General features: G+C 37.0%; 1 protein-coding gene and 1 long non-coding RNA gene across 3 annotated transcripts; one reads left to right on the top strand and one right to left on the bottom strand.

The window, feature by feature from the left end:
• Positions 1-16,595: 16,595 nt before the first annotated feature.
• On the bottom strand, positions 16,596-44,136 carry LOC113076347 (uncharacterized). 2 transcript variants are annotated; one of them, XR_003281163.1, is made up of 3 exons: positions 43,247-44,136; positions 35,670-35,785; positions 16,596-19,983 (listed from the first exon to the last, which is right to left on the bottom strand). It is a non-coding gene; the product is annotated as an uncharacterized LOC113076347 (long non-coding RNA). The 2 variants fall into 2 exon arrangements; XR_003281164.1 differs by having other exon boundaries at positions 35,670-35,782.
• A 252-nt stretch (positions 44,137-44,388) lies between these two features.
• LOC113076315 (ephrin-B1-like) lies at positions 44,389-76,854 on the top strand. The gene is made up of 5 exons (XM_026248955.1): positions 44,389-44,684; positions 58,563-58,840; positions 70,823-70,915; positions 71,286-71,441; positions 73,041-76,854. Exons 1-5 carry the CDS (start codon positions 44,566-44,568, stop codon positions 73,424-73,426), a joined length of 1,032 nt encoding a protein of 343 aa, XP_026104740.1. The 5' UTR covers positions 44,389-44,565; the 3' UTR covers positions 73,427-76,854.
• Positions 76,855-132,978: the final 56,124 nt, after the last annotated feature.

The following is a 132,978-nucleotide window of genomic DNA, read 5'->3' as shown; positions in this document are numbered from 1 at the left end:
AATAAAAACAACTACAGCACTTTCCAAAACACCTGTGTTTAAAGTGGTTATTGACTGCTCCATTCAAAAAGAAACTGTATTTGTGAACTAAATTTGGAGCTCTTAAGTTAACTTAATGATTTTTTTTTCATATTATGTAAAATATGAAAAATGGATTCAAATAAACCAGGGAAAAGGTCTCTCCCAAAGTTCTTTACCTATTATTTTTATTTCAGTAATTTTCTATCATAATTTACCGTAGAGGATTGAGATAGATAGATAGATAGATAGATAGACAGATAGATAGATAGATAGGCATGAATACTGACATATAAGACAAGACTCTTCTTTTCACACTAGATGGCGCTATAAACCCAATTAAACTGCAGTGCGAAACTTGGCAGCAGTAGCTGAGAAAACAATGTGAACTGAGGTGCTCTGTTGAGTGTTGAGAGGAGAGGGTGGGATTTATCATCTGGACTTTTGATATTGTGCTATAATAAGCCTTGAGGGACTAGGTGTGCTTCCGGGCCGAGCTCCTTCCAGATCTTTCGCTGGTTTTAAATAAACTCTAGAGCATTTGCAAGCCCTGCAGGGCTTATAAAAGGGTTAGTATTGTACTCAAACAGCACGAGTTTTGAGAGCTTTTGTAAGAAAGAGACGACTGGGGCTCCTCTTACGACTTATTCAGAAATCAGTGTTTATGTTTGAGGTCATGTTAGTTAGTAACAGATGCTAAATTCTAGACTTTATTCAGAGTGAAATACAGAACACTTAATTACAGGGAGAATCTGCATGGATCAACTTTTTATAGTAATTTTAGATCACATGTTTTATTGCTGTGGCTCTCAAAATGCGTCTGTTCCGAAGACAAGCAAGTACAAGACTTTTTTCTGCACATCTATACAATAGTATGCAACTATGATGCCCTTCTTCTTCAGTGTGGTTCAGTCGGCTGAATTTTAAGCTGAACTTTGTTCAAGCATGTTTGTAATGGTACATCAAGACTCAACAGTGAAATGCTGCTTCCTTGTAAATGTCACAATCAAGCCCACATGGGATCTGGTTGCACTGAATTCCATTGAAATCTGCTGAACCTTCTGTGGAATTAAGTGTGCCCATATTTCATGTGGGTCTGTTCATAATTGTGTGATTTTAAAATTCAGTACACATCTTTCTGATGATCCGTATTATATACAGACAGGCAGATAAGCCCACACAACAGTGAACTGAGATCAGATGAGATGTTGATTTGGTAGGTCTTTATTTATTTATTTTTTAATTAAATTCTGCATTAATTGGTCATAAAATGCCATCTGAGTCTAGATAATTATAGAGAAGTATAGAGAAACTTGATGTAAATATGTCAAGCTAACAAAAAAAAAAAAACAATCATAATATTTGTATGCATATTCTGCATATTTGAACTCTTTACAACAGTGACTGCATAACTTTGAAATTCATCTTTTCACACTGAGGACAACTGATAACATCTATTGCTATTATACAACTATTGCAGGATGATAATGTGTCATTTGTTCTTATGTAAATATCATATATATATATATATATATATATATATATATATATATATATATATATATATATATATATATATATATATATATATATATATGGATGGATGGATGGATGGATGGATGGATAGATAGATAGATGGATAGATGGATAGATGGATAGATAGATGGATGGATAGACAGACAGACAGACAGATAGATAGATAGATAGATAGATAGATAGATAGATAGATAGATAGATAGATAGATAGATAAGTACAATTTACTCTGATGATCCTGTGAAAAAGTTTGGCTCTTAAACCCGTTTCAATGGGTTCACATAAGTTTTCTGAACACTGTATCTTTTCATCTGTTTCTCTCTCTCTCTCTTCATATGCATACTCTTTAGTTTTGTGCTGTGCTGTTGAGACGACTGAGAGAACTGTTGTATGTTCATTTTGTGAATGAATTACCCGACCCTTCCGCAGCTTTATCCAACATGGGGTCACAGTTGAGAGGGCATGAGTCAAACTTCAAAGATGAGCTAAAGATCAAATGAAATGCACACCAACTAAGAACACACATGCTGGCATTTACTTACAAATGGATGTAGAAACACTTATTTTCACATGATCACATACACAGTCTTAGGAGATGAGAGAGAGTTCTGCTGAACCAATCACAAATGAAAAATACCCTGATTTTGGAGGAGGATCTTAAGTGGTTTTACACTGCTGTTGAGCCTTTGATTAGGGGTTGAAGTGTGTATAAGTGCCTTCCTCATCCACATTACTGAGTTTCTCATCATGATCCTTGACATCTGACCTCTGACAGATAAAGGTCAAGTTGGGAATGTGCTGAGGTTTTCTGAGAACACCACTTATCAAAAAGACAGCTCAATCTGATTTTATGAGTGTCATTCTTAGAAAGTGAAAGTATACAGTGAATAAAGCAGTGAAATTGATCCTGTAAGTGGTGCATTATCCATGTAGGTTTGTGCATTAAAGAGAGTTGTTGCAAGACTGCAGTTTGTCAGAGTGACAGAAGAGGGCAGCAGAATCTGCATTACATAACCTCTCTGTGCAACGGTGTGTGTGTGTGCGCGTAATGAAATGTGCTGATTTATTTTGTGCTTCGGAATTCTCAGAAATACAACCCACTGCTTCATAAGGAGCAATAGAAACCACAAATCTGCACCAAAAAACACACATAAGTCAAAGCCCTTCAGTTAAACAGTTTCTTATAACAGTATTCGGGTTCCCTTCACTCAGAATTTATCTCAGTATGCTCTGTTAACAGTTAGCTACAGCACACAGAGGAACTACTTTTTAAAATGCATTCTATTTTACTGTTTCAATTTCTCATATTAAAAGGACATTTGTAGATGTGTCATGACTTTTTTGGCCTTACTCTTTTTTCTTGTAATCTTTAATAATTTTCTCTTCAGATTTAACCTTGTACAGACAGAGATCAATTTGTTTGTCTCCTTGTTAAACAATATTAGTTAAACTGCAGTGATGTTTATCTTTGGATAAAACATCTGCTTGAGTATCTATTGTTAAACTTGATGTCTGAATTAGAAATGGCTTTCTTGATGTCAGAGCTGCTCATATTTTCAGCATACTGTGTGGTCTGTTTCCGGTCATGACAATTTAAATACCTGTACCTGTAATTCAAGAAACTGTATGAGTCTGGGGATTGGGGGTCATTGGAATGGGGTCATATAATAAGTTTAAATCATTATTTTGTTAAAAAAAAATTCTAAAAGAAATGTATACTTTTCTTTGTAATACTACAATAAGGTTTAATTTGTTAGTACATTAATATGAATTAACAATGAACATGAAATTGGTATTTATTAATCTTAGCTAATGTTAATCTTAACATTTACCCATACATTTTTTGAGATCAAAAGTAAACATAAGATACACTTTTAGAAATAAAGGTGCTTCACGAAGCCATAGAGGAACCTTTTGTCTAAATGGTTCCATAAAGAGCCTTTAGCATCTGAAAAACCCTTCTGTTTCACAAAAGGTTATTTGTGACGAAAGAAGGTTCTTCAGATTATAAAGGAATGGTAAGAAAGAAATGGTTCTTTAAAGGACCTTTGACTGAACGGTTATTTGTGGAAACAAAAATGTTTTTTCTGTTGCTGTCAAGAACCTTTTGAAGCACCTTTATTTTTAAGAGTGTAATGCAATTAACATGAACATGATCACTTTTATTAACATGATGTATGCTGTAATTACATATTGTTCATTGTTAGTTCATGTTAACAAATGGGACCTCATTGTAAAGTGTTACCCATTTATTCAGCAAGGATGCATTAAACTGTTCAAAAATGACAATAAAGGCATTTATAATGTTGCAAAAGATTTATATTTCAAACAAGTGCCATTATTTCCATAAGTCAAAAATGCATCAGGGTTTACACAAAAACATTAGGCAGCAAAACTGATAATAGGAAATGTCTGAGCAGCAAATCAGCATATTAGAATGATTTCTGAAGGATCACGGTGACTGGTGTAATGATGCTGATAATTCAGCTTTGCCATCACAGGAATAAAATTTGACAAATTGCTAAATATATTAAAAAAGAAAACAGGTCTTTAAAAAAGGTATTTGGCTGTATCTGAGTGGCCAATATGTTTTATTAATAAAAAAACGTATCCATCTACTGCCATAAATGTTATCCATAAAGATAATTGGACAAGTTTTTGGGGCAGACCTGACCTGTTGAAAAAAGAGATGATCTTAGTCCCTCCTGGGGTGGTGCCGCTCTTCTGTTTAGAAATATGACACATAGTCTTAGAGTTTGCACTTGACTAACTTGGGCCCAGGTCAGAAAGCAGACATACTGGCTAAACCGAGCTGCCTCACGTCGCAGAAATCAGTTAATTCTCAGCACATAGAGACCCTTTCACCTAGATATCACACTATAGAGACTGTCTATTCCCTGAACTAGAAAATACAAAAACCTTCCAAACCAATTTAAGAGTAACAATTGAATTGATGTTAAACAAATAAAAAACAGATGTAATACAGATAAACAAATGATAAAGCTTGGCTTGCTGAATATCAGGTCCCTTTTAATGAAAGCACTTTTTGTAAATGATATGATTACTGAACATAAACAAGATGTGCTCTGTTTGACAGTAACCTGGCTAAAACCAGATGATTACATTATTTTAAAAGAGTCTACCCCCCAAGATTACTATTATAAATATGAGCCATGTCCAAAAAGTAAAGGGTGAGGTGTTGCTTCAATTTATAACAATATTTTCAGTACTTCTCAGAGAGTGGGCTTCAAGTAACTCATCTGAAGTAATGGCGGTTCATATAACATTATCCAGAGAAACAAGTGTTAATGATAAATCTCCTGTGATGTTTATACTGGCTACTGTATACAGGCCACCAGGGCACACCTGAAGCTTGCTTGGAGCATGATACAAATAATGGTTCTATGGACCCACTAAAAGTTTAGCCGCTTGCTATGTAGCCTGTTGCATTACAGTACATGAAAGTTAATTTACCACATACACAGAGAAAGGAGGAATGTCTGATAGGATGATGACAAATAATTTGCAGATCCTGAGCACCTGACCGTTATTCTCAAAAGTGAAAGTGAAAGTAAAATGAACACTGAACTGGGATGTGGTGGATTGCGGGAGAGAGGGTGGGGGAAGGAATCATAATGTCAGCTTAACATTGTGATGTCTGTCAGCCATCTGCGATGGATGATGGCATCGTCTTTCGGCCCAACCCTACACTAGGTTAAATAACATCACATGGAGTTGATGTTGATGGTGCTGAAATTATGCAGCCTAGTGATGATATATCATATAATTTTCTAGTCTTGAGCAAACTTTATATAGCTAATACTGTAAATTGTACTCCTTGTTACAATTATGGTAGGACCATCACTTCTACCACAAAAGATTGTTTTGTAAGTAATCTTCCTGATTTATCTAAATTCCTCAGCATATCCAATACCTCAGAGAGCAGCCCAGAAAATGGAGTGCAACTGAAGAAAAACAAAACTAGAGGTATTTCGTATTGCTTGGTGGGAAAGTACCCTATCCTACAAAAAAGCATTACAAATTCTAAATCTGATTACTTTTTGTCTCTTTTAGAAGAAAACAAACATAAACCCAGATACTTCTTCAATACAGTGGCTAATTAACGAATATTGCACTATAGATCCCCTGAGGAAAAATTCCACTCATTCTCCACTATAGGAAAGGAAGAATTCTATAAACTTGTTAAATCATCTAAACAAACAACATATAGCCTATGCTAGATCTTATTCCATCTAAGCTCCTTAAAGAGGTGCTTCCAAAAGTCATAAATCCTTTTTTGTCTATTATTAATTCATCATTGCCACTAGAAAATGTCTCCAAAACCTTGAAATTGGCTGTTAATAAGCCTCTCATTGAAAAACTTAACCCCAAATAACTAATTAATTACAGACCGATCTTCAATCTCCCTTTTCTGTCCAAGATACTAGGAAAGGTAGTATCCTCACAATTATATTCCTTCTTAGAGAAAAATTTTATCTGTGAGGATTTCCAGTCATCTTATCGTGGTTGTATCTCTCAATAAGTGCTACTGGATCTTAGTGCTGCGTTCAACACTATAGACCACAATATTCTTTTGAATAGACTAGAAAATGTTGTTGGCATTAGTGGAAGTGTATTGGCATGGTTCAAATTGTACTTATCTTGAAGAGGTATCATATCGATCACAAGTGCAGTATGGAGTACCTCAAGGATCAGTTCTAGGGCCGTTACTTATCATGCTTTACATGTTACCCTTGGGAAATATCATCAGGAAACACAATGTTAGCTTTCACTCTTATGCTCTATATTTCTTTGTGGCCCGGTGAAACATACCAATTTGAAAAACTACCAGAATGCATAGTATATATAAAAAATTGGATGACAAGTAATTTCTTACTGCTAAATTCAGAAAAATAGAGGTGTTAATTATCAGACCTATACCACTGCATGTAATAACCTAGAACACTGTCTAACACTTGATGGCTGCTCTGTCAGTTCTTCGTAATCAGTTAAGAACCAAGGTGTACTATTTGATAGCACTCTTTCCCTTGAAAGCCATGTTTCTAGCATTTGTAAATCTGCATTTTTCCATCTCAAAAAATATATCTAAATTATGACCTATGTTCTCAATGTCAAATGCAGAAAGTTTAATTCATGCGTTCATGACCTCAAGGTTAGATTATTCTAATTCTTTATTGGGTGGTTGTTCTGCATGCTTAATAAACAAACTCCAGCTAGCCCTAAAATACAGCAGCTAGAGTTCTTACTAGAACCGGAAGTATGACCATATTAGCCCGGTTCTGTCGACACTGCTCTGGCTCCGTACCAAACATTGTACAGATTTTAAAATCTTGCCTATTATAAAGCCCTGAATGGCTTAGCACCTCAGTATTTGAACAAGCTCTTGTTACATTGTAGTCCTGCACGTCCACTGTGTTCTCCAAACTCTAGCAATTTGCTAATACCTAGAATATCAAAATCAACTGTGAGCAGCAGATCCTTTGAGCGCCTAAACCTACCTAACATTGTTTGGGAGGCAGACACACTCTTGCAGTTTAAATCTAGACTAAAAACCCGTCCAACACTAACACATTTCTAATATTCAAATTTGTTAATGGATTTTTAGGCTGCATTGATTAGGACAACCGGGAACACTTCCCATAACACCCAATGTACTTGGCACTTTTTTATAAGAATGTCATCTACGCTATTAGTATTATTGTTTCTTTTTTATTCTGAGGTCACAGTAGCCACCAGATCCGGTGTATCCAGATCAGATGGTCACTGCAGCCCGGATGGTGGATCAGCACCTCTACAGCCCTGAAAGACAGTGGAGATCAGGACAAGTAGATAACCCCCAGAGACAGATCCCCATTGAAGACCTTGTATCCTAGATGGCCACCTGGACAAAGACCACAGGAACCAGTTGAGTACTCTGCACAATGTGACATTGCTGCAGCCTGGAGTTGAACTGCTGTTTAGTCTGGCCAGACTGAGCCTGGTTTCTCCCAAGGTTTTTTCTCCATTCTATCAATGATGGAGTTCTGCTTACTTGCTGCTGTTGCCTCTGGCTTGCTTAGTTGGGGACACTACATTTACAGCGATATATCGTCAACTATATTCCACAGATACTATTTAAACTAAACTGAGCTGGATGATGACATCACTGAATTCAATGATGATTTGCCTTTAACTGAAAATTTAGTGTCTACTATTGTCATTTTGCATTAATGACACGCTATTTTTCCTATTTAATGCTGTAAAGTTGCTTTGACACAATCTGTATTGTTAAAAGCGCTATATAAATAAAGGTGAATTGACTTGACAAGTAAGCAGGGCCAGTAGAAACTCCTGATGTCCAAGCCATGAGACCCAACACTGTGTTTCACAGATGGAGTTGAGTGATGGACTGTCACAGTTTTTCCCCAAACTCTCTCAGTACCAGCCATATCCATTTCATTAGTCTTTTAGTTTTGAATTGGCCATAAACCTTAGATGCACTAAAAAGTGTTCCTAGGTCTGACGTGTGTCAGTATAGTGTAGTACCATTGTTTGTCTAGAAAAATAATTTCAAAATGTGCAAACTCGCACAAACAGAAGCGACACCTGCTATTATTAAGTCAGACCCCAGACCGCAACATGTTGTATGTGTGCGTGTATTTGAATGAATGAATGACAATAGTGTGTGCGCTTTTCTTGAGGACCACTGTTCTGACCTGAAGTTTGTAGGGCCAGTATCCGCTCAGCTATATAAACACTTACTCACAACTATATTACAGCCTGTGTGTATGAGCGTGTATCTGAATGTGTGGTCCATTGCCCCATACACCTTCCCCAATGACAGAAAAATTGTCCTCTTTGCCAAGTTACATTAGTGTCAGTGCAAAGAGGAGTTGAGGTAAAGCATGTGTAATCACAGATTCATTGTGAGTGTTTGTGTGTGTAGGTGTGTGATGGAGAAAGATGACAAAACTTTACACAAGACAAGCATCAGGAAAATTACCACCACATCATGCCTCTCAATATACAAGGAGGACTGTAATATCTGGAGAAATCTGTTAATTCCCATTCATCTCAATAGCAGTTGCTGGCTGCCACAGGACTCCATCGAAGTAAGCAATTGGCAAGTTGCCATCATTATTTTTAGGTCAATCACATGAGCTGTAAATGCCATTTGACTAACCATTATTGAGTTGATTGGATGATGGCACCACAAGAGAGAGCACCGTCCAAAAACTAGTGAGTATCCCAAACTCTGAAAGACAGTAGATTCCATACTTTTAGTATATATATATACTCACCAAGGCTGCATTTATTTAATAAAAACTACAAATTCAAAACAGTACTGTAAAATATGTGTATCTATCATGACACATCTGCAATTTATATGTTTGCCTTTAAAGGATGCCTTTACTCCCAGCAAAAAGTAGTTGCAGCATCTAGCAGCACAGGCTAACTGCTTATGCTAACTAACCATCTCTTTTCTTTGTGATCCTAAGAAATAAATACACTGTCTATCATCTATCACACACACAAACACACAATCTTAGACAAAGGCAAGTGGTGTATTTAGACTGGGTGAACAGCAAGATGTGCTCATGTGAAAAAGTGCCATTCAATGACACTTTCAATGAACTTTGTGTGTGTTTTATTTTGAACTGGATGGTGCTCGAATTTACACTTGGCAATGCAATGACACCATGTGTCTGATTTTATTGCATCTTACTAAGTCCTGAACAGTCACATATATCACAGATCTGGCAATTTTCACAAGATGATAGAAGCAGAGTTAGAGAGCTGCGCTGGCTGTGTAAATTACTTTTTTAGCACAAACTACAGAAAAATACACGGCACAGACATGACTTATTTTCATTAATGTTTCTTGGGGTTGTTGCAGAAACAAATGCAACATTTTCATGAAATACCATGAAAAAAATGTGGTGTGAATAAATGGGTGTGTGTATGTGTTATTCTAGAGACGCGACGCAGAGCGTTGTCTCAGAACATACACTACGCTGTATCCTTGACCACGTGTCTTTTCCTTTGACCCCGATGCATGTGCTGATGGATTCATCGTAAGCGGTTGCCTTCCTGCTAAGAAAACTTTTAACACCTTATATTTGTACAGATGTAGGCATGCAATGCTCATTCTCACACACAGCAATCATCTTACTATTCGTCTTCTGTAGTTGTGCCTTGGCTGTCACAGCACAGAGATGTACGTTACCCTAGATACCTAAATCAACCACTGCTAAATATTTAAGATATTTAATACTGAATCATGATTTGGACAGCACCCAGATTTAAGCTCTGCTTTACATATCCAAAAGCGATCAAGTGTGTGTGTTGTTTCGATGGGAAATCAGGCTGTTTTTGTAATCTGGGGTTGCAGTTCTGACCATATTCTTTCGCAACAACTCATGAGACTGGAGAGAAAAATAAAAAGAGAAAAGTGGGAGTATAAAAAGACATTGTTATGTGAAACATGTTGATAAAAGACCCACAACAGTGGTTTGTGCAAGAGTGTATGAGTATGTCTGTATCACCACTGTCTGCTCCCCAGAAATTTTCTGAAAGGATCAGCCTCTACACTGTGAAATCTGAGGAACTTCAAATCCCATGGTGCCCCACTGAAATAACAAAGAAGAGATGATGATGAACTGGTCCAACATAGAAAATAACTCCTACAGATGAAGGTATTAGAAAGAAAAAAAAAAGAAAAAAAAAAAGCAATCCTCAAATAGAAAAATGTTTAATGTAGTTTTTTTTTGTAGTAACATATTGGTTTATATAACTGGTTTCATGAAAAAGAAATTCACAAATATTATTAGAATTGTAATATTTATATTTGAATAAGTACTTTATTTTGAAATATCAAAAACATTAACGCCACAATAAACCAGAAGTAGCAACAGATATTTTCTTCTGTATCGTAACATATATCAGAGTAAAAAAGAAAAAAATTTTCATTTCCAACTTTACAGGCTATGTAAAATAAACACACTGTAATATAAATAGACTTAACTTGAAGTTTAAGCTCAGGAAATCTCTCTGTCCATTTCTCTTTCTGTTTCACTCTTTTCAGTCTTCTCTGTCTGACACGCATTCCTTTGCGTGTCTCAGTCTCTCTCTCTCTCTTTCTGTCTGCCTCACTCGGCCCTTCTGTGAATGAATGTGTGAGACAGAGTCCCTTTTTGTGTTTCTTGCTTTGTCTGTCTTGCTTTGTTAAACTTCTCTTTTTCTCTCACATTCACACACACATAGAGCGAAGAATCTGCAGCTCCAGTTGACCCGCAGAAAAGTCAAAGACAGAATTAGAGGAGACTTCAGGAATCAGCCGCTTACTTGGGATGCACAAACGCCCCCCCCCCCCCCCCCCCCCCGTTCTGGGCAAAACATCCAATTTATTCATCAAAGTATTTAGGCTGCCGTTGCCGCTGATGGCTGTGACAAGTCGAGAGAGGAAGATGACAGTGTTGTGCTTCGACTTCAACAGTGAAGGCTGAGGTTTCATGGCTGGAATAACACAGTCAGGCCCGCAGCAGATCTCTAATAACAGCAACGCAAGCGAGCGGCGTGATGTGATGTGACTAAACCAGGCTGCTCAGAGCAATGGTGTCACATCATGACTACATAAAGAAAATACATTACATAAAAAAGCTCTCTGACCTGTTAATTGGGCTGTAAAAAGCTCCAGAATGAACTTGTTTAAACATCTAAATGATACAGTGCAAAGCAACTGCAGTGATTGATGGATTATACTTTCATATTCATTATATTTCCACACATTTTTAAGTTGTTGACACATGCAGAGGGTGTTTTCTTACTAAATCGCCACAGAACATAACCCATACTTATAGAAAGCAAATTCAGATTAAAAGCAAACTCGCACTCCCTCTTTCTCAAAGCCGGCGGTGTGTATTTGCGGTCCAGGACAAACAATGATCTTAATCCTCGGATGGTTTTAGGCATGTTTATAGAAGTGAACTGCAGTGGTCTCTCTGCGGTTTTGCGAAATGAAGCCTCTCCCTGCACAGGCGAATGCCTTCTGCCGTGAAATCTCTTCTGTTAATCAACCACAGACAACAAGAGAGGAGGCTGCAAATAATAGTGCACGCTGAGCACTGCAAAAACAAACATCCTGTCTGTGGAGGATGGACATTCCTCTGTCCCTCATATATTCCTATTTCTCTTCATCTCGTCACTATTTATTTGTTCTGAGACAGTAGAAGTGATACCGGTTCATCTCTTGTTCTCAGCATGAGCAGATTCAGCCCTTACTGTGCCATTAAAGGTTCAGTCTGTAATGTAGCATTAGAGGGTGGAGCATTAACACCCCTACTGACATAAAAGAGCCCTCTTTTTCTTGCTTAACTGTTTATTTTGCATAACAAAACATATTAGGAAAGGGGGAAGCTCTGCCCTGGGCCTCCATACTGGGTTTTAGTAATGCAGCCTGCTTTGAGGAATTGTAGTATTTGATTAAACACTAAAGGTGACTTCATTAATGTTAAAACCAATGTAGTCTTGTTTTGAAAGTAGTGTTCCTGTTTGCAGAAATCATGTAATCAGAATAGTTTCACGTAAATGCCTGATCCCCTGGATATTATTAGTATTCATATGTGACATTTACACATACAAACTTACAATACTGACATATTAACAGCATCTCAAACATAGAAGTATTCATGTACGTGCAGATTTATACGTAAATCATTTTTGAGCCCAAAACTCTAACCACTATATAAATGTAGTTTATTTAGCAGATGCGTGTGGAGTGACAATGATTTTAGTTACAATACTATTATATAGATATATTATTTTCAGGTCCCCAATGTTTCAATGAATTCAGCATTTGAGAATGAGTGTGATTATACATAAGGAGTTTATTATGCATTTTTTTCTCATGATGAGCTATCATTTGGTTTCTGACTTGGAATGTAACGCACAAGTAAATGGATTGCATTCATGGTCATTTTATGGCGTGTTTGTCATTTTTATAGCCACAGCTGTCTCATAGAAAACAAAATGATTATTCAGTGATGATTAAATCATGACAGGATTTCCATTCTTCATTTTAATGTTTAGGCTTGTGTACAGGGATAAACCCCTTTTTAAATGAGTTGAATATGGCACCAGAAATGACGCAAAGCAGAATGAAACTGTTAAACTGTTATGTCAAATTAGGTAAATGGGTTACATATACAGTATATTATAGTCATTGATTAAAAACTATGAAAACAAGCTATTCATTCAGTTAATTAAATATTCTCTGAACCTAAAAGCATTGTTCATACATTTTAGATGCTGACAATATGTTAATAATGTACACTACTCTTCAAAAGTTTGCAGTCAGTAAATTTCTTTAAAGGAATGAATACTTTTATTCAGTAACTTATTTCTAATTTAAATAAATGCTGTTCTTTTAAACTTCAAAGAATCCTAAAAAAAGTTAACATGGTTTCCAAAAAAATTTTTTTTTATATATATATATATTTTAATGTTTATATATATATATATATATATATATATATATATATATATATATATATATATATATTAATGTTTACAACATTAATATTAAGAAATGTTACTTGAGCACAAAATCAGTATTTCAGAATGATTTCTGAAGGATCATGTGACTCTGAAGACTGGAGTAATGGCTGTTGAAAATTCAGCTTTGTCATCACAAAAATAAATTACATTTTAAAATATATTAAACAGTTAATATAGTTAATATAGAAAACAGTTATTTTAAATTGGAACAATGTTTCACAGCATTACTGGTTGTACTGTATTTTTGATCAAATACTGTAAATGCAGCTTCGTAAAGCAAAAGAGACTTTTGTTCAAATAAGTTAAGTATTTTACCAATCCCACATTTTTTAATACGTGTAGTGTATGTTTCAGTGTGCATGTAAACTTGAAAAAAGGTTTCAACAGGAGTAGGTATTCTAATAGACTAGCATGAAATATCTTGGATTAATCCAGTGCTAATGCAATGGCCAAACATTTCAGCAGAGAGCACAGCAGACATGAAGCCAGAGACCGCAGCCAACAGGGCTGGGAGCCAAAGTGAGGCCAGGCCGAGCCCTGTTACAAACCCACACTCAAAGAGCTGGGTTACAATTCCCTGCACTGTCAAGTCCCTGTTGGACGGGGAAAAAGAGTCTCAGTGACAGTGAGACAGCAGCACATGTACGCAAATGAGAAATATCATTTAATTTCCAAAGCCAACAGTCATCAAGTTCTTGTAAAAGGTGAAGACCTTTTTGCATGTCTTTTCACTGAGTGTTCGCTTGACTGTAAAATTATTTGAAATAAATAGAAAGCAATCCTTTTTTGTGGTTATTTAGATTCACACAAACAAAATGTTTTTCTCTCCCACTTGAGCGAAGCTCCAGCTAAAGAGACAGGAGAAGGGTGTGTGAGTCTTTTCCGGAAGTGGTTTGCCACTGGGTTGTGTCTATGATTCCAACCCCAAGGAACAATCAGCGGGAACTTTTACACAGACACAGGAAATGAAGGGGTCAGGCGACACACACACACACACACACACACGCACACAACATGTCATGCTGTATTGCATGCAGCTGTTTGTAATTCACACTCTTGGATAAATAAAAAGGTTGGTTTTGGGATGTTTGGGAAATCTAAATGAGCAGCTGTATCCTCTCAATATGAACAGAGGAATAATGGTGCACACACACACACACAAACACACACACACACACACATGCTTTCTGGGTAATGAATATAAGAGACATGGAGAATGAAAATGTGTATGTTGCTCCTTTGATGAAAGAACTGAGAAAAACCACCAGATGAAGGAAATGTCCAGCAATGTGTTTTCTTTCTAAATGATCTATTTTATCCCAGCTTTCTTAATGAAGGTCTGAAATATGATTTCATCAGCCACGAAAAAGAGAGAGCATTTAGAAATGAGTGCAATATGTGTGCGTGTGTGTATTTGTGCGAGTGTGTGGTTATATGAGATGTTCGGCATGCACGCTGCTCTTGTCTCAGAGCCACTTAGCTCTGAAAATGGAGAAGAAAATCTATCCGGCACTTTCTTCTCCTGCAACCCTGAAATCAGTCTTTTGTGCAATGAGATATTTGCATATATTTGCTAGGTTACCTTCACTAAACAAGTCATAGAAAAACACGGGATACTGATCATGCAAATGCTGGAAGTGTCGACATAAAACACATATCATGTTGATATACTACATGCAAACAGACATTTGGTCACACACTCTAATTCTGGGGTTTCAGAGAGACTGAAAGGCAACAACAGAGTGGTCAGTAGGGTTGGGTTCAGTTTTTGTAATCAGATTGTTGTCATTTCTAAATAAAATTATCAATGTAACACATGCCACATTTTGTAAAACACTATAGCCATAACAATGTTTACAGTTTTCAGATATGGAATACTCAGTATTGAAGTCAACATGTAACCGTAATTACAACTTAATTTCACACAGCAATGTGATGTACACTACCGTTTAAAAGTTTGAGGTCAGTCATTTTTTTCTATAATGCTCACAAAGGCTGCATTTTTTTAAAGGGGCCATATGATGCGATTAATTTTTTACAAGCTCTTGGTGCATAAAAAAGATCTGCAAAGTTGCAAAGACTAAAGTCTCAAATCTAAAGAGATATTCTTTATAAAATTAAGACTTGTCCACACCCCCCAAAAAACCTTGTTTATACACGCCTCTACATATCTATGTCACTGTGTGAAGATTTGCATAACACCCCCAAATGTTCACGCAAAGACAGAAGGCGTACATTTTATTCTCGCTGTTGCCGCCGCCAATTTGTGGAGACGCTGTGTGTTTCGTTTTGAAAGAGAAACTACTTTGTTTGGCCTTCCAAAAGAGTAAGATATCCACTTTGTCATGCCTGGAGCTGATCCGTGCTGTCGCTGAGGAAATACATCAACTTCGAGCTGTGGATAGCTGGATCGGCTTTCACCATGAACGAGGGTGTGTGATTTTATGGAGGACTGTGTCCTGAACCTGTAGACTACTCTATAATGGGTCCGTGCTCAAAGGCTATTTCCAACTTTGTTAAGGACAGTCTGGTGCTTCAGATTTACAGCCTGTAAGTACATGTTTTATATTTAAAGAATTTGCCAATGATGATTCAAATGTGAGTTCTGAGCAGTGTAGAGTAGTGTTTGTTTGTCATTTCTCCGATCACAAATCCAGACATGGTTTTATGTCTATACAGCGCGATACACAACGCAACACGTAAAAAGACAGTGTAAGTCATTATAATCAGCAATTATGTACACACTGGATGCAACAAATGCTTCATTTGTAATGTGTTTTATTAGTTTTGTCTGGTCTTGTAACATTTCCGTCACATGCTTGAGGTATTCAGCCAATCACAACTCACTGGATAGCGGATAGCTGCCCAATCAGCGTACACCTTGCTTTCCAGAACAATGAGCTTTGTAAAAATTTATACGTTTCAGAAAGGCGGGCATAGAGGAGAAACAATAATGTACATTATGTGGAAAAGAATGTGTTTTTTTTAACCTTAAACTGCATAAAAACAATGCATTACATCAAATACACAACATAATGTTCTTTTTAGCATGTCATATGACCCCTAAATATAGTAAAACAGTAATATTGTGTAATAATATAATAATTTAAAAGATTTATTTTCTCTTTTAATATATTTTAAAATGTTTTTTTTTTCAGTAATGGCTATTACTCCAGTCTTCAGTGTCACATGATCAAATCATTCTAATGAACTAACTTTAAATACAAAAATCTTTTGTATCATCATAAATGTCTTTACCGACACTTTTAATTTAAATCTTGCTGACCCCAAATTTTTGAATGGAGGTGTATTTCTAAGTAAAACATGAAATATTCAGTGAGGAAAAAAAGGAAGAAAGAGACTTTACTGACATACTGTGATGTAACTACACCTGTGAGTATGCAGTTGATTATTATTTTAGTTAATTATTTAGCTTTTATATACTTTAGTTTTAATAACCACAGTTAAGAAACACACACACACACACACACACACACACACTCCTGCACAGCTAACATAAAACAAGACATTCCTAAACATTCCTAAAGCCTACGACACTGGGGCTCCATTTCATTTACAAAGAATCCCTTCAGAACTTTTAAAGGCCACAAAAGCAAGAGGAAACAGTTTAATGTTCACAAAACGTACAGTACTTTTTCTCAGTGTGACTGTGCTCTCATACTAACACACAAAACAGTCTAAAAATGAATCAAACAAAGGACCACCTTTTAAAACAGAGTCAAAAGTGCTTTGCTGTTGCCTTCTAGACACTGGCATTTCATCAGTATCACTGTCCTTAAAGACCATATGGCCTGTGGGATGTCTTCTCCCACACACACAGGTCAGATTATTCAACCATGAGTGCTCAATGAATACTAAAACAATTATTCATTTTTGTATTTTATAGTCCATTATTTCAGTTTATTTTTTACTTCAATTATATTAAAGGTTTTCATTTGCACTGAATGAATTATATTAATTTCATTCTGTAATGTAAATATTAAATCCATGTAGTATCTTAAGCTTTTATATAGTATGTGTGTTGACATTAATTTAAACTAAATATTTCATAAGACACACCTATCTATTTACAGGCACACCAAATAGTCAAATGAAACTCATATTGTTGTAGAATAGAATATTACAGCTGCCTCTCCATTACCTCATTAGTCTTATCAGTGCCTTATCACTCATCTAAGTGCAAAGATTGCAGCAGACATGTGACAGATGACGTTTAGTAGTTTAGGCAAAGCACTGGAAGGAGTGTGCTTCTACTGAGTGTGCAACAACCAAAAAACCTGAGCATTTCTTCAGCTTTTTATATGGTCTTTAAGACTCTAGTGTGTATGTGTTTTTTGAAAAAGTTGAAAAAACGTCTCAACCTGAAACTTCAATAGTAAATGTATTTTTGAGTTATTAAATGGCCTCTCTCAGATCCCAAAGAAAAAAGGGTTAGGAGTTTCACAGAAACAATGAAAAGTTTTGTGTTACTTTATACCTCCTAATAACTTTCATAGTCTTTCTAGCTGCCTAATATAATCACATCTACTGAAATGAAAAGGGATCATGGAGAGTGAATTAGATGTTATCAATGATCAAATTCATTTAGGCATATATTGTACTAAAATCTCTCTTCAGCCACGAGGACCTTGAATTATGTATATATAAATATGTTTTTAAAATAAACAGCAGAGGAACTTGAACTGCATGAGAATTTAATCAGTGTGCCAACACCAGTCGTATTTCAGACAGAAAAACATGTCTGTTTTTTCACTAAATATAATCTAATTTGATTAAAAACGGATTTTGATTCCAGATGTGTGTTACACTTCACATGCCACAGCGTCCTATTAGGTCATTTGGAAGTTTTCTTAGTAGTTAGTGTCAAATGAATTAGCCTGTCTCATGATATCTGGCTTTGAACTGTAGTGTTTGGAGAGTTGCCCTCATGATGTGTATGAAATATACAGAGCATACAGACTATTAATATAGAGAATGGATAAATCTAAATATGTGAACTCTATACAACTTTTTTTCAATAAAAAACAAACAAAACAAATAACTTCAAAGTTGCAAGATGGAGAACTCTTTGAATTTATCATTAGTATTTATAATTTGTGATGTATTAAAAACCCTTGAGGGTTGCACTTTATTTTACAGTACGTGTACACTCTCAAAAAGGATGTGTTAATTAATAACACATTTTTTGTGTTATGGCTATTTTAACACATTTTGTGTCATTTTAAGTTGATCATGTGTAAAAAGAAAAGGATAGTAAGAGAGAGAAACAACACAGTGTGTCCAACACAATATGTGTTAACTATCATCCAATCACATTGCTGCAACATCACTCCCGCCTCAAGAAGCAAGTTCGCGCCTCTTTTTCCATCGATGGACGACTTGGATGCACACGTCAGGTATTTCGGTTTATTTTTTATTAGAAACCGCAAATATAAGTTGTCAAATGTATTTTATTGTTGTTTTTTAGACGGGCAAATGTGCATTTAGTTAGCGACCTCTACTGTGTGCGGGTATTTTCCGTTTGCCCCGAGAGCCAGTGTTGAACAAGGCAGCAACCGCGTCTGATAGTTAACGTTAGTGCTTCACAAATTAGTTTTAATTCTCCTCACGCACTTTGTTAAGTTTGTCCCTCACTCTCTGGAGGGAACTCGTTTTTAACGAGTATTGTTTTTCTTTGATTTGTTGCAAATGGCTTGATGTCTGATAAAACGCTGCAGCTCGTTAACAGGTTTGACAAAGTGGTAACGTTAACCATTGCTATCTGTCGCCTCTCTTTCATTAAACAACAGAATTTATTAATGTGTAGTTAAATGCCCTTAAATAATAATATGATTTATCAAGGTAACGGTTAAAAAGTTGATTGACTTCGACATTCGAGTACGTTATGTAACGTCTTCATTTCAAAAAGGATGTGTTCATTTGACTATTTTAACACAGTTTGTCATTTCGTGTAAGTAATTGACAAATTGTGTAATGATAACACATTGGTGTGTAGAAAATTAGCAGAAATAACACCTTGTTGAGTTAAAAGTAACACAAAATGTGTTGTCCTCAACACAGGTCGTGTTGTTTTCAACATCATTTTAAGAGAAGCGCAGATCCCTGGGCCGGGGTGCTCAGGGTCTCACGCTCCCCCGGGATTATCACTTCTCTTAAATATAAAATAAAAATCGAGAGTGCATTGTAATTTGAGACAAACAGATTCGGAATCGCGTACTAGCACACTACTTTTAATATATATATGTATATATATTTTTTCCATATACCAATATATGGCAGAAATAGTTAAAGTTCAGGGAGACTCTTCATTGAAAATGTACAACAGGTTTTCGGCGATCAAAAGGTTGCTTTAGTTTCATCTAATGTACTTATAGTGAACTTACAGTGTATTTATCTAAGAAAGTTCTGGTAATACAAGGTAACTACATGGGGTAGGCTTAGGTTTAGGGGTAGGTTCAGGGTTAGTACCTAGTTATTAAATAATTATTGTAATTACTATAATAAGTACATAGTATGTACATGAGAAACAGGACTGTAAAATAAAGTGCTACCCCCTTGAGTGTGACATCAGTCTGACTACCAGCTGTGCCCAGTGGCTCATCACTGATGTCTGATGGGATATACAGCCGCTGGACTGCTACTGAACCTGTGCTTTTATTTACAGACATTTTACGCCTTTTTTATATCTTTAATGGACAGAACAGGAGACGACAAGAAAGTAGAAAGAAAAGAATGGAGGAAATGGGATCAGGAAATGACACAGGCCAGACGCAGACTTGTGTCCCCAATGAATGACACGTGCCACGTGCCATCGTTTGCTACCACTGCATCTAGGCTCTGAATCTGAACAGAACCTGTGGAAAAATGTAAATGGAAAAATATGACATTACAGGTTGGAAAAAAATAACACACAAAACCCTCAAACTTTCCCAGAAAGTGCTGCTATGCAAAGGTTGGAGATCACTGATTTATCCCAGGCGTTGGATAAATCAAGTTGTTTATCCTAGTTTACTAGTAGGGCCTTTTACTTTTATGAGACATTTATTCCACTGCCGGCATTCAGATGTTTATTTATTTGTATATCAGACATAAAACTCTGTAATCAGCCCAAATCAAATGGATAACAGCTCACAGAAGCTGAGCAAGGCAAGTCTGTACATGTGCGTGTGTGTTTATATTTAGCGTTTGTATTCATGTCTTTTTATATATGCGTGAGGTTAGTTAATCAGTAACGCTTCATACGCAGATAAGCTTTCACCCTCGGGATCCTAATCTAAGTCTGCACCTTTCACACAAGGAACAGTTACACTCTTTCTATCTCTCAACATCTCCGCAATCACATCTGCCATCCCGCTGTGTTATTTAAGTCTTTACATTACGTCAGAGATTCGAAAGCGTAGAGAACGTCCAACTTAAACAACACAGAGCCAGACAGATGTGTGTGAGCCACAGAACTTGCGGTATTTACTGTTTTTGTACATAATGAGCTTGTCCGAAAGCAAATGTTACTGCCTACGCGAAAAAGATCATTGCATTTTGAAAACATGATTAAAGACGAGAAGAATTTGGCAGCAAAAATTGTCTTTTTATCTCTCTCTCCTTCCCTTTCTATATCCATCTCTCTAATGTTAAGTTATAAATCTAAGCCCATTTGTTCTGATAACCCTTCTAAATAAATTGAACAGCAAAGATTACATTACATTACACTACACAGATTAAGCACACACATGCTGTTGGTTATGTGGCATATCTTTATACACTGATAAAGCTGATATCAAGTAATCGCCGGACTTTGAGAGTGTATGTGTTGTTAGTAGAATGTAATTGTGTTAATTCCCAATGATACGGCAGACAATTTTATTTTTTTCACTGCATGTCGCTAGTCTCTGTACTGTGAAGTCGTATGTGGGAGTTTCAAGTGCTCTTACTCTAATGTTATTGGAAGACTGGATGTCTGAACATTTAAGAAAATACAATCACAGATTATATATATTGCTGAAAATACTGAGATATCTATAAGATATTTTCTAGATATATTCTAATCTGACGAGGAATTCGTTTTCTTGCCCCTAAAAAAAAACACTTTGCTTTTGTAAAGTGTTGTTATATAAACTATACAAATGCTAAAGCAGTAAATCATTAACCAGATGAAGAACAACATAAGTACTGTAAAAAAAATGTCATTCCAATTTGACAAAAAAGCAAATGCTCATTACATCATATAATCAAAAATAAATATCATTGTACAAATCTCAAAAAGCTGACCGTTTCCTATCGGCACATCATTTTATATGATATAGATAAGTGAAATCCAGAAATGATGTTTCCTGTCTTGCCTTCACTCTAACATCTCAGGCCCACTGACACAGTCTTCAATCCTAGTTGACACTCCTGCAAAGTGCTCTACATTTACATAAAGTTAAACAATTCCATATTTTCTCAAGTGGCTGGGAATGCCTGTGGTCACAGAAGTCATCAGCTTACCAAAGAAAAAGAATGGGATCATGTTGCTTTGTCGCTGCATGCCACAGGCGGCGTGCATCAGGTTTAAAGATAGAGTTGCATTTGCATGTGTTTATTAAAAATGAAATCTACAGTAACTAAGAACTTTATTTAAAAAATGTCCCCCAGATAAAAACACATAGGCCTAAAAAAATGCTTTATGCAGAGAAAGCAAAAAAGTACAAATAAAAGAATGAAAAAAGATCAAATGATACAGAGATAACACAAATTAAATAAAAATGGCATAAACTAATCATTTCAGAAATAAGTAAATAAATAAAAACAAGCAAATAAATAAATAAATAAATGATAAAAACAATAATACATCAATGAATAATTTATTATGAATAAAAAGAAATCAGAGAAGAAAGAAAGAAAGAAACGTGTGTATCTGCATTAGATCAAATGCAGAATAATGAAATGCTTCCCAAACTGATCTACTGAAGATAGATTCTTCAAAGTTCTGCTCTTCTCTCTCTCTCCTCCAGAACAAATGGAATACTGCAGACGGTTTATCATTCCAGTGATGAAAGCTAACCTAAACTCACACAATGACCCCAGACCGACGAGGTGTATATCACTCTGTTTCTCTTCCCCTCTGAAGAGGAGAGTAATGCTGCATGCTTTTGGGTCTCCTCCTCGCTGATATCACTCGCCCAACCCCATCATCACCCCTAAACACTCACCGCCAGGTTGTTCTCTCATCTCCTGCCAGCTTTTTGTAATAATCCTGTTATTCAAATTTTCTGGACGAGAGTCTGTGTGTGTTCAGTTATGTGCATGTGTGGCTTTGCAACATTAAATGAAATCTCCAGAGGAACACGACGGAGATAAGATCATCACAGATTCAGGAGAGGAACTTTTAGTTCGTTATTAAATACAAAATATATAAATCATAAGATGAATGTGACACCTCTTTGATGGACTATAATGTCTTGTGTCACACACAGATAAATAAAGAGATGACAAAGCACCTCTTCTAAATGACAGCTGAAATTGGGCTTGAAAGCTGAACTGGTGCAGGAAATGAGAAACAAACTGTCTCTATTCATTGTGGGGGCTATGAAATACTGTCCCATTACAGCGTCTCTGTCTATAGTACACAGGCTCTAATCACTGTCACTCCCTCCTCAACGTCTTAATAAACTGGAGACAGGCTGAGAGAGAGGGTCTGCTGGGATTTATCTGAATTTGAAACCTCTCATAAAATATGAAACATCAGCGCTCACAGCTCCCCCTGAAAAACAGGACCCGGCAACTACAAGAGCTTAAGAAACAAATAGAAGACGAGAACATTGATAACACAAGGAAAGAAAAGGCAGAATGCTTCTCAAAGAGCATGCTGGGAGCTCTCAGTGGGGGGGTGGGACTAGAGGAGGGGTGGGGGGATGGGCTTGTTTAATTGATGGATGCTTTGTCAGGAGCTATGTGCATGATAATGAAGTCGGTTTTCACAGACCATGTCATGTTGAGGCCTTTATTAAAAAGGATATTTACAGAAAAGTTGGAAAATGATTCCTGATTTTCATTATTACTAGAAATAACTGCAAATTCCACACACTCTAATTAGCAAACATCTCTCTAGCATATTTTATCCTGCACCAAATGATCACTGTTGTTACATGTATAAGAAGTAACTGGTGTTGGCTTGACTATTTGAATGAGGTCTTTTAATGAGGTAGCAGGCATTCAGTGTTTGTGTGTGTGTGTGTTTCAGCATTTTTGCTAGGAGGTCTAGAAGCTGCTTATTTTGGCTTCTTTTAGTGAGGCCAATCGCTTATTTTAGGCTTGTTTTGTCAGACTAGGTCACTAGCTTTTTCTAGCGAGATCTGGTAACATTGTTCATGGGATACAAAAGGAGCTAATTTTTTATTATTTTGTTTTGTGTGAGATGACATTTTAAAAATAGTCATTACTACCCATTTAAAACAATAACACTATATGAACAAAGAATGAAATAATCATAAACCATTTTAATTGCATATGAATTTTGTTTTCTTGAATCTTTTATTATATATAATTTTTTACTATACTGTTCAGAGGTTTGGGTAAGTTTTTATATATACTTTTATTTAGGGCTGGGTAAATTAACACGTTATTATTAATATTAATTTATTAACGCCTACCATTATTTTATCATGCGTTTTATTATTTTGAAAGTTGCTCACTGGCTCTGAATACACAGGACGGGATGCTCCTGATCAAATTATTTAGGCTAGGCATCGGCATTCACAAACAACTGTTATTTTTTTAAAGAATGCAACAAGCTCGTAATCATGATTTTATAAGTTGGAAATACAAACTTTTCAACTTTTTTTTTTTTTTCATGAAATATTCATGCAATCATGCAGCACGTATCAGAAGATCTGCCCTCCGGTGTGGTTAGCGTTCACACTGATCTAAATATAACTGAACCGCACTCTGGCCCACCTCTTCCAACCGAGTCAGGGACTGCTAAACGGAACGATCACACTAGTCAAACTAATCAGGCTTTGGGTGTCAAACGCGCTCTGGTCTCTAATGTTATGATCGAGGCTCTGGACTCTGAGCATGATTTGTTTTTCTATAACAAATATATTTTCTATAAAAACTTGAATGTCCTTGCAGTGACAAATGACTTGCTTTATATTTAATTTAATTACAATTATGTTATAAGTTGAGATTTAGGCTACAATAAATATTTTAACTGCTACTATGTAAAAGGAACACTGCTGTAAAAAGCACCTTATTTGCAAACCAAATTTTATTACACTTTTGTTTATATAGCAGTAGGCCTACTTTTACATTTAAAAAAGTGCACAACAAAGCGATTAACTGCAATTAATTGCAGACAATAATACGATTTATCACGATTAAAAATTGTAAACGTTGCCCAGCACTATTTTAATTATTATTTTTTGAGCAATAAAATCAGCATATTAAAATGATCTCTGAAGGATCACATGACACACTGAATACTGGAGTAATTGCTGCTGAAAATGTAGCTTTGCCATTAAAGGAATAAATTACATTTCACCATATATTAGAATAAAAATGCATTATTTTTTGTGCATTTTTATTTATAATTATAATAATGTTTCACATTATTGTTTAAAAGTATTTTGGATCAAATAAACTTAGCACTGTAAGCATTAGAGACTTCCTACTCTACTGACCATTTTACTTTTGAAATGGTTTGTGTGTATAATTTTTATTATTATTATTATTATTATTATTATTATTATTATTATTATTTCAGCGGTCTCATAGTTGTGCTATCATTCCCACCGCAACAGACATTTTCTAACTGATAAAGTGACAAAAATAAATTTGTCACAGGGCCAAAATACCCATAGTTGAAGAAACACCCATTTATGAGAAAAAGATCAAAACACCATTATCTAAACACCAGATAATGTGGAGTTGATGCTGGAGTGGTGTTTCACCTAAGAAATAAACCATTTGTTTCCATACTAAAATGCTTCAGCTCAATTCTGATTTACTTGCTTGCCATTTTTATAATACCAACAGTCTTAAATCAGTTCAGAAAGAGTGACAGTGGCAAGGATAAACTCCCAGAGAGCAGGGAAGAAACAAAGCCTCAAATAGTCATTGTTTATGGTCACCTGTCAGAATGCCCCCTTGTCCAAAGTGCCCATGTGCATGCCAGTATCTGTGTGGGAACACGGGGCTAGAAGAAGGTTAGAAGTGTTCAAACTCATGTTTCACTTTGTGTGTAATCTTGTGTGTGAGTAACGGCTGCATATTTATAAAGCTGTGCTGATTTAGTGTGCTGAGAATGTGTACATGTGTGCATGTATGTATGATTTAGTAGTCAGGTCATGGACAGGTGAGACCCTACTCTTGAGTAAGACGAGCCAGACAGGTGCAGTTTGTATAGAGCTGTTCTCTTTGACACAGCAGGGTGTGTGTGTGTGTAACACAGAGGAATGTGTTTTGATAAAGATAGCTGTAAACAGAGAAAACCTGTCACTTGCCTATCTACACACACATGCACATCTGGAATGTTTGCAGTTAACCATGTCAATTACATTACAAGGCAAACTAAAATTACACGTTCAGCTTAGATATATTTTCAGAAGCTTGACATTAACGTAATTACTCCCACATCTCTTGCAACACACGCAGTACATCCAATTGCCCTGCTGGGAGCGATAGATGGATTGAAGTTACGGGATAATTTTGAGGTTCGTCACGTTGCAGCTGTGAGATGACCTTGGTATGTTTTTTCAATGTGCATTTGTGTTCTGATTTTAAATCAGTTTATAATGACATAATGGAGGTCAGACGTTTCCACTGAACAGCCAAGTGACAACAGCCATGCCAGAATCTGCTGCACTCAATTAGCAGTAAACACTTAAGAGTGAGCAAGATTAAAGCGCATTGTGTGAGATTTAGACTTTAGACTACTGTAACTCTACTCAAACTCATCTACGCTCATCCACACACACTCACTCACACCTGAACAAACACACACAAGTATCTATCTGCACCTGCAAAATCCTTTTTTCAGGCATGTTAACCTTTTCCCCGACCTTTAAGGCTAAATTTGGATGTCTGGACATTGTCCTTCCTCTACAAGACTTTAATAACAGAATGGCCTAATGGCTCTTATAAACACATACTCAACTACACACACACACACACACACACGTTTGTTTTTGTGAAAAGTGGGGACATCCCATAGGCGTAATGGTTTTTATACTGTACAAACTGTATATTCTATGGCCCTTCACCAACCCTACACCTAACCCTAACCCTCACAGGAAACTTTGTGCATTTTTACTTTCTCAAAAAAAAAAAAAAAAAAAAAAAAAAAAACTAATTCTGTATGATTTATAAGCGTTATGAAAAAATGGGGACATGGGTTATGTCCTCATTAATCACCCTCTCCTTGTAATACCTGTGTCATACCCATGTCATTATACAGAGTTGTGTCTTGATATGTCACAAAAACAAGAGCAGACACACACACACACACACACACACACACAAAATAAGGCAGGACACAGATCTCAGGATGTTTTATTTTTCTCTGGTTTGGCTGCTTGACATTAGCTACACTGCACTTTTGTGTCTGCATGTTGGGCAGATGATATGTCCATTTTCACAAAAACACTTATTTAACCTCACGGTTCCCACGGTCATGGACAACTTGTGATTTCAAGACCCGGAAAAGTAAAACTAAATAGTTCAAGTCATACTCAGCTCATTGTTCTAGTTATACTCAATAAATCAGCAACAGATTTTTTTCTTATGCATATCCTGACATGCAACCCTTTAATTTTCATCAGATCTGCATTTATAAAAAAAAAAAACAGTAAAAACATAAATGTTAAATTTTAAAACATTTTAAAACATAGCTTATTTTTGTGATGGTAAAACTGAATTTTCCGCACCCAGCAGTTTTCAGGGTCAGATAATGAATACTGTTGTTGAAAACAGTGGTACATTTTCAGGATTTCTAGAGCATTAAACAGCATTAATTAGGTTTTTTTGGTGACAAAGTACAAAAATATATAAAAGTATTCATTCATTTAAAACATCTCACTGACTCCAAACGTTTGATATACACATACACACATACATTCACTGTAAAAAATTTCTGTAAATTTACAGCATATTAACAGCGTAAATATACAGTACTGAACTGTTTTCTAAAATTACGGTGTCTTACCGTAAATGCACACGTGATCGGTGGGAGAGGGGGAACCAAAGGCTAGCTGACGCATGGAGGAGCATGGTTTCAGTCAAAGTTTTATGGATTTCATCTCAAGTTGAGGCTCATTTACAGGTAAGCAGATCAAAGTCTGAATACATTTTTATCTTAAACTGCAGCGTTTTTTTTTTTAATGTGGGCACAATATTTGAATTTACCTTTGACAAATCTTGCCAAGACGGTGAACTAGCATGTATGCAATTTTTACAAATTTCTCCTGAAAGTTAAGTGTGTATGAGTGTGTTTGTGAAGGATTTGCATCGGTTTTTTTTTTTCCTGGTGTAAAATCCTGTAAATGTTAAACTTGTAAATAGTTAAATATAAAATACTTGCGTTCGCTGATTATTTAATTGGATATGAATTGAACATATTTGGCAACTTTAGAAGATGAGCACGTGATCGGTGGGGGAGGGGAGCGGAGCAACGGTTAGCGTCTGATACCAGAGAAAAGTCTCTGTGAATAAAACGGATATTATCTCAAATATAATCTCGATTACAGATTGCAGATAACGAGGATATGAAGTAAGTGTGTTTTCCTGATTTTCTGAAACACTTATTTGCACAATTATATTTACATTTTGCATTGGCGCCAACCCAGTGTAGTTTAAAATGGAGGATTTGTTTTATTTGCATTAATGTTGCTAAGTTAGGTGCGTATAAAGTTGGTAACTTATATATTATCCTTATATATTGGGAAATCGAAAATAGGCCTGTAAACTTAATTTTACTTAGGAAGCATAAACTCATCGCCTTTTGCATGAGCACTTGACTGGATAGATGGAAAGAAAGAGTAGCGTTAACGTTATGGTGAGAAACGTTTGTTTTTTTCGGAGTGACACATTAGTCTTTCAATATAAGTCGTATCTAAAACTAGTTAGAGTGTAATCTAAATATATTAGAACTTATTATTAATAAAGTGGGCTTTGTATGTGAGCACATTTTAATTTTAATTTTGCACTGGATTTATTGGCACAAATCTCTATATCACAGAGGAAACGTTACTTCATTCACTTACATTTTAACTTGTTCCTCAGCCTCAAATACAGTTTTGTGTGTGTGAGAGAGAGAGTGTGTGAGAGAGAGAGAGAGTGTGTGTGTGAGAGAGAGAGTGAGTGAGTGAGTGAGTGTGTGTGTGTGTGTGTGTGAGAGAGAGAGAGTTAGAGAAAGAGGAAGAGGAGAGAGCAGTAGACAGAATATTTTTAAGTGTTTTTAATGAAAAGTTGGAGGATGTCCCAGGATGAGAACAAAGATATGGTACACCTGCTTGTCAAGATTCTAACGTTAATGTCCCACTTCCAGGAACATGAAGATGGACTGGTTTCACATGCAGATGTAAGTATTTAATTTTCTTCTTTCCACTTCACCACATTATATTATGTAATATTATTATTTGTGTATTGTGTGTTCTCTACAGGTTGCAGCATCTGCATCTGAGGTTGAGAAGACACTCAATCTACCTGCCAATCCTCATCTGATTTTGCTGGGTTAGTGTGTCATTGCACATGATGAAGAAGAAACATTTACTGATGGCTGAGATCTAAAATTGTTAACATTGCTGTTGTGCACAATTGTTAAAATTGCTTCTTTTTTTTCTTTTTTTTTTGTGAGTGTCCAGTCAACATTTTTGACTGCAGTTGCAAGTGTTTGCTGTGCACTACATCTTCAACCTGCAGTATCAAGAGGCGGCTTGTTGCACGTTAGAGTTTTTTCAAAGGTAAGTGTTTTCCTTTTTGCGTATGTTTTAATCACTCTCTTAGAATCTGTGGTAACACTTTATAATAAGTATACAGTAGTAAAGTAATAAATTATTTGCAAACTAGTTACCTCAACCTTTCTCCTGTGTTCTACTTGTGTTCTTCCATTTCAGTTTTTTCAGTTCATCATCTGAAACACTGTCAAATGTGGTTTTATTCGCATGCCAGACACGGAGAAAATAGGAGAAAGGCATGTAGATCCACATTAAATCCAAACGAGTCAGAATATATATATAGATCGTTTGCAAATGATTTATAAGTGCTTTATTACTTTATACTTATTATAAAGTTTTACAAAATTAATCTAAATTCTAAACCAAATTAATTAATCAGAATTTTGAAAAAGGGTTATTATACACTTCGGTAATGTGTAATGCAACTTTCCTTAGATGATTCTATGGAATAAACCCAGAAAGAGGCTCAAAGACCTGCCGAGGCAAGGTAGTCTCCAAGAAGACGGGGAAGGTGGTGAATAAGAAGTCCACTACAGTCAATCCAAAGGTTGCCACTCTACAAAAAAATCGAATGGACTTCAAATGGGACTTCATCTAGGCAAGTGAAGTTACACATACATTTTCATTAAATACAGTTCTTAATACAACTGATTTCACAGTTTACACACACAGAATATTTCTCACATTTAAACTTGTTTAACAAAAAAAAAAAAATCAACATCTAAAAGTAGTTAGTTGAAAAAGACTGGTGTGACTCATTTTGGTTACTAACGTTGCGTCCCTGTAGTTTGCATTACATAAAATAAAATAATTTACAGCAAAGAAACGGTTTTATAAATAAAATCCACAAACCTATATTTGACCCAAAAAAAAGTCGTCAGTGGCACTGAGAACTACCCTGAAGAGGATACAGTCCGCACTCATTACAACCCCTATGTTGTTGCGACTGTTCTGTCCCAGGTTACACAAAAACTATTCAAACACACAAAAAAAATTTGAGGTTGAAATAATATAATGATTTTATTAAAACCATGAATTTTTTTTTTTTTTTTTTTTTTTTTGAGTACATGCACACTATTAATCAGTTAAGTTGGTCCACTAATGTTGCTCAAAGTCTGCTTAATATTTAACTTAACACTCATGAAGAAATTAAGTAAATATGTTTTATGATTTTTTTTGTTTTGTTTTAACTTCTTCAAATTACATCTTAATGGTTAAAATATATTTTAGAAATACGTTTTATTCTCAAATTCCATTTTTATTCCTGTTACAATTAAAACATGGAATAACAATTGTGTAATTATTCCTTAAACATCATTTTTAATGATTATTTTTATTTTTATTACTATAATTCTTATTTGTATTATTATATTACTTTGAAAATGACATATTCTACTGTACAAAAGTGATATATTTCCGTCACAATCACATCACATTAGACCGAACCTTTATTTTGAAGGATTGATGTGAAGACACTTGATTTTTTTTTTTTTTTGTGTATGTGGGATAGAGCTGCAACTATTGATTATCTTTTCTGTAAACTAATGTGACGTGTGGGTGGAGCTAAAGAATCACTAGCGCCAGTAGGCTTTTGCATTGAGAGCGTTTGGAAGTTGTGACATTAGCGTGAGGAAAAAAAAACATCATCCAAAACAAACCATGGTTAACAGTCAGATTCAGCCGTTTATTTATGATCCAGAATCAGATCCTGAGGCTGAAACTGAACGAGAGCAGCAGCAGCAACGACTCGCTCCGAGCGGGGCTCGAACCCGGGTCTCGGCATGGGAGGCGGACGCACTAACAAGGAGGCAGAGATATTTGAAGCAGTTTTACTCACCGCCTGTGGTTCCAACACACGATCGTGACCCTTTTTCGTTGGGACTGCATTATCCTTAAGAAATAAACGATACGCAAATCCGTCGTCAAACTGGGCCTTGTTTGTAAAACAAGCATCTTCGAAATGCAGGGAACAAACAAAAACACTTGCACAACTCCGTTGATGCTCTGTAAAAATAAACTCCATCCACTGGTCCCTTAATGCTGTTTTTTTTTTGGTAATCTGTGCAGGGTTGTCTTGCCCTGGCAACCAAAAAGACACTTCTTTTGTGACATTTTGCGACGCTCTCGCTCTGATCAGGGAATGTCTGTGCTCCGCCTCGCTATACGTGAGCACGCGCTCTTCCGGCAGAAGTGCCCTTAGGACCCATATAAGGAAATTCTGCTCCATCTAACGTCACACAGAGCCATACTCGAAAAAAACTTTCCGAAACTTGTGACAAACCGGAAGTACGTACAAACGTTCAAACGTACAACTTAATTTTTGAAACTTTGTCGATGTTTAGCATGGGAATCCAACTCTTTAACAGTGTAAAAAAACTTCAGTATGCATGAAATAGCATTTCAACCCCCCCCCCCCTTTAATCTAGTGTTCCCTTTTTTGATTAGCTAATTAATCCTTTGGATAACTTTACAAAAATTATAAGTACAACTTCTAACATAATATTGCAACTTTTATTAATTAATACACTAATCCACATCGCGATTTCAGTTAGTGTACAACACTATTTTATTGTATTCATCACAAATGTGACAAATTCTGTGACAATCCACATTATTTGCCTAATTCCGTTTTCATGATTTGATTCCGTGATTGCCTCCATGTTTTTCACATCGTGGAAATCGTAGGGTCCTAAGTTTCTGAAATGTTTTATATTATTATGCAGTATACATGTTTTTTGTTACGTTCTATTAAAATTCTGCTGATGTTATTTTAACTTAAAAAGGATTTTTCTCAATTTTTATGTTTCAGACTACACCCCTCCCTGGCTACACTTGCATCAGAGTTGGTGACAGTTTTATGCTTCTGAAACGTTCTTGGACTGTTCTACAAATCCTTGCCAGGTTTTGACTTATTACACCAAAATAAGATTCTTGTTCAGAAGTTGTTTGCCATTTCTTAAAGGCTGTTTTTAGGGGAACGTACACTCCAAGCCCATGCCCATGCATTGTTATACTCATAGCACAAAGCTAGACCTAAAATGGCTGCTTGTTTTGTGTTTTATATGGTCAACTTAAATTTGTTTAAATATGTCCACAGACTTCTGCAGGGTTCATTTTGCACATTGTCTGTTTTGTAAATTGGTTAATTTTCTTCTCTCTTCATCTCATCTTTCTCTAACACATACAAAGACTGACTCTTCCATTTTGATTGCTTATTTTTTTGGAGAAAGCATTTGAATTATTGGTTGGGCACTTAAATAAATAGTGTTCTATAAGAAATACCCCCTTGGTCTTCTCTTTTCTGTCTATTTGCTGCCACTTTTTAGTATAAATGAAATGCCAGTTTGTGAATTTGTTAAAATACAGATATTTTTAATAAAGTTAATGATTGGCAAAATTACCAGTTCTACGGTTTAGAAAAAAAAAAACTAGAATACAGTAATGATCCTGAAAAATTACGGTACACCGCTGGAAACCTTGCTGCCAGTATATTACTGTTAATTTACAAAAAAAGCTGTAATTCAGAAAACTGTAAAATAACGGTACACAGCTGGAAACCCTGCTGCCAGTATATTACCGTTAATTTACAGAAAAGCTGTAATTCTGGAAACTGTAAAATAACGGTACACAGCTGGAAACCCTGCTGCCAGTATATTACCGTTAATTTACAAAAAAGCCGTAATTCAGAAAACGGTAATAAAACTGTAAAATTACGGTACACTGCTGGAAACCCTGCTGCCAGTATACTACCGTTAATTTACAGGACAATTTTTTACAGTGTTCACTTATACACACACACAAACACACACACTAAACTGATGAGATTGTTTTTCAGCAACCCACATCCCACCACTACTTTGATGACTACAAGGAAAGAAAAAAAAACACAGCTGTTTTCTCAAATATGACAACACAACAATGCAAGCACAGTTATTATCTATCACTGTCAGGCACACACAGATGGAGTGAAGTTTGATGAAGTCATCACTCAGACACTTAGATAGTTGACCAGTTAATTCAGGATTAGCATTCAAATGTCAGTCAGCGTAATGAGAGAAACAGATTAGCACTGCGACATCATTAGGTTTACTAACTCCATTCACTTCACTTTCTCTTTCTCTCACACAAGCACACCAGTGTAGAAGAGCCAGGCAGAGGTTGAATGCCAATTCACACTATTCTACTCTATTCTACTTCACACTAAAGGCACATTCTTCAGTGAGAAAGTTTAGAGAAAAGTTCATAGTTTTAGTAAGTAGCAAAACCAAACTCACCATCACAAACTCCATGTAACCTAACTGCTTGTGTTTACATGTCTGTGTTAGCATGTAGCTAATTTCATTACTTTAAAATGCATTATTTCTTAACTTTTAGGTTGTTTAATACATTTTAGGTTCATGTTGGCTTTGATTCCCAGCATGTTTTCTGAACAGTAAGAAAAAAAAAGAGAAAAAAAAACAAGATTAGCCATAACTGATTTACGATGTTCTAATCCTAATCTTGTCTACCATATAGAATGGCATGCAAATTGTTCATCAGTGAGAGTCCGATTTACCATATCCACATCTCAGCCTTGTGAGTAACTAAAACCTACTAACTAAAGCTTCTAAGCAGGCCAAAAACAAAGCCTTTACTATGAGTTACTGTCCACATCAGTAATACAGCTGTCCAGACAGAGACAGAACGAGAGAGGGCTGGTGATTAATTCAACTCTAGTTGTCGTAGTGGGGCTCAGTGAGATACCACAGGTCACGACTCACGAGTGGGTCCATATCATCATACCCTCTCACTCCCTTTTCTCGGGTGTCCTCCTCCTATTTCAGTGATCCACCTTTCTACATCCACCCTCCCTCTCTCTGTCCTTGGTGAGTGCTGAGGCATGACACTGTGTGTTTGACCCCAACAGAAGTATTTTCTAAGTATAATAATTCAAACTTCAGTCTATCCTCCCACATGCACCACCCAACATTAATTACTCTGATTTAATAATTACATTACAAAGTCAAAGAGTAAAAGCTTGCATTAAAAGAAGGAGGTGAATGAACCTCAGCTGGTCTAGTTTTAACAAGACAGCTGACCGTTGTACATTACAAACATAAGTCTACATTAACCATTAACCATGAGTATGACTAAATTAACTATTAACTGTACATTACAAACTTCACTGACTCTACAATAAATGATCAACTACAACACTGCAGACATCCACAATATTACAGGTACATCTCAGATAGATCTTCACTATACTGTTTAAATGTTCGGAAACAGTAAGATTTCTTTTTTTTTAAAATAAATTTGGCTAAAACTTTTATTCAGAAAGGATGCATTAAAATAATCCCAAGTGATCGTAAAGACACTTACAAAAGATTTCTATTTTAAATGTTAAAAAGTATGACCGTATCCACGTTTTTTCATATATATAACCATTTCCAGATTTTACGTGAACATTTACAACGATAAGCACTGTTTTTATACCAGCATTATTCAATAGTGTTGTTTTTACTGTATTACTGACTAAATAAATGCAACCTTTGGAGAGCACAAGATACTTGAAAACAAGAAAAAAAATCTTATGACCCCAAACTTTTAAAAAGTACTGTATATGTAACTCTATAGAACTGAAATACATCTGTGCAACAAATATTGAATTAAATCCTAAACTTGAGATAATTAATCCACTATAATAAATCCCTCTTAAAGAAATCTGGCTCCCATAATGGCTCCTTCACAGGAAGGAACCCAGTCAGATTGCTGCTTTCCTTTAACTTTCCGCTAGCATTGATTGGATGGATATAAATACCCATATGTCCTTAGAATCGCCCTTTGCAGGTCAACCACACCATCCAACATATCTTAAGTAGGATGATGAAAGCTATAATGCCAAAAAAACTGACAACAAATCATTTGATGACATCTATGAGAAATGACATTTTCATATTGTCTCTTTACTAACTGCCATCACTTAAAAGGAGATTGTTAACATCCGTAGTTGCCTGAAGCCGTCTGTTAACCTCTCCCAGCAGTCGCTGGGCACTTTCTTTAAAGAATAACACAACTTCAAAGTGACTTTTGCTCTAAATATGTTTACATGACATTCATATGTAATAGTTTTTAATCTGTGTTATCTTAAACTGTAAACTAAATTGAAAAAAATAAAATCTTCATTTTGCCAGTCTAGCAAGTGGAAAATGTATGGGTTCTCAGATTAAAACTGAACTTACAATTGAACTTAACAATGAACTTAAAATTACAAATAGAAGTGAATTTATGAATCATTTCATCAGACGCCCATGGATGAGGTAATGATGAATTCAAAACAAAACGATAGAAATCCATCCATGGTCCTTTGACAAGAAAGCATTTGTCAAGCAAATGTGCATTTTAACATAGACCTAAAAAACTAGATACACAGGTAAAGGAAAAAAAGAGACTTTAAAAAAGAATGAGAGAGAGAAGTGCAATTTTGTGTGTGGGATGGGCAGTAGTAAATAATGTCTGACCGGGCAGACAGCAGCCGATAAAGTGCCTTTATCTGGACAGAGGAATTCTTGTGTTTAAACACACTATAACACACACTATACATGTTCCCACAATGTCACACACACTCCTACCTGTCACTCAGAATGATTGATGTGTACTCCGGCACTCCCAGGCCTTTGATAGGGGAGGGAAGAGGCGGGGCAGTGGGAGGGGGGCCAGCTCAATCGGTGACATCTGTCCCCTGCTTCTGAGGAACAAGAGAAAAACACACATGCACAGTCTGAAACTGACACATTCTGTCTCTATTTTCTTCCTAAAAACGGTTGTTTAAAGAGTAGCTTGTGTTAAAAATGTGTAAATGTGGCTTGGGAGCTTCTTTACTGGGTACACAGACATCTCACTGGCAAAATTACATAGACAAAGGAGTTCACTTTGAAAAGGCAAAATACTTTTTTCACCCTTACACCCCCCCCCCCCCCCAAAAAAAAAAACATACGTTCTCACACACACACACGCACCTAAATCCACAGCTGAGGAGCTGTTCAGCTCCATTTGCTTACACACAGTGCCACTTAGACACGCTTTACTGCACCCACTAATGAACACATACAGGCTCACACACACACACACACACACACACTGAACAGAGTGGGGTTAATGAACGATAGGGTCCTTTGCTTGCTTGGCACCTTTAAGCTTGTGAACATAATTGGCTTGTATTGTATTTCAGTCTCGTTAGAACCGAAATCTCAGACACGATATGATTTTAGCGCACTCACAAAATTCGGAGCAGGTTCTTGGAAGTTGTGTTCCAAATTTTATTTCATGCAATTCTCAGACACGGCTTGTGTGTGTGTGTGTGTCCACATCTATGCAGTCAGAGAGTCTAGACATTTCTAAATAAGGTATAAAGTATTTCTGTGCTTTTCAGAATGTTTAAACTCTCAATATTATTACAGACATTAGAAAACACGGTTTTGCAGAAAAGGAGAAGCGGGGCTTATTTTTAACCTCTAATCTTTCGGTAAGCGGTGGAGTTTCAAAAACACGACTGTGTGTGCAAATGTTGAGTGAGTGATGTTAGTCCATTCTTATGGATATGGGAGTTTTGTTCACTGTCATCTTATATCGTTATGTGCAGTGCACACACACAAAAAACCATTTGAGGAGTTCAAGGCTGGTATGGTGGGGTCAGAAATGAATGACAGGTGCTAAAGAAACAGGACAGTCGTTAGAGCTCAAGTTACAGAAGACACACATGCTCATTTGTACAGACATGCACTCAAAATCATACACTCATTAAAACGCACACGTGCACACCAAAAGATATTATTTTACACACGCTGTGAAATCGTCTCTAGTGTGAAACCATTGTGTAGCAGACACATAATACATCACAGTTATCTGTAATGTGAAAAGAGAGGGTGATGTAATTCGCAAGGCTCCCCTCAAAACAGCCGTTCGCAATCCCATCAGATTCTTTCATGATAATGTCTTATCTATCACAGACTATAGCTGCAGGCAACACCACAGAAACAGAACAGAGAGAGAAAAGAAGAGACACTTTTGACTGGTATCTCTGACCGGACATCTCGGCGCGAACGTATTGGGATGTAAACATCCAGATACACTCACACACACAGTTACAGCATAATTACATCAGAGCTGATGTGTGACCATCTTTAAAACTGGGACAAAATGACACACACTGGATATTCCTACTTTTTTCCCCTTACTAGCTAGAGATACAAGAAGCTAGAGAGCGAAAGAGAGAGAGGGAGACAGACAGAGAAATATATTCAATAACAAAGGAATGCTGGGTAATTGTGTGTTGAGAGCGGTGTTCTGCTTTCTGTCCTCTGTGTGTGCATTCATTTGTTTATTCATGAACAGTGCAGTCAGTCTGCTGTGGTTTGAGCTATAAAACTAATAGATTTATAATGATCAGTGAAGAGCATTTCATCATGCACTCTCATTAAGCATGAAACACGTTCATCTATCTTATTCTTGTATTTCTCTAGATAGAAAAGTAGATATATGTGGAAATAGCTTAAGTAAACAATGAAACACACATACATTCAGTAAACCAACAGAATGAAAATTAATACCCTGTCTGTTTCTCAATATACACTGTATTCTTGATTGATGACATTGTAAAAATCCATTTAAAACAATGTTTATGTCAGTATTGTACTGTATTGTATCGAGTTCTTACATTATATCTGAGTCTGAAAATGATAAAACTTTTTAGCATAATGACCGCTAGTACAGTCTTGATTTTTAGTTTTCATTTTCAGTTTAAATGTGACCCTGGACCTCAAAACCAGTCTTAAGTTGCTTGGATATAAAAAAAATCGTGTGGGTCAAAATGATCCATTTTTCTTTTATGCCAAAAATCATTAGGATATTAAGTAAAGGTCATGTTCCAAGAAGATGGAACCTACCATAAATAAACTCATTTTTTGATTAGTAATATGCATTGCTGAGCACTTCATTTGGACAACTTTAAAGGAGATTTTCCTCAGTATTTAGATTTTTTTTGCACCCTCAGATTCCTCAGTTGATGTATAAGTCGGAGGAACTGACCCTTATGACTGATTTTGTGGTCCAGGGTCACAGATTTACACTGTAAATGTAAATGCACATATAAAATAACAATGGGGGTTGTGCGCAACAAAAGTTTGTAATCTGTAGAACAGGTTGTGTTTCTTCGTGCTCAGGTCTTTTGTATGTGCTTTGTTAAATATAGAGCCACCTTTTAAAGAGATACCAAAGATGATCATAACCGATGTCTGTCATAATTGCAGATTGATATCTACATTTTTCCTTATTTTTTCTTCTCACTTACATTCAAATATAAGTGAATGAGATCTATTTCCAGGTTTGGTTAGGTAACATTTGACATATAACCCATTATAGTATTTATTTCATTTAGCACGCTGCAATTTAGTCAAGTCCTAGACTTTTTTTTTACTGTATAATTTTTAATTTTACCATATTAAATTGCCACTGTTCTCAGACTGAAACTATAATATTATTGTTAATGTAATTCAATCAGATTCAATCCCTTGACCTTTCTCTTATTAATATTATGATAATTATTTTTCTCTGTGTAAATATTTTAATAGCGTAAATATAATCTAAAACATTCCCTTATATGCCAAAACCTGATCTTGCATGATTTCTTTGCCAGTAGTATTTAAAAAGAAACCACAAATAAAGCTTATTATTTTAAAACTGAGGACAGAGTGACTGGAAGGTCAGCGTTTAGCTATAGCCATGACACAATGCAACAAATATCTCCCTTCTGAGATATAAAACAACTACCCAGCCAACTCTGTGTCTGAACCCAATGCAGATCAGTGGTTAAGAGGAACCTGCACACTGAGGTTAAAGGTTACTGATCGGTAATTGATTGGGATCCTGTCATCTTTAAATGGAGTATGTAAGTGCAGTGTGGAGTCCATTAGAAATACATTATTTAAGAGTCCGGAAAGATGATCAAACCTGAGACACAGATACTCGTACAATGACATGAAATCAATATTGGATCCATTTGCCGAACATAATGGGTTTCTTAAACAATCATTAAAAGCACTTAACATGACTTTAGTACTTGATACATGCGAGCACATGCATGCACACAGATGCACGCACACATTTTTCTTGTTCTCCAACCTGTTGTATAAGAACAAAGGTAGTAATGTGTGTGTGTGAGCACCACTGTCAGAGTGGAAATGAAGATCCGTCACAGTCGCCACCACAATTTCACGCCAAGTTTACCGGTTCAGACACGCACGCACACACTTATTCAAGCATAGTGGCACACAGAAGTTTTCTGAGCCCATTGCTCACCGTGACAACCAGATCATCTGCCTATGGATGTGTTCCCAGATACACATACTCATACAGGACTGGCACACTGCATATGGGTCCATGCACGCATGTAGGTGTCTATTTTTGCCTGTATACAATTGCTGCTTGAACAGGCTATGTGCATGTGTAGGTGTGTGTCAGTTTTTGGTCCAAGCAAATGTTTTTGTTGTAATACTGTGATCTCATTGTGCTGAGCTGGGCCTGTTGGGGGCTTTCTGGGTGGGGCAGTGTTGGATTGTCATTCATGATTTCCTACTGACTGAGTGATGAAGAGAGAGAGAATAAGAGAGAGAAGTGTGTGTGTGCTGGGGCAGGGGGGAGGGTGTGTGTGTGAAATTGGTCTATTATATGCTTGAATATTCTATCAACACCCTCCTGAGTTCCTCCATTACAGTCATTCCACCTCCTTGTCACACACACACACACACACACACACACGTTCTTCAGTGAAACTATTCCAAAACATTGTTCAGTTAATATACTGTATTTTTGGACCAAAACGAAATCCAACATTACACAATGTAAGGCATTCGCCCACACATACGAGCACAAACATCTGCACCTTTAAGCACATACAGACTTTAATACTCAACGAGTCAATGTTGTGTTCGTTATCTGGCTCGGCCCGGTGTTCATCTTCAGTTCTCTCTTCACAGCAGTTCAGTCAGTGTACTGTTTGAGTACATGAATTACTCTGGGATATTGGTTTATTCTGACTCTGAGGGAGTGTTAGCCACATTAAAAAAGTTAACAGCTTAAGTCATTTGTGGATTAATGCATTTTGGAGACGCGAACCGTTTAAAACAATTCAGTTCGATTTGGTGAACTGGTTCAAAAAGATCCGGTTACATTGAATGATTCGTTTGCGAACCAGATATCACAAACTGCTTTGTTTTGAACTCTCTCACAACAGACACGGAAGAGAAGACAATGCTGAATAAAGTCATAGTTTTTGCTATTTTTGGACCAAGATGTATTTTTCGATGCTTCAAAAAATTCTAACTGACCCTCTGATGTCACATGGACTACTTTGATGATGTTTTCTTAACTTTCTGGACATGGAAAGTATACCGTACACACAGCTTCAATGGAGGGACTGAGAGCTCTCAGACTAAATCTAAAATATCTTAAACTGTGTTCCGAAGATGAACGGAGGTCTTACAGGTTTGGAACGACATGAGGGTGAGTTATTAATGACATAATTCTGCTATTTGGGTGAACTAACCCTTTAAGCAGTAATGATGTCAATTAGAAATAGGTGCAAATAAGAAGGAAATGGAAGAGTTCATTAGGGCAGAGTCACGTTAAGTCACCATCATCACCCAGTCAACTTTATCTGAGATTTGGGCTGCCTGGCAACGAATGCTCAGACATTAACACTCAAGCATGTGTCATGTTGGGTGACTAAATAATGTATAACATTAAATTGTTAGAGTTAGAGGCTAAGTATAAAAAAGTGCTTTTTTTTTCAATTAATTTCAATGGGTGCACAGCATATTTGAAGCACTGTAAACTCTAGTGTGAAGGTGAATGTCTCACCGATGCTTATCAGAGAGTGCTCTGTGTTTCTCTCACACATGCGATAGCGAGAGAGTCATACTCTTACATACTATGTGGAATTTACACGCTATATGTAAAAATATTCTCTGTTGTATTTTTTTCTGTCAAAATAACATATAGTTCATTTGGAATTATTTATATAATTTGGTATTATTTAAGAACAAGCAGAAGCCACTGCTGGTTCATATGGTAGTTGGCGGAACTAATATGCAAACGCCAATCACATTGGCTTGCATTCACCTCTTACCTTAGCTTGTTACGATTCCAGAAAAATCAGTTTGAGTGAAGGTAGACAATGTGATTAATATTAATTAAACCCAATCAATTCTTAGGACATTTTATATTATTATTAGTAGTAGAATTAATACGAGTATTTTTTATCTTAACAATATTATTTATTTTTATTTTTTGAACAAAACCATTCAATGACCAGCAATGTCTTAAGCATCACCACCGGGCCGAAATTCTGTGAAAATGACAATAATGCATTCATACATTGTCATTAATAGTCTGGCGTGTAAACTAAAAAAATATTAGTCATAGGCAATTAATTTGCCAATGTGTGTGTCACAATATTCAGTATTTCTATTTCAAATAAATAGTGTTCTTTTGAACTTTCATTGATCTCGAAAGAAATGTGACATGGCTTCCATGAAAAATACTAGCATATAATAATAAGAAATGTATCTGAGCACAAATTAGCATATTAAAAAAATTATAAAAAGGATGATATGACACTGAAGACTGGATTAATGATTGCTGAAAATTCAGCTTTGACATCACAAGAATAAATTAAATTTGAAAATCTATTAAAATAGAAAAGTTATTTAAATTGTAAAAATACCTCATAATACTATGGGTACTACTGTATTTATGCACAATAAAAATTACATTTAAAAAGGTCAATCATAAGCATAAAAATTTTTATTTCAAAATATTATAAAATCTTATCGACCCAAACGTCTGATTTTTTTTTTTATATGTACATGCATGCTTTTTTATCCACTTTTTAAGCAAAGTTCAAAGTACGTATAGAGTATGTGTGGGTTTGTGTGTCCATGTGTACTTTTGGTTTATTAGTAACTGTGTGTAGACCGCAGTGTGGACGTATAAGTGAATAACTGCTGACAAATGTACTCCAGTAATTTCTTCTTGGGTGGGTGTGTGTGGTTTTGCTCTCTCTGAGCTTGTTGCAACAAATATTTTCAGTTTAGGCTCGAGGTACTAAACATCCGATCATCTCAGATACAGAAAGAGCAGACTAAAGAAAAGAGGAAAAAGAAGGCGTATGTCTGGCTGAGAGGTCTTACACTCAGGCTAAGGTGAGTGGGCTATATTTAGCTCTGAGCACTAGGGAAATAAGAAAAGGTCAGATATTTGGACTTATGCAAAAGGACATGTGAACATTACACACAAAGCTGCAGAAAAATCACACAGAAAACACCAAAACGGGCCTCTGCTTACTAAAAGTCGTCTATCTTAAAACACAAACTGCTCTTTCTGCCATAGCTGATGACATTCAGACTTAAACAGATCACATGACTGCATATATATCATTTCTAAATGTGTGGCTGGCCTTTCAGACCTGATCTAAATGTGGGTAATGAATAAACTGATATTTCACACACACAAGAGCTCAAAGAGTAAAAGCTACAACACACTCATGTTATCTAAACACACGCTGGAGGACTTGCCCTTCTCAAGACATATGGCCCTCTGAAGAACCACACACACACACACACACACACACACACACACACACAGATTGGTTGTAGATTGACAAGATACCATATGTCACTCAGAATCACATCTTACTCAGGGAGGAAGATGTACAAATAAGTCACTGACCTTACAGTCAGATTTGAACACAGACAACTGAAATTATTAAGATTTAAACTAGGTCAATTTTGATTCACGTCATATTTTAATGTCACTGTTTGTTCTACAGTATATTGAATATTATATTAGGCTAATGATGTACTAAAACAACAACAAATAAAGCTAGCCTAAATAACCACAAAAACTATAATTTATGGTTTGAAATGTATATATATATATATATATATATATATATATTTACAGCCGATAGGGAGCGGTGTTGTCTACTGAAAGGATTAGCGTTATCTTTGTTTGACCATCAAATATCATTAGTGTCACTCTCTTGGATGTCTTTGGGATAATGATCCTAAATCTGTTATTGAACGCTTTTACGGTGAAGACCCGTGTTTTCAGCTGTAAGCCGTGATGCGTTGTGAATATAAAACAGACTTACGTATTCAAATGACTCCTGAAAATGACTCCAGAAAATTACAAGCTAACCGAGAGGGGAAACAAAAATACAACCTAAGGGATAAACGTACGGAGTAGCCATAGTAACAAGCAGTCCGCTCAGTTACACGCTGTCTAGGGGAAAAACTAACTTGCGGCATAACTTAGTCTGTAAACAACTTAAAGATAGTTAGTATCTTAAACCCCTCTGAACGTCTTAACTTCAACAAGAGAGTCAAGACTCACTATAGGTTTTTGTAAATGCATTAGTCTCCCAGCTGAACTTCTCTGAAACTCGTTGTACAGAGAGGGACACCATGTTGCGACTTCGCCCTAAACGTGCGCTTTGATTGGTCCGTTTCGGAATAGGGCGGGATTTAGCAGCTCGGTGGGAGTGGAGGTGATGGATCGCGAGTCACTGCGCTGTGAACGGTGTGCGGGACTGACTGCGGACGCACCGGTTCCACGGCTGAGCGCTGAACAACTCCGAACAAGATCCAAGGCTAAACAAGACGCGTCATTAATCGCAGAGGAAGCGACAAACTGCTGGAGTTTCCCCATCGGTTTATACCCTCGAGACGAAACTGTGCACCTTTCGGCACGCGAGCCAGGAGCGGACAGTAGCTGCTATCCCGTTTACCAGCGTGTGCTAAAACGACAGATCATACAATGTGAGAAGCAGACAAACTCGGGAGATTACTTTTCGTGGTTCTTTTTGCAGGAAAATCCTAATGGAACTGGACAGACATTTTTGGCAGTCCTGTGACTGACAGTTAAGCTTTGTTCCAGGACACTTTGAACATGGATATAGGTCGATAAATCTCGGACAAAACTGTTGCATATTTAAAGCGCATCTCTATGATTTGGGATAAAAAGCGAAAGGAGTCTATTTTAAATCAGACACATGATAGGACCGGATTTGTGCACCAACCTGAACCCCAACACGGGATCGATGGTCCTTATACCTGTGTGCGTGTCACTTACCTCCTATCTGGCGTGATTTGACCTTTTGTAAGGCTACTAGCTCAATTAATAGATGAGTACAATAAAACAGTCACGCGCTACCGTTTGCCTAAGTGAAAGGTAGCATCGATTTCTGTAACAGAGAAACGTTGGAGGAGAAGCCTCCTGTGCAACGTTGTGCGACACCTTTTTTTCCTCCAAGGCAACACTAGAAACATTGGATTTGGAAGTTGAGCCATGGAGCCCCTCCGCCTGGACGCATAACTGAGTCTGTTGCATGTGCTTCGGTAACCTGGAGTACAGTCGATCGATAGGATCTTATCTTCTGGCTGGCTTGTGTCTCTCCGAGAAGCGTGGAAGATGGCTGGAAGTGACTGTTCGTGGAAATATTACCTCTGGATTCTGACAGTCATGTGCAGATACACGTTACCCGCAGCCAAATCACTGGACTCTGTCGTGTGGAATTCACAAAATCCCAAGTAAGTGCACGAGAGCGTTTAATAAAATCCCCTAGAAAGAGCGTGACGTGTTCCTACAGTCTCATATTAATAGTTTGACTTATAATCTCTTTATGAAATAGACATACAGTTTGAGCAGTTCGGTTTGAAAATATCCGCTACTCGTATCTCGACTCGTTCTCCGTCATGATGACATGAAGCTCTCGTTGAGCTCGAGGCTGAAGTGACCGTGCAAGCGCGCGCGCTCTCGGGGATCTAACGCACAGCTGTCATAACGTTACTCCACCGCCGCTTCTCATCAACTCAAAACCCCTTGTTGAGCGGGGATTCGGGAACTCTACTGCTAGTACAACTTCGTTAAATGTTTATGGGAAATATCGTAATTTTTAAGAATCTCTTGGCTGCTGCGCATTCGGCTTCATAAATCTGACGTGTGGCCTTGACGCGGCCCTAATTTCTCCGTAACATACTTAAAAAATTGGATGTTTTTAGCACGAAGCTCACTCTGTCTCTCGGCTTGTCCAGCTTTTCTTGTTTTCCCTTGAGAGGCGATCTGACTCTCCGCCACCGGCCTGCGGGATCCCGTCGGCCCGGTGGCTCTTTGCGAATGGCATATTGATCAAATCAGAGTTATGTCGAGAGAGCTAATAGGTTATTAAGCAGTTTTTTCCTAGAAGCTCATAAAATCTCCCTGATTGCTGCTCATAAAACGTTCAAGGGAGAGTCCAGCATGTTTACTTGACCTGAATAATGGCTCGAGACGCCACTGAAGCTCGACTCAACATAGACTACTAAAGAAAGCTTATTGTTTAAGTCTGCATTCGTAAAAGAAGTCATGATTTACTTTTTCTTTTTAACTCAATGTATATCGTAACCAAAAGTGGATTTTATATTGTTTTGTTAGTTGACTAACATAATGATTTGTTATTTTGAATTTAGTTTGGAGCATTTATTTGTCTCTCAAAACATAATGAGCTTCCTATCAGCTTTTTTTGGGGTTTGGGATGGGGTGGTCATATAGACAGCATTTTGGGCATCATAAGCTCATCTTGGTTTGCAGCTCAAAGGGTTTTGAGACTCAGTCGCTGAGTTATGACCGTACACATGGGAGACAGAAATAGTGCACATGTTTTTTATCTTTGGGAGAATATTTTAATTGAGGAGTCTCTTGGTTGGCCTCATAAAAGATGAGCAATATGGCCTTGTAAAATAACTTGAAAACTTTAGCATGTGAGAACCCAAGGGGCGAAGCGAAAACATAAATTGTGCTTTTAAAACTAAAACCGCACTGTAAATTACAAATGAACATACGTTTACTATTTATTTTTCATTTTTTCATTTTTATTGTTTGCATGCATAAACTGAGTAAGGAACGAAAGAAGGGGAAAATAAAATAGCTGTCTAGAAATTGTGTAACACTAGATAACAACTTTAATATAGTTAAACATTATTACATTATAGAATGCTTAACTGATATTTAGTTAATATACACTCAGAAAGTTAAACCAATTATACTGATATCTTTTTAAGCACTGTACTAAGTTTTAATGGACTTTTTTTTAAAGTTATTTAACTTATTAAAGTTTTACTAAAATGTATTTAATGCAGCCCATTTAAATAAATATATTTCCCATTTATTTATAACTTGCAACTTAATGCTTTTATGCATGTTGAAAAATAACCAATTTTCTTACATACAAAGCACTTGGGCCTCAAGATTAAAAATATGTAAAATTCATGTTTGGAGTTTATTATTATTATTATTATTATTATTTTAATAATAGGCCTATACATTTGTAATTGTATGTAGGAGTTAAACCCGTTGGAGAGATCTTAAAAACCTTCTGGTCCTGCGAGAAGATTTCAGATCAGTCGCTGGAGCCCCTCTGTGTGTGGATTGTTTTACTCATTCAAACAGCTTTGAGCTCCACAGCACAGCAGATGCTCAAACGGGCCTGCTCTGTTTCACCACAGTTGCTGCATGTTGTTTTATGTACTAAATGTTTATTTACTCACAGACTTTGTGTGTGTGTGTGTATGCACCTGTGCACGAGCATGTGTGTGTTGCTCGGTCAAAGGTTCAGAGACCCTCACTAAAGATTGAGAGGAAGAGAATTTGAAACAGCGCATGAAGTCAAGTGAAATAATATCAGAATCGTTTGTTAGTGAACGTTTTTGAATGAAACGAGAAGCACGTCCGCATATTTCAGTCTCAGTAAAACAGAGCAGTTAACTCGATGTACTCAGATGAATTGGTAGTTGATCGCAAATATAATCCTAAGCACTCTCATAAAGACATATGGGCCTCGGGCAAACATACTCTTTGCGCTCTATCCCTGCAAACGGACATATGGGAGCATCCACCACCCTTAAGTCCAAGTCACACTTTAAACCTCTTACCAGTGAGGCCATCGTACACACACACACACACACACACACACGGCTCTCTTACCCATAATAATGTGCCATTTGTGTTTTAGGTCAGACTTCTCTCAGACTGAATGCAAAATATAATTGAAGGAGTGTAAAATTAGAAAAACTCCGGCTGCGTTCTCCACCCCTCAGCAGTCTGATATTTATATCAGCAAAACGCTAAATTGACTGAATGCCGAAGCTACCCCTGCGTTTTCTCTTGAAGAAACATTTGGTGGAACAAGAGCTTCAATGATTTATTCTGTTGACACAATTATGTAAATTTAATTACTTCTAGACACAACTACACATACACGCTCACGCACAGACTTACCGCTGGTTTCAGATGTATAATTCTGTTCCTCTCTGCATAGTTCACAGCTATAATTTGGACTGAGAAAATGTAAAAAGCGACACCCCTCCCCTCCCTTCGTCTGCCTTGAGGGAAGAAAAGAGAAGTGGGATCTGCTGGGAATAGAGAGAGAGAGCGACAGACAGAGAGAATAAAGTAGCTAATCATTGGGACAATTATCACATTGAGGCAAGAGATTTCAGGTTATATCTTATTCCCTTAATGTGTTACATACTATACAGCTAATCAAACACACACAAACAACAAAATGAGGACTCGCTTTACTTCCCAGCGTACGTCATTAAATTCTTCTAGTTACAAATTAATATAATTTTACTACATTCAAATTCTTGGCAGCCACTCTTATCAAGAAAACACTCTAGCTGTTAAGAAACAATTTTCTGATAAACGACTGCAAATGAACAACATTTCTTTTGGCTTTTTGGATTATTTAAGAACAAAGTAAGAGGGAGTCCATGATATATGTATGAATGTGCCCGTGTGTTTTGGCCATTATCCAGTGCTAAGGGAGGAGATGAGGAGCTAATTGGAAATCTGTCTCTCATTAGCTCAAAAATGCTACTGAAGTGTTTTACGTATGTGTGTGTGTGTGTGAGTGTGTATTTAAGCCTACACGTTTGTTCATTTACCCAACACTTTCTGGTGCACAATTAGTCTTGTTCAGCAACTTCTATGTGCAGACATAGCCGTCTAAAAAAAGCAGTAAAATATCCTGTTCAGCTCATGAACACTTTTTTCCAAAAATGTAAAATGTAAAAATTAAAATCCAACACAAATTGTCGGAAAATTTTATTTCATTTCTGTTGAGGATATTCCATAAAAAAGTGTTGTTTTGAATCCCATTGACAAAACTCCACAAAATATGGTTAATGTTCCACAGATGAAAGAAATTTATATAGTTTGAGAATTTATTTGAGTTTTAGTAAAAAGGACAGAATTTTCAAGCAGTTGGCATTGGATTATTAAAATAATAAAGGAGTAAAACAGAATTACAGGAAAGTGTAAAATAGACCTATTTATGGAGGCCAGACTTAAACCTGCATCCCTCTGAGAGGCTCCAACCTGTTGCAAAAACATGCTCTGATTTGCTGCGTCTCACGAATGTAGTAATTTCCAAAAGCTGTTTTTTGGGACTGAAGAATCTTATTATGATGAAATGAAAAGATATTAACGGCCTTTGGCCTGCACAGGGATCATGTCGGTCTCAACTGCGATCAAAGTTACGGATTTTCACATATGCCTGTGTAACTGTTCGGCAGCATTTAGGACATGTTTAGGCATATATTCAGTCATCCACAGCAGTGTCACTTTCGGTCATGTGTCCGTGTGCATTTACGAGTGTGTCTGCGTGTTTTGTGTATGCATGAGTAAGTGTGTGTGTATGTCATGTTCAGTGGTGTTATAATAGGAGTTGACAGTGAGGAGATTAACTCTGTCAGAGTTTCAATATGTTGAACAGCAAGAGCGGACTCATGCAGACTCACACACAAACACACTTCCCTCTGTCTCAGCCAGGCATTTCCACAACAGACCTGTTCCTCTCTGAAGTTTGTGTGATGTGGCTTTTGTTCCAATGTTGATAGCATTTCACGGTGTTGTGGATGTTTGTCAGCGTGTGTGTGTGTGTGAGTTGTGATCTATAAATGTTATATCCTGAGCCTAACTATGTGATGTCCATAAAGTATGTACATTTTAATGGGGATTCAGTTTGCAACTTAAAACCGTTAAAGTCGTTATATAACACAGAGAGAGAAAGTGAGAGGAGTTGGCATGGAACCAAATTTTTATTGTACATCCATGTGTGTGTGCGTGCACGCATGGGGAGGGCTTCATTAACAACAGTGCTTAAGTAACAAACGCACATTGTCTGTCCCTGACCAAGCATGACCGCTGGGCTCTCACAGCCTCCTCCAACGGCTCTCACACGCACAGACGCGCTCCGAGCCCAGCGCCCGTGTTGTTTTAAGGACGGTAATGTTTGTAGTTGGAGGCTCTGTTGGAGCACACGACGGAAGAGGAACAGTGGCAGCTGCTGGGGGGGGGGGGGGTTGTTTTCTTAGTTGTTCTTTGGGGACAAAATTGTCCCCAGAAGTTAGCTAAATTTTGACAAAGCCTCCTTTGGGGTAGGCCCAGTTAATCCTCAGAGGTCAAAATCATTCATAACTAAGTAATTACTTATGTGACTGTAATGTATGTTATGTAACAACATTTTTGTAACTGTAAAAAGGCTAACATGTCTCTGTTAGGGGTTTGGGTTATGGTTAGACTTCTGTAATTATAATTGGCTTTATTTATAAATAGTAGAAGTCTGTGCCGCCATGCACATGTTTAGATAACTAGGTAGACATGTAAACACAGGCTTTTTGGGGGATCTCAGTAACGTCTGCTAATTCCTTAAATGGACAGTTGATGCCAAAATAAAAAAATTTTGTCATCATTTCTCACCCTCATGTCATTCCAAGGTTGAATGACATTCTTTCTTCTGCGAAACGTAAAATATATTTAAGATTTTTTTTCTTTTTTTTTTCTAGAGTCTGGAAGTCAGTAATTGAACAGTAACCAAACTCTAATAACACGAGGTTGAGTAAATGATGACAGAATTTTTAGTTTTGGTTGAATCTCTTTAAGGTGGCTTCCATGGCTAAACATTCAGTGCGCTGATATAAATCAGAGTTTCAAAGTAATGCCATCTGATAACATTGTTATATCATGATAGCACCGCAGTGTTTTTTTTTTTTGTAAACAGCCAAAAAGTTTTGTAAACAGTCCCACCCCAAAAAGCACACGTACATCTGCAAGGTGTCTGTTAAAGATCGCTTCATCTGGAAAGTATCTGTTGTGTACAAACATCTGATAGACATCTTTTAGACGTCAGTTTTACATACATACTAAATCATAAACACCTTAAAGACACCTAATAAACGATAGGAAGCACCCTCTGCTAATATTGCAGATGAAAATACAGATGTACAGATGTAAATGTCAAATAGACGTCTCCGGGATGTACGTGTGCTATCAGGGACTATACTTTCTTCTTTGTCCTGTATTTATCTTGTACCACAAAATGACACTATTGCATCTTTTCAACTCATTTTGAGAGGATTTGATTACTTTACCCAAGGCCTTAACTTCTAGAGTTACGGTGAAAATTCAGACATCATTTACTCACCTCCATGTCATTCCAAACTTATAAGATTTTAAGTCTTCTGTTGAACACATTATGTTTTTGTATCCTAGAATGTCCAAACTGCAAACTTCTTATTGATTTTTTTTACAGATTCTTACTGTCTGGCTCCAGTAGGGGCAAAAGAACAATTCAAGGAAAGTAGTTCTTTTTACTCATGTGTTCTGAAGCAATATGATAGCATTGTTTGAGGAAACTTAAGTCCGTTTTCCTTGAAAAATCTCCCCTCCACCAAAGCACTTAAATATCTTTCACACAGTTAACCATTCAAAATGTCCTGCCTGAAGACACACCAAGTTTTTTGAAGGTATCTTTTCGAATGAGATTTGAGAACCAATAATTTGTCTTTTTCCCTTTGTCCCTGCCATGAAGCCGTTGTGTGAAATATAGTGCACGAATCACATGCACTTTCATGATGATTATGGGGGGATCAAATTATTGCAGCTGCACATTTATTTTTCCTGACTATTTGAAGTAGTATTTTATTTTAGCCTACCTTATACAAATACATAATAATACATTAAGTTTGCTTAGAATGTGACAAGAGTCAGATAGGATAGAGTCAGCTGCAGGATAGAAGTCACTAGAGCTGTGGTTCAGGGTGGATGCTTGTATGTATCATTACAGTTGGGCTGGATTCCTGGCTCACAGCAGTTTCCCCTATCCTTCTTATGATCAGCCATTATGCAAATATCTAGACTCAAAAACGTCCAAAAACAAACCCGAGATGTTAAACATCAGTTTCTCTGTCCTTTTTAAAGAGGGGATAGAGCACTGTATCATCACGATTAAGATCTGACCCTAATGTGTCTCTCCGTAACGACACACATACACTCTTCCCTTTGTAAAACAGCTGCAACCTTCCCTGCAAAGTGACTTGAGTATGTCACACACACAACAAACACAAGGGTGTGAGGTGGGAAATGATTAGCGTTCTGTAAGGAGAAGTTTGCGATCTGTTGGTTCCTTCACTTCTCTGTGTGTACATTCACACTCTCATGTTTGCTTTACCTTTTGACTTTGTGAGACAGTACACACTAGCATATTATGGATATATATATATATATATATATATATATATATACAAACAAATGAAAACAAAGAGTCACTGCAAGTTTAGCAGCCTGTTTAATTCTGTTATATACTCATACACACACATAGAGCGGGCCATTAGTCACACCCTTTTAGAGTTCAAAGCTCCTCCGTCCTTTTTATCCACTTTCCAGTCGACAGCTCAGACCATCATGCTCACTAAACCCATCATTCCTTGCCTGCGTGTGTGTATGTGTGTGTGTGTGTGTGTCCGGAGAAATGGTCACGCTTTCAGTCAGCTAAATGCTGCTGTAAAGCATCAGAGAAGCTGAAGTCTCCAGCCTGCTTTCATCTCCAGCTGATCTGAGCTCAGTGCTCTCTGCATGCAGTTTCTAATCACAATAACCTTTATTAGCTCCGGCTGACCTGAGAGCAGATCTCTCACGCAACGGGTTTAAGTTGCTTAGGGTTACCTGCCATTCGAAAACGTACTCCTGAACGCACACCGGGAGATCACTGATCTTAGGTTTGGTTGAAAACTCACAAATATCAGGCTCAGGACGCAGACAGATAGATCAGGCTGAAAGCTGTTTACTGGTCTTGGAGCTGTGGAAAGCTGCTTTTGGGGAAACGTCTGAATCAGCCATTTTAAAGGCTCATTATTATTTAAAATGGAGGGGAGAAGGAGTTTAGAGCCATTATTGGTGAGACAGGGATCTCTGCCTGCAGCTGGACAGAACAAATGGAAAATCGAATTATAAAACAATGCTGAAAACACACTCGATGCACACACATACACACGGCAAATTCATAAAACATAAGCAAACAAGAGAGTTTGTTCATCTGTGTGTGTTAACAGGTTTAGCTGTGCTTGTGAGGCCTATATTTTGAAAATGCAGTGAAACCTGTTGAAAAGTGGACTCAGAAATCATGTTTTCCTTTAAATCTGCTGACATCGACAGTAAATTGAGTTTGGCAAATATCACCACAAAGTATTATAATTCTGTCTGATACTTCTAAATGAATAATGTATTTTTATATTATGACCAATGCAATAACGGATAAAAGGACAATATTGATTGACAATATTGGGGGCAAATATTACATTTAACAGTGCTAATAAATGATTTTATTCTTAAAGATTTGAACTTTGTGGACCTTAAAAAAACTCCATATAAAAATAGAGGAAATTAGCTTTCACAATTAAACATACAGTGTTGACTGATACAGCAAAATACAGCTAAATAAGTTTGAAAAGTCCTCACTAATATAGTGAAACCGACATGTAAGGTGTTAAGTTTCTGTGTAAAATTAGGCAAGAAGAAGGTGCATACACTTATTCTAGTCCACATTACCATGACAGACATGCTGAAACACACACACACACACACACACACACACACACACACTTAGTGTGATGATGGAGTTGTTTAGTGTCTAATGACAACTTGTCATTCTTCTCTTATAGGTTTTGGTTCCCAAGAGTCTCTCTATCACTCCTATTACATTTCTCATAGGTATAAATATCAATCAAGTCACAGATAACTTCATATGTGTTGACATTGCTATTAGAAAAATGACAATTTCTTCCCTGTGTGTGTGTGTGTGTGTGTTTGATTTCTTCTGCTGTTTCCTCCCAGGCAATTCAGAGTGAGCTGTCAGCCAAGTATAACCTGTTTGTGTGTGTGTGTGTGTGTGTGTGTGTGTGTTTGCATTTGCTTTAATTGCTCTGTAATGTGAGATTCGGTGAGAAAGAAACACACACAGACACTGAAACTGTTTCTGCATCACTGTGACCTGTGACTCGCACACACACACACGCATACACACATTAAGAGCTTGGATATTATACTCAGTGTGTGTGTGTATGTTTAACGGTGTTATCCTGGAGGAGCTCTGGAAGAATTCATATCTTTCATCTCACACTCAGACAAACACAATGTGTGTGTGAGTATGTGTGTGTGTGTGTGTGTGAAAGAGAGAGACAGACTTTGACAGAGAGAGAAGAGACAGAGTAAATATGAGCATTTCTGGCTGCGGTTTCCCCCCTTTACACCCTAAATGTATATACTGTCTACCATAGCAACTGTTACCAGTGTGCCATTGCATTAGGAGCTCAGGTGAAGACTCTTAAAGTTGGTTATGAGTACTGTTATTAATTAAATCAGTACTCTTTTGCTGTTATATTCGTGTTATTAGTATTCAGTTGTTATTTTTTGAAACCTGGTTGTTGCCATCCACACAATAATTTTATTTAACACATATATAATTAATTAAAATGCTCTTGTAAAATGTGTAGTGTTCTGGCTTGTAGTTATTTACCCATTGAGTAATACAGTATAGCACAGCAATACTTGTTTTTCATAATATTTAACAGCTACATATTATTATTATTCGGTATGTAGCAAATTGAACAGTTTCTGTAAAGTTGGTATAATTGTACAATGAATTGTATTTTCTCTCATGTGAATTTGGAGGAAAGAAAACTCTACAGTGGCTCAAGTTGTTTCAGAGCTGAACAGATCTAAGAGATCTTCTGGCACTACAGGAAGACCTGTCCTGTCATACAGATGTCCTCCTGTAAGCCTGATGGGAAACTATCAGATGTCACAAGAAACTCGTATAGTCACAATATTTCAAGTGTATCATCATCAAAACTAAATGAATGCAGAATACACTACATTGCAAACTAAAAATAGTTTTGTTATTCTTTTGCGGGCTCCCCGGTGATTTCCACCCATAACATCAAGGCAATGGGCGAATGGAAATGTTATGACACCCATAAACAGTGAAGTGGAAGAGTTCTTGTGAATTCTGTCTGTTCACATGATGTATCTGCAGATCTTCACAGTTCAGTAGGGAAGTTTAGCTTGACCTCTAACCTCTAGGCTCTTTGAACTGGTGAAAGTAATATGAGCGGAAAACAGCAGTTAAAGACATTGAAGAGGAGAGCAGGAAACAAATCCAGTGAAAGAATGTACTTTTGACTGATTGTGTGATGGAGTGTTAGCATATTCCTCCAAGGCAGACTCTGATAAAAACCTGGTGCATGATTGCCTGTTGACTAAAATCCCAGAAATCCCCTTTGCTATCATTGTGTTTCTATCAGATTAGGATATAAAAGGATTCACATATGTATTTAGATTAGGATTTCTTGCAAGAAATTAACTTTCAGTTGAACTTTTAGCTGTGTTAAATTAAGTAAAGACTTTCTAAAAAACAAATCAGTAAAAGTCAAATTTATCTTTTTTTCTTTTTTGGTGGTAGGTTTTGGTTTAGCTATATTTTAGGACTAATTTGTCCCCAAAAGTGAGCTAAATCTGACATAACTTCAAATTGTAAAAAAAAAAAGAACACATGTATTTTCTCAATCTAAAAATCCAATAAGTTTATCCAGAGTGTGTGTGTGTGTGTGTGTGTATGTGTGTGTGTATGAGAGAATTAATGAGGATTGGGGGGGGGGGGCTCTCTTAGACTCCATTCACTCATTTCTCTCATTCTCAACAAGATGCCCAAGGCTCTGTGTTTTTTGAGTGTGTGAGTTTGTGTGCAGTTGTTATTGTGAGTGGGATATGTGTAAGCTGTCGCGCGCTCTATCTCTCTTTCTCTCTCTCTCGCAGACAAAGAGCCACTTGTAGGAGCTCTGCCTTGAGAGTGGACAATCACATGACCACCACACTCTATACATACACCCGGCATCTCCACGCTGAGTGTGTGTTTGCGTCTCTATAATGAGAGATAGGTGACTACATTTTACACTCGGATATGTTAATACACCAAAAATAAAACATAACTTTCCAGACTTTAAACTTTAAATATAAGGTATGTGTATTGTGTATATGAGCCGCCGTTGTTGATCCATTGTGGAGGTCAGATTGCCAAGATGTGATTACAGCCCCTTCTCAGAATGTAGTCGCTTGTGTGTTAAGAGGTGTCTGTGTCTATGTCCCTCTCTCTCTCTCTCTCTCTCTCTCTCTCTCTCTCTCCCCCTCTTGAATGAGGCTGATTTGCATGGCTGCTGTATTCAGTATTTAATTGGTGCCATTCAGTCCTGGTCTAATCCCGTGTTCACTTGTTTAAAAAGCGAGGAGGCCTCTTATTGAGTGTGTGTGTGTGTGTGTGCATGCAAGCATGTGGGTCTAACTCTGTTTCACACAGTGCACCGAATCTGAAGTGTGTGTGTGTATGTCTGTGTGTCTGTGTGTAGATAATTACATTTACAATTTGAATTAAGACATCTCCCCCACTCTCTAATGTGCTGCTGATTTAATTCACTTTTTAGCAGGAAATGGTGTTTGTTTATTATCTTTGTCGCTCTAGAATTTTGTTATTCTTCTGACTATGTTCCTTGAATATTTAGTTTTAATATATTTATTTTTAATATTTACATTAATTAATCACACAGAGTAAAACACTTAAGAGTACATTTCCTCAATAATAATAATAACTCCTTTACTACAGGAATTGGTTGACTAAATGTTTCCTAATTTGCTGGTGAGATCTTCTCAGAATCAGCCCTGTGTGTTTTAGGGAGTGCACTGCCTGTTATTGAACCTCTTTGAGCTTCCAACACACACACACATTCGTAAACAATCCCTCTCAGGTCCTGCTTCTGAAATTCTCTGTCTGCAGCAGCTGCTGATTTGACAGGAAGTGATGAAGTCTTTTCTTCAGAGTTGAGGAGGTCAGATTCTTCCTCCTCCTCGCTCGCTTTATCTTTCGGTTTCTGATTTGTTCAGTCATAGCCGGCCGTCAGAGGAAGGGCACGAGTTTGACATCTTCATTGATGGGGAAAAAAAAGAGAGGGATAAAAAGAGATCTAGAAACAGAAGTATAAAAGAAAGGAATGGAAAAGAACAGAGAAGAGGCCGCAGACAGAGGAGGCAAATGTCATACAAAGAGTTTAACCCTGCAAAAACTCCTTAAGTCATGCAAATCTCTTATTCTCTAACGCACACACACACAGATTCTCTAGTTCTGCACATCAATGCCTCAGATATCTGCTTTTATGAAGTGCTACAACATTAAAATCGTTCATCTCTGAGCTGGGTATCACCTGATACCTCACAATATGATAAACATTCGTATCTGTGTCATGATTTAATATGTCACTCAGTCCAGATGATCATTATTGTGTCTTGTTAAACTCAGTTTGGTGTCAAGTTCAGTCTTTCTGGCATGGTTCACTACATCTATAATAAAAGAAAGAATATAAAAAGAAAATCTTTTTTCATGGGTTGTTATTTTTTTTATTTTCAATTTACCTGACAGAAAATAAAAATTCCCCCCAAATTTTTCGTATATTTGACAGAAATACAGTAAAAAGAGTAATAATGTAATTTAAAATGTAAAAGTAACATTCTTTGATAAATATACATTTTAAAAAGCATTTATTTGAAACTGAAATCTTTTGTAACATTGTATATGTCTGTCACTGTTGATCAACTTAATGCACCCTTGTTGAATGGAAATATTAATTTCTTTTAGTAAATTACTAAATTGTTTAGTACTTTCTTTTTTTCTGTAAAAAATAAAAATAAAAACGCTGACCTAAAACATTTGCAATTGTGTGTGCAATATAAACTTTACCTATAAATTAAAATATCTCTAGTGTTGGTCGATAACTGATGTGGTACAGATACATTGTGCATCTCCACTGACATGTTAATCGCTTTTCTGAAATTCCTGAATTTACATACCACTTAGTGTTTGCTTTGGTTTGTACTTAATTGACGTTTTTTTTTTTAGTTGTTGATGCATTTCCTTTCTTCTATTTTCAATGAGAGAACTGTAAGCTATCATAACTGCAGTGTGTGTGTGTCCTTGTTTATATGAGTCTATCTGTTCTCATTGTTTCCCTTCTTCTCATTGAGAACATAATTAGATTTCACAATCCTGTACACGCCCCAGACACAGACATATCCCCGTGAACGCACTTACAGCATGTTTTGTAAAATAGACAAAAGTATGTGCCCCAGTAAAAGCTTTTTGTTGTTAATCCATCTGTGAAGATGTTTTATAAGCTCTTATGTGTGTTAAACCAGCGAACAGCCTGCAGCGAGGAGCGTGTGCATGAGAGCAGAAATAACCAGCAGAATTACATTATACAAGAGACAATATTTGAGTTTGATCAGGACCATATATCAGGGAAATGCAAGTTCTCCTGCACTCCACTGATGTGTTTTTTATTTAAAGGCTTTGTATATTTACTTGGCATTATTTAGTATGTGTTCATGTCTTTTTGATTAACGGGTGTGTGTGTCTTTTTGTCTGTTTATATGTTGTTTGTAGATCTAGGGGATTTTCGTGTATGTGTTTATGTCTATGTAGTTTTAGGGCATGTCTGTGTCTGCATGTTTGTATTTGTTCCTTTGAGTGCGGTTAGCAGTAAAATGTGTAAAGGACTGTGTTGCAATCATCTCTCCTTACAGACACATATTGATGTGTGCGCGCAAACTTTCTAAAGTCTGAGAATGAATCATATACTCCCTGACTGTGTGAGGAGTGTGGATCAACACATGAACAATAAATTATAAAACTCCAATAAATTAAACGAGATGCTTCGAATTCCCTGTCCAATAAATCATAGTGAGCAGATACAGCTCCATCTCCGTCCAGCTCATTTCTGACTCTGCTCTTCTGTTGCTCTCTTTCTTTAATATTTGGAAATTGATTCATATTTTGAAATGTGTTATTAAAAGAAAAAAGGAACGGCGATAGTCCCTCTGGAGCATTTTGTGGAGGATCTTGGCAGTCTGGAGGGCTATTTGAACCCTATGTTTTTCCTCTCATGATCGCGGGGTCCACAGAGATGCAGATTCTACCAAGAATCAGCATCAGAGAGGATTGTATAAATGTGTTTGTGATTTATTGTAACTTTGTGTGCTTTGTATTGCAGGTTTGTGTCTGGGAAGGGCTTGGTGATCTACCCGGAAATCGGTGACAAACTGGACATTATCTGCCCCAAAGGGGATATGGGAAGACCGTATGAGTTTTATAAACTCTACCTGGTGAAGAAAGAGCAGGCAGAATCCTGCAGCACCATACTGGACCCCAATGTGCTGGTGAACTGCAACAAACCAGAGAAAGACATCAAATTCACCATCAAGTTCCAGGAGTTCAGTCCAAACTACATGGGACTTGAATTCAAACGCATGGCAAACTATTACATCACCTGTAAGTAACTCCAGCTTTTCTTGTATCTGTCTAACAACTTCTTTTGGGAACACATTTTTCACTATTATAACATATTTGGAAAAATTTCAGTACTTTGAATTGTAAGATTGCAGTATCTACCATAAAGGCCTTTGCACACTGAGCACGATGCGAAAAAGCAAGGCGAATCGCAGACGAACGTTGCTTTCACATCTAATGCGAAACGATTGTTCGCCTTCTGTTCACCTTGTTTTTTCTCCTTGCTGCGAGCTTGGTGGCACGAACAACAATGCAGTTTTCCTTAGATATGTATCTTGATGATTTAACATCATCCGACACGTAAGTAACAGCATTAAATTAAGATACAAGTTTCTACACCAGAAACAATTTAAAATATAAACAATTTATAATTTTTTTTTAATATATAATTAGAAGTACATTTAGCATCAAGTTAGACTTAAAAATGTATGCCATTATTTATATATTTGCTTACCCACTTTAAACTTTATTGGACGGCCCGTGTTTTTGCTTTGCGAAACTGAAAAGCTTCGTCAGACTGATTCGGGAAAATACATTTGTATTTTCAGTGTGCGAATGCTCGAGGTCTATGTGGAAGCATCCATAGAAATCTATTGTCTTATTCCTGTGCGACATTGTATCCGATATTCGTTTTGCTTTTTCGCTCAGTGTGGAAAGGCCTTAAAGCAGTATATAACCTTAAGGTTTTAGGGTTAAATAAATTAAATAAGTTACAAAGAGATCCTGTTGAGGGTACCGCCCCAGTGACAACCTGTTGTACTCCTGAACATACAATTTAACATATTTGATTTACTACTAAATATCCTTAAAGATTTACTATACAAATTAGCGTTAAACTAGTATAGTCAGAAAAAGTTTATTTTTTAAGACAATAGAAGTTCATGAGAAGTTCCATTTAGATAGCTTGCTAAATGTGTGTTTGGGTTAGGTTTTGCCTGTATTATGTGGTCCAAATGTCCCGAAAGAAATTGTAAAACCAGAAATGACTTTAAGGGGAACAGCCAAAGTTCCTCATTGTTTTTTAATTTAAACCACACACTATGTGATGATTTGGGGTATGGTTAAGGAATATAAAACATCATTATCAATAGAAAGTTTGTGTGTGGGTGTGTGTGTGTGTGTGTGAGAGAGAGAGAGAGAGAGAGAGAGAGAGAGAGATGGAAGCCAGTTTTTGCCTTTGAGTAAAAGATTTACCAGGTAATAGGAATAATGCTTAAAATGAGAGATAATGTTTAAAATAATAAAGTCACACTGTAACACAAAGTTGCAATTTGTGGGAAAAGAAGTCGCATTTACGAGAAATAAAGCCACAGTTAAGACAAATAAAGTCAGAAAGGCAGGAAGAGGCTTCCATAGTGATGGTAATATGTTTGTGTAGATCTGTAAATGGCACAGTCAAGCTTTTGTGAAAGAGGTTTTCAGTGAGGGATGATTTTCCAGCCACAAACAGCATGCAACAGTTGTACTGAAGCTCTGATTAATCATTCTTTCAGAATTAAAGATTTCTAACACGTTCAGCATAAATGCATGCTATCGAGACAAAAACAACAGGGGACAGCATGGCTAATAAAAAACACACTCTTATCTGTCTCCTTTTCTCTACGGCTCAGTGTATCCCCTTTACCCCGTTCTCTTTCCCCAAGGATGGTGGGTGGGAGGGAGGGAGGGAGAGACACTTTCAGTCAGGCATGTCTCATTGGTTGTCGTGCCTCACTGAGTTTTTGGTCTCTTGGCCATGATGCCCAGACATGTCCCATAATCCACTTCACCTCTACTGACCCATCACCACAACCACCCCCAGCAAGCAGCAGGGCAGCTATTAGATCCAGTAAAACACTCTCTCACACACACACACACACACACACACACACACACACACACACACATGCACACAGACTCCCTAGCAACCAGTCCCTTTATCTTGCTCTGGTAAACAGGATGAGTCTGGTTAAAATAATTTAGCTGAAATGTGTTTGTGTTCTGGGTTCAGTGGTTTTTGCTGTCTGGTCATCTTGAGTTAATAACACAGCGAGAGACTTTAGAGCCTGACAGTTTCACACACATCCGTTCGCTCCTCAGAAAAGCCTCTTGAGTAGCGTTTCGACAGTGTGCGCTATTGGTATGTCACATTTACATTGGTTACATACAGCGAGTCCCTGGACTGATTGTAGTCTGGCATCAGTACAGATGTGTTTTAATAGAAAACTCCCCTTGTGTGTGTTAAATGTAAGCAAGATGTTTTAACCCAATTCGTCTGTCTCGTCATTACTTGTGGTTAATGTTTATGGCGTGTTTTAATTATTACATTTTTGATATCTTTGTTAGCGCTCTATGCTAATGAAATGTTGTGTGGTTTGATAATGAATAGCTATCATTTCGCTTGTCCTGACTGTGGCTGAGCAGATAACACAGACCCTCTGCCCACCCGCCTTGAGCATGTCTGTCAGGCTTTTTCAGTTGCTACAGTGTCTCTCCAGGTGCTTTTTATCCATCCCCAAGAATCTGCTGTTTCTCCTGTCAATATATTTGCCTCGTTCGGCTTGGTGTTGAGTTTCTTTCTGTCAACCTCTGTGCCTTTCCTGTATCCTCAGTATGTTGATTTCTGTGATGCTGACTGTTTCCTGTTCCTGCTGAGCTCAACACTCACCATGTCGTCGTGCCACCCATGTCGGACCCTAAAATGGCCCCTTAAATCCATTTTTTTTTTTTTGGACAAGCCCTTTATTTCTGTTTTCAGTACCCTCCATTTAATCGCTAATTTCAGTTTACATAATATTAATTCACACTATTTTTCAGGACATGTTGTAGTTCATCTAGAAGGCTGCACACGTCCCAGGATACTCAAGTAGTCCCTACAGAGGTTCAGCACACTGGCTCCAGAGGCCAATCCAGTGACTCAAATCTCCTCGCTCTATTCCTTTATCCGTGTAACTATTTGTCGATTGGTCTCCAGTCTGTCTGCAGAGGTTCTTTGAACCAGGCCGGGTCTGCTCTCCGTCTCTCTGTCTCTGCCTCCCAGACATACTGTACATGTTAACTTCTCCCGTCGAGCTGTGCTGCAACAGTTAGCTCAAGTGCTCCAGACATTATGTGCTGTTCACTGAAAGAATTAATATTAATCAGCATTCTTGATTTGTTTTCCTGTAATTTTTTTTTTACATCTTTTAGACAAAAAATTAATTTATGTGTAGTTATAATGCTTGTTTTCAGAGGATATGTCTTGCATTGATTTTATTTCCCTGGCATTTTTTCAAAATAAATCTAACACGGGTATAAATCTAACCAAATTAGTTTAAACGTAAACCTAAAAAAAAAAAAATCCCTTAACATTTTACAGAAATGCTTCTCAAATATCTAGTATTCTCAAAAATGAAAATGAAATGACTGAAATGTCTGTTACACTAATGTTAATGTATTTTTTGCATTGTAAAAATGGTTTATTAGCATTGTTCTTTGCTGTTTTTTTTTTTTAAATAGTATTTTAGGATTCTTAGACTTGATGTGAAAAAAATTTGATTCACAATTTCCTTTTTGCAACAAGCCAAACCAGTTTTACATATTTTTGTTTCCAGGATGTTTGTATTTCTTTTGGAAAACATCCAAAAGATTTAAAAATATAAAGTTATTATTTTATAGGTTCTTTTTGTAATCAAATTCATTTAGACATAAATACAAAAATATACATGCAGTCCTTTTGACATGTCTGTCATTCATTCGTTAAGTGTGTGTGTTTTTACTGTTTGGGTATTTTTCTATGTCTGGACTGGGGTCAGTTAGTCTGTGCTTGGTCAGATTCTGTGTCTGTTTCTAATTGTGAAGAGAGATTCTGAGAATCCACTGTCTTTTATGACCTGACTTAATTCCAGTATGTGTTCCAGAAAGACATTGGGCTGATCATGTCACTCTTGCGTGCAGTCATGAAGCAGTAGAGGTTTGAAAAGGATCCTGGTTATTGTTTGAGTGCAGGTTTAATTCTGAAACTGTTGGATGAGAGTGATGTGAGCTCTTTTGATTCAGTCACCAGCTTCAGAAGCATTTCTAGAGGATTTCGACATTTTCGCAACTTAGTTGTGTCGGGAAATTTAATTTGACAGTAATCAGCTCTAACCATTGCCTTTTTTTTTTTTTATTGATTTAGAAATCAATCCACCAGCCATTTAATTCATTCATCAAAATGTAAGCCCCGTAAACGCATCTTGCTGAAAGATATCAAATTGTCAAAAAAGATGTGTCTGTGTGTGTATGTGTGTTTGAGAAGTTGATTTGAAAAGCATGACAATGGAAACAGTACCGTCATACAGTCAAGGGAGCGCTAAAAATGATGGAAAGAGAAAAAAGGGAGGAATGGAAAGGGGAAAAAAATAGGGAGCAGTCACAAGATTTTGTGATTATCACTGCATGAAATGCAAGTAATGACCAAATGAGGAGGAGTGTGTGGCTGCTAGAAAGGCTCTAATGGTTTATGCAATGTTTTCAGGATTAAGGGAGTTAAAAAGGGCTAAATTAAGGGTTGTTTAGGGTCAGTTTGTCTTCTGTCGAGTGTGTGTGTGTGTGTGTGTGTGAGCAAGTATGTGTTCGGTTTTATGTGTATTTTTGTGTTAAGGCTGTGTCAGCAACATATGATTCTGATTTCAGACAGTCCAGCTTTAAAGTAATTCAGACCAAACCGCTGCACTAGAATGATGAGTGTGTGTGTGTGTGTGTGTGTGTGTGTGTGTGTGTGTGTGTGGGTCTTTGTGTAACCTCTCACCATAACTGTCTCTCAGGCCACAGCTGAAGTATGAAAATGAGTGGCTTCATTTCACTGTGGTCGCTCTGGGGTGAGAGAGGTCAAATATCACATCGAGATGTGTGTGTATGTGCGTGTTAGACGCCTGATTTAAACTACCACAAAAACTAAGAGCAAAGGGTTGGTTTAAGCCACTTTGTAATGTGAGGAGAATTCAGCTCCAATTGCAAATAGCTATTGAATAGCAATCCAATATTCATTCAGCCTGATATATCTTCAGCTCTCTGAAAGGTTTAACCCACTATTACAAGCAAAAGTATTAAGTATATTTTAAATATAACCTTTTGTAAATATAATTTTATATGGGTCAACTAATGTTTATCACAGTTAAATTGTTTAATTGTATTGTTTTATTTTATGTGTTTTTAGTTATTTTAGTATTTTTGGACTGGCATGAACAAATTTGATAGTGACTAAATTTTTATATGAACAAATATCAAACAGTATGAACAGATAGCATTTAATGATTATAATCTTTAAAATAATCTTTGATTAATTTCTTTCCATTGTTGCAGTGTTGCTTTAAAGCAACAAGGCAAGGCAACTTTATTTATATAAAGTAGCACATTTGTACACAATGGTAATTCAAAGTGCTTTACATAAAAGAAAGTAAAAATCATGAAGAAGAATAATAAACAAGCAATTTAAATACTTTGAAAAATATTTTTTTAAATACTTATTTAAAATGAATTTAAAACATTTAGAAATATAAAATGATTTGACATAAAATACAGTGAATATGGAAAAAACAGTGCAATCAGTTTGGACATCGCACAGTGCTCAATCAGAGCAAACAAGCAAAATGAAAAGTTCTTCAAGTTCTTCCATTTTCTTTTCTTGAGATTCACTTTAAATATATTTTTTAATGCTTTTTTCATTTAATTAAATTACCTTCTTTTTTATTTGTTCCATTTTTTATTATTTATTTATTTATATTTTGCTGAAGACTCCTTTGTAAGCTGCTGGGATGCTTTTAGTCCAATATAGTGGGTTTTTTTTTGTTTTACTTACAATTTTTACAGAACTTCAGGTGCTCGTTTCTAACACTGGGACCTTCTGAAGGATATGCAGAGTGGTGGGTGTTACACGCAGCCAGGAATAGCACAAGGTTTGGCAGACTTTCCATCATTTTACTCTTATCATTAGTTATTCTTGTGTTTGGAATAATAATATCTATCCTGCTTCCTGTGTGAAGAATGCCTTCTCTGAATAGGCATTGCTGACGTGCAACTGTGAGGTCAACTGAATAATGAAATTATGGTGAGCACTTATTGTAAACACTGTTTCTGAATACTTCATACACAAGACTGAGACACACACAGACACACACTGCGAACCTGTTGTGCATTGCAGGCAAACATTGGCTGATTTTTCTGTGTTTGTGGTATATCTGACCTCTTTGGCAAGTACTAGTACAAAAAGACATAGTCAGCTAAACGACTTTTTCTCCCCTTTGAGGCACAAGCGAATAAGAGAGAGAAGGAAATAGACAGAGATAGAATGCATTATAGGACAGGGAGTTCATCTTTCTTTGTCTTATGGGACGTTGAGCACCAGGTGCACCACACCGAGCAAGATTCCTGCTGTGTGTGTGTGTGTGTGTGTGTGTGTGTGTGTGTGTGTGTGTGTGTGTCATTCTGTCTGGCGATCACCGTGTATGGAGGTGGTTGCTGTAGTAATGGTCACTGTTGCTGTAGTGATGCCCATGTGGATGTCCCAGTAGGCAGTGAAGGTCAGTGATGCATGATGGGTCACACTACCCATGGAACTAATGCACATAATGAGTGTTTGTCTTGTGTGTGTGCTAGAGAGACATCAGAACAGAGACTAATTGACGTTTAATCACATTCCCATTGTGCACCGTGTCTGTTTTCTCCCTAACATGCGCAGGTTAAAGTATGGCAAGGGCAAGCAGGTCTGAACGAAACGTGCTCCTGTACATGTTGAATTCTGGGAGATCTGGATCACTGCCGTTGAGAACACACACATACTCTGCTTTGCCCTCGGCTTCATTAATCCCAAAACACTTTATCTAGAAATGCTTTTAATATGGTCTGAATATAATAGGCATAACGGTCTGTGCTGTTGTTTTGAAATGGCCTAATTTGCGAGAACACAGAAAGTTATCTAGGATCAGTAACAGAATGTGCTGGTCATTTTCTTCACTTAAAGGTAATTTGAGAGAATGGGTGGTAGTGTTTACTAAAGAAGGACCACAATTAAGGAGTGAAGAAATAAAGAAAGAAAAAAAGGATGGAAAGAACCTCGAGGAAAAAAAAGGAAGAAAACGAAGAGGAAAGAAACGGGAGAAAGAAAAAGAAAGAAGGGCAAGAAATAACAAAGAAGCAAGAAGGAAGAAAACCAAGAAATACAAAGAAAGAATCAATGGAAGGGGAAAAAAAGAAATAAATAAACGGAAAGGAATAATGAAACAAACAGGAAGAATGGGGAAAAAGAAAACTGAAAGGAGTGAGTGGTTACATGATAGAAGTGTTGAATTCCATCAGTCCAGTGATCCATGTAGAGAGAGAGAGAGAGAGAGAGAGAGAGGAACAGCAGGCTGAGCCTCCTCTTGTTTCATTCCTCCCTTCATCAAACCTCATGAGTTTGTTGTTCATTTTAAAGGATTTCTAATGGAAAAATATAAGCTTTGTTGAAGTAGAACAAACAATCACCCCTAAAACACACGCGGCACCATTATGACAAACACACTCGCTCTGAACCTTGCTGGCAGTGAAGACAAATCTACTTTTTTGGTATTTACATTGAGTTCTGTCTGTCTGTACGTGGATGAAGAATTACAGGGAAGTGGGTATGGCTGGATGATAATTGCATTTTAATTTTCTTTCACAACACACACTCACACATAAACACACACACACACACACACACTCACTTCCATTGAGCTGCTCATCCTGCAGATTTAAAGGTCGCCCTTTATGCGACTGCTGGACCAGTGCAGCGATCTGATTGGATGAGCTTCTGGAAGCAAAAGATCTAATCTAGCTGTGCCTGATCTGATGAGTTGTGTGTGTGTGTGTGTGTGCTGGAGTGACCTGCCACTGGCACTCTGTGTTTTGTCGAATGCATTAGAATAAACACTGACCCAAATCTCACAGACAAACACACATGCTCAAACACAGAATGCAGCTCCATTATACCTCGTTTGTCTGTCTGCCGAAAAGCTGTTTTTGTGATCTTTCTACGACTACAGTGGTCTTTCCCCTGGAGGCTCAGACCGGAGCTGTTGGCTGTTGTGGGGAACTCACTCAGCGAAGCGTCTATTCCTTCTGCTCTTTGTGTCAGTTACTCCTCAGTCAGAGACTCTGCCGACTGAAACGAAAAATGTTGCCGTTGTCAAAAATAGTTGTTTCGAAAGCCTGACTCAGCTGTGGTTGTGAACATTTGAAGTGTGTTCGCTGAGCTTTGGATTTTCTCTTTCTGTGAGTCGTGATGGGACAGCTTCAGCTCAATCAGGACCTGTCATGTTGATTTAACAGCTGCATAATCATATTCGAAAATAAAACCTGAGCCATTCAGCTGAATATTCAACGCTTGCTTTGAAACTGAACTGTTCTTCAGTCCTTGATGTTAGAATCTTTAATATTTGGGGGAAAGGGAATGTTCATAGTATGACTATATTTTCCAAGTCTCTTAAGCTACTGTATTCAATTATTATTACTATTATTATTGTTATTATTATTAATAATATAAATACAATTTCATACAGTGACTTAAGAGACTAGAATAAGGAATTTTCATAGTTGTTTCATAGTAAATTTATTTTTATTTTTATTAGCAACAGTTACAATTCCATACAATGACAAGAGAATAGAAGAAATGGTCATCATTTATTTTAGCACATTCAATTTCTTTAAATTTTTGCTTGTTACTGGTCTTATTTCGCATTATATTATTATTTTAACTTTTAATGTTTAATTAATATGTATTTATATGTGCATTTTTTATTTGTATGTAATTCCTTTGAATAACTTTGAGTTGCTTTTTAATTAAACAGTGTTTAGTATTAAGCAAATATTATTATTTATTATTAAAATAATGAATATTTGTTACTAGTTGTCAGTATCTACAGAACAGGGCAACTGACAGCCATTACATATTTTACCATTTTATACATTATTTACACTAAATTTAATTTCTTACACGTAAATGTACTCAAAATGCCCATTTAATGAGACTATATATTGATATTTTACTGTTGATTTGCATATCACCATTTGTAACATCTTATTGCAAAGCTGTAAGCTGAAAATACTGCCCCCAAAATACTGTAATAATACTGTGTTTTGGTTGTGTTTTTTTATTACAGGGATTGTGTGTGTGTGTTGTGTACAAGTCTAGATGTTTGTGTGTGTTCGTTTGATAAAATATGAGACAGGCATGAGATGGCTCCATGACGGCAAAAGAATGAGTGTACAGCTTCGAACAAACGCTGATACACACACTCCAAAAAAGCACACCCACACTAAATGTCAGTCAATAAAAGATGCTAACTGGGGCAACACTATATTTATTGTGACAAGACTGAATATTTCATTCTTTGTCTCTCTCTCTCTCTCTCTCACACACACACACACACACACACACACACACACACACACACACACACAAATATAGAGGCAGATGGTAAATCCCCAGCCCCTTCACATTTTTCTAATGTGTGTTTACACCTTGTTTTAATTCTAAATCATGTTAATCTCTCAGTGTGGCTATTGGGGATTTGTGTGTTCATGGTATATTCTTTTAGAAATACCTGCTTTGTTCTCTGTAATGATTTTGCTCTTCTTGGAATTCAGTTCAACATGAGTCTGACTAGAAATGAAGAGTCTAATTCCATCCATAAAGCTAATTTCCTCTTTTTTCCCCCTTCTGCACATGGGCAGGAAACTATTAAGACCCAAATGTTCTGACCAGTTAAAATCCAGCAGTGATGTAGTGACAACAGAATGTGGCCGCAAAAATGCTTCATAGCAAATCCAACCTCTTGCTAACAGTACACAGGGTGGGATTACCCTGCCTGTCTGGAATGTGAGTTGTGTTTTAGCCTGGAGTGAGTGTGTGCTGGACTCAGGATGGGGTGTGTGTGTGTGTGTGTGTGTGTGTGTCTGTCTGTAGAGGAGCACCGTGTGATGCTATTCCACGGTTGGCTCGGTGACAGGTTGGCATGGCGCTACCGTAAGGAGACTGGCACTCTGCCTACTGCCATACATCTCAATCTGCATGACATCATAGCAGCTCCTAGCAACCACACACATCACCCCTCCCCCATACACGCCCACAAAGGGCCATTCACAAGTGCAGTGCCCTGCCTTTCTCCATCACTGGAGTCTCTCCTGCGACTCTTTCTGAGCACAGATCCATACCGCCGCTCTAAAGTTTTATAAAGCCAGTACTGCTCAAATCAGTGATAGCTTGAAGAAAGAAAAGACTTTCTTCTTAAAGTGATGGTGATGTTAAAATGGAAAGGAAAACCAGCATTGTGTTTTTGCTGGGCTCCAGAAAAAAAAATAATAATAAAGGTAGCCAAATATTTTTATATATATATATTTAAAAGCCAAATGATCTGTTTGACTGCCAAATTGCTGAATCTGTCATCTTGATGTTGTCATTGAAGTGATCTTTATTGATATAAATGCCAGACTGTTAGTATTAAGAATAGCTGTGTCTATTTGAAAAAAATAATATTGTCAAATATTGTGTTGATAATGGTTCCAATATCTTTAAAACTCTGTTATGAAAAATATTGAATGAATGGTTAATGGTTCATTAAAATCACACTGAACTGGAAACTGATAAACAGTTTAGTGTGGGAGTCAGCTGCAATATCTGTAATGGCTCCGAACGATTCACTGAGAACAAGTGATTCAGATTCAGTCTGCTTACAAGCAAGTTTAAGATCTGTTAGCACTTCGTCATTAAAACCAAACCAGTTTATTAGTCATTCGTTGGCAAAACCAATATCAAAGCTCGCTCAGATGTATGTTTTTGTATGTTTTGACTGACACAAAATGGAATTTCTGACTGATACAAACTATATTTATTTGTCAGAATTTTTTAATTTTTGCATTTTTGACATAGTGCTATGCCTCATGCTTGTATGAAAATGCATTAGTGTACGAAATGGGAACGACCTTTTGTAATTGATTAACAAGACAACAGGAAAAACCCAAATCTTGTGTTTGACATTTCTAGAGAAAATGTCAAATTAAAATGTCAAATCTAGTAGGGACTCATCGTGTGATGGCCAGGAACGCGTGTGTTTTTGTGAATAAGTATATTTTCTCATCTTACCTGTTCTATAGTTCCTCATTAGTGCTTACACATACACACATGCACTGTCAGCACTTCTCACTCACACCTCTTAATGAGCACGAACTAATGGAAACTAATTATGTGTATGTGTGTGTGTGTGTGTGTGTGTGTGTGTGAACTTGTGTGAGTGTAATTGGGGGTTAAATTGAATGAAGGTGGATCACCCGCTGTGACAATATTGGTTTATTTAACTACATAATGGGAGTGTGTGTTTGTGTGTTTTTTTTATATGTATACTAATATGTGTGTGCATCTCCTTTTCAGAGCAAACTCATTTCTCACACTTATGTCCTAGCAGAAATGCAACATGGCCCTTAGTATATTGTGGCATATTTTTAGGTCTGTCTGTGTCTCTGATCACTCAAACTCAAACAGGGATTGTTCTGCAGGAAACATTAAGGCTCCCGGGCCTACTCAGGAAAACATACGCATGGCTTTTCTAATAACATGGTGGTGTGTGTGTGTGTGTGTGTGTATTCCCATGGGATCAGATTCTTATCTTAGGGACTAGTAACAGGAGAATACACTGGAGCTTTTTTTCATCTTGTCCATATTCTGAGACACACACAAACGTTAGTTTGTTTTTGGATGTTTCTAAGGTAATATTAGGTTGCAATTTCTCATTTAAGAGCATTTCCTTAGCCAAAGGCTGTGTGTATACGTGTGTTTGAATGTGCTTGTGTTTTGCGTGTGTGATTTATAGAGGTAAATTAGGGTTTCCTTTTCCTGCTTTGGTTTACAGCAAGAATTCCAATTAAAAGTCCTATAAATCTAAACCTAATTCGCCATGACAATCACAAAATCCCTCTCTTCTCTCTCTCTCTCTCTTTCTCTCTCTCTAGCAACTTCTAATGGAACACAGGAAGGGTTGGAAAACAGAGAAGGTGGGGTTTGTAGCACGAGATCCATGAAGATCATCATGAAAGTGGGCCAAGGTGAGTTAAACACACACACACACACACACACACACACTCCTTCTTTATCTTCAGCATGTCCAAAGGTAAAGTCATTTAAGCCCAATTTGGTGGATGATTAAGTCATCTGACTCATTAACTGCCACTTAGATTGCAGTTAAACATTATCCAAGTTGGCATTACTTCATATAGTTCACACAATTCATTTACATTTACACAGAATGCACATTGATTTAGTACTCTGACTCATAAGCAGAGACAGGAAGTTAGACATAAAAGGATGCTGACACCAAAATCTAAACTAATACGTTCAAACATATGCTGAACCGAAATTCATTTCCTTGAATGTTTTTTGTTCCTAATTTGTTATGCATGTGATTGTATGTTTCAGATCCAAATGCACCAGATCCAGATTTAACGGACCTCCCAGACCGGGACCGGGACAATGAGATCAAGGACCCCACAACCAGCCCTTCCCGCGAGATTGACCGAGACCGAGACCGAAACAGAGACACAGATGGGAATGGATCCATAATGCCTGGCAAAGGTGAAAACACAAATCATCTGTTTAAACCAGCTTGTTTGGGATGATGATAGCGTTTTCCTGTAAATGACATTGCATATTTACAGGACAAACTGATCTCAATTCAGCAGCGAGGATCTACTACAGTAAATTTTACTAAGAAAGCCAGCATATGAAATGCAGCAATGCAGAGCTACTGCCTCCCTCAGGCAGCTGTGTGTGTTCAAGAGAGAGACAGGAGTTAATGTAGCATGTCTTTATCACGTCCTAGCAGCCATTAACCTACGGGAGGTCTAAACTTCATTAGGAGAGAAACAGAGAGACAGAATCATTAAGAAAGAACAGAGCGACTCGTGCTGCATCTCCGCAGATTCTTCTGCTCGGAGAGGAGACATTAGACTCGGAAATAAGTGCTATCACATCTTCTCAAAACCGGCTAGTCAGTGGGTTATATGAGCGACTAGTCAACTAATTGGTATAATTAATCTAGGTTCGGCATCACCTGATTCCATTTGGACATTCTTCAAATATTTTGTCTACTTAAACCCTGCCACTTTCTTACAATCGACCTCAAGCTGATGTTCAGATCTGCCTCCATTCAATCAATAATTGGTGGATAAAACCAATCCCCCTCCAATATTTTTATTTTTTTATTTTTACTTGGATGTAAACCACAATATGGAAGAGTATTTGTTGCAATTTGTTGAAATATATGTATCAAAAGTAAAATTTTGAAATTTGAACTACACTACCGTTCCAGAGTTTGGGGTCACCAAGATCTCTTTAAAAAAAAAAAATGTTTTCACAACTGTTTTCAACATGGATGATTGCAAGAAATGTTTCTTGGGAACCAAATTAGTATATTAGCATGATTTCTGAGGGATCATATGACACTAAAGACTGGATAAATGTCTGCTGAAAATTCAGTTTTGCCATCACAGGAATTAATTACATTTTTTTTATAGGTTTTGATGAGAATAAGTAATTGATGAGCATAAGAAACTTCTTTCAAAACCATTAAAAAACTAATCTTGCCGACCCCTAAACTTTTGAATGGTAGTGAAAATAGTCAACCTCAATTATAATCAACTATTGGATGACTAGTTGACCATCATGACCCAGCCCTACTATTAAACGACAAATGCTGCTTTATTTTAGTGTGTACCATTGAAATACACAACAACAACTTTGCATTGCTTACACTGCTGGAAGTATTGTTCATTGCTGGACTACTGTTTGAAAGGGTAATTCCAATCTGGGTGTACGTTGTTTAGCTTCCTACTGCCGTTAAATTTACTTGACAACATGGATTTTATTGTCAAGCAAAAATGTGTATTCATAATGCCTATTTAGCTGCAGGAGTCATTGGTAGTTAGTTATTTCAGCTGGCAGTGCAACAATAAATACAGCAGATGTTTTATTTACTTAAAAAGTAGCTCAGTGCCAACGCTAACAAACTCAGAGGCTTGTTTCTACAGCCATTGTCAGTTATCTTTGCCTCAGACAACAGCGAGTGACTCTAAACACTGATAATGAGAGCATGTGTTGCTAACCTCATTCTTACTGATAGAAAAGAAAAACGAGTGTGCGTCGCTCTTAATGTTGTCCTTTTTTTCTTTTCAGACACAATAAACCAAAATAACAGTCCCGGTTCGGTGGAAGGTATTTTCGGCTCTAAACCGGCTCTCTTTGCTGCCATCGGAGCCGGCTGTGTCATCTTCCTTCTCATCATCATCATCCTCATCGTCTTGCTCCTCAAGCTTCGCAAGAGAACCCGCAAACACTCGCAGCCCAGGGGCGGAACCGGCCTGTCACTCAGCACTCTGGCCACACCCAAAGGAGCCGCCCAGGCCGGCTCGGAACCGAGTGACATCATCATCCCCCTGCGGACATCAGACAATAACTACTGTCCACACTATGAAAAAGTGAGTGGAGACTATGGGCACCCGGTCTACATAGTGCAGGAAATGCCGCAACAGAGCCCCGCCAATATCTACTACAAAGTCTGAGAGAACAAGAGCGAGGCAACCGCAATAAGAACTCATTTTTGTAAGGTATCCTGAATCGTTTTTTTCATTACCTAACCCCGTCTGCGAGAGGATGGAGAGGGAGAAGTGGAAAAGAGGAATGAAAAAGACTATGTGGATGATATTCCTCTCAGATTTCCTTCCCTCCGTCCCTTTTCCGAACACTACACTGTGTGTATGTGTGTATGCCTGTCGCTCTTGATGTGTGTGAAACGGCAGAAAACTTCTCCAATCTGCGTGGCACTCAGGCACGGACTTCACTGCTGAAGAACAGCCGACAACCAATCACAGAGGGACGCTAGAGTGACATCACAAAGCAGGAAGCTCTCATTAGTGTTTTTTTTGTACCATTACGACTCTTCGCTTAGTTTTTTTCTCTGTTTTTCATCCATCACAGTGTTTCGTTTTTATCAGCATCAACTTGATTCTTGCAGCTTTCGCAGTGTCTCGCTCAAAGAAAATGTCTTAAACACTGTTACGAACGCCGCTCTCTTCCTCACACACTCAATATGTCTTCTCATTTCCTTGCGTCTCTCAAGACACTCATTCATTTTACATGCTATAGAGGCAATAGAACAAAAACACACACACACACACACACGCATACACACACACTGTGCTGTTGACAGGTCAGTAACAGACAGCTTCTCGTTGGAAAAGCCAGTGAGTGTAATAGGGAATTTAATATGTAAACACCAGTGTCAGACCTTCCAGAAATCCCAGTCGGCTTTTCGTTCCTTTGAGAATTATTTCAGTTGAAATTCTCTCTCCTCTCAGCAGAGCACACATAGTTATTTGTTATCTGTTGTCAGTGATGTGGGAAGTGCTGATTGTATCTTGTCATTTTTTTTTTTTTCTTATTCTATCTCCCAAAGGTTTGTAGGTCAAAAACATCTTTAGGGATCTGCCTCTACACCATGAGCCTATGACCTCTTTTCAGTCACAAACATGCTAACATGTATCTTTGCATAATTTTGTCCACTAACATTTTTTTTTTTTTTTTTTTTTTTCTGTTTGGATGTAGACATGGACTCTAACAGTATGACCTTTTGTGTATGTGTCCCACGCAGAAGCCAAAAATCCATCAACATACAGAACACATGAAGTTATGCCTTCACCTCTCCCTCCTCTCAGATATGCACATCAATTATCCCTGTTTCCAAACAAACACGAGCAAAAAAAAGAAAAAAAACCTCCATGAATCAAGAGAATCAAAACAAGCTCACCATATCATCCTGGAAAATCTAGTGCTAGATCTATTTTTATATGGCCTGCACAGAAAATGATAAACAGCAAACAGTGGCAGCAGGTGTGTTTACGCCTATGCTAATTTAAAATTAGCAGCATTGCATCTGGCCTCCAGCGCAGCCAATCAGAGGAAGCCCAATATTTCTCTGTAGATTTCTCATAAAATAGATTTTTAAATAATATTTCGATTAGGGTTTACTGCTGTTTTTTTTTTTTTTTTGTTTGTTGTTGTTGTTTCTTCTTAATTTAGTTTCTAAGGCCCGAGATTATGTAAATAATGTATGTTGGAAAAAAATGTTGAATATAAAAGTTCCATTTTATGAGAGACCCTGCTAATGAAAATATAATTAGGATTTTTGAAAATGCAAGAGCTTTTGTAAATACAATTTTTTTTTTTTTTTGGAAAAAGACATTTTGTAAGAGAACCTTTCTCATGGTTCTCTCTTTTTAGTTGGCTTTTGATTAAGGAGACTTAGAGGTCCCTGTACAACGGGTTTTAAAAGGTCAGCCTGAAGCAGCAAAAAGACTTACAAGTCCCTTCACATACACACACACACACACTGATACACACACTGTCCTCCCTATTTCACAAGGGGATGGTGGTATTTTTGTCTTGTTTTATTTATTTTTTTGTGTAGTTTTTTTCTTTCATTTTTACAAATGCTGTGATGGAACCAGGTCAGATATTCCATGCCATGGTTCATGGAGGAGGAAAAGAGGAGAGAGAGAATTATTACTCAAGAAATGCCTAAACACACACACACAATTACTAACTGACCCACCAGTCATTCTTATAGCACACAATATACATGCATATATATATATAAACACCATAAGATACAGGGCAAGCACCAGCAAACTACTTCACCAAAACTAAACCAGCAACAGCCTGTGTAACTAAACTGAATATTTATGTACGTTTGATTGAGCTGTTCATGGCAGTTCAGTTCTTTAGGATTGACATTAGAAGAGCACTTTTTGAAATTCATGGATTTGTTTTTACCCATAGAAAGGCACATAGGTGCACCAGTCAGCTTATTATTAAAGTGGATCAGTCGCGGTATCACACTGCAAAGAAATCATTGTAAGAACAGTCATTTTGTCTTGTTTTCCAGTACAGATATCCTGACAAAAACAAAGTTTATTTTAAAAGCTACATTGTTTTATATAGTCTTTGTTTCAGATACATCCAACGGATTTTGGTGAGCTTTATGCTTACCGAAACAACTGAATTCAGTCCTAAATATTTTGATATTTTACTGGAAAAGCATCGTTTAATGTATGAGTGCTGCTGTAGTGGGATCTTAGTCTTTTGCTGCAGGCTTTTTGCAGCTTAGCTTACACATTTGGTTCACTGTACTCTTAACAGCTGTAAGGCATACCCTCCTTTTGACGTTTGTCTGTACCCTAACAATAAGGTGAAAAAAAAACTCAGAAAAAAAAAAACCAGTCAGCCGTCTTGTTTATCAGATTGGGCTTGAGGCTTTGATTCCTCTCTAATGCTGCGGTCAGACACCTGTGATGTTGTGTGGATCTCACTGACATCTGTTAATAACATTTCTCCCAGTGAGGTTGACTTATTTAATGAGAACTTACTTAAACCTAGCATTCATGTGAACACACACACATACACACACTCCCCCTCAGGCAAAGAGACAGATTGGTGGTGACTTTTGACCCTGTAAGGATTATCACAATATTATGAAAGAGACAAATCTAATGAGAAAACCTTCTCCATGGCCTAGATCCATCCCATCACACAAACTTCATCCACTCTTTCACAAAATGTACTTGTTCATAGAGCGGGTCAGTGCAGTGCTGAGGCCTTGGGCCAACCGCGACTCCCACAAAAAAAGCTTGTGCTGAACAACGTTTCCTCCTGCTGTTGCTGATTTTTTTTAAAAAATATTACTATTATTCAGTGAACTACATTATTATTGCTATAATTTTCTTTTACTACGATTTTGTTGCAGATTTCAGTATTATTGATTTAAGTCTTGATGTATGTGTTGGCAGCGCTGATGCCCCTGTGGCGACAGCGGTTCTTTGTTTTGGTAGAATTCACACAGTGTCCTCAGAGTTCCCCGATATATGACACTAAAGCCAAGTCTCAGCCCTCAGAAAGCATTTTAAAAGGATAAATAAAGTTTTTTCCTATGGAAGCTGCTCGTCTCGTGTTTTTGACTGCTCGTCTGTTTGAAAGTCACAATGAGAGAATGAATGTGTGTGTTTGCAGCAGTCGCTTTCTGTCCAATGTACTCATGTTATATGTCAGCTGTGCTGCTGTTTCAAACACAACAAGATGTCTCAGCGAGTGACGCTCTCTGTGTCACAAATATTTCATAATGTCTCTGGGTATCTGTCCCCGGCCACTCAAGACTCGCACACAAACAGTCTTGTTTGACTCTAGTGCATTAAAGTTTCAGTGGTCAGAAAGCATTCTGTCTCATATTTATCGGCATTTGTGGAAAATGTCTGTCTTCTCTGGTCTGTTAGTTTGATCTAGATTAGCATAATGCTATATATATATATATATATATATATAAAAAAACATTTGAACCATGCAATTTTATATTTGTTAGATTTGTTGGTAACTAATAGTCTTAACAAAAGCAAAACTACATTTTCTGAATCAACGTGACAGTTAACCTTGCTTCTACAAGTCCTTAAACTCTCTTAATGTTCCTCGTGCAATGCTGTATCAGGTGAGCTACAGATTAAGTTCACTACTTCAGAAAAGACTGTATATATAAAAAAAAAATTATAGACAAACTTGGAACCATCCGCATAAAATAAATCTTTATAAATCAATAATCTACCCTGAAATAATCATTTGTGTGAAAGGGAATTACAGTTTATTATTATTATTATTATTATTATTATTGCCCTTTAAGCATTAATGGCAGCTGGAAAAGGCAGTGTAATATGTATAAATAAGTTTTGAAAAAATGTAGGTAGAGACATATTTCCAATGAGCCTTTTGAACTACAATTGCAGGCTCACCATACAGTTATTCTGACTATAAGGGTGGGGTCAAGTAATTCTTACAGATGTAATGAAACTAGTTCATTAACAGAAATATAATTGTATTTAGGAATTACATATAATTTACTTTATTAATATATATGAAATTAAAGTTTTGATTGTGCGAGATAGCAAAACAATGAGACTTGGAGAGTATTAGACAAGTCATGTGACAGGTGATCAATCTGCACAAGAGTGAAATTAGATTTACTGCCCACTCATCCCTAGTGCATTCTGGGTTAATGCGGTGGGCCCTGCAAGCTTCTATCTGCTACTATTACAGCCCCCAGACAGAGGGAGAGAGAGATTCAACAGAGGCGGGAGTTCAGTGGGTGAAGTTAGACATCAGTGCAAAGACTTGAGACCATATACATAATTCTGTGAAAGATTGATTTAATTTGATCATCTGTTTGATGATGCAGCACTAAATGGAAGAGAGCAATCAAGCCTGAGATCTCTCATCTGGTCAGTAATGCAATCAGACGTGAACACTGAACTGCTCCCTGCAGCTGCCATCAGATCACACATGATTATTATCCTCCTGTTTCCAGACACGCAAACGTCCTGTATCCTCATCATTTCATGTATCAAAATGCTCAACAGCTTTCTAAGAAAAAGGTTACTTCAGTTGATTGGACATTTGAAATGTTTCAAATGTTAATAAACAGTCTTCATTATCACAGATTCATTATATATTTATCAAATAATAGATATTTTATTTAATAGATACTATATAGATTCTCTATACAGCTATATAAAATGGTTACAATAACATTGACTGTTCAAAAGATTGGGATCAGTATTTATTTAATAGTATTTTTCAAAGATTGGGATCAGTATTTTATCTAACCTAACGTCTCAGGGCAATTTTGTCCCCAATCTACAGCTTAAACCCTCATAGGTAAACACACACAGAGTTGTGTTTTATCTCTCTGGGTGTATTTGTGCACACTCGTGTGAACGCTTCATCTGTGGCGCTGTAAGAGTCGAGATTGCTGCAGACAGGGAGTAACATGAATATTGAACAATTATGTCTGCTACATTGCAAAGCAGAGAAGGAGAGACTGATGCCTGGAGAGTGAAAGACAGACAGAGATGGAGGTCGAGGGATTATGCAGCTATTTCATTCTCTTCCTCTATTTTACTTGGTTTAATTGTTAATTATTTTTTAACGAGCTCTGGAGAAACAAGTCTTTCCTCCTCTAAATCACTGTTTCCCCACTCCACTCTCTCCTCTCTCCCTTCTTTGCGCAGGACACTTTTACAGGGCTAGCAGCAGGAGAACTCTCTTTCTCTCTTGTCTCTCTGCTCTTTCTGCCCCCTAACTCACTCTAATTCCCAGTGATCTGTAGGGGGGAAGTTGCAGGGTGGTTTCATTCATGTCCTCTCATTTGTCTATGTCAGTAGAGTAGCTGCTCTCTCTCTTTATTTCTCTCTTTTTTTGTACCTGAATGCCTGAAAACTTTGGAGTACAGCTGTAATTTTTGTGAACTACACTTGAAACACACCCACACACACACACACACACATACACACACATGTAATGTGATGCATTAACTAGCATTAGCTGCTTTATAGCATAAAAACCCCCTTATAGCATAAAAACACACACACAAAAATATGTTTCTCATTCTTAAATCCAAGTTCATGAACACGTCTCTCTCAAGTGTTACTGGTCTCGTGCCAATATAAGCTGCTGAACTGTAATTCATGTTAATCGTCTAAAGGTTGTGTGTGTGTCTAAGAAACAGAAATTTGTTTGCGCATGACAGAAACAGACAAAAACTTGCCCAATGCAGTCATATTTTGTGTGTGTGTTTGAGTTTTAAAGGAGGGTGACTGTATGAAAAGTGAGGCCGTAGACACAGAGGTTCATCTGGAAGTGGCATTAAATCTTAATGTATTTATGATGAAGCCGCATGGACATGATAGTGAAGCTGAGGAACCTGCTTTACTTCCTCACTCTGAGACTGAAACGCTTGTCCGGAACTCGCTGAACCTCGCTCTTAAATTCTGTCTGACGCTGGAAAACCAGCCTGCTGGAAATGTGACCTAAATACCACACCACATGCTCACCGAGTCTCTGTCTCTCTCTCTCTCAGACACACACACACAGACACGTCCCCAGCAAATACTTCCTACTTGCCCCACGCACAGCATATAAAACAGACGAGAGGTCATGAACCCTCCAGAGCATCTCTCTAATGAGAGAGTTTATGTGTGTGTTTATTCAAACAGCAGCTGATTGCACTCCATTCATATTTTGAGTGTCTTCCAAAAAGGAATTGTTGAGATTAAAATAAGGTGTGCCTAATAATTAGAGCAATTTACACTTAAAAAGCAAATATGCATAGATAAACATACATATTATCGTTTATAATCCAAAAGTAATAGACCGAAACAGAATGTCTAGTAAATTTCTTGGCTGGACTCTGACGTTCTGCTCACTGCATTTCATAATGGTAGTGTACAAACTAGAAACTCTAATTTAGGGATTACTTTCCAAATGCACTGCAGCATGATTTCACATTACATTAAGCATATATAAATATGAATTTTACGACTAAAGATTGAGTTGCATTTTTTTTTTTTTTTTTTGGTTTAAGGCAACTCTGAGACGCCTGAATCAACAAGATTTGTGCAACTGATTTATTCAGGGTGTAAAACATGACCAAACCCTGCTCCAAATGAGTCTCAAACAGAGAGGTGCTCTATGTGAAAGGGGCTTCTTTAAATTTGCAAAGACCAATGAACTGTAGTCATTTAGGCTTCACTTCAGAAATAGTACCCTTAAACAGAAAAGTTCATGAACTGCCACTGCATCCTGTTTTCTGTGGAAACCTTTTAACAAATCTGTTTAATTTATGTAATGCTGTTATACATTGTATATGAGACCCAGGCGGCACTGCTGACAGCTGGACTTATAAGCTCATCTTTGTATCATCTTTGGAGACTACGAGTGTTTAGAGTTTTGATGAGGTGTGTGTATGAAGTTAGGTAAGATTATTTATATGACTCTATAAACCAACTCAACGTTACATCCATGTGTCACACACACACACACACACACACACGCACACACAGATGTCTCACACACACACTCAGACTGCCAGCTTAGGCACGTCAAACTGAACCCAGCAGAATGGAACCACTGTTTCAGAAGACTTCATTTGCACAACATCTGATCTTGTTTATAAAAACCTAATATTATACTCTTAAAATATGCATCTCTTGCCATTCCCTGATTTCTATGTGTTTGTGTGCGAGATGCTCCCATTTCTTGTCTTCCTGGAATAACTTCTCAGACTAAAACAAACTCTCTTCTCTTTCTCTCTTTCCATGCAGCTGTCAAGAGATAAAAGAAAAGTGAAACTGCAACAAACTGATGTCAGAACACAACTCATCAGCCAAAATAACAAGTATTTGATTATTTACTTGATATATAAAGCAGGAAATAGACAGTTAAGTATTTCATTCCTTTGTTGTTGTACACGTCAAATAGCAAAGGCCTTTTTGCATGTATATGAATGCAGTCAAAGTCACTGAGGGATAGGAAGCATGAGGGATTTTGTCCATGACAGACTGTTCAAAGAAAAAAACTGACACTTAATGCAGCGAGAGCACAGTAATCATATTGGTTTTCATCAGCACATTATGGTTCAGTCTTTCCACTTCATCTGTTCCTAACGGCTGAATGAAATCATCACAATACAGTATTTGGCCTTTCTTGAAAGTTGCTTTGTCTAGAAAGCATCTGCCAAGAATATGCACAACTAATGATGATATATGAAATTAAATTTGCTGGTAACCCTGCCAAAACAAGCACTGTAAATAAGTTTCGCCCTGTAAGACAACAATCACACATCTGTTTACTACATTAAAATAGGCACTAAACGAGATTCAGTAAATGCATAAAATGGTATAAAATACAATATGTCAGACTACTACATTTACATTTAATAATTTAACAGACGCTTTTATCCAAAGCGACTTACAAATGAGAATAAGAGAACAATCAGAACAACAAGACTGCAGCAGTATAAGTCATGTGAGAAGTCTCAGATAGTCTAGCACAGTGAAATAAATTAGAGTCAATAGAATAGAATAGAATAGAATAGAATAGAATAGGTAATAGCTAGTATTAATTGGTTAGGTGCTGGCGATAAAGATTGAGATCGGGAGGTTGTTCCACTAGCTGGGCACAGTCCAGGAAAATGTCCCTGAGAGTGATTTTGTGCTTCTTTGGGATGACACCACAAGGCATCATTCACTTGCAGAACACAAGCTTCTGGAGGGCGCACAGGTCTGAACTAGTGAGTTGAGGTGTATTGGTGCAGCGCCAGTGGTTGTCTAGGCACACATCAGTACCTTGAATGTGATGCGAGTGGCTAATGGCAGCCAGTGCAAATTGATGAAGAGAGGTGTGACGTAGTCTTTCTTTCTTTTTGGCTCGTTGAAGACAACTCTCGCTGCTGCATTCTGGATCAGTTGCACAGGCTTGATCGTACAGCCGTGCCAAGAGAGCATTACAATAGAGCGTGTTCTCTCCAGACATAATTCTACTTTTGCTTCTGTGTCAAACTAGTTTCTAATTTAGTTCCTTGCAGACTGCAAACCTCATCCATTTCCTCTGCTATTCTCGTCCTATGCATTATATTAATTGGCAAACTAGTGGAATTTATTTAAAGAGAAAGCTCTGCACCAAGGAGCTCATTTAGCACTCCAGGATATTTGAATATTAATCACAATTAAGATGATAAATGGTACATGTGTGCTAGTCCTATCTGTGGAGACAAATAGCATTAGCATGTGCCAAGCATATTAAATTTGTGTTTCAGGATGAAGCAGATTTGCCAGAGAGTTGCTAATGCTAACTTGGCTTATGTGTTTCTTTAGCGTCTGACTCAGGTACAAATCATCTGTCCTGCAGATGATGTTTGAGCTCAATCCAGAACACTCATGAATGTTATGGGAGGTCGTAAGAGGTTGTATAGCAGTGGAGTGGCGGTTAATACACTTTAAAACAGTAATAAGAGGTCAAGGTGCTAGGACATTAACTCAACTGGCTTTTTGACTTGTAACTTTTAGGTATCACCGGGTGAGGAGGTACATGTTATGTTCCTACTATTAAGCAGCTGTTAACACATGCTTTACAACTAAACTGTTGGAGCAACTGAGATGAGTTTACTATATGTAGTGGCAATATTTTTTCCTCCACTCCACTTTTTTAACCTTTTGGGTCATGTGCCTGAAACCACCATACAAAAAAGACATTGGCTTTTCAGAAATTAATTTATGATAAAATCCCACAAACAAGCAAATTAAAAATATTATTGTTATTAAAATTGTGATGTAATGAAAGTAGAGAGAAATCTGATGTTTCAAAAATCAAGTAGCCATTCTAAAAATACAGTCCGTGTGACTCGTTCACAATAAGATCAATGACATTAATTTAGAAAATAGAAGGTGACATTTAATTTCAAGCAATACTAATTACATTGCATTGTGAATTTGCATAGAAAACAACATATCAAGTTATTTAGTTTCTTAGCAAAGTGAAAGTCTGTCATTGTCAGAATGGAAGAGATATAAATAATACTTTTATTGAAAGCTATTGGTGCTATTTTTGACCTTTTAAATGTTTAAATATTATTAATGCAGCATACTGTTTTAAGACATATTACAATAATTAAACATAAGAAAAAAAATTAAAATAAATATCAAGACGGACTGATAAAAAAACTCTGATATTACAGTGTAAAATTAACAAGTACAGTGTAAGTTTACTTGTTGCTTTAAAAGGTCATCTAATTATCACGTCTTTTGAAAACATTATCTATAACAATTATCTTGAGATATCTGACATGAGACAAAAAATGAATAATAATTCAGACTACAGTCACCTGCTACATTGAAGCAGTTCTGCTCATTAGAATTTTCTACAGTATGTGAGCTTTGATGCACTGCAATGTAAAAAAAAAAAACTAAAAAACAAAAAAAAAACCCTGCTCATGAGAAAGTTGATGATGCGCTCTGTCTCGTAATGCTGCTCACATGTTCCAAGCGTCTATTTAGAAATCCTGGACTGATCCTTTTATCCTTTTGTTTCATGTAATTTAGACTCGGTACATGTTCCACCACAGCCCACTTTGATCTGAGCGTAAACATTTAATCTTTACCATGTCCTACTTACACTGCTCAACCCTATGGTTACGCTATACAGGAAACACATGGCATTTCAATCCAACACAAAATCAACACGCAACACACACCAAGATAATCCTTCAAACCTAAAACTAAAACCAGGAAAAAAAAACTGTTTTTATTACTTGACATGAAATAAACATTAACCAAAATAAAATAAAATATATGAAAAACTTAAAGTTATATCACTAGATGCGAAGGTAACATTTCTCATGTTTGTTTATCATGGTAAACTAGATAAATAACAAATATTAAATAAGCTAAAACTGATAAAATGACAAAACAACAAAATTAAAACTGTAAAATGAAAACACAACCAAAAAGATAAATCTAAAAATAAAATCCAATTCAAAACATAAACCAAAATCACCTTACTATATAAATGAAACTAAAATAGTACTCAATCTGATGACAAAAGATTAATTTAAACATTACACTTTTATTAGGGAATTGATCTACAAGAGGATATTTGCCGTGATCTTTTATTTGTCTCAGATCTGAGAGTTTTTTTGCAATTTATAGAAAGAAAGAAAGAATATTTTATGAGAGAGAGAGAAAAAAAATCACATTAAGGTTATTAAAATTGATGCCTGTCATAAATTGTCAGCATTATGAGTTAGTTTGATTCATGCATTGAGCGTGTAAAGCAGCAGAGACGCCTACTAGTGACTAACAGTACAGCGACCTGATGATCTCCAGGGATAAAATCACATGTCATCGTATAATCTGAGCATCACAAATAAAGCCTTTAAAGCCATAAAATAGTCTGACTGTACAGAACACAGAAGATCTAATTATGAAGAAGCATCTGGGAACAGCCATAACCCTTAATGCTGTAAACCCAAGTGAGAGATTGCAGGGAACAAAAGGAGAAAGAGAGAAATATAGTCATGTTTTCTTTTCTTTTTTTTTGCTTATATTGCTAATACTTAATTATAGTAAAGTAGTTTCGCTCTTAAGAGCGTGAAATGGTCTTGCATTTTCCCACAGCTCAAGTTACCTGGGGCTCGATTACAAAAACATCCTCACCCAGAATCCTCTCTGTTTGGTAACCATGGTAATTTCATTAAGGAAACTTTTTCAAACCTAAGAAAAGAATTAAGAATTAAGTTTCTGTTATACAGGCCCTGGTGAAGGATCTGGGACATCATTATCCTGCAGTTATGGTGATCCCATGACATTTACGGCTGAGGTGATTAGCCCAACAACTGTTCAAAACTGCATGTCCATCTCAGCACTGAGATGAATGGGAAAGCTAACATATTTTAGACCTCCTTCATTTATAGTTATTTGGAAAGAAGATATAAACTGCTATAAACAACAAATAGCAGATGATTTTACACTTGCTTGCTTTTGCCACTTTTTTTCCAGGACACATGACATGAACTGGAACAGATGCTGTGCCTTTCAGCAAACTAGCTGCTTATATGCCAAGCAGTCACAGAGAGGTCTGATAGAGCCTGTTTTATATTTTGTTAAGCACTCTCAGTCACATTATATCAATGACAGACGTCTCTTTCTCACTCCTCACACATACAAATATATATACTGCTCATGAATACAGTGTTAAATCTGGAGTTGTCCGTTCTGATTCTACTAAAGCTGTTGATGAGAACCAAATAGCCTCGACAAAGGACAAATTGGCCCTCAAAACAAACACAGAAAAAGACAAAAAGTGCATTAGAGAGATGAAAAGAGACTCTTCATCTACATGAGGCTGATGATACTTGGGCAACTTTTTGAGCAATTTTTCCAGGCAAACTGAGCAATGTTGCTTGGGCACTTTCACACTGAGAATGGATAACAAATGTCTGTGGATACTTTAGACTGGTCGTAGCAGTGTGTCCCATCTGGTTTCCCATTGAAGGCAACATTTCTTGTTCAAGTTACCCTGTGTATCATCAGCCTGAGGTAAAAAAAGAAAAAAAAGAAAAAGCTTTTATTTTGCATTTTGGCTTATTTCATTACACATTATACTGTCAGTATAACAATTCTGAGAGTAAAAAAAAAAGAGTGAAAATATGTTATTGAATTAAGAATTGATTTGTTTACCCTTTGCTTTGAACTTAGAAGTTCAGAAGTCAATGTTCTCCAGAATGTTTTGAGAATGATTCAAATCAAATATTATGCTGCAATTATCTCTAGCCACATGGTTCAAGTCACAAATATTTTATCTGATTAGTGACCTAGAAATAATGCAGAAGCTTGAATGTTTCTTAGCTTACGTCATAACATTTTTAGAAGCATGCATAATCCTAAAACCTAGAATTTAGATTTTAAAACCCATCATTTCTATCTGGACTTTTGAATCCTACTGTACAGTTTTGTCCTATATATTGTAATTTACTCTTGCTTGACACACACACATGGGCTAGAACATGAATGGCTGTGAGACTGAAATGTCACTTGTGTCTCATCCTTTTGCATCAATCACAAACACCTTCTGTTTCCCCTCCATCTGTCCTTTCCTATGGGCAGCTGCTGTCTAAAGAGCAAGGTTTATTTTCCATGAAGCCGAGACTGTCGAGGTTTATATGTGTCCTAAAATCACTGACCCTAAACTACAGCTGGTGTAAATAAACATCTGCCTGGTTTGTCTGAACTCTTTTATACAGCATATTTATTTTGCCAACAAAAATGATATGGAAATTATGATTTATAAACGTAAAAAATGAGTCAGCGAGGACGAATATTGCAGAATATAAACTGGAAAGATAAATTCTCTTTGAGGATCTAAAATCCTGCTGAGAGCAGAGAGGCATACATATTTTGTTGACAAACAGGCATGAGCATTTTATCACAATGACATCTTTAATGAACACCATGGGTGCTGCAGAGTGTGTTTTGGCCTGAATATTTTATCTTTCTGCAAAGAAATGTATTTAAAACAAACTGTTTCTGAGCTTTGATATTATCTAGGTGTATGTCTTTTGTAGATATATTGATTAATTTGATTCAATAATCCAGATATTTCTGTGTAAAATATGAAACTGTAAAAAGAACTACACAGTAAACACTACACACAACTAATGACAGTTTAATGACAGTGTTCAGTGACAGTATAGTTTCATTTCTTCACAAGAAATTTACATATATATATAAACTTTCAGTAAAAATCATGTCAATTTGACACACCAATCCAGTAACTTAGAAAATGAAGCGAAGCTATGATGATGAATAGCGAACAGTCAGAAAGGATTAGGAACTTGTTTGGGAAGGTATCCAAGTCTGCTTTGAAGCGGTGTAATGTCACAACTTAAAATATCAAAGCAAAGCAAAAGCATGAAACAAAGAGCCCAACATTCAGAGCAGGTTTAGAGGGCGTTTTGAAAATTGCAAACAAAAGAACACTGTCAACTTGATTCCTGACATTACTGAGGTTGAGTACCACTGCTACACAGACACTTGAGACAGAAGTAAGACAACTTTCCCTTTAAGTATCTTTTCTTTCAGGACAATCCTTGAATTAACTCACTAAATCTAAATTTATCTATCTATTATCTATCATCTATCTATATGTGTGTGTATGTGTGTGTGTGTAGGGTTAGGTGTAGGGTTGGTGTAGGGCCGTAGAATATACAGTTTGTACAGAATAAAAACCATTACACCTATGGGATGTCCCCACTTTTATCATGTTTGATTTTAAACGAACTAAACCTACAACTCAAAGCTTGTATGTAAAATGTATGGGAACCTGTAATGACCAATGAATATTTTTCTTAAGCAGTCATTGCAATTGTTTGTTAAACAATAATAATAATAGAATGTTTAAAATTCATTATTTCCACCAGTGGTGGGAGGTAACTTAACGAATTACAACTACTCACGTTACTGTAATTAAGAAGTTTTTCTGGGTACTTGCACTTTTTTGAGTATATTTTTAAAGCTACTTTTACTTGTACTTAAGTACAAATTAAGCAAAATAATCTACTTTGATACTTTTGAATCATAGTTCGTCACTTAGTACGCCCACAATTTGAATTGATATTCAAACTTTTGACAGCACTTCAGCAGCCAATAAAAATATCGGATTGTGAAGGGACCAATGAAAGCGCTGATATCTGAACCGCTGCAGCGGATGAAGAGCTGAGCAGACAGAGATGGAGCACAGTGTCATTTATGGACTCAGAGCTTGGAGAAACAAACTACATGGTAGTGTTATAATAAATATCTATATTTTGATATCGATACTGAAATATCTGACACGGTTCCATTATACATTTTCCACAGTATCTATCTACCGAATATACACCAATAGACTACATTCTGCATCACTCTCTCTCCTCCGACAGTGAGTTTTGTCACGTATCAGCCTCCTGTCAACAGTCTGAATGTTTGCACGGGATTGCAGGTATTCTGCATAATTTAAAAAAATTCCTGCGCAAATGTGGCAAGCGCTTTATTGTAACATGAGAACGCTGTCATGTAATCACAGAAAACTGGATGCGATCTCTCAAATAGGTCTAACTTGAACAACTGGACTGTTTGTGAGCAGACTGTGTGCAGTTGCGATCTCTCTGTGCTTTTAAAGTAGAAATTATTTATCTTTGCTCCTGTATTAAATTTTGTCAAAGGTTATCAACCATTCAGAAAAGATCTCTACAGTCTCCGTGCTCACAGTGTCTCAGACACTAATATTTTAGCTGAATCAGTTTGTTGTTTGGGGGGCGTCTGGCAGATCATTAGATCCCAGAACTGGTGAAGGATGATGTCAGAAATAACAAGCAGATATTCTTAATGGGGTCCTATTATGCTTTTTCACGTTTTGAATTTTAGTCGGTGTGTAGTGTGTATGTTTGGGCATAACACAGATCTACAAAGTTACAAATCTCAAAGTCCACTCCAAAGGGAGATATTTCATTTTTTTCAAATCCCTTTTCAAGAACAACAATAAACCATTTCTTTGGACTACAGCGTTGTTTTCCAAAACAAAATACCATTGATATGGCAATATTGTTGCCATCCTTATCAGAGAGGAACTTGAAACAGCATCTGAGCTGTTCACCAATCACAACACATTTTGTTTTTCGTAAGGCAGGTCTTCATCAAACCTGGAACTAATCGAGACATTTGTGCCAAGCTGGGGAGAAAGGTATTGTAATAATGTAAATTATGTGAAACATAATGTGTTTTTCGACCCACCAAGCATGAGAGCATGTTCTAGTACACCCCCAAAACAAATTCAAGACTTTGTAAAAGAGCATAATAGGACCCCTTTAACCACTCCTATCCAACCGAGGTATTGAAGTTAGAAATCCCTGTATCATGAACAATAATTATCATACTTTGTAAATAAGATAAAAGTGGGTTTTGTTCAGAGTTGCTATTATCCATCCACATAGATCTTTGATATGAAGATTTTTTGGTAATTAAAAATCACCAGCTAAAAAGTAACTAGTAACTTGTACTCTGAGTAGTTTTTGAGAGGAGTACTTTTTACTTTTACTTAAGTACTGTTTTGACCGCAGGTTAGGTTTGGTTTACTTGAAATTGAGTATTATTTAATCAATGTAACAGTACTTGTACTTAAGTACAAATTTTCAGTACTCTTTCCACACACCAACAGTTTTACAAAGGTTCAGATGGTTAGAAGTTGGTCATTATGACATTATCTTTTATCTGCCACAGCTGAACGTGTGGAAGTTTTTGGAATCAGTCGCCCTGTTTTAAAGTTCACAGTGGTTTAACTAGTCTGCATTAATCCACTTTCAAAGTCAAACTGCGAATTTATGGGCTACACTTTGACATAATGAATTACAAACACATGCACACACAAACACGCACACATACGAGAGATGAGAAACCAAAAGGGAACATGTGTAGGCAGGGAGAGGGAATGGGAGCATGGATGATGTCCAGACTTCACAGGCTTCAAAAGAGAAAGAACAAGATTAAGTTGTGAATGGAAAGGAAGACAGAGAGACGTGGAGATATGAAACATAGGGTTTGCTTTATAGTTTAACCCGTCTCATTTTTATCTCTACTGACTACACATTCTTCACTTAGAACAGACTTTATGCTACAGTAGCTAGACAAACTCACACAACATTTCTATTTCTACACTGAAAAAAAGTGATAACCTGCAATTATTCCCTCAAGGATAAATGTCTACCTGATCGATCTATTAAATACAGTAGGTCCAAAGAGGTTAATACCTCAATGTGTTGAGGTAATTTTGGGACTTTACTGGACAGGACAGTAAAGATCAGAAGGAAACAACAGATATTTTTTTTTGGTGAAGTTTCAAAAAATATAATATACAATATTTCTGTACACTATAAACAATTAAACTGAATAAATAACCAAAGATTTACCTGATTACTGTATTTTCTTTATTGTTTACTACAAAATTCTGTTGTCATTTACTCCCCTTCATGTAATTCCAAACCTATATGACTTACTTTATGATGTGGAACACACAAAAATGATATTTTCCCATGTTTCCAAATTTTTTTTGTTAATACATCAAAGGTGTCATAGTCACCTAACAAAGGATCAGCTGACAGTAGGCTATCATGTATCAGGCACTGTGGATGTGTGTGTGAGACACTGTAAAGTATTTTGTGTTTGTTTGTCTCATGAGAGTTCAAGTGTGGTGTTGTCCATTATTTATGACAATATGAGTGTGACTTTCCATAAGCTATGCTGTACATCTCTGTTATAATATATAAGACTTAGCACATAACATTGAACCATTTATAATAATGACAAGTCTTTTTTTAATTGACAGAGCATAATTTATAGAAATCACTAATTGTTGCAATGGCAAAAGATTTAAAGAAATTCTTTTTTTTTCAGTTCATTTAAGACATGAATTTGAATTAACTTGAAAAAGCCATTGGAAAAGTTTTTTATTTTATTTTTTTATTTTACGAAAACCATATACATATTATATTCTCTGATGTGCTCCACAGGTCCAACCCATATTTGGCTCCCACTGGCACAGTGTCAGTAAGAGATAGTTCCTCTCTGCAGGAGAACCTAAAGCACAAACGTCAGAGAAGAGCATCTAAGGCTCAGACAGAAGGAAGAACACTTTAATAAATCTCTGTGGTCCATTCAAACACACACGTACACACTTTAGACTCGAGTTTATGGAGGGTGACACACACACATGTGGCTGAGATTAAGTGATATCATGTATCAGCAGTAATGACTTTACCAGAGCTCACATTAGTAGCAGGCATGACAGTTATCACACACACACACACACAGAGAGAGAGAGAGGGAGAGAGAGAAGAACACAGTACAGGGATTTTCCCAGCCAATCAATGCAGAAAGATACTCAAGCTATCCAATATTCAGTTTAATTCACTCAAGATTTCCTACATTTCAAAATGAATAGTTTGCAATTACATGTGGAGGAAATAGAAAAAACTGTGTGTGTGTGTGTGTGCGCACAATGTCTTTGTTTATGTGTCTGAATGCCTGTGTACATACGTATGCTTAATTGAAGGTCTATGTATATTTGCAACAGATGGAAGTTGGATATCACAAGGCAAACATAATGCATTACATCGTTATTATTTTGTACACACACACATATTTGCACACACAAATACAAGCAAACACATCCTTCTACTGTATATCCGAGTGTGGACTTCCTATTACATCTAGTGTCATTAATTATGATCTAATTATAGTCATTACAGACTAAACTAACAATCATTTTTTGCATTTTTAATTTTTAATTAAGACATGATTTACTCTTTTCCCTCTCAGGGCCAACCCCACAAGGTGGTTTGGTCAGGCTTGGCTATTCTCCTGGGTATGTTTTCCGAAATTTTGTCCCCAAGGACAATAAACCTGCCCATGTGCACACACACGCACACACACACACACACACACACACACACACACATTTTACTATTCTTCTAGTGATATTTGTAGAAATTTCATCTCCACTAGAAAAGCAAAACCAGCCCATGTGCGCGCAGCTGTACACACACTCACAAACTACAGTATATGTCAGAAAGCCAGTTAACACTAGACTAAACACCACTAAAGTGAGACCAGGTAAATACAGTGATCACCAACATTGTACACAGATAAAAGACAAAGTATAATAAATAAACGAGGTCTGAGAAATGAGTTCTGAGAAAATGTTCCGAGCCTGAAGGATCTGCTCAGCTGAAAAAAGAAAGAAAGAAAAAAAAAAAAATCAGACAAACAAGAAAAATTTCAGGAAGATCTAAATCATTAAAAACCACGTTTTAACTGCCAGTTTCTGTTTTTTTTTTCCAAGTAATCCTCTGTCAGAATGATCAATCTTATTAAGCTGACACTCTTGTGAAAAGCAAGTTTCCAGTAGGAACGGATCGGCTGCAGTTCCGTGCACGACAAAGACACTAACACAAACTCATGTGAGCCCGCAGATATTACATTAATTCAAACGTACAGTTTTAGGTCACCATCTTGTATACAAGTGGAAAAACTCTGAACTCACAGCAGCTTAGAGCATCAGTCCTGAGCTCAGTAAACAGTGTGACATTCAGAGCTGGTTTTTGAAATGCTTAGCTATTCATTAACAAAGTATGCATTAAAAGTTAGCTTTTGTGTTCTTACAAAAAATTAAAAAAACATTTTAGCCAAGAGGGCATTTTCTCTTACTTTTGTTACTAACACACACATTACACCCCAACACACACACACATAAAGCCCCGGATCATAGTCTTGTATCGGTAATGTTCTAACTGTTCTAAGCTGTAATCTGAGGAGTGTGTCTTTTTCAATCCTATAGACTGAATAGAACTACTGTCAGTATAGATGAGAAATCATCTATCAACTTACGCCCACCAAAAAAAAATTATTAAAAAAAAGTAAACTATGCCTGCTTTGAAACCTCAATTTACAAACAAGTTTTCAAGTCAGATTATGTAAATATTTCCCTCTTTTTTTGAGCAACTGTAACTGTGAAGCCACAGTTATTTTAAATATTACTCAGTGATCTGACACAAAATCGAGGCTGTAGGGAATAGTCCTACGCTCAAATTATTCAATTATATGTTTTTGGTCAAAATCTATTATTTCCATATGAATGTTAACATTTTACAAAAGTAGTTTTGAAAAGAATCAAGATTTTTTTTGACTGATCCTAAAACCATAATCATAATTTCCATTACAACATACAGTATAACAATATACAATATAAGGCAACACTTTATTTTAAGGTGTCCTTGTTACACATTACATGTACTTACTATAATAATAATAATAATAATAATAATAATAATAATAATAATAATAATAAATTGTGCATAATTACATGAAAGTAACTTTAAACCAAACCTTATCCTGACCCTAACTATATAGCAAGTACATGTAGTTAATCAATATTACTCAGTAGTTAAATGTATAATTACACAACAAGGACATATAACAAGGGCATCTTAAAATAAAGTGTAATCCAATATAATTTTGATAAAAGAAAAAAAAAGCTAATTTTGTTCTCAGTCTACTATAGTATAACTAGTTAATTTTATGTTTACTCTTTCAGGTTACTGAAAAAGTTGGAATAAATTGACAAAATAAGTAGGTTTAGTTTGTTTTATAATGCTATCAATTAGCTTTTTTTTTGTTCTTCAAATCAATCACGCTAAATGTCATGGATTTATGTTTTCTATTGTATAGTTTTCACAGAAAAAAAAAATCACAGCAGAGCAAGAGAGAGAAAATAAGAAAGAAAGAGCGCATATGGAAACAATCAGAGTGATGTGATGGTTAGACGGAAGTGGGGCTTTATGATGGAGAGGAGTCTACTGGAGTTTGTTCTCTTATGTCTCTATCTACGGCCTGCTTTGGGACGAGGAGAGAGAGGGAAAAACACTTGAGACAGCAAAACGTCTCAGCGGTAGCAGAAGCAGAGATAGTGTGCGTGCTTTATGGTAGATCGCTCTGCCATATGCGTTCATAGTGTATAGATGGTGAAGGACATTCCACTCGGAAAATACTTTAAGCTCAGAAACAGATCACTCCCATTACACTGAACTTCTGCTGCAACCCCAAAACAGCACTCCTTTGGCTTCCCCTTGCCTCATACTGTAAGTGCACACACACACACACACGCACGCACACACACACACACACACGCACACACACACAAGTTTGTTTTTGTGAAAAGTAGGGACATCCCATAGGCGTAATGGTTTTTATACTGTACAAACTGTATATTCTATGGCCCTACACCAACCCCACACCTAACCCTAACCCTCACAGGAAGCTTTGTGCATTTTTACTTTCTCAAAAAAAAAAAAAAAATTAACGAATTCTGTATGATTTATAAGCGTTTTGAAAAATGGGGACATGGGTTATGTCCTCATAAGTCACTCTCTCCTTGTAATACCTGTGTCATACCCATGTCATTATACAGAGTTGTGTCTTGATGTCACAAAAACAAGAGCAGACACACACACACACACATTCTTACACAACACTCTCATTACACACTTTCTCAAAGCGGAATGAAAAAAGGTGATAACATGTCATCTCACAGACGTTTGCAATTTCCAACAAATATGCAGATGTACGGGCGATATTGCTTTGGGTCGTGAACCGCGTGTTGAGGTTTTTGTTTCTCTACTGTTAAAACTGTTGAACTGCTTTAGTTCGCTGTGCTTTGGGGGGAGAAAATCTGGATCATATCTAAAGGGAACACGCAGTCACCGTGTCTTTCTCACGGGCTGTAATCCAATGTAAAAAATGAACACTCACACATACACCTCTGCAGGGTAAAATCTGGGCTCGGCTACAGGAGAAATAGGGGGAAGAGTGGGATGATCGGTCTGATTAACAGTTAAATGGATCCAGAGGGCAACACATCACTAAGAGTATTGTTACCCTATTTATATAACAAAACACATCCTGCTATTAGATCACACAGAGAACACACACAATGTTTATCTCTTTCTTTGTTGTGTATATGGGATTGGGTGAATGCAGATCAGAATTGCAGAAAGTCTTTCAGGTCTGCAGTGAGGCAAGTTTAAACTGTTAGAGTGATGTAGTGCCAGGTCAGGTTGGCACCTGATAAACCACTGGAAGTGAATAGAGGTACGTGTGTGTGTGTGTGTGCGCGCATGTAGGTGGATGAAATTCAGCTCTCAGAGATTATGGTTCAGCTGTAATTTTACCTTTTATTTTAATGCTTTATTTTCCTAACAGGGTTTCATGTTTAAGCAGCGTTAATGACACGGGGACACCCCCCGAATGAAAAACCTGTGTGTGCCTGAAGTTATTCAAGAACATTTCTTTCTTTCTTCAAAGACTTTCCAGTCCCAACTGGAAAGTCGTGTGGCCTAGTGGTTAGAGAGCTTGACTCCAACTCTAGGGTTGTGGGTTTGAATCTCGGGCCAGCTATACCACGACTGAGGTGCCCTTGAGCAAGGCATCGAACCCCCGACTGCTCCCTGGGTGCCGCAGCATAAATGGCTGCCCACTGCTCTGAGTGTGTGCACTTTGGATGGGTTAAATGGAGAGCATGAATTCTGAGTATGGGTCACCATACTTGGCTGAATGTCACGTCACTTTCATTTTTCTTTTAACTCTGTTTTTGTTCACTTCTATTTGTCTTTTGTTCTACTCTGTGTTCGGAGGAACAAGTGTAGCTGTGCTGTCATTCTGTCAGCAAATCTGTTTGCACCAACTCTAAATAAATTTAGCCAACTAAATAAATACTACAGAAAGTGTTCTGATCAGATCTGTTTTAAATCTAAAAACTTTTGGGCTAAATGAAAAAGGACGGAGGCAGATTTAATGATTTCAGCTGTTCGGAAAAATGACAGAAATCCTGCTTCCACTTCCAAAGATTACCATCACACACACACACACACACACACACACACACACACACACAGTAAGAAGGTAATTGACTGAGTCTTTGCACCTGTTGTTAAATTGGTTTGGGGGATCCGTAGCTAGTCACGTCAACATAGATCCTCTGATTCAGTCAGTCATGTCTCTTCTAGAGGACAAATCTGTGTAGGTCTTCTTTTATGATTTCTCTGGTTGTTCAGTGCACGCTCTCTCTATTTTTCCACTACATTTTATCCAGCTTTATTTACTTAGTGCAACTTAAAATTAAAAAGTCAGAAATCACTGAGTTGAAAAAAGATTCTCCCCCCTTGTGTCAGTATTTTGTTGAACCAACTTTTGCTCTGTTGACATATGTCTCTAACTTTGCACATCTAGACTTTGCAATACTTTCCCACTCATCTTTGCAGCAGACCCGGTGTCAAGGGGGAGTGGGGTGGGGGCTTGGAGTGTCTAGTGGAGGAGTTGGAGTGGAGCAGACGTAATTAAAAATTGGAGTGTCTAGTTTACACCAAGTGCAGGCTATGTACACCTGCTCCACCCACGAATGTGTGATTGCACTAGTCAACATTACTAAAGACTGTCATCAGTTGTCAGATTCAGTGGTGTAGATGATAAAGAGCGAATTATAGTCATTTTGACTCCATCGACCGGGGTTTTAATCTGCCCTTTGGCGAACTTTTTTTTCTTGCTTTTCAAATGTTAAATCACATCAGAGAAGCATTGATTTTTAATAAAAAGTAAGGAAATAATCAAAAGTTATGAAGTATCAGGTAGGTATAAGGAGAGCTCTTGTCCCAATAAAGTGGCATACATTTAATCATTTGAATTAAAATATAAAATTTACACTCAATAGGTTATTACTGCATACTGTTATTGCATATAACATTTTGCATAATGTATTACAATGCTGAGGTGCAGATAATGGCCACTATTTGAGTGACGTGATGTGATGTGACGTGGCGTGACGTACAGCCAAGTATGCTGACACATAGTCAGAATTCATGCTCTGGATTTAACCCATCCAAAGTGCACACACACAGCAGTGAACACACACACACACACACACCATAAACACACGCCTGGAGCATTTGCAATAAGTAATTAGCAGAATATCCTGCTATTTTAGTCCAAATTAAATTGAGCTATTTGCAGTGTAAATAGCATATCACTAAAAATACTGCTTTTTTCACTTAGTGTAAACAGCATATATCAGTAAAAAAAAAAATGCTATTTTCACTTGTGTAAATACTAAATATGCTCTATCGTGTGAATTGATTGAGCATGCATAACACTCATACTAGTCACTAAAAATCTAATATATTTGTTGAAATCTGAAAGGCATAGAAAGAATACCTTTTTATAACATATTTATATGAAAAGCGTTATATCATCTTCGTATGTAGCAGTCACAAGTCATTACATTTCAAGTCTATTTATTGAAAGAACATTTTATTTTAATTAAGCAACATACAATATAATACAATAATTAATAATTATACAAATGAATGTCTTTTATTAATTAAAATGCATTATTTCAACATAGGTCAAATGGTCACATAATAGTCATTACAATTAAAGTCTAATTTCAGGTAAAATCTGAAAACCAAAGAAAGAAAATCTATATTTTTAGACAATACATGGTATTAGATATCTTTTATTAAACAGTAATGTGGCACAAATTTGCTGCTAATAACGCCATAAATTAGTCCTACTTATTGCAACATTCCCTACTCTGTCTTCTCTTAAAAAATTACTTTTTTATCAAGCTAAAATCTACATATAGTTCCAAACGAAAGTACTGTTTAGTGTAAGACGTATTGAAGATTAGCGAATAGGGTTGTTGATTCATGAAATAATAAGCTGTTTCCCCACAAAAGCTGTTTATTTAGCCTCTTCTCCATTGACATCCATAAAAAAGCGGCCTCTGGTCTCCTTTCCTCCTTTCACCAAAGCCGCAGCATTAGCATTAGCTGTTACGCTTTTTTGGTTAAAGGTTGCAGGCTTGCCTTCCAGTGGCTTTGGCAGAACGTCTTTATGACCACATCAAACAGGAAACTTTTCAGACGAGCACTCCAACTTCGCCTCAGTGCCAGGCGCTAGTCTAACGAGTGCAGAATAGGTCCAGGTGAGGAGGAAGCTCCAGTAAAACAGCAGTGAACTGCGGTCAGATGAGATGTTGTCAGGCCATTATACCACGCACGTGCTCTTCAATTGAATAAACAAAAGTTGTGTTGCACGCTGTAGCCTATATCATTTCATATTAAAGTGCAAATGAAATTACAAGCATGTAATGTCGTAGATATGTCATCAAATAAGTAATGAAGTCACCAAAAAGTAGTTTCAAGCAGCCTTAAAACCGTGCATGTATGTAAGTATTTGTTATAAATGAGACAGATTTAAGAACTGTGATGCCTCTGAAATGCAGTGGTTTTCAAAACTGTCTTGGAGCAGCCCAGCATCCCTCATCTAACACCCGATTCTACTCATCAGCTCATTAGTGGAGAATTTAAGGCCTGAAGTGAGACAAAAAAGGGTTGAGGGTTGAGAAAATACAATGCGTGTCAGATGCGCGTCTTGTTCAGCAGCGGCAGCTCTAAAAGCAGCCAAATTAACCAAATAACACAGCTGCTGTGATGTCTGTTAAACAAAGAACTAAAGAAAAAAGAGAAAATTTCTAACTTTTGTAGCTTTAATGATTAATCTAGATTTAATTTAGATTTTGGTGTTTGATAACTTTATTCAATTTCTGAATATTTCCAACTTGCTGATTGACAAATTTATTATATTGGGTTTAAAATGAACTCATTTAAGTTCACTTCAAATATGAACTATTAAAATTGATAGCTCTCAATCATACTTTAATGTTGAATAGCTATAGTCAATGATTATATATATATTTCATAGAAACATAAGTTGAATTGGTAACCCTGATACTCGCTTTCAGTCATAAGAAAGATGCCATTAAACAAATATGAAAAATATTGTGTCTTTTTATGTTTTTTTCTTTCTACATTAATATGAAGATTTAATGTTAACGTATTGCAGTATATAAGTATGTTTAAAAACTTTAATGTTAGGCAGGATTAATCGCGATTAATACCAGAAAAATGTGTGATTAATTTATTACAAATGTTTAATCGATTGACAACTCTAATATACTTTTGTGTTCCAAAGATGAAAGAAAATCATCTTATATTGACGTGATGTCTCAATGATGACAGAATTTTCATATTTTTGGCAGAACTATTCCAAGTTATTTACTTGATCTAACAACTGAAATTAAATTTTCTTGAATAACTGAATCCTTTTTTTTTTTTTTACGTCTACTGAATAATAGTTAAGGCTCTCTCTCTCTCTCTCTCTCTCTCTCTCTTCTTTCTCAATTTTTCCGAACTTTCTCAGTTTGCAACAGTTTTTCATTAAACAGTTTAGCTGGAGCAATTCTGAACACTTTCTTTTAAAGATTAAGATATCTTCCAAGAACATGTCTATCTTCTGCATTCCTATATTCATATGTGACTATATTTGTATGTGTCAGTCCTAAATTAAACACAGCAGCAGCATGACTAGCCCCCGCTGGTCTAACCCAGTGACACACACACACACACACACAGGAGCAAAAGCCCAGGCAAGTGGAACAATTGCTGGCCTCTAGAAATCATTTAGAAACTCCTTTACATTATTTCTGACCAAAATAAGCAGTAGAAGTGCATTTAATAGTGTTCACATCTGTGTGTCTGAGTGTGTGTCATACCAATGAAAAAACAAACACAGCCATTTTTTCCCCTCTTTCACGCTCGACTGCAGAGCAACGCAATTCTAATCCAGACTCACACAGTCGTGAAACTACAGGAATTCAGTGTGTGTTTAATGCTGGACACAGACACACTCACATCTGTAGCCTGTTACTGAACGCAGAGAGGTTATTTCAACAGGGTAATGGAAATAATGGCCACCAACACACATATGCTGACACAAAACACATTTACACACATAGCAGGAGGAGGGTTAGGAGGTATGCCTCATGCTGACCCGTGTCAGTGTGATGAGGTGCAGTCATAAAGATAAAGATGGAATTTGAATCTGAGTGGATCCACAGGATACGTCTGTGTGTGGGTGTGGGAGAGCAAGTGTTATGCGACATGAAAAGGCCAAATTTCTGAAAATGCAATTACAAATATACTAACAACTTGTAAAGAGCATTTGTATTATTTTAAGTAGACGTAATTAAAAATGATTTTTCCTTGAAAATGCCAAGCTATTTGTAAAGGTTTCAGTTAAAAATGACTTCTTCCAGAACAGTTTAATGTTTGATTCAGTTGTATTAAATTTTATTTAACCTAAAAAATATATTAAATATTTATGTATTGAGTTCATTTCAGATCATGTTCATTTTGAGTCACTGGAAAAGATTTTTTTTTGTTATATATAACCTACATAAAAATGTATTTGTCTAAAAATTGTATCAGCATGTTTACAGTATGAAATGCTTGATCTATCCGGCCATTTTATCTAATTTGTTCAATGTCACTGCACTAGTTTAATTGCACCAAGAAAATATAAATATTATAAAACTGAATAATACAGGAAGATCAACTAGTCTGGCAAGACAAAACCTTCCCTGCGAGTTCAGGCTTAATAATTTTAATGTAAAATAAGATGCTCATAAAACATGTTCAGTCATGTGATCCAGCCTTTAGGTTGTGTAACACCTTAAAGCAACAGGCCAGGAACTTAATCCCTCAGCCCATGAATCACAACTCCCTGTCTGGGGAATTATTAGTTATTATTTCACTGTGGTTATAGTCTTATGATCTCCTCTGTCCAGCACTAACAGAGACTTTCATGTGGCATCTTTAGTTGCTTTACAGTCACCAGTTGATTTGGTGTTGTAATGGGTGAACAGCTTATTTATTTTGTACGACTTCTCCAGATGGGTCAGTGATTCAGAGCCTTGATATCATAAGACCTCTACTGTTAAATATTCAAGAGATTTTACGCCCTCACTTCAAAATACGCAGCTGTGGAGGATTATATGATGAACAGAGAGGCTGATCTGAGTCTCTAGAGTGACGCAACCGGCAGTGTAAAAATACAACAGCTTTTAATTGGTTTGTTTAATAGATTCATTTGGAAAACAAAAGGCAGACATGATGAGGCTACACCCAAGTGGGAAAGACACCCTTGGCTGATATCATAGGAGCGGCGAGCCAACAGCAGAACTCTGGGTTGCACCCAATGATTGTGTGTCTGACACAGATGCCAAACGTTGTGTTTACCCCACGCTGAGCGCCATCCATCAGCCGCACCAGAGCTCTTCAGTGGCCTCCACCCACAATCACAGAGTCCGGGTGAGCTTTGCTAAATATCTCTGTGATGTGAATGTGTGCGTGCTCCAAAATCAGAATATAAATACTTCTTCAAACCTGTGCTAAGTGGAAAGAAGACAAAGATGTCTTCAGTGACACATCATTCAAGTGAGTCGTTCATTTTGGAGAAAATGGGGGAGGATGAAAAATTTGTTCATGGTACAATATGCATTTAAACTGCGATCCTATTACCGTACTCAATGTTTATTGGCCAAGCAAAGACAATACATGAAACTTTAAGGATCTTTAATTCAAAACTCTCTTATTATACCGAGGCAGGCCATCAACAAGCAGAAATCCTGTCATTAATTAGAGTGTATGTCGGCCATCCTAAACTGCAAACTGAGCTTCTATGGGAAAGCAGTAAGAGACAATAAATAGTAGTTTATGATTTGCCCTGAAGCTTTCAGATCACCACAAATGACTATGACTGTGCTGCCTGGATTACAGGAGCTTTTACTTCAGAAACCGTGCATTTCTCACAAGCTAACCATCTCGTGGTAATGGAAGCTTACAGTTAAAATGTTTATCTATCTATCTATGTTTATTATTTTAATTTGTAAATGATTGTTATTAACATTAAAAACTGTTTTACTTTATGTAATGCTTAACAGCTCATTAGTTAAAATACAGTTATATAATAACCATTATTACACGATGATTGCATTACATGAAGTCTGACTTAATGAAAGTAATTATAACGTTTAACTTAAAACAGTTCAGATTACATATTCTTATATAACAATATAAAACAGAGAAAGTCACCTGTGGTACAGTTTCACTAGAAGTGTATAAATATATTTATAGAACAACTATACTGGAATAACTGACAAAGTCACACATTTTCTGCCATTTTCTTCTGTTGGGGATAATGATATTTACTATCACCTAACATGTGCAGAGACAATTCTGCACTTTATATGCTAATTAAAATATAATTTATTATGTTTATTTAGTTGTTTTCCTTTGGTCCTCACAACGTACCTGATATCAGATTTTAATATGAATCTGGTGCCCCACAATGTAGCCAAAATCTAAACTGATCCACACACACACACACACACACACACACACACGCACATGCACACAGTTACACAAAGCGACAAGTATGACAGAATGATGATATTTGAGGAAACTCTCAGAGGCAATAAAAGGGAAAATGAGTTCCATTCCATAAAATCATCATGATTCTCTTTCTCTCTCTCTCTCTCCCTTTCCATCTTAATCTCTTCCAAGTAGAAAGCAGCAGAGGTGTCAGAATAATGAGCTCTTGTCTCTTTCACACACATACAGTACATATACACAGACACACAGAGTCCCTGCCTTGGCCTTGGCTGCAGTCGGCAGAGACTTCAACGGCAGTGAAAAATATAAGTCTTTGCTCTAAAATGAATATAAAAGGTCTGGAAGCTCTTTTCACTATATCACATAGGAGCGTCTGCATGTGTGCGCATAATCCACACACTTTGACCCATCTGCTTGCTAGACACTACACAGAACCCATTGCAGAAATAACTTGAGACTAAATGAAAATAAATGCCCCTCATCATTCTCCATCATCAAATATATCACCTCGCTCTTTCTTCCTTTGAGTGTGATGGGAGTTCATGGATGTTATGCTCTCTCTTAGGACTGCATCAATCTGCCCTGACCCTCCTGGTGGGCTCAGAGTGTGTGCTTGTGTTTTATCTTCAACAGTTCTCATCTTCTGAGATATCACAGAGAGGAGGGAGAGTGGGAGAGGTTATTTAAACTGAGAGACAGAGAGAGACTACAGTATGTCTGAGCAGGTTGAGTCAGCACTTGTGCATTCTTCTGTGTGAAATTACTTAAAGTGTGTGTGAACACGAATGGATTACTCATGTTCTGCTTATTCCTCTCCTGCTCATTACCGTTAATCAGACAACACGCCTTCACTTAACCTGCAATTTAATCATTAGTTTGCAATAGAGAACTAAAAAGAAAAAGTTAACACTCTGCTTTGTAAGGACTTGTCTTAAGTCCAGAACTTATGTGCACTTATACTTACTTTGTTGTTTTAGTTAATGGTGTCTATAGAGGAACTGCAATATCATAAACTAAACACCTGTCAACAACAATCAGAAGTGTCATACCTATTCACATCTTCTATGGTTTTTGCATTTCAGTGTATTTTCTTCTAAAAGTTAAAGGGGTCATGAAATGCATTTTGGAAATTAGAATTGTTTCCTGAGGTGTGCTTTTTATCTTAGCATAAAAATGGTCATAATTGGTTATAATTTAGATAAATGTAAATTTTCATTTTCTACCCAAAATGTACCCCTCTGTTTTTACTTTTACAGCCTCCAGGATTAAGCTAACCCTAACCCTAACCCTAACCCTAAAAAAAAAAAAAAAAAAACTGTGTAATGTAGCATTGTATTTATAACCACTCCTGCTGCATCAAAGGTCTCAGAGTTGGATTGTAATTTTTGATCGCTTTCTGTATATAAAAGAATTACTATATAGATAACAGATGGTTTTCACGCTGCTAACAGTGTGAAGATGGAATTTTTGGATTATTTTCCTCAAGAAGACTTTGTTGACGTAACTAAAACAACTTATTTAAGCAATTTTACAAGCAAGAGTGCTGAGCCTGCAATTCTGTAATTGGTTTGCTACAGAGAACTAAAAAAAGAACAGTTGTGCTGATTTTCAAATCATAAACATGATTGCAAGTTTATTATTGCTTTTACAGAACCGTAAAAACAAAACGGTAGTAAATACTGAGTGATGTACATTTGATAATCAATATGAGAGTTGCTTTGTTAATTTTTGCTCTGCCAGTGTAAGTATTTCCAAATGAACCCACAGCCGGAATAATTGCTGGGGGTCTCTGGGCAACACACATGCTTTCCATTTCTGAATGAATCAGTAATGTGAACGATTCGATGACTCATTCATAAAGCTAAGTTGTTTCTCAATATGCGTTCTTGTCTGTACACTGATGTTCCATTTGCAGAATAACTAGACTTGTCCTCCTGTCCATGGGAGTTTGCAGTACCAAGTCCAAACTGTGCACACTTGCTTTATTCCTTCCTGCATTTGCCTTAATTTTTCATAAAAAATAAACAAACAACCAAGCTGAAACAAATAATGTTCCTTTAGGTTCATGTACATTTAAATTCTGTGGAAGTGACATTTGAATCCACACTCAGGCTGTCTGTTGAAGCTCTGTTTCCTTTTAGTTACAGTTGTGAGCCAAATAAAAGAAGTGCAGTGATGGCTGCGGAACACCTGTGGTGCGTCTGTATGTGATAGGTCCATTGCACGGGAGAGTTCTCACATTACGGCACACTCAGGAGTCTGTCTTGATGAAGTGTCTGTGTAAATCAGAGCGGCATAAGTTAGAAACATCTGTGGCATGAAGATCTAACCAGCACAACTTTCTTACTGTCAGTGAAACACTGGCATCTGCATTCTCAATGCGGATACCAGTAACTACTTTCTGATGATCTTTTGATGAAATATATACCAGGCAGAAGTGATGTAAACTTTGTTTTTAGTACAGCCTGCTATGGATTTCATCAAAACTTTGTTTACTTTGCTTTAGCCTGCTGCAAATTTCACTTTGTTTACATCACTGCAGAAATGTGTTTTGATGTGTGGTGTGATGAGTGAACATGTTCCTGCTTAACTGAGAAGAAGTTTCTCATTCTAGAGCAGTGTTTTAGAGTACCAAGTTCAACACAACCCGCCAGAATCAAAAAATATTACGTTGGTCGTATATGTAGTTTAGTAGATATCACTTTTGTTATTAAGGTGTGGCGCGCACTGAAGCAGCACTGGCTCGAATCTGGCTTCCAACAAGTAGCAATCATTTCCTGTCTCTATTCTCTTAAAACGGGCTAAAATAAAAAGTAGATTCTGTGTGACACAGACAGCCATTACAGTAATAAATTCACATGAAAGGCCACGGTGGGTAATGAGAACCACGGTATCCTGCAAGCAGATGGCTCAAAAACATCATATCCCACGGAGAGAGATAAAGAATTCAAAGCCTTTTGAAACACCTGCTTCAGTTCAACTCACAATTGCTCAGTTTTAGCACGTCACCAACTGAGCTAATCAGAGTCTGTGCCCAGAGAGGTGTTTATGAACAGTGTTTCTGAAAATCATCTCCTAATCAGAAGCAGATAAGACCAACACATGTACGGACGTTCCTAAACACACTGCTGTGTTAACAGACTCATTCTGTAAATCTCAGTCAGCATGGCAGATTCATGTTATTAAAATGCTCTCTGGAATATTTTTTAGAATATCTGTTTGGTTTAATGGCTTCATTCAGTGATCAAATAATTTTTAAAATTCACCAACGTCCACGGTAATGCTGTATCAAACTGCACTACTTTCTCATCTTTCATTTTATACCAATTTTAGTAAAAATATTACTGTTGAAGTAGGGCTGCACAATAAATCACATTTTATTGTTATCACAATTTCAGCTTTTTTTTTTTTGATTAACAATAAGAGATATCTGCCTGTATGTTATTTATTCTAAAAATGCTTCATTTTCGTTTGACATTTATGTCATCTTGCATCGATGTTTTGCTCAAATTAAAGTTTAATGTAGCCAGTCTGTTTTCTTTCATGTGGTTGTTTGCGCTGTTTACTGCGACTAAATGTGCAAGCAAATTTTAGTGATGAACTGTAATAAATCCAAACATGAACCTCGACTATATTGGTTTTCGACTGTAGTTAGTTGTTTGAGAAATACATGCAACCAAAAAAATCACTTTTTGTTGTTGATTTAATAGAAACATAGCTTTGAATTGTTGTTAGCTTTTAAAGGATTTTTGTTGTAACAGTTTTATAATGTAAATAGCGTATTCAATTATATGGTAAATGTAATATTGGGAAACAAGATAAGATAAAATAAGTTGATGTTCTCTTGATTAGTGCTTCTGTGAAAGTGCAATAACTCTAATGAAATGGAAGGAAAATTCTCATATGACAATAATATTGATTAATAATGAATAATTGTGATTATAATTGTTATTATCAGTTTAACAATTATTGTGCAGGCCTATGTAGCAGCATTTGTCTTGTTGTTAGACTGATTGTTTTGTACAATGTAGGTTTGTCGCAACATTCCAGCATTGAAAAAAAACGTGATATTTAAAAAAATTCAATCTTGATAACCTGCTAATTCTACTCATGCCATAATATCATAATTAATCCAGTGCCAGTAACAGTAATCTGGTTGGGACTCCAACATTGTAGGCAGCGATAAAGTGGATAGTATATTATCCCTTATACTGTGTGTTGGTGCGACCATGCAAGCCAGGTGATGATGCACTTGAGGTGATGTGAATATTTTATTTGCGTTTTACTTCCTTAGCTGACTGTGTCGTCACCCAGTGAAATCATCCAAACATTTAAACCGTCTTCTTTTTCATCTGAACCTGTCAGTGCCGAACTGAACTCAGAACGGCTGCTCTCACTGATCTGGGAGCAGTTTGCTTTGATATTCATCACTGGGTTGTCAGCAGTGTCAGGCTTCTGTCTACTCCCTCAGAGCCACTGTTTGCTTCACTCGACTTGACTCAAACAAGCTTGCCCCAAAATACAAAACACACATGAGACAAACAAGCCAAGAAAAGGACAGAAGGACAAGGAGACTGTTATAAAAGACCCACTGTCATGCGATTCCCCACGTTGTGTAAGGTCTGTAAAAGCTGTACAATACTGTGCCAAGTCTGTCAATACCTTTGATCTATGAAATATGTGGAATAATTAATTTAGCGATACATGTGCTGACCAAAAAATTCACAATGCAATGCCCATTAAATGGACAATCTGAACTGCCTAAGGTTTTTCAATTCACAGAAATATCTGACAGCACTGAAACATTTCTCCCCCATTATTAAGAAAGTGTTGCAGCAATGTTATACTGTGCCTGCAGCAATGATGAGGAGGTAAGAATAGTTGACACACTTTTGCAAAGTGTGATCGTTTTCTCCAGTGGGACACTGGGACATCTCACACACACACACACACCCACAGACCTCTTTTCCCCCGCTCTGTTTGCCTGTGTGTGTAGGGAAGATCTCAGTAGACCTTGATAACTGGGCATTCTGGCACACAGTGCATACAGGTGCGTGTGAGAACGTTAACTCGCTTTCATCAGGAGTATTTTTGCTCAATCAGTTCTAGGTGAATGCATATTCCATTAATATTAATACACTCATTTGCGTGACTGAGTGGTACCCAATATGGCATCACTCATTTAATAATTAATTGGAGTTTCTGCATATTCATGAGTATTTCATTCCAAAGCACAAGGTTTTGGAAGCCAACAGATGCCACTTTGAGCTTGTTTACCTCTTAATTTAGGCCACTGAGTTCAATTCTCCAATTTTTGAGAGAACGTGAAAAGGCCTGTGTGAGTCTTTGGAACATCAAACTCTTATTAGAGCTTGAAATGACAGGTTGAGATGTGACTGGCAGATTGACATACTGGAGTTGCCATAGTGACAGAGAACAAGACAGAGAGCGATTCTTTTGAGTAATCACTCACGAGGATGTGTAATTAAAGTGACAGATTTCTGTAAATTGTTAAAAGAGGGATGTGATTCAAGAATCTCGTCAGTAAGCTTGAGTCACGGAGGTGACACGAACAAGAAAAAACACTGTGGCATGTGGCTTTGGTCCTGGATCAATTTCCAAACTTCAAACATCCCAGGCGGTATTCTGGCAAAAAAAAAGAAAAAAAAAAAAAAAAATACAAAAACAAGTGGTCTGTCTGGGGGAGTCCAGACTACATTTGCTTACTTTGATGTGATCCCCAAAACGTATGCAAGCATATGCAGAGAGAATGTGTCTGTAACTCTTCCAAGAGTCATGCCGTGGGCTCTTGGCTCCATGTTCAGGCTGATTAAATGATGATCGGAGAGTTTTAACACTTAGTGCTTCTGCTGCTGCTGCTGCGTCGTTCTTTGAAGCCAATTAAAACAAAGCAGCAGATAATTACTCCCCCCATGGGCTTTAATAGCAGGGTGTGCGAGAATGCTGATTAACTGCCCAAATAACAACCCTGAGTGTGAGCGAATGCTTGTGAGATTTGCTTGCTGATTTCAGCGTTATTGGTGTGAAAATAATGGGGATGTTCAATTGGTTATGAGGTGTTCTCGGAGGCACCGCTACTTTGTTCTCTCACTTCTTCTTGTGCACATCCTAAGCTGATGGAAAACATTAATATTACCTGTTGTTCAGCAACACTCTCCATGTTAAAGCACATGTGCAGCCTTATTCAATAAGCCTTTCTAAGGTATTTATGCACTCCCTGAACCATTATTAGACTCAAGGATTACATCCTAGTCCCCAGGAGGAGAGAACACTGGATTCTATAGAGCTTTGTTCTCAACCACATTCCTGGAGGACCCCCATCACTGCACATTTTACATGTCTGCTTTGTCTGACACACCCATTTGAAGTGTGTGAATCTCTACTAATGAGCAGGTGACCTGAATCAGGTGTGTTTGATTAAGGAGACATGCAAAATGTGCAGTGATGGGGGTCCTCCAGGAATGTGGTTGAGAACCACTGCTATAGAGAACATTGGGCCATCATAACTTCATCTACGATCACTCAGTCTTGATTATGTCCCCAGACTCCAGTCATCAAACTAGCCTTACATGTGCTTTTGCACACTGGAAACATTATGACTGGCAAATATTACATGAAAGATGTTGGAGTGTCAGGCATTCTGATGCCCATTGTCACCACATTTTTGATATTTCCGAGTGATTTTGGCTTGCCAACTGGCTTGAGCAGAAACTTCAAATGCATGTCTAGTTGTAGGAAGTTTGATGCAGATGTAAAGGCACAGTTCAGGCAAAAATGAGAATTCTGTCATCATTTTCTCATCCTCATTTTGTTCTAAACGTTCAAGGGGTGGTCACACTACAGTTTTAATTCAATTTATACGCATGTGAATGCGTTCCAAAGTTCAAGTTTGGAAAACTCTGCCCTCTGGATTTGTATCAAGTGAAGACATTACCTCTTTTTCCATTAAACAAATGGAAACTTTAAATCTGCTCGATTGTAGTGTTGTAGTAAAGTGGATTAGATTGAATATTTTTACATTTTGGATGTAATATATGTTAAATTATGCTTTCCAAAAGACACCGCAGGGTGTGATGTCATATTACGACAGTTGCAGTGTCAGAAGACATTTTGTATGTTCCAAGTCTACTGCTATCACAACTTTTTCTCACTGGGGCACACATTTAAAGAGAATTCAAAGAATGTTCATGCAGCTCTTTTCCATAAAAAGTTAATAGTGATCAGGTCACTTCAAATCTACCAAAAAAGTGCGGTACACAATAAAAACAGGCCAGACAAAAACTATGCATGTAATAACCTAGAACACTGTCTAAGACTTGATGGCTGCTCTGTCAATTCTTTATCATCAGTTAGGAACCTAGGTGTGATACTTGATAGCAATCTTTCCTTAGAAAGGAAAAAACTGCATTTTTAAAACTTCATTTTTCCATCTCTAAAATATATCTAAATTACAACCTATGTTCTCAATGCCAAATGCAGAAATGTTAATCCATGCGTTCATGACCTCAAGGTTAGATTATTGTAATGCTTTATTGGGTGGTTCTTTCTCACGCTTAATAAACAAACTCCAGCTAGCCCAAAATGCAGCAGTTAGAGTTCTTACTAGAACCAGGAAGTATGACCATATTCAGATGGAGGATCAGCACTTAGAAAAGGACCTCAACAGCCCTGAAAGACAGCGGAGACCAGGACAACTAGATGAGCCCCAGATACAGGTCCCACTGTAAAGTGTCAGACGACCACAAGAACCAATTGAGTCCTCTGCACAATCTGACTTTGCTGCAGCCTGGAGTTGAACTGCTGTTTAGTCTGGCCAGATGAGAACTGGCCCTCAACTGAGCCTGGTTTCTCCCAAGGTTTTTTCTCCATCCTGTCACTGATGGAGTTTCGGTTCCTTGCCACTGTTGCCCCTGGCTTGTTTAATTGGGGACACTACATTTACATCAATATCGTTGACTTGACTGCAAATGAATGCAAAAATACTATTTAAACTAAACTGAGCTGGGTGATGACACCACTGAATTCAATGATGAGCTGCCTTTATTTTGCATTATTGACACACTGTTTTCCCAATTAATGTTGTTCAGTTGCTTTGACACAATCTTTTTTGTTTAAAGCGCTATATAAATAAAGGTGATTTAATTTGACAACTCGCTGCTTGATGCGCATGCTGAAAGCTACAAGACTGCACTTTCACACGGCTTCAGAAGACTTTGAATATTGCAAGTCACCTGGCCTAGATTCTTCAAAATTCACAACAACATGTGGTTGAGAAAAAGAATTGAAAACAGAAGCATAAATTTTGAGTGCATTATTCCTTTAATTTCAGGGTTCATTTTCCACCTGAAAAAAAATTCAGTCATCGTTTAATCACCTTCATGTTGTTCCAAACTATTAATTTTCATCCTTAAGCAGAACATAGATGAATATGTTTGTAGAATGTTTCAGCTGTTTGAGGTCCAAAATTTTAGAATTAAATTCAGAGGTACCCGGGAATTACAGTAATCTCTCTGTTGTGCATACTGATCAAGAGCTTTGAATCCTGTTTGTTGAAAGGCAGAGCTATTTATAACAAGCCTCCCATATATAATTAAACAAAAAATATGAATTCAAATCTCGATAAACAGTTTAATTCATAAATCAGATAGTTAGATAAATAGTTTTAGAAATTCAGAATATAGAATTTACACAGTAAAAACTATTTTTGATTAAATTATTCCACTGACCTTTAACAGAAACTTATTTTTAACAGGAGACTAGACAGCACTCAAACTTAATTTTGTTAGATTTGTTACTTTGAAAGCTTTTGAAAATTTCTTTGACACCAACTCAGAGACACTCTGGCCCTGCTTACACACACACACACACACACACACACACACACACACACACACACACACACACCTCTAGTCATGCAAACCTTCTTAAGAAATGGGTGGGCAGAGAAGATCCAGTCAATAATATGTTGTGATTTTTTTCAGTCCAGGGAAAACTGACCTTTTTCCTTGTTTTTTTTTTTCTTCCCTGTTGTTCTCTCAGATGAAAAGCAAAGAAAGGGAGAACAAGCGAAATACGGTAAGAGTAAAATTGACATGAACAAGCTAAAACATGAGAAAATAAATTAATCTGAGAGTATGATAAACCAAATCTGTCAGGTTAAATAAGAAAAAGCCCAATCCTCTTTGTTCTCGTCTATAACTGGCACGGCTAGATCTTTGAATGTTTTCGAAAAGCTCATTGTTGTACGGACTCATTTCTTTGTCTATTTTCATTATTGTTATTTTAAGCCATCAGGATGGAATTTGTTTAATGTAGTTGCTCATTAGTAGGGTAATTATGCATGTTTAATCTCTGTGCTGATTGGCCCCCTAACCTCTCACTTCCTGCCAGCACATAAACACTTCGCCTGTCAATCAATTAATCTATTTTGAGAACTAATGGCAGAGTAATTATCATAATTAACCTCAAGAGAGGGAGGGGGTACAGAGAACAACAGAAATAAAGAAGAAAGACATCTGTACACTGATCCTCCATGTTACTTTCTCAGCCATTTTTGAGTCTCTGGAAGAGGCATTTTCATTGGCTAGTGAATGCAGCATCACCATATAATCTATAGTTAATGCTAATCACGGTCATTACATTCCCTTTCTTTACTTGTCTTGAAGCACAAGTGGCTCCTATTGATTTTCATGGGAGCCTGTCACCTTAATACCTGGTGATGAACTTATTTTTTGTTCCAGTGCCATTGAACACACAAATCTATTGTTCACCAGTGACATACCACATATAAAGGCTTTCAATTGGTTTTGTGAACTTCCTACATTCCCTTCTGTATTCTAGGTGGGTCTGTTCCCAAATCTGATATGAATTATTTCAAGCTTAATGCTTCTGGCTGAAAGCCTGACATTGAGAGGGTATGCTTGGTGTGCTCTTAAGGAACACTGTGTGAAGAACCTGAGTGTGTGTGTGTGTGTGTTCTTGCAGGGCCTCTGGGATTGTCCTGCTGTTGGACACGAGCAATGAAATCCCTACTCAATTATACCAGCACAGCCTCCGGACACAAGGACACATAGACACACACAGTAGAGCCATAATGCATTAACCCTTATCAGACCCCATCCTCTCTAATATTAACCCTTCAGTGCTCACTTTCAGTTCATTAATGCCTCCAGGCCAAACCACCGTCCCACTGACATTACAACTGCCACCGCTTCCTCACTATGATCACACACTCTCAAAAACCTAAATGAAGCTACACTATGACTGTTTGGAGCGTATACACTTACAGAACATTCAAATCTTTGTAGTCCATAAGAAAAGAGTATTATTGTGATATTACAATTTCAAATAACTGTAAATATGTATTAAAACATTTAATTTATTCCTGTGATGCAAAGCTGTATTTTCAGCATCATTACTCCAGTGTCACATGATCCTCCAGAAATCATTCTAATAGAAATATTTGGTGCTCAAGTAACATTTATTTTTATTAGCAATGTTTAAAAGAGGTTTCCATTTTTATGGAAACAGTCATGTATTGTTTTCAGGATTCTTTAATGAAAGCATTTGTTTAAAATGTTTCAAAATCTTTTTTGATACTGTTAAAACATTACAAAAAAACAAACATATTACGGATAATGTTAATAAACTATGCATGCAAAAAGAACTGCATGCAAGCAAATTATTTCTAATTTGCATGCATTATTTATCTGCAATAAACACTATTTTTATTTATTTATTTAACAATATTGTTTCTTCGCAGGCTGTTTTTGCAGTTTTTCTGTTAAACTGCGTTGCTTAACAGCATAACAGCATTGAGTCTAATTTACACAGAATGAAAACATGCCTGCAGGAAAAAGAATGGCAAGGACTTAAAGTCTCACAGTGCAGCCTATTTTAACTGGATTTTCTTTTTTTGTGCTAAAAAATAGTGAGTGCAAAAGTTGTGGCACAACTAATGTATCTGAACTAAATGTTTATATAATTTTTTTCCCACTGCTAATTAATAGTCGATTCAATATGTAAAACAAGGCAACTACACAAGGCACACTTTGTTATGAATCACAGAAAAATTCAGAAACTGCCCTGCTGCCCAACACATATTATCACGCTTAGAAATATTACAGTTCTTTGCCAAAAGCAACAACAAGCAGAGTCCTGCTCAAACGAACATGAACAGACAGACTGCAATTTTAATGTTGCCAAAAGCATAATCTGTTGAATCAGCAATAACCTGCTCAGAGACACTAACGCACACACTTACACATATACTGATGGCTCCAGTTATTAATTATTAAAGCCTCATAGATGATTATGTATAACCATAACACACTTTTGTTCCACTGTATCAGTGCCCTCTCTTTACTAATTCCTTTACGTAGAACATAAATCGAAGAAAATCATATTTATATGTTAGAATTGCATGCAATCCACACTGCCTTGGGTCTTTCTGCATAAACCATCCGACAGACAGAAATCGTGTTGAAAACTGCTTCCAGGTTGAGAAGTTCAGAGATCTGTAGCAGCTTGCAGAGATCAGAAGATCCTATCCTCACCCGCTCTGTGGTTTCGCTTCTCATTTGCATCAGTTTTGATGAAATGAACATTAGATGAACAAAACATCCATAAAAAAAGAGAAAGTGAGAGAGGCTGATTGAAAAAGAGCTCACATCTGTAGAGGTTAAGCAAAATGAAGGTTAAATTGGCTTCGCTTGTCACAGCGCATAAACAGCTGAGGATCCACTGCAGAGCACTTAGAAAATCCCAAAGCTTACACACACACACAAACACACACTAAACTACACACACTGACTAAATTTCATTATTTTATCACCTAATCAATTCTACATGGATATTTCTATACAGATGCTGCATATTCATCATCCTAATCAACATTACAGAGAACAAACATGTGTATACAAACACCCAGCATGCCCATCTGTGAATGAGCCCTCATGAAAGCCCAGCTGCGTAGAGAGGCTGAGACATTTCTTTCAAAAAGCTTTCAAAATATCCAAATCCAGGCACATCCATTAACGACAGAGTTCTTTAACCCGTCGTGTTATCTGGCTTCGACGGCACATTATTTAAGGCATCATCTCCAATGAGAAACATCATTAATCTTGCAGCGCTCAGAATACTGTCCATCAAAACATCTCCGGAGTCATCAGATGTTTTGTCGGGCTTAAGCATTCCGGGCTTTGTCTCAAGGTCGGCGTGTGTGAGGGTGCATAATCACTCCTCCTAAGTGCCCTAGAGAGGGATGTCAGCTCTAAACACTCAAACGGATACTGACAGCGTGTTTACCCGTTAAAACATTCCTTAATGCTCTCGCAGAGAAACAAGCTCATTCTCCAAAACCCTCCTACTGACAGTCAAGCCCTTAATCTCATGTCTTCCACCGTATTCCTCTACAAGGTGAAACTTGTTTTGACACAAACACACAAAGCGAGCGAAACAAATCAGCTCTTCATATTTATCAGATAAGGCCAGTAACTGCTGTTTGAAGACTGCTTAAAATAATCAGCACCTGCTTTAAAGCATCAACGGTATGAAAGTGAAGGATTTAATTCAGTTTGACGGCGTCTTTATGGACTCCTTCATGGCTGATGTGAATAGAATACAGCTACAGAATGTCATTTGTCATGACAACCTCTAAAACAAGTGTGGCAGTGGCACACTGAACTGTAAAAGTGCTTAATTCCCAGCATATATTTCATTCCCGTGATAATCAGCTTGGCTCTGTCCCACCATGGAGCTGTATCCTAGAGGCATGCCAATCTGGATTTTGATCTGGATTAGGCATCACATCAGCTGCATTTCTGAAAGTGAATTGCACTATGTGCTCTAGAAAGAGGCAGCACTGGCTTGGCGAGGTCATGTGACTCTTACTGTACATTATTCAAACATAAAATGATTCTTGAGTATATGTAATACATGGGTTGCTGCTTCTGAACTATATTGCTCAAATCGTAGTGGATGTGTTGATTCCTTGTTCCTTCAGGGTTTTTATTTTTTTTATTTGTTATTTTGTTACATAAAACATTCTAGGAGGGTTTTGTTGAGGGATGTTTTTCTCTCTGTACATTAAATCTGGCTCAGAACACAATCATGCATTATACATCGATTATGCTGAAAGAATGAGTTGGCTTTTCACACAGAAATGGTACAGTCATGCACATATATTTAGTCATTATCACACAAGCAGGAGCACTGTTGTGAAGAAAATCAGCAGCATTGGCTGTGTTGACATTCAGACCAACAGCATGACTGCGAGTGTACTATTGCTTCTATACAAGTTAAGATTGATTAACTTACCGTTTAGACATAATATTACCAGTTACCTTGACTGTTTTTGTTCCACTGCACTGAGGAAAACAATTTTAAACAAAGAATCAGTTGTTGCACGTCTCAAGCAGCACAGCTGTGGAGTTTTGTTCCTGAATGAATCAATGTTATTGAACGAAATGACTGAGTAAACGATTTGCTGACTCACTCATAAATACAGATTTTCTCCCAAAGGTTAAGCAGCTGGCTTGTTGCCTCACTACCTCATCAATGACTTCAGTGGTTCAGGGGACTATCTATAATGTCACTGACTGACAATGACTAGCAATGATTTTGCAGGCAGCATATGAGAAAGAACGTACCTCCAGAAACTGATTTCAGACAGGCTTCTAATGCAATTGACCAACCGCAACTTTCAGATGGCATTTTATCATTTTGCTCAATTGCCACAGAATGCTGCCTTCAAAAATCGATCAGAAGAAGTTATCGCAGGATGTATAAAATACAGAAGTCACTGAAAACCACTAATGCGCACATGTACAGAGCTCCACACGTGACAAGTGAGGAACAAAAAAAGATAATGTGGCTACGAATTTAAATTTGTTCCCATTAGGTCCCTCACTTCAGTTCAATCGGGGCCACTATTTAATTAAATTAAGGAACGAATTAGTACAAAATGACCATGATTTAACTAATACAAGGCGACAAATTAAGACAAGATGGCTATTAATAAGCTGTGGGAACTAATTCTTAATTTTGTGGCTATAATCAATTTTTCCTGCATGGCACGTGTAAGACTTATTGCTATTGTTTTTGTTCATTGAAATAAAGCAGAAATAAAATAAATATTAAAACAAACTTTAAAAAACTTAAATGGAAAGGGGAGATGTTTTAAAAAGCAAAAATGAATTAAAATATACAAAAAAATAAACACTTCAAAATATTAATAAATGCTATAATACTACACAAATAAAAATTAAAAGCAATGCATCCTCCCAGTGCTGTTGGCCTGTTATATAAGTGTACTAGAAACATCGCTCAGTCAATCAAATTGAAGGACTGAAGGACCTAGCTGTTGTATAGTTATTAGACAGGTGCAACAGGGGTTTGTGGCACTACGAACACAAATGGCAATGTGATTATTTCTCCATGCAGTGCCGGGATAATGCATGTAGACTGGAAGATCATTTATGCTACATTTGTGCTGAGTTGATGTATAAAACTCCACTGAGAGCTGCTCAGATATTTCTTCCTAGAGGTTTTCCCATGAAAGCCATTTTGATAACAACTGTGAGGGCAAAGTTACTGGGGAGCAGCACCTCATTGAAAATCCTATGAGCTCCATAAACGTCTTTCTCTCTCTCTCTGCATGAATATCAGAAACATGTCCTTTCAGCATTAGAGACACTGGCCCTGCGTGGAACAGGCGCAAGTGTACACATACAACACACTCAGGAAATGTTTTCCTCTTTCAGCAGTGCTGGACCAAGACTTCATTCTCAATGTGAATATTTTATGGCTCTCTGAGCTGCTAATGCCAGCCAACCGCACTCTCTTCTCTACCTCTCACAGTCTTTACTGTCTCTCCAGGAAATCAACATATGGTTTTATCTTTTTCTTTTCTGTCTGATATTTACTAATAAATGAGAAAAGAAAAAGGAATTAAATTACTAACTGAGAGAGACAGAGAGAGAGAGAGAGAGAGAGAGAGAGAGAGAGAGAGAGAGAGAGAGAGAGAGAGATCATCCTCTTATGCTTTCCATAGAAATCAATAAAAATGTGTTATTTGATATCAGCATTTCAAATATGGAGGGGACTTTCCATTGATTTCCTTTGTTCGTACCCTAACACATATCCCTCACATAAACCATTTTTCTTTTGACATTTTTAGTATGTTTTCAGATAATCTGTTTTCCTCAGTGACTTGCCCACTCAATGTAGGCAGAACCTGACTCCCACACGCATATGCTAACCCAGCTATGTAAATGAGGACATTCCCTAGATTTCCACTGTTAAAATTAAAATAAATAACTGTTTCAATATAGTAAATTTCATTACTTTTTATGACATCCCCAAAATCCTATACTGAGATATACACCTACAAATACTTAAAGTATAGCTCATTATATTCAACTTCTTTTTACAACATTCAAATTATTTTTGAGGATGTACCTTAAAATATTTTCTGGTGTTACTGTGCGAGCAAGGAATGAGGAGATCAGGAGTACATCAACACAGGAGACTTTAATTGTATCAAGGAAACAGGAAAACACATGTAGTACAAGAAGACATTCACAATACCGGACAAAGGAACTAAACACAGGGAACACTGTTTAAAGACATGACAGGAGGAGAGGATGATGAGACACACCTGGGGTCGATAGAAATAAACAGGGAACACCTGGAATCAAGTAATAAACAACCAGGGAGCAGGAACCGGAAGACCAAACAAGGGCATGAAAACACACGAGGAACAAAACAAACACAAAACATGGAACAGAGTCTGACATCTATTCTTTTTCTGTATATGTTTTTATTTATTCTGTTATCACATATATAAATAACTATGAATTAATAAATGTATGAAAACAATAAAACTAATTAAATAATTAAAGCTGCAGTAGGTAACTTTTGTAAAAATATATTTTTTACATATTTGTTAAACCTGTCATTATGTCCTGACAGTAGAATATGAGACAGATAATCTGTGAAAAAATCAAGCTCCTCCCAGTGGTCCTATTGTCATTTGCAGTTACGGACCGCTCCCGGCAAGAAAACAACCAATCAGAGCTGCGGTCCGTAACTTTGTTTGTGTTCAAAATGTAGAAAAATTTATATAATAAGCGAGTACACCATGAATCCATTTTCCAAACCGTGTTTTTAGCTTGTCCTGAATCACTAGGGTGCACCTATAATAAGTGTTTATATTCGGACTATTTTAGATTGTTTCGGGGGAACCACAACGGAGTAACCCAGTACCTTTGTGATTCTTCATAGACATAAACAGAGAGAAGTAGCTCCGGCTACGATGTTCTTCCGCAAGACGCAAGCAGTTCTGTTTATTAACGGCTAGAGCACCAAAAGTTCCCTACCGCAGCTTTAAGAGAAGTTTCAATATTTCAATACAGTTTTTTCCTGTTCATAGCACAAGGTTAAAAAACTATTATAAGTGCAACTTTTTACATATGCAACTTTGTATTTTGTCAATTTATTGTTATTTTGCAAATGTCACAATTGCAACTATATTTCTCATAACTGTTTTTATATCTCACAATTTGATGCTATATGTTACACATTATGTGACTATTTCAGAGTGTTTATTTAATTAATTAATTATTTGTTTATTTTAGCTAAGACAAAACACACACACTCACACACATTTACTTAGCTATCTAAATGGGGACATCCCATAGGCGTAATGGTTTTTATACTGTACAAACTGTATATTTAATCACCCTACAGTACACCGACCCTACAGCTAAACCTACCGATTACAGAAAACTTTCTGCATTTTTACAATTAAAAAAAAACTTTTTTACCAGTTTTATAAATGAGGACATCCCCCAAAGGAAGGTTTTTGGAGATTTTGTCAGGTTTAGTTCACTTTAGGGTACAAATTTGTCCCCAAAATATGGTCAAGTGGGCACACACACACACACACATTAACAAAGACATACAGGGACATCCACTTACAAACACAAAAAAACTCCCACTATGCTCCATTTCTCGCTGGCATTCACAGAATCCTGGAAACCAGTAGCGCCGTTAGCACCACACAGAAACTGAGAGGAATATGAATATTTGTCATTCGAGAAGGCAGGAAAGCAGATGGCTGATTGACTTAAGAGTGTCAGCAAGTACAGGTTAAGCATGAACACACACGTACAGAGGTACATGTGTTAGAGCTACAGGAAGTTATAATGGTGGGCATAGTGGGTAACTATAAAAACACTGTAATCAGCTAATCAAAGCCCTTGAACACACACACACAAACCCTCTACTGTAGGCCTAAAAGCACATTCAGCCTAATCAAGGTCTTTATGTAACCCAGATATGCCTCTGTTTCAGGCACCCAATATCCATCACACACACATGCCGTGTGGCTACTGTAGAGTCAGCCTCTGTTCTCTCTCTGTGTATCTCAATGATTCTGAGCATATAATGAAGATAAATGAGTATTGCCAGACCACCGCAGTCCCTCGCTCACTGTCGCTCCTGTTCTGCTCTGGGAGAGAAGGAACGGGGCCCAGAACTGTGGTTATGCCTGGCATTTGCCAAAAATCATCTCTCGGACTCAGAGGGAAAGATTAATTCATTCTAAATAAGTGCACAGTGATTTTTATAGCCGTGTTCTGTGCGAGGGAATAAAGTCTGTGAGTCATTATAGGAACTCATAAAGAAAAGTGTGTCACACACACACAAACTGATGAAGGCAAATAAAAACAGGCTCACATAACATTCATCACCACATAAACATATCTGCCTCGATGTTCCCCACTGCGTGAGCGGCGCACCATTGTGTACCTTTAATGTCTCTTAGCTCATCTCTCTTTCTTTGTCTCTCTCTCTCTCTCCCACCGTTCCATCCACCTACAGTAAGATTATAAGCTATGATAAATGTACTTTAATTCACAGACGCTTTGATATTGCTTTTCACTGGCCAGAGGCTGACAAACACACAGCAGCACAGCAGTATTACAACACTGCGGCTGATAATATCGCTCAAGATGAGATGAATGATTAATACCCCAAATAAACGAACAAGCAGTAGGCAGAGCGGGGTGAGGTGAGGTTGGGTTGAGGGGGTGGGGGTGTTTTGCACCCGTGAGTAAGGGCTCAGCACATCTTCAGTACTTTGCTCTGGCCCTTGAACACAATACAATTAACGCAATTAGGTTTGATGCGTTTATGCTTTCAGTCTAATCGGATACAACCACACTTCCTGTCAGGGTCTGGCGAATACAATTCAAATGTCTTCCCATTGGGTTTGTTTTAACTTCAATTAATTATGGCCGGCTAGATTTCTCATGTTCCATGTTCAGAGAATGTGTGATCTTGTTTCTAATTTCAAATTCAGTGCTTGAGAAGAGGAATGAAGGAGTGTTTTAGCAGAAAATGTAATGCATCTTTCAACTCACAACGTGATAACGACTCACCACAAATGACAAGCAAATATGCAAAAATATTCCACAGTGAATCATCACATTTTTGAAATTCATGTGACAAGCACACAGAACACTAGAGGCAGATGAAACAGGCCTCATGAAAGGCCATTCCCCTCTGAAAACTGAACCAAACAGAACTCTTTTATGTGTTTTCATCTCATTGGTGGCTACGGAGAGGTGAGATATGAATATTAATTCACATCAAATTGAAAAAAACACTTCTTTTTATCCGGTAAATGCAACATTAACAGATGAATTATGGATCAACTCAAATTTACCCCGAGTTCTTCGTGTTCCAGCTCTCTGTGTCAAAGCCTTACAGTTGTCCAACAGATTTCTTCATTAATCTCATCCAGAGCTGACGTATGCTATGCTCCTGACCTGCTTCCTCTTTAACTGACTACTGACCCACTTTTACACACATACACACACACACACACACACACACACACACACACACACACACACGGGTAACTTGGAATTAACCCAACTTAGATCATTTCACATTTACTCAGCATCTCCTTGCAGCAAGAACACAAATGTTGCCCCCTGTAATCTTGTGTTCCATTTATGAAAGATGGCTTAAAAACATTTGGTCAACTCCATGCAGCCACAGACTCCACAAACGCGTGCGCGCACACACACACACACACACACACACACTGTGTCTCTCTCTCCCTGGGGCACTAGAATACCATGTTGCCCTGGTTACTGATTCTATGGGATGCCAGCCTGATCTGATGGAACAGAATTAAAGTGGCTTTTGTCTGAACACCAGAGGCCAACACACACACACACAATAGAACACACACACACACACACACACACACAGACACACACACACACACAATAGAACACAGACATATACATAAAACACAAGAACACTTGAAATAATTATAAATTCCGCATGCTGTGCACATAATGTTTGACCATTTCTTTGTTTTCTGTCCACTCTCTCTCTCTCTCTGAAGAAATGACTCACACATGAGGTTACAGAGAGACTGTGTGCAGACCGAAATAGAAAAGTGAATCAAATTGGCCTGGGTGAGTCAGTATTATGTCCTGTCCCTTCACGTTGGACATTCTCACACTCATAGTCAAAAGAATCTTTTATAATTGCTTTGGTTTTTAGACTCTCATAAAGTAGCTGACATATACTCAGGCAAAAAAACTTCAAACCTCCACAATTCAGATCCTGACAGAAGCATTTGATCTGCAAGCGCAGTTATTGTATATTCATACTGCTAATAGTGCAGTGTGCAGCTGCTGGCTAGCTGATGACAAGCTCTCCAGTTAAATCTCCAGAGTTCTATCTAGTTAAGCATAGCCATTAATATCCTGCTTCATATGGCGTAATGGGATGTCTGCATTACAGGATTCAAGGAACTCTACTCCTCACATGGTCCACGGTGCTTTTCATCATTCGCACCATGTCTAAAAATGATGCATTTCTCTTCCTCTTGAGATGTTCTTTTTTTTTTTCATCAAAAGAAAGCAGCTTCATCACTAAAAATCCATCCATTTGCAAAATAACGTGTTACTTCAGGTCATGTATGGAAGAGTTTCTGCCTCAGAGTAAAAAATAAAAAAGATAATTGTGAGATAATTAACTTGCAATTATAAGAACTCATTTACCTTTTTTTCAATCTTGGGTATAAAAAATTAATCAATAATTACTCAAAGAAAATAAAGTTTTAAAATAAAATATAACATATCTGATATTTCACATTATATTTAATATAAAATCACAATAGTGAGACATAAAGTCACAAATATGAGTCACAATCTCATAAATAAATAAAAATATATATATTCTGTGGCAGAAACACTTATTTTTCACATACTATTTATTTATTAACATTTATTCACACACACACACACACACACACACACACACACACACAGGTCTGTTTTTGTGAAAAGTGGGGACATCCCAAATGGTTTTTATACTGTAAAAACTGTATATTCTATGGCCCTACACCTAACCCTAACCCTCACAGGAAACTTTGTGCTATTTCAGATTTTCAGTACAATCCATTCTGTGTGATTTATAAGCGTTTTGAAAAGGTGGGACATGGGGTTATGTCCTGAAAAGACACCGTCTCCTTGTAATACCTTTGTTATACCCTTATCATTATTCAAAACTGTGTCCTGATATGTCACAAAAACACACACACACACACATATATAGACACACATATACACACATTAATATTAATAAATGTATAATTATGATTTATAAACAAATACAAAAGCAGTGTCGGATATTGACTAGCAAAGTAAGCTTGATTCAAATTCAAATACCAGAGAGGCAGTTTGAAGCTGTCTATTGAGAATCAATGGAGAAAAGGAATTAAAAGAAAAATGGACAGAGAATGAATCGATTTGTCTGACAGCAGGAAATCTGTCTGAACAAACAGGTGGAAGTACTAAATTACCACTGTCCTAAGAGAACCTCACATTACAGGGCCATCTTGGGTAAACCAAGAGGCAGCCTGTGCCGAAATATCTGAGCATGTGTGAGCGGAGGAGTGTGAACGCTGTCTCTGTGTGTGTGTGATATTCAGGCTTCACAAACAAATTCTCTTTTATCTTTTTATGTTCCAGCCTCATCAGTGTTCAATCTGTGTGGAGTGAGAGAGGGTTTTTAATGACATGTTCCAGATGAGGAATGGTGTGAGTGTGTGAATGCATCTGTGTGCTTCTGTTTGACTGTGTGCATGTAATTTAGAGAGAAATGTGATTATGATGCTGGATGAGGATCAGACTTAATATGGCTGCATCAACAAGAGACAATAAAGAGCTACAGAGGTAGGAGAGGCGGGGGGTGTATCAGAATAAATGAAAGTATTACTGTAATAACGCTGGTTTGCTGAATCATTCCCCAATAATCTTTTCTATCTGGCTGTATGTACTGCTGCTAAACACCTGTGTTTGTCCAGTGGAGAGATGGATACACTAGTATGTCCTACCATAAGTGTTGACATATTACTTGAGTTTTAAGAGTCCAATGTTAGTAAGCGTATGATGATGTAATTTATATACTGTGTATTATTACTAAAACAGTTTATAATGTGCTTTTCAACAACAATAGTAAGATTACAGAATAAAATGTGCCTGTGGAAATACCTTTGCACAGGGTAGTTATATGAAGGAATGAAATCTCTAAGAACTGAATTTTCCCTTGGGGACATCTTCTTGGTTACATTTGCACCCCCAGTAGGAAATGTGAAGTAAAGTAAGCCGGCCGACAGTGATGTTATTTAAGCACAACTTTCAACAACCCCAACAACTGGAGGATGGAGAAGTGCCTGGACTTCGGCATCACTCCATCTATCACTGTTTTCTATGTTCATCGAGTTAGTTTGTGGAGTAAGTCCATGTAAACTGTGTGTCTACTGTACATGGTTTTTTAAAATGGTGGGTGCCGGTATTTCACATGGCATGTGTTCTTGCAAATCAGCATATGCTTACGTCTCTGGGAGTTCCTATTGTGCTGGCTTAGTCTCTACTCTGGAGCTAATGTAGTCCCCCCAAAAGGTATTCCCATTAAGATTCGTTCCCAGTTTCTGTGGAGTGAACATGGCAAAAAGCAGGCACTTCCACCAATAGTTACAGGAACTATGGAAAAGTTCCTTTGACATGGTCTGGCTCCAGAATCAAATCACTGAGGGTGCTTCTTAAATTAGTGAGGGTGTCCTCTCTCTTTCTCGCTATATGTAAATGTATATTTGTGCCACAAGAGCGTTCCCTTTATAATTACTAAAGCTGTCACTCATCTTAGTTCCTCGCAATCTCGCAAAGTTACGTTATAATCAATGACATTTTCTACGCTGCACAATGAATCTCTTATTTACATCGTGTCTGCATTTTGTTGTAATGAGATGATTCCTGATGAACAAAACACCTGAACAAAAACTGCAATTTAAGTGTTGAGTGGTTTCTATCTTAAATGCCTCTGATTGGCTGTTAGGGTTCAAGCAATCAACAGATATGACTGTGATTGGCTACATTGCTCAACACTACAAAAAACATTGAAATAGAAACCAGAGCACAAACTATAAAGCACTGGATAGTTTGCCAAATCGGCAATGAAATGCCATTATTACAGTATTAACTGAGGGTGCAATTGATTTCATTTGATGATGCTTAGCACCGTCTAGCACCCTTGTAGAATCGGGCCTGCCTCTGACACAAAAGCCCCTATATAAGCGCATTAAGCATCTTTCACTTGTGTTTCAGGTAGCTTGATGATTTGAGTGATCTACAGGTCTTCTGAAGTCAGTACAATATTTTTGTCTCATGAAAGAGGTCTGATTCATGAACAAATATGTTCTTTCTGAGTCAGATTTCTTCAATAAATGAGTTTACAAACTATTCTAAACGATTCACTCACCAATCAAACTGATCTGGATCGCAAATTCAACTCACGGACTCAGTTCAGTTTCAGTGTATAAAAGCTCACTGGAGAGGAGAATTAACAGTGGAAAACAACTTAAATTTCAGTCTGTTTCTCACTGTCAGGGACAGAAGATGACGGAGACGGTTTCAAGGTTAAATGGAACAGTTTATTGAAATGGCAAAGAGTTAAGAGTAAATGCCAGATAAATTGAAGCTCGTAGGAAAACCACAGGTACACACCCTGGAATCCAAAACTCCACCGAAGATGAAGACGATAGAAATCTATTAAATAAAGAGAGTGTGTTTCTGTGGCGGATTTATATAGAACAGAGATAATGAGAGGGTGACAGGTGCAGAAAATCAAAAGTCCCTTGATTGTGATCGGGGATAATGAGTAGTGTGTGTGGAAGGACCCGACACATCCGTGACACTCACACCAAACTAATATATAACTTTAGATAACTTCTAATAATGTCAAATCAATTCAAGTCACCTTTATTTATATAGCGCTTTAAGCAGAGAGAAACCAGGCTCAGTGGGGGGCCAGTTCTCCTCTGACCAGATGAAACCAGCAATTAAATTCCAGGCTGCAGCAAAGTCAGAAGAATCATCTGTTTCCTGTGATCTTGTCCGGGTGATCATCTGAGACTAGGTCTTTACAGTGGGACCTTTACCAGGGGCTCATCTAGTTGTCCTGGTCTCTGCTGTCTTTCAGGGCTGTAGACATCTTCTTTAGTTGCTGATCCACCATCTGGGCTGAAATGTGACACTATGGATCACCTTTATAATACTCCTGTGGTGCTCTATTTCAAGAATTCACTTTCTTTATATTGAAAAGTTTGGCGAAGATATTCTCCAATTCTTAAAAATTATTTTGTGTTCTATCCTAAAGCCAAACTTTATAAGAAGGAGATGTATGGGCTAGATTAACAACATTTTAATGTTTCTGCATTCTTTTAGAAACCAAGTCCAAGTCCAAGTCCAAGTCCTCATTTACTTTATTTTATAAGAGAATCAACATTTAAGGTTTCACAGAATAAAGATATTCATACATACATATCAACATGAGGGGTTGAGTAAGGCCATGACAGTAGATGCATTTATTAATGCACATTATTAACTATTCCTTTAGATTAGGGTTAGGAGGAAATATACAAAACCCAGTGTCCTGTATGTGGTCCAAATACAGAGTGCATGAGTGTGGCATCAAGGAACTTAATGCGTTATATTTTTATATTTTAAGAGTCTAATGTATTCAGTGGCAGACTGACTCTTGTAACTCCACATCATTTTCAGTGGCATGTATAATTCACACACATGCATGTGTATGATTTCCTGTCAGAGAACTTTCTCAGGTGTGAAATGACTTTCTCAACATCAAATGAGAGGAAAAGATGGAGAGAAACACCTTTCACTCAGTGGATAAGCACCAGTGCACCTCATTACCAGCAATTGTGAGTGAGTCTGAGTGTGTGTGTGTGTGTGTCTGTGTGTGCTATCAATAGTTTGGGCTAAAATAAGAGTTTGATTGATACAGAATTATTAAAATGAAACAGTGATATGCACCAAAATAGATGGCAAAAAAGCAGGACGTAGAGAGAGGAAATCTCTGAAAGATACAGATGGTAAGATGAAAAGGTGAGAGGTGGACTTAGATTGAAAAAAAGAGAAGAAAGGGGGAGGCGGAAAGTGGAACAAATGAAAGAGAGACGCCTTGTCATTGGTCTTACGGTTGACAATTTTTCACCATGAAGGGAAAGGACCAATTAGGTTAATTAAATGTTCCTGTGTAGTGTTCACCATGAAATATTTAGCCAACCATTTAGCTGTGTGTGTGTGTGTGTGTGTGTGTGTGTGTGTGTGTGTGTTGATCTACAGGTCAGAGTAAGGTAATGGCTAAATGAGTGTAATAGAGCTTTTAATCAGTCCTTCCTGACAACAAGATAGATTCAAATCACAAGCAAAACACTTATTATTTCGAGCTATTATCACCACAACACACACATATGCACACAGCCTTGCCCTTGGCGATGATGCTTGATTTTAGAGATGAATGTGTTTTTATAGGGAGGGAAGGGCTGAGTAGTCACATCACTTGGGGCATTGGGACATTCTTTAACCTCAATGTAACATCAACCACCAAAGTTGCTTATAACCATACTGCAAAAATATAGGTCCTGCATGTTACAAGTATTTCATTAAATATTATAATAATAGGTCACACTTTATTTTAGGGTCCAATTCTCACTATTAACTAACCATTAACTATGACTTTTACTTCAATTAACTCCTTATTTGCTGCTTATTAATACTTTTTAAGGTAGTTGTTAAGTTCAGGGTATTCGGTAGGATTAAGGATGTCATGCGTTATATGTACTTTATAAGCACTAATAAACAGCCAATATGTTAATAATAGACATGCTAATAAGCAACTAGTTATTAGTGTGAATTGGACCCTGTACTAAAGTGTTACCTAATAATATTAAAGAAAGTAATACCTTAGTCAGGAAGGACAATGAATAAATAATGAATGAATAAATGAATAAAAAGTGACAATAAAGACATTTATAATGTTAGAAAAGATTTCTATTTCAAACGAATGCTGTTCTTCTGAACTTTGCTATTGCAAAATTAGTATGCAGCATAACTGTCTTCAACACTGTTAATAAAAAGAAATTTTTCCTGAGCACTGGATCAACATAGGAACTTTTCCATCACAGAAATACATTACATGATCAAATATATTTGATACATTTCGAATACTTAAATAGAGAAGATTTATTTTAAATTGTAACAACACTTGTTACTTTGTTTCATTTGCGGGTTTGTTCTTATTTTCTAACAGCAATTTTTGAAGTGCTTATTCTGAATTCTAAAAGTTCCGTCTCAGAATATCAGCTGCAACAAAGTTGAGTGACTGAGGCACAGAACTGCACCACACGCAGGGGACGATAAAAGATAAAAGTCTTTATCAACTGATTATGTTCCACGTTCTATAACAGAAGAGAAGACACCCAGATATGATGCTCTTCGTTCTCGCTTGCTCAGTTTGAGATGTTTCTGTCTGGTTCCTTTGCCAAGGATGTGTGCCTAGAATTATCTGCTTCTCTCTTCCTCCTTGAATATAAATGAAGGAGTTTTTTTTCTTCTCCTTCATACTCTCTTCTTCTGATTTGGCATTTGCCTGCTCACCCCATCTATAAGGTCTCACCTCATAAAACAGACAGTGCTTGAAAGAGAGAGACAGAGTATCTTAGGAATGTTCTTTTTCTTTCAGGCAGAATATAACATGAAATACACACAGTTTGGACGCGCAGTTCATCTTGCCATTGCCAAAACGTTTTTTTTTTTTTTTTCTTGTTCTCTCTTGTTTTCTCTTCACACTGCCATTCCTACACAGACACTATGAAGAGAAAAAGTAAAAAATTAAATGATGGAGATTTTGCAACATTCTGTACATTTTTCTGAGATAACTTTAAAATGGATATTTAGAGATTTGAAATACCTCAATTGCAGGCACATTTCAGCAAATCGCTCCAAAAACCTCCAGCACACAAGTGACAGCTAAATATGTCCAACAATGACTTATTTTGAGCTGGAAATCAGATAAATCAGTTGCAAGATAAAGCAGAAAGTGCACAAATACAGATACCTCTGTTTATCTGCTCCTCCTGCCCTTGAAGGGTTAATCTCACAAACTTTATCTTAGTGAAGGAGTTGATGAAGACGATTACCCTAAGAGCAGCAGGCCGAGAAAGTGAGTGAGCTATTCAAACTTTTTATCTTTGACTTTTAATCTTTGACCAAGGAAGAAAACAGACACATAAGTCACATATTTGCACAACCATTCATTTCTTATCTGAGCTTTCCAATGATTTATCCCTTTCTTCTGAGTTAAATCATTTCTGAAAAAAAAAAAAAAAAAATCAGTAGGGCTCATGTACACTTTCTTTATATCAAACTGGAAATACTTTCATTTGAACTCATATAATGATTATCATTATTATAATTAATCTTATAAAGAGTCACTTCAAACTTTTAAAACTAAAAATACTGTTAACTTGCTAACTGGCTTTTCTCTTTGATTAGACAGAGCTTGTTCGTCTTTTGTAAGTTGCATACAGAAACTTTCTAAAGAAAAAACATAACATTATTCATGTTCATTTTTTTATAATTAAAACCCAGATGGATGTTTAGCAAAAGTAAAGACATTTGCAGTATTTCTTTAGTGGAATATAATTATTATGTGAGCTCTACGAGCATGAATTAAATCATTATACATATGTTTATACGTATGTTTAGATGACCATTAGCAGAGAAGTGCCAAAATCATGTTACATACAGTAAGTCAATACAAAGCAAGTTATTATATATTTCATTAATTTTTGTTTATCTTCATTATTTAACAAGTGCATTTATAAGTGATTTGAGACAGCAAGACAATAAAACTGAAAATTGGAACTGTGAATGAGATATATAAGCACATATTTAAGAGTGTTATCCACTTAATTAGCATAAAAGCTACACCTAAAACACATTTCAACTTGCAAAAAAAAAGATGCTTCTGTTTTTATTTGTTTGACAAAGAAAGAGTCAAATCTGTCCAAATGTCCCGGGTCATACACATACCCCTGCTTGAGAGTCAATACTCTGAGAAACCGTTGTGAGTGCTGTTCACAGGTGAAGAGAGGAGGAGCGAAGACAGAGTGAAAGAGAAGGGGGCAATGCTGGACAAATAGACACTAAACAGTGACATTTTGGACATGCCGTTTACTGAGTGATTTATTAGTGTAATAAAGAAATTACCCCAATTATACACACACACACACACACACACACACACACACTGCACTGAGGGCCTGCCATATTGAAACACTCATGCTGGGAAATGGCCGGGCAGGGGTAAAGAATCACACCATTACACACATTTACATACAACACACACACAATTATCATCCATATGAGCTGGAACGAAATGCCTGGGAATCTTCCAGTGAAAGCTCTGGAATCATAATACATGCGCTTTTGTTATCCAATCAGGATTAGTTTATCTGACACAACAATAGTCTCAATCATGGACAAAGACTTTATCAGTCTGTGTGTGTGTGTGCGTGTGTGTGTGTGTGTGTGTGTGTGTGTGTGTGTGCTCTATCTCTGTGCCCACATGGCCAGACGTATTCTGAGCTGTCATTAAAAAATCCCTCTTGAGGAAAGGTCAAGCAAGAGGGAGAGACGGCTGGAAAGAATTGAGGAGGATGTAGACAATAAAGAGCATTAAGACGAGTGAACAAAATAAAGATGGACAGCATGAGAAAATACAGAGTTGGAGGATAAAAGGAGGGGAGAGACAGAGAGATGAAAGTATAGAGTGAGGAGGTTCATCATGTTGATCCATTGAACCTGATTGATCTTTTTGTCCAGACACTCAGCCTGAATAATAGAGTCTAATGTGTGTGTGTGTGTGTGTGTGTGTGTGTGTGTGTGCACGCGCAGCACTAATAAGTGGATTTAAATTGGATAAGCTTACCCATGAGTGCCCTATCCTAAAGGGTAGTGAAGTGAAAATACTACATTATGCTTGTTTTTTATATATTGTGTAAATCACCTATTATTCAGATTTAGTAGCAGAAAGCTGCAGTAATTTTCACCAAATGTAGCATCAGTGATAGCTTACAGCACAATTCACACACTGTAAGAACATCAAGCATGTAAAATTCAGTCATCTATTGCAACATAATGGATATTTAAAAAGTTTAGATTGTTATGTAAAAGTGTTCCTTACATAATTTTCTTTTTTGTTGTTGCAATTTTATTGACATCAATTTTCTTTAATGCTCTCTTTGGCACAGTTTGGTCGCTAATAATAAGATTAATGAAACATTAAAGATTATTAAACATTAAAAAGTTACATTCCCATTAAAGTTTTCTTCAGTTATTGTTACATTTAAACAGCCTAGTGTTTTATGATTGTAAGATCAGCCATTGAGTACTTCTACAATAATCGAATGAATGAGAGATAATCAGGTGAAAATCATCACTGAAAATGTTACAGAACATATAATATGTTATATAATGTTTTGCTGCTACTTTAAGTGGATACTTGAAGTTAAGTTAGTTACATTTCTTTCTGGAACCGTTATCAGTTGGGCTAGCTTGTCTGGTCAGTGTTTACAGGTTAGAGGTCAGGGCCAGTGATTATATGATAATCTCCAAAAGAAAAAAGAAAAAAGAAAAGATCCTCAGAGAGCCGTTTAACAAACACTCTGTGCTAGACATCTTTGACAGCTGACAGGTATTGATGTTTAGATTGTTAGCAGTGAGATTGCTGCTGCAGTGTCGTTTGAAGTCAACCTCTGTGGCTGACAAGTTTTGTTTTCTCAGCTACTTTTGCTTGTAAATTCCATTAACTCAATTTGTAGTCTATATTGCTCATTGCTTTGGTAAGGAAGTGTCTGTTTCTGCTTATGTCTATGTTTATTTACTCTGTAAACTGGTCTTTTTTAATATAGAGGTCAATGAAAAATAAGGTTGCATGAGATAATGAAAAGGATAAAACTTTTAAAAATATAGTTAAAATGCTAGAGCAAAGTTCTCAAAAACACACTTTGTAAAAGACATGTTTATTTATGTTGATACCATAAAAAAACTTAATGACTCTTTCATGACCTTAAAATGTTAAAAAGTAGTCAGACTATTATATAAAATATATCTCTGGGAAAAAATATATACCCCCCCAAAAAGCAGTGGTGGACAGTAACGGAGTAGCTTTATAAGTAAATTTTTCAAGTATCTGTACTTTACTGGAGTAGTTTTATTTTGAGCAACTTTTACTTTTACTTCACTACATTCCAAAGCATAAGATCGTACTTTTAACTTGACTACATTTCATAAAACATCGTTACTTCCTGTAATATATCTCGTGCTCGACACGCAGAAGCGGTGTCTGATTCATCATGAATGAACTGAGTCTTTTCAAAATAAATTTAAATCGGATCGCAAATCGCACCAAACGATTCGTTTACAAATTAGAATGATCCGATTGCAGTTCTAGAGTCGACCACTCACTGATTCAAATGAACCGTTTAGTGCGAGTCTCCAGAAGTAAGAACCGGGAGATCTTGTGAGCGCGCGTGCGTCTGATGTTGCTAAAAGTAAGTTATTAATGTCGAAATTTTGGATTAATTATTGTAACTGAATATCATATTTAGGTCAAAACTGTCAGTTGTTTTGGGAACTAAATCCGTTGTAAAGAGTGATCTATTTAAGCCCACTGAAATTCTCGATTGCAGACGATGCAGACGCATCAATTTTAGGTAAAAAACAAAACAAACAAACAAACAAAAAAACTTAAAATAACACAGATTATTGGTCAATTTTTTTTTTTTAATCGTTGGTATTAAAACTGTTATAATCTTTTCAAGATGGTAATAATATAAACGAATACTGAACATCTGTTTTAAAATAAAAACTTCACAGATTAAATTCACCTGGCACAAGCTTTTACTACAACAGCAAACTTTAACTGATTGAAGCGTGCATTTTTTTCCCCCACTGCAAGCCAAAAATATTTTTGATGAGTCACATTTGACCCATATAGCTTTAGCCTAGGGCTGTTGCTACCGTTCAGCGCCGCTCTAACATGCACTCTCTGACATCCTTCAGCTTGTCCTAACGCCGTCTGAGGAATGTGCCTCTCTCTCTCTCTCTCTCTCTCACTCCTTCTAATTTCCTTTCGTTAGGCAGAGAAAACAGACTGGTTGAAATTCAGAATTCCTGCCAGAGAAGAACACAAAACTGCAGCACAGCTTTCACCCTGCACACAGATGAGAGAGGAATAAGTGGGAGGTCACATTATTTGATCTGAGAGTTCTGAGAGAATAAGTGAGAGTGAATGGAAGAGACAGCATCTAAATGAGCTTTGTTCTTCCCGTATGGCTTT

This window comes from Carassius auratus, chromosome 5, assembly GCF_003368295.1.
Source record: "Carassius auratus strain Wakin chromosome 5, ASM336829v1, whole genome shotgun sequence".
Lineage (NCBI taxonomy): Eukaryota > Metazoa > Chordata > Actinopteri > Cypriniformes > Cyprinidae > Carassius > Carassius auratus.
The sequence above is the reverse complement of the archived record's forward strand: the minus strand, read 5'-3'. Positions and strand labels throughout refer to the sequence as shown.

Bases quoted from the DNA above. Each gene is read 5' to 3' on its own strand.
- LOC113076315 (XM_026248955.1), top strand. From the start codon at position 44,566: ATGGCTGGAAGTGACTGTTCGTGGAAATATTACCTCTGGATTCTGACA. The intron at 44,685-58,562 runs GTAAGTGCACGA...TTTGTATTGCAG, and splicing joins TGGAATTCACAAAATCCCAA to GTTTGTGTCTGGGAAGGGCT. The intron at 70,916-71,285 runs GTGAGTTAAACA...TGTATGTTTCAG, and splicing joins CATCATGAAAGTGGGCCAAG to ATCCAAATGCACCAGATCCA.